The sequence below is a fragment of the Vulpes lagopus genome, chromosome 12, assembly GCF_018345385.1.
Source record: "Vulpes lagopus strain Blue_001 chromosome 12, ASM1834538v1, whole genome shotgun sequence".
NCBI lineage: Eukaryota > Metazoa > Chordata > Mammalia > Carnivora > Canidae > Vulpes > Vulpes lagopus.
Window position 1 is genome coordinate 11,698,178 of NC_054835.1, and position 111,299 is coordinate 11,809,476.

Sequence of the window (111,299 nt, forward strand, 5' to 3'; positions counted from 1 at the left end):
CGCTCACCTCAATTCAGGGCTCAATCACTCACCTTTGTTCAAGCCAGAATGCTCTCCCCTTGTCTGGATGCACCACACTTTATCCCATTCGCCGCGGCAGGGCACTGGGTTGCTTCCACTTCTTGGCAATTGTGTGCAAAGCTGCTGTGAACGCCTGGTGTGGGTTGTTCAAGGAGGTCCGTTTGCAGGCCACGTGGACAAACAGGAGCACGATGCCAGGTAAACGGAAAGACTGTATTTAGTTCCCTAAGAAGCCGCCAAGATGTCTTCAAAGGTGCGGCCCCATGTTGCGTGGCCCTAGCCATGAACGAGGGTCCCGCTGTCCATGTCGCTGCCGGCACACAGCGGTCATCAGCATGCCAGATTCTCCAGGGTTCATGGTGGCATCACGTTGTCTTAATGGGCAATTATCCCATGGCAAATGATTTTGAGCATTTTTTCATGTGCCAGTCCGTGCTCTGCGTGTCGTCTTTGGTGCATCTTCTCGGTGTGCTCTGATTTTGCCTGCTTTTTAAGGAGGCTGTGTCTTTACTGTCAAGCTGGAAGCGTTCTTTCCATTTTCTGGATTCAAGCTTTTTATCAGATGGGTTTTCATGAAAGCTTCATCTCTAAAGACATTCTTCCTGACAGTATGGCTGCGTTCTACTCAGTCTCTGCAGAGACAGCCCTGCTGGTGACGAGGTGGTGAGGAGAGGGACTTCTCTATAGGAGAGAGCTTTCTCGCGGGTCACTAGCAGGTGTGTCCTGCGTGTCCAGAAGAGCAACCTCGGGCTATCCCTCCCCTTGCTTCGCGTTTCCTTCAAGTCTTTGCTATGTAGATTCCAACGTTGCTCACTGTGCCCTGTAATGTGCCCGCTGCCTACCTCCTCATCTAGAGCGGAAAAGCTCCCCACCAGTAGATGCTTTGGGCGATGGCCGCCCACCCACCCCACCCCGCCCCAGGAGTAACTGTTACCCATCCACACATGACAGAATTAACATCTGCACACTTTGCTCCATCCCATGGAGAGAAGGGAAGGTCTGGTCACGTCCGAGCATTACTAATGTCTGCACCAAACTCAGCCCGATGCCCTCTCTGCCAACTTCATGGGTCCTGGCTCACCCATATCTCATGTTTACCTGAAGTGATACTTGATGAACAGGAAGTATAAAACACATGAGATCAGTAACAGCATCTTTCTCTTGGAATGCATCTCCTCCTGGAGGGACAAGGAGAGAGAAGGAGATCTTAAATAACACACAGTCATACCCCTGCCACTTTCTAGGCCTGGATTCACAGCATCTCATTTGGGGCCTCGAGATGCCAACTGAAGCTCCTGCTTCTAGAAGGAGGAGGCTGGCCTGGAGGGTTGGGGGGAGCTCTGTTCTACTGGTGCTCCTCAGGGCGCCGAGCTCCCCTCTCCTCTGCCCTGGGCACTGAGCGTGCACATCCTCTGGCCCTCCTGCTACAGCACGTGCACCTCCACCCGGACGGTATAGGAGAGACGCATCAAATGCCCCCACAACCCCGCTGTAAAGACAAAGCTGTGACACCCAGCTGTGATGATGAGGAGGAGGAGTCCAGGAGTCCTTCTTGGCCTCGGAGGCATGACATGCCCCCCAAAGTAAACTCTTCTTTTTCCTCACCTGGATAGTAAGATGGCTTGTTGGTCCCAAGGGTATGGTGGTTTAAACCAAAACTATGAGCTTCCTCCAAGGTCGATGCTCACGAACAGGGATTAAAACCTAAATCACAGGCATTCAGGTCTAATGTGGGACTCTGGGCTCCGGTCACACCCCAGAGCTTACTTGGGGTTTCTATGCACAAGCCGGTAGGGTCATGTGTTGGAGCAGAGGGGGGCTCTCTGATGCTTCCTTTCTGAGCACTCGGCTAACGGGCACGAGGCTTCCCAGCACACTGACCAGCTCCGCAGCTGTCTGCCGTGTGTGCCTGTCGAGCGCACAGGAATGTGGCTGCTCTGGCTTGAGGTGCCCGGTGAGGGCCCAGAACACGCTGGGTTTTGGAGGCAGATGTCAGATGAAAGAGAAGAATCAACATGGCTCCCTAATCATCTTATATTGATAAAATACTGAAATTCAAATAGCCTGGATCTCTTGAGTTAACACAAATACATTGTAAAAATTGATTCAGTTGTTTCTTTGACCTTTGATAATATGACCGCCAGGACACTGGCATCGCAAATGCAGCCCCCGTTGTCCTCGTACTGGATGGTCTGCGTCCCCCAGCACTGCACAGGCACAGCGTCCAGGCCCCATGACAGGCGACGGGCCCCCTCTTTAACCAATCCAAGGACATTAGAAATGCCACGTGGATGGGGCAGGAGGTCCCTCCCAAGGTGCGCCCCAGCAACGTCGGCCCCGTACCGCTCACACTGGCCCACCCCCTCCGGAAGGGTGGTCCCTTTACCTGGCTGGGGGCGCTGTGAGAGACAAGGGGGGTATTGCCCAAGCATTCTGTCTCTGGGTCTCTGTAAAGCCACAAGCTGGACACTGTCCCCTGCTCTGAGGTGGTGACATCAGCAGGCCCTTTGATGATGCAGCTGGCAAAGTCCCAGTCACAATGATGCAGCTGCTGGCAGGGGCATCTTGAGGATGCTGGGCGACAGGACTTTGTCCCATTTAAAAAGTAGAGGATGGGGCGCCTGGGGTGGGGCGGGGCTGAGTCCATGAAGCGTCCGACTCTTGGTTTTGGCTCAGGTCATGATCTCAGGGTCGTGGGATCCAGTCCCGCGTCGGGCTCCAGTCAGGTTTAGTCCGATCGGTAATGAAATGAAATAGAGAGGTCAGGCAAAAGTTGGTCGAAACAGGCTTTTAGGGATCCCTGGGTGGTGCAGCGGTTTGGCGCCTGCCTTTGGCCCAGGGCGCGATCCTGGAGACCCGGGATCGAATCCCACATCGGGCTCCCGGTGCATGGAGCCTGCTTCTCCCTCTGCCTGTGTCTCTGCCTCTCTGTGTGTGTGTGTGTGTGTGACTATCATAAATAAAATAAAATAAAATAAAATAAAATAAAATAAAATAAAAAGAAACAGGCTTTTAATGGGACATGCTCTCTGAGTGAGGTTCCTCGGCCCCCAGGGGAGGGAAAGAGTGGGGAAGTCGCAGGCCGGGAAAGTCACGCCCAGGGGAGTGCAAACAGGCTTTTGAAGGGGGAAGGGTTAAGGGGTTGTATGTCTGTACAAGATGGTAGGTATTAGGTATATTTCTGGTGAAATCAGCCTGGGGCAATAACTGCCCATGCCCTTATAATGGGGTCTGGGTAGGTAAGTATGGTTCAGGTTTCCTGCATAGGTCCAGTCTCCCCCTGATGACGTGTCCCCGGGCGGTCTGCTGGTGGTGGGAAAGTTCCGAGGTGGGGCAACAAGGTGGGGGGTCCGCCACCATTTTGTTGGTGCCTCCCCCATCCCCCTTGATCCCACCGGCCCAACAGCTCCAGGCTAAGCGCAGAGTCTGCTCAAGATTCTCTCTCTGCCTCTCCCCCTGCTCATGTGCTCACTCACTCTCTAAATGAATACATAATTTTTTTTTTTTTTAAGTAAAGGATATTTGGTAAATGCTCTTTGGCTCCTTGTCTCCTCTGTGGTTCCCTCCTCATTTTCTAGGGACTGGCCTCACTCACAGGGCAGTGTCTTCACCACGGTGTGTGTTCACACCTATGACAGAGACACTGCACACCAGCTTCTGTGTCCTCATCCCACCGTGACAGCCACCTCCCTGCCCAAGAATGCATCCCCTTCATTGTCCTTCCAGTGCTTCTGCGGCACTCAGCTTGCTGACAGTGGACGCCACACGCGTTCCTGCCATCCGGCCCATCCGGTGCGCTTGGCACGGGGAAATCCTACTCATGTGCAATCCCACCATCACCATTTGTGGCTGTAACACCCACCTTTCCATACCCCTCCCCTTTGAAAGTAAGATCATTTTCATTATCGAAAGTGTAGCATGTGTGCATGGTGTCTTGGCTACACGACAAACGCCACAGACAGAGACGTGCCCTCACTGCAGTGGAGGCAGAGTGCATGCTTCCTCCTCCGTGCCAGCGGCAGTCACTGGCAGACTTGAGCTTGCAGACACCTGGCCCTCACCTCTGTGCTCACATGGGGGCATCCCCCCACATGCCCCTACCTCCCCATGGCAGCCCTGGGCTGCACACACCTGTCTCTGCCCACTTGGCCACCGGGAGGGTGTCTGTGCGCATGGGGAACGCCTGTTCGCTGCAGGCCTGTGGTTCGCAGAAGACCCCGGGTGGGCGGGAGTCGTGGGGGTGCTGCCCATCCCCCAGGGAGGACCTCCCCGCGAGTCACTGCCCAACGCCTGGCCTGGTGGAGAGTGAGCTGGGTGGGCTCAGTCCTCAAAGCCATCAAGGCCGCCCTTGCCCATGGATGCCTCCTTCTCTCCACACAGCCTCCATGACCCCAGGGCTGCAGGGGGGCTCCTCCCCTGGAAAGGAATCCAGCACATTCCGGGGTCTGGGGTCCCCCTTCAAGCGGAGGGACAGGTGCCTATAGCGAGTATCAGAGGGAATGGAGGTCATGGGCCAGATGCACCTGCTTCCTGAGACCACACCATGGAAGCGAAGCCTCGGACAAGAAGTCTGCTGACCCTAGGGCCTGCAGAACTCGCTTATTTTAGAGAAAATCTAAATCTACGCTCCTCCAACGAGTCAGACTTACACCCTTTGAATTACTTTGTCCCCACTGAGCACCTGACGCAGGGAGACAGTTATTGCCTCAGGACTGAGCTGGTGAATCAGATCACAAAGGGGGCCTGGGAGCCCGATAACAAACAGAGAGGCAGGACAGGGGATGGGACAGGGACAGAGGTTTGGAGATGGATGGGGCTGCGAGGGGTACAGACAGTGATTCACGGGGGCAGCGGGGGGCAGGCGGGCCCTGGTCACCCCCACGTACTGATGTCCATTAGCTGCCACCCCCTCTCAAGGCTGCGTCTGGAGATTGGGTGCTTCACCATCATCACACACCCTGGAACATAGCAGGTACTCAATGCGATCACCATGAGCTGTGGTCGGGTCCTTTGGATGGGATTTGGCGCCCAATGTCCCAGTCAGTCCACCGGGGGCCCCCCTGCTGGCCCCCAAGCACCAGCCTGCCTGCCGCATGGGGACACGGGGCCTTTCCACTCTGCTCTGGACCCTGGCCCCCCTGCTGTGTGAACCCAGGTCTGTGCTCTCCAGGCCCCAAACCCCAAAATGTCTCTCTCATCTGGCCCCACCATCTGGGCTCCCCTCGCGTCCCCTCCCCTGGGATTCATCACTTCCAGGGCTTCACTCCCAAGTCACAGCCACATGCTCAAGGCCAGGATGGCCCACACGGTTCCTCACATGTGGTGTCATGGGCCCTTCTGTACCCTCGAATCCGGACACATAGGCCAGGCAGGGACGGTCCCTGTCAGCTGCCAGCTCCAGCAGCTGGAGAGGCCAGGGAGGCCCAGGGTCACCCGGGCTCCTGCAGCCAGCAGGCGCTCAGGCCCAGGGTCCCGCCAGCCACTCACCCAGCCTCACCTGACTTCCCTTTACCATCCTGACCCAGACAGACACTCTGTCCTAGCAGATGTCAGGGTCACCCCATCACTGGCTCCAGGACATCCATAACCGGTGAGGGGGGTGGCAGCGGTGGTGGCCTTTGGCTGTGTTCCCAGCATGCAGAGGATGGGTGGGGAGGACAGGCAGTGCCCGGAGGCAGGAGGGCGGAAACTACAAGGCAGAAAGGGGTATAAAGGTGGTGGGCCGTGGCCGAGGCACCCACCAGTGGGCATGGCCCTGCTCCTGCTGAGCCTGGGGCTGAGCCTGGTCTCCACCCAGGAGCTCAACCCCCAAGCCATCGTGCGGAAAAACTATGACATGGCCAAGGTGGGTCCAGGGTCCGAGTCTGGGCCCTTCCCAGGGGCCAGGCTACAGAGCACTTGTCCGTCCTCCATCTGAGGTCGGGGACCTGGGAGGAGGGCTTGCTTCTCCTTCCCCAGCTGTGATGGCTGTGGATATTTCTAGGAGGGCAGGGCGTTCCCCAGGAGAGCAGAGGGGTCCCCATGAGGGCAGAGGGGTCCCCGGGAGGGCAGGGAGGTCCCCGAGAGGGCAAGGAGGACCCTGGGAGGGCCAGGGATTCCTGGGGCGGAAGGGGCGGTCCCTGGGAGGGCAGGGGAGCCCCTGGGAAGGCAGGGAGGACCCTGGGAGGGCAGGAAGGGTAGGATGCTGGTTGGCAGCTCCACACGCAGGCTCCCCACCCATCGGGGCCTTGTCCACAGGTGTCGGGGGTCTGGTACTCAGTGTCCATGGCCTCGGATGACATGAAGCGGATTGAGAAAGATGGGGACTTGAGGGTCTTCATACAGAATATCGAAAGCTTAGAAGACGGCAGTCTGAAGTTCAATTTCCAGTTCATGTGCGTGTCACCCATCTCAGCTGGAACGGGGGAGGACCGGTGTCCCTCCCACCCCCACCCTGTAAACAGGGTGGGAAAGGCTGTACCGGGGGGTCAGCCTGGGGCTGAGGGAGGCTCGAGGCCCTGGCTGGCTGCCCGGTGTCACAGCAGCCGGTTTCAGGGTGCTCGGGGAGTGCGTGAAGGTGGCCGTGGTCTGTGAGAAGACGGACAGGAACGGGGAGTACACCGTCAACTGTAAGTGCAAGTGGCCCTTCTGCGTCCGGCAGCAAGGGCTCCTGGTCCCCAGGGTGTCAGCCGCCTCCTGGCGAACTGTGACCTAGGGGCTTTTATGGGGCCCATGGCAGCCTGACCATGACATGAGGGCACCTGCCTGGCACGTGGCCCCGGGGAGGGCCCTGGTCAGGCCCCTGGCTCACGCCTGGCAGGTGCACTGGTTTGGGGTTCAGGGAAGGGTGGGCACCACCACCACTGCAATGCCCAGGGAAACTGCCTGAGCAGCACCCCTCCTCCTGCCGGGGCCACCAGCCCACCATCCACACCTACGGCCGCACGGCACACCTGGCACACATGCCAGGGGTGAGCTGGGGCTGCGCTGAGCTGCGTGTCCACACAGACGAGGGGGACAACAGGGTGCTCCTCTCGGAGACAGACTACAAACTGTACATCACCTTCCATCTCCGGAACATGAGGAATGGAACAGAGACCAACGTGCTGGCACTCTATGGTACTACCTCCTGACCCCTCCCACGTGCCTGGGGGCCCCTCCAAACTGGAGGGGGTCTGACCACCCTGAGGCTCTGATCCATGATCAGGTCACCCCTCATGGAGCATTGGGGACACAGGCCAGGCCCCTGAGCTGTGTGTGCACCCCCACCTTGCCCGGCCCCCGTCTCTGCTCAGGGCACCCACCCCCCAGCCTCAGCCCTGCCTGGGTGCCCCTGAGGCCTCCTCCTCATGGCATCCCAGCAAGCAGTGAGGGACCCTAGCCCCTGCTGCTCTGTTCTCAGGACGGGTGCCAGACCTGAGTCCCAGCTTCCTGGAGAGGTTTGAGAAAGTCTGCAGAAAGTACGGGCTGGGTCCTCAGAACATCCTCAGCCTGAGCGACCAAAGTAGGTCCAGCACCATGGGCAGCAGCCAGGAGGTCTGGGGGAGCCCCCAGAGCTGGGGAGGGAGCTGGGGAGGGAGCCCCCAGTGAGGCTCCATCTGCGAACCCACTCTGTTTTCCCAGACGACTGTTGCAAATACAAGAAGTAGAGGAGCCCACCCGGGCCTCCCGGTGCGTGAGCATCCTGTCTGGGCGGGGGGAGGGGGTAGCATGGGGTGCGGCAGGAGAAGCTGGGGGCAGAAGTGGGGCTGCTTCCCCAGACCCAAGTATCAGGGGGCCATATGGGGTGGTAGTGCCCGAGCACACATGGAGCGCACTCTGTGTCAGTGTCCTTGGGCCACCAGAGCAGATGGCGTGGGGTGGGGGGGTTGCCTCTGCCTCCATGTCCACACGGCTTCCCCTCCAGGTCCGGGTCTCCTTCCCCTTCTAAGGACACTGGCCACTGAATTTAGGGCTTACGGGGGTAATCCCACACGATCTTGTTCCAAGATGTTCTCCTTAGTCAGATCTGCACAGACCCTTCCGTTTTTCCAAATAAGGTCACACCCTAGGTCCTGGACATGGGCGCAGGAACACGCACACACTTGGGTGGACCCTCTTCGACCCCTACTTTCCTCCTCTGAGCTGTTGTCCTTTCTCCGGGCCCAGCTGCATCCAGGGAAGATGGCCCCCCACCCTCCCCAGGGACCAGCCCTCCAGAGTCGCCTCCTCTGAGGGACAGTCATCCCTCGGAGAAGACAACGGGCTCAGAGGCTGGGACACGGGCCCCTGATGCACCTCACACTTGTGCATACTTGGAGTTCCCACTAATTCTTGGTTAATCCATTCGTAGACTAGAAGCAGTTGTCCCTTAAACATCCCTCCAAGAAATACGGAAACGAGCACACAGACACCATCCGCACACATCCCCAGCAGCCCTGCTCACAGTTGCCCTCCGGAAATGGCCTGATGCCCCTGGCCCAGGCACCTGGGGACCTGGCCCAGGCACCTGGGGACCCAGCCCAGCATGAACGGGAATGAGCTGGGAGGTCTCCAGGCGGTGGTGTCAAGTGACAGCCACCAACCCCAGAAGGCCACACTTGACAATTTACGATTGGATTGGTTGAGTTGTCTGGAAAACCATAGAAACAGAGAACCACTGTGTGGGGTGGGGGGGTGGGGGTGCGGCTTGAAGGGATGCCCGGAGGGCTCCCTGAGCATCTGGGCCGTGGTGGAGGCCATGGGAGCCTGCACACACCAGGAAAGCACAGAGCTGTGCACATACACGCCTGCCCCTCAGGGCACGGCAACAAGGCCGCATGACAGTGGGGTGGCGCCAGGGTCCGTGTGGGGGGGGGGGGATGGTAGGCAAGATGGTGGCATCAGGATGACCAGTGGGGGGCACCAGGTGGTGTCTTGACTCCGTCCCCACAGCTGCGTGTGAGTCTATAGTTCTCTCAAAATAAAAGGTTAAACAGAAGAAACATCTGTCCTTCTTTCCAAGTCATTTCCCAGAAAACGCTGGCAGGCTCCCCGATTGTCTTCCCATCCCCGGGCTCAGCCGAGGCCCCACCACCATCGCTGGCCCTCGCTTCCCTCATGGCTTCCCTCCACCTCCCCCACCCAACTCCCCACACGTACATGCTCCATCAATGCTTAGCAGGCAGCCAGGTGGCTCCGAGGGGGCAGCTGGGTGGGGTGAGGAGGGGCTCCCCTGGTACCCCCAGGCTGAACCACAGCTGTCCCTGAGCCCCCTCCATGGGTGAGCTCAGCCTGAGATCTCTTCTCAGCCCACTGTTCCAGAAATCTCCAGGACCAACACAGGGCATGGACTGGTCAGCAGGATGGATTGAGGCCCAGCCGCACATCTCCAGGAGTCCCCACCCCCCAGCCCAAAGCCCCAGGGAGCTGCGGGGAGCAGTGTCTGCTCTTAACAGCTGAGCCGGGCTGCAGAGGACCAGGGTCTGAGGAGCTCCAGACAGGAGATGGAGAGCTTTGTGCCCCTTCCACAGGGGCAGAGCGGCTCCATCAGGATGGGCAGGGGGCTGGGCAGTGGCCAGCCTGGCCTCAGGCTCCTTGTCCAGAGCCTCAGTCCAAGCTGCTGGGCCGTGGCAAGGGACATGTTGGAAGCTTCCCACTCAGCGGGGCTCGCTGGTTCGGAAAGCTGGCATCTGGGGATCAGAACGGGGTTTCCCAGAAGGGATGGTCATGACGTGATGGATGGCAGCGCTTGAACAGTCCCCAGCCCCCCGCCCTCCAAGCCAGGCTCTGGTGCTCAGCGCACTCCCGCAGCCCACCCAACCCCGGAGACCTCCAGGTGGACCGGGTGACAGATGCAGCAGCCCACAGTCTTGGGGTCAGGACAGAGCAGGGCTCAGCGGGGCACGAGGGACATGCCAAGACACCATCACCGTGGCTGGCGTTGGGATGCTGAGGTCCCCTCTCAGTGAGTGATTAGGACCCAGAGGTGAGTCTGGCGTGACCAAAATCAGGTGAGCTTGTTGCAGGAGAATAAACAGACAAGCTGCCCACAGAATGCGGGCTTGACCCCAGCAGGAGAGCGCTTCTCAGTGTTTGCTGTCACCCAAAAGGACTTTATTTCCAAGGAAGGGGCATTGGTAAACCTCTGACACCCCTGCGCCCCCTCACCCAGCCCCTGTCACAGCCCTAGGAGGACCTGCTGCGGACTGGGGTAAAGAGGCCAGAGAGCCCAGGGCAGGGCGGGGTGCCCAGGGGCATCAGTGGGGACACTAGCAGAGTGCCCCAGGATGCCACCCACAGGGAAGAACCACCCCGGACCAGATCTCACTGGCCCAGTGTGAGCAAGGGAAGCCCCAGGGCAGGGACAGCTCTGGAGTCCTGCAGGGGGTCAGACTGCATGGCCCAGGCCAGGACGACAGGAGCAACCTCGGGGGTGTCAAGTGGGCAGAGGCTCCACTGTCTTCTTTCATCTTTATTGCCCTGGGCTTTCTGGAAGACCACAGCCTCCTCCCTGGCCTCAGATGAAGGCAAGAGGACAATCCCCCGCAGGTTCCATCCAGATTGCTGGCACGCATCAGAGGACGTGCTGCTTCAGTTCCCACTTCCCCAGAGAGCCGGTAGCGGTGGAGACGGTGGTGAAGGGGAAGCCAGATACAGGGACCCTGCTCCCCGCTTGGGTGAGCCTGAAAGCAAAGGGGACGCCATGCCAGGCCAGTTGCCCAGCCAAAGCTCAGTCCTTGCCTTTCCCAGCACAAACCCCATGTGGGGAGGACCACGCAGCACCACGAAGTAAGAGCTTGGAAACAGAGGCCAGTGGCACTGTGTGTGCAGGTGACCCCCTCACCATGGCCCCATTGGAACACAGGACAGGTCCCCGCAGGTGCCAGCTGCTAGAAAGAGGGCCGAGAGGGAAGGCCTGGCCACAGATTTCACAGGTCAACACACGTATGTCCAGGAAAAAGCAGGTTCCAGAACAAGTGACACGGAGGGAAGAGGCGAGGCAAGGTCCCTAAAGGCGAGGCCAGGCACAGCAGCAACCGGTTCTGTCAACTGAGTCAGGCAGGTGCTCGTGGGGGGTGAGGACAGGTCACCTGAACCTACACCAACCAGTGTCACCCCCAGGCAGGCACCATCCCTGCACAAAACGGGCAGATCCTCACTAGCCGCAGATGGCAGGTGGGGCCAGGCCTCCCTGAGCCGCTGCCGCGGTGGCAACCCCGGCTGTCCCGCCACCTTGTACGCATCCAGGTGCCAAGTGTGCTGCATACTGCCTTCCAGAACCTGAACTTCTCAGTTATTCCCAAGACAGGAGCCCGGATTTGCCTCCTCCGCCGTCAAGCCATGGGCACGACACTTGGCAGTCTGGAAAGAACAGGGCATGGCTGCACATGCTGGTGGCACCAGTACCTGGGCAAATACAGGACTGTGGGGACCTGGCCAGGCCGGGCGGAGCAGGTCCAGCAGAGTCAGGCTGTATGGACAGCGGGGGCACAGCATAGGTGCAGGTTGGGCCCCGGGCTCCAGCACGGACAGTTGAGCCTCACCGGGCTGGGGGGACGGGCAGCAGTTGGCCTGTGAGGAGCCCGCAGACGGTTTGGGGGTTTCCTGGTGTGCATTCTATAAAGAGCACTGCACCCGGCAGGGCTGCCCTGGTGACACCCTGAAGTCCATGACACAGCCTAGCCCGCAGCAAACCCCTCCGGGGCAGGTTCTCTCCACTCTGACCCACGGACACGTGTCCCATTCCCCAGGGAGGGCTCCCTGGATGCCTCGTTCCCGAACCACCGCCTCACCCCCACTCTCACTTGGCTCTCGGGGGGTGTCTGTGCCCCCGCACCCAAGATGGTGGGGCTCACAGGGGTTGTGGTGTCCCCAGCCTACAGGGAGTGGCCCAGGAGGCTCCAGAGAGGAGCCCTGCCCTTCCCAAGCTTACCCGCGCTCCAATGTCTGCCACGGGAACACGATCTTTGTTCCCTCAGTGCCCAAGTTCCTGGTCGCACAGCGTTCAGGACTGAAGACATGGAACAGACAGAGGGTGGTAGGCAGCAACGCGAGTCTACCGGGCAATAGTACAAGGCTCCCAGTGAGGGGGGGGCCCGAGAGCGTGGCCGTTTTGGTGTTAAATCTGGGGGTCCTTATAAGCTCTCTCGCAGAACTATCATGAGTATCCTGAGAGAAGACCCCGAGGACTGGCCGCTGAGGCATGTCCATCAGGGCTTTGATTGCACACGTCTACTCGGCGGGCTCCTGTCCACGTGTCGATGGTCTTCTGCGTTGATGTCTGCACGCTGACGTTTGACAAAGTTGCCCGCACAGAGGCTGCAGACACGATGCTGTTGTGGTCTTGTCCGTGCTGCCAAACAGGATGCCGGTGCAGTTCTGTCTCCACCGTCCTGGCTCCCTGTGTCCTCATCGGGGACCCTGGCCTTAACTGCCTGAGTGTCCAATGGACTCCTAACACTGCCCCCTGCTCCTCCCCTCTGACCAGGGAGGCCGGTGACCAGTGTCAGAGACGAACAGACCAGACTTGCTGACAGAGGCAGTAGCCAGGGGGCCCCACCACAGCTGAACTCCCTGCCCGGAGGAGACTGGACCTTCTGGGGGGAGTAAGGGCCAGGGAGAGGGGCACGTGGGCTCCAGCAAAGGGGAGGAGCTGGAGAATTACCCCAGGTGTGTGTGGCCGGGCCTCCTGGGGTTGCTGGCAGGCGGGGCCTGGCTCGGGCACTTACCAGGACACACAGCCAGCCAGGCATTCAGGGGGGCTGGGGTCATCCTAGGGATGGGGCTTCTCGGTGCTTGTCCATGTCTTTAGAGGCCAGGTTGAGGCCTCGCTGAGAAGAAGCTCAGGGGAGCCAGCTAGAGTCTGGCCAGGACCACGTCTTTGTCCCCGGGCCCCTGGTACACACGGCCCAGCCAGCAGCACCCACCTGGACAAGATCCGAGGGTGAACAGGGGTCCTGAGGGGGCGCAGGGCCACAGCAGCCCAGGCCCCTCATCTCAGGGCAAAAAATACCCTCCTCATCCCGAGGGGGCCCTCGCAGGCAGCACCAAGATCCCGGTTCTCCGGGTACTCCCGCTGCGCTCAGCTGGGAATCGTGGGGCATTCTGCATCACTGTTTTCTTTTTCACTTTGGGTATTGGACCTGCAGGCCCCTCCCACACACAGAGTGTCACATAACGGACCACTCAGGAGCCCCTCAGGGCCTCACAAGGACACTGGCCTCCATTGCTTTTGTTACTTTTTGTTGCATGCGTCACAACCACCATCACTAGGTCCCCAGCTGCCTTTCTCCTCCACAGATGCACGGGCAGCAGGTCTGTGTAGGGTCCGTGCCCTGCCAGCACTCCATGGCCGTGGGTGGACACTCCACATGGGCTCATGGCCCTTGTCCATCCCGTGTGTCACTCTGCAGCATTCTGTGTCACGGTCATGCTCTCAGGGTCATGAGATCAAGCCCTGCATTGGGCTCTGCGCTCAGTATGGGGTGCGCTCGTCTCCCTGCCCCTTCAGCCTGCGCACGTGTACACACACACACACACACACACACACACACACATCCTCTCTCTCAAATAAATAAATCTTAAAAAAAAAAAAAAAAACACGCACTGCACTTGCTGGCAAACTCTGAGGTGGCCACTCCCCCCCCAGGGTGAACACTGCATGTGGAGCGCAGGCCCTGAGGGTGCGTGCAGCCCCATGCCGCCAGCAGTGTCCCCGTGGCTGCGAAGCGGCTCTGCCCTCCACACCCCAGGCGCTGCCTCCTCCATCCCCAGGGGCCGCTCAGGCACCTTCTCACAGGGGTTAGGAAACACAGCTCACTGCCTGCATTCACCCCAACTCCTGGCAGGTGGAAGGCGCATGTGCACGCTCCTCCTCCTCCTCAACAGCTGCCTGTTCAGGTTCCTTTGCCACTTTAACAGTTGGTGGGTTTTTTCCCTGTCGATTCTTAATTCTCTATTTGGGATATCGATCCATTGTGCGCCCCTGGGCACCAGACACCCTCCCTGGTCTGTCACCTGCCACTGACCATGCTGCTTCCCTCTTGTTCTGAAATATGTCCTCTCATATATCCCCATCCTTGTCCATGGAGCTCATGTGCTCAGGGCTGCATCCGCTCCTCCTCTTTCTCTCCTGGCGCTCGCAGCAGGCAGCGTGCCAACCTGCAGGTGCAGGACGCTGGGCCAGACCCTGCTGCCTACCTGCCTGCAGCCTTGGTCACGGTTCCTAAACTCTCTGTGCCTCAGTTTCCATAGTTGCAAACTGCGGGTAAGGAGACCTGTGCTGTGAGGTCATCGTCACAAGGATTACCTTAGCTACTAAGGGCCAAGTGCTTCCAGCACCAGCGGGCAGACCGTGTTGCTGCGGCTGTGCTGCCGTCACAGTGGAGACTGAGCTGCCCATGAGCTCCCTAGGCCACGTCCGCTGGGCGCCCTCTGCACTCTCAGCACCTGACAGGAGTCTGGCACACAAATATCCCAATGAAAAAAATCGACTGTGCTATCTCTGCCCTGAGCCAGGAGCTCTGAGCTGCTCTGCCCTCCTCAAGGTCAGGGGATGGCCAGGGGCTGGATGCTCGGAGTCCGGGATGGGCACGGTGGAGGCCGCATACCAGGAGCTGGCCCGCTCAGTGTTGTTTTTTAAGATTGACCTTTCAAAGCCAGCATCCTGTCGGTGCCAGAAGCACCTACCAGAGCCAGGTTTGGACAGCAGGCCAGAGGGTGACCTTGGCCATGCCTGGGGAGGAGATTGGCCTCCTGGAGCAGGGAAGGCCATGTTGTCAGAATCGCCATCCGCCGAGCTCATGGGACCCACAGCCTGAGACCCGGGACCCCCCACGGCCCCTTGGTCACTCGCTCCCTGAGCTCCACCTGCAACCACTGAATCCAGTTTTGTGAGGAGCATGGAGCTCAGCATTCCATAATGAATATGGCACACAGGGAGCCAGGTGTTGGGGGCTCCAGGCTAGAGAGGAGTCCAGGGGTCGTGACCCTGCATGGTGGGGCCCAGGGTCAAGGCCATGATACAGGGAAAAGGGTGGGCAGAGGCACAAACCCTGGCCATCCACCTCACCACGCACCTGAGTCCCAGAGGCACAAAGACGGGGCTTCCTTGCCCTCCACTTCCCCAGCTCCATGCCCATCACGGGCCCTGGAAGGTGATGCGAGGGGTTAGGGGAACGAGGGAGGGCAGTCTCACACGTGACCTCATGTTTCCCAGCTCTGACGGCCACCTCGCAGTGCTCCAGGCTGAGGGCCAGCTGACAGCCATGGGACACCATGTGGGAGGGTCCCTCAGGGTCGGCACGTGGGGGTAAAGGACAGGAAGGAGTTCGGAGCTCAGGCCCTGGGGATGGGATCCCCGGACTCAACACACGACCACACAGGACCCCCCAGAGGTGGGCCGCACCTGCTCCCCACCCCCGCAGCCATCCTGCTGTGAGCCTGGAGTTGCTCTCAGGCCCCGACCTCCGCCCTCAGTGCAGGTGACAGAGCTCGGGCCCTGTGAGGGGCCACACAACAGGCAGCGCAGCCCTGAGGTCTTGGGCAGCAAGGTGACCTCATCCCACTCCCTTCTGTCCTCAGACAAGCTGGCCCCAGGTCCTCCCTTCTGCCCCAGGCAGCCAGGCTCCACGATGCTTCGGCATCTTTCAAAGTTGGCATGTCTGCAGGTTCTGTCCAACCAGCATCAGCAAGGCCATGATCTGCATGCCCCCAAGAGATGCTAAGACGTCGCCGAGAAACAGTGTAGGGAGAGGAGTTCTCAGAGGACCGGCTCCTGGCTGCACCGTTCAGACCCCCTGGGCCTGAATGAGGCTGCACCTTAGGACTGGCCCAGACAGATTGGCCCCCAGTCTGTACCCAGATGACCTGTCCCCAGATGGACTGGCCCGGATGGACTGGCCCCCAGACTGTCCCCAGATGAACTGGCCCCAGATGGACTGAATGTGGAGGCATGTGCTTCTGGCAAGAGGAGGGTGGTGGGCAGGTTCCGGCCTTCATGGGTCAGCAACAGAACCCCAGCCCCACATCAAGCTCAGAGCACTTGAGCCATGGGGAGGGAGAGGGCTTGGCTCTCACCTGAGCCTCCCTGGACCTTATTCCTTTCTAGTCTTCTCCCTAAAGCCCCAGGGCATGGCTGTGGGGTTCCAGTTCCTTCCCAGAGCCTCACCCGGGCCAGGAAGGGCCCACTCTGGAGGCCTGGTGTCTTGTGGGACCTCACGCTGGGACCCAGAGCCAGGCTAACGCCTCAGCAGTGAACGGCACCTGCCAGCTCCACACAACTGCCAATGCCTACAAGGACCCTCTGCTCGAGGCCTCTGGAACAGCACCCCAGTCTCCCCTGACCTCCAACCACCCAGGTGCTCAGGACAACAGCTCCGCATCATCCTCAGGCCTCCTGTTCCCAACCCTGCAGCAGGTCTCTGACTCCTCAAAACAGGAGCCAACCTCTCTTCACCTGTTCTAAGGCTCCCCCGTGCCCACTAGCCCCTTCTCCCACCTGGACCACCCCCCCCAGGGGCCCCCAGTGGGTCCTTCTGTGCATCCTCTCAGCCCGGCAGTGACAATGTCCCTGTTAAACTCTGAGTCTGTGTCCTGCTTCGGGGCAGCGGGACCAGCCCCAGCACACACAGAGGTTAGACATCAACCATCTAAAGGTGCGAGACAGTGACGAGGGGCCGCAGAACTGGAGATGGTGGATGGTACTGGATGACTTACCAAGTATTTTTCTTCTGTCTTTCCTTTTTTTTTTTTTTTTTTTTTTAATTTTAACAGCTTCCCGATGAGCACAGCCCCACTCAGGAGAGGCCGGTGGCTAAGGCTTGGATGGAAACCTCCCGATGCTCCTAGTTTAAAGAACCGGAGAACAAAACTAGAGATAGCCTGAGCTCTGAACAAGGATGGGGCATCCTGGGAAGGAGGGTGAGCTCCGAGGCCGCACGCATGCCTGGGACACATCTCTGCATGCCCGAGACAGACCGTACAGCCAGCAAGCCTCAGGGGGAAGGAAGGGACATCCTTGTCCTAGCAAACACACCATGCTCAAAGTCTGAGCCCAGCCAAGGACACCTGGCCACCAAAAACTCTCCAGAGGAACAAGTCAGGATCCAGAATCTAAATCACACCATTCATGGCATCCTGGATACCGTCCCAAACCAGCAAACACATGGGGGACAAGCCCATGCCAAGCAGGCAGGCACTGGAGTCACCTGACTGTAGGTTCCAGCGGCTGTGGACAGGAAGGAAAAGTACGCTCTCAGACAAACAAGGGACAGCTCGGGAGAGAAGCAGCAACTGTAAGAGGAAACAAACAGGAATCCCAAGTTCACTGCACACACATCAAACTACACGCTCCCCGGGACTAGGGGCTGAGGGTTGGGGGGTTGTTGCGATGAACCTGCAGATAGGTATGCAGGAATGGCCCAAACTAAAAACCAAGGAGGAAAAGGATTGGGGGGTGGGGGATGACAAGCAGCACACCAGCAACCTGTGTGACCACATCCAAGGCCTGGTGTTTCACTGCGGTGTCAGGGCAGAGAAGGGACAGATGTTGGGGACACACGTAAAGAAATAATGGATGAACAAGATCCCAAATGTGGCAAAAGATGTGAATCTGGAGCTCCTAGAACTCAAGTACCCTCAGGCAAAAAAAGCAGAGAGGGTGCCCAGGGGGCTCAGCGGGTGAAGCGTCTGCCTTGGGCTCAGGTCCTGACCCCAAGGTCCTGGGATCAAGTCCTGCGTAGGGCTCCCTGCTCTGTGGGGGGTCTGCTCCTTGCTCTCCACCTGCCCTCAGCCCTCCCCCACCTTGTGCCCCCCTCTGCTCACTGGTCACCTGCTCAAGGGGACCTTTCCTTTGAAAACTGACCCAAAAGTGCTCCCCAACTTCCTGTGTCTTCCTTGTACCGTCCCCTCCACAGAACTTCTCCTTGGCAGTGCGCCCCATAGTGTCTCGCCCCATCCGACTCCAAACGGCAGGTGCAGGCCTCCGGTCTGCAGGGTCCTGGAAGGCACACACGGGTACTCCATAAGTGTGGCCAAAACAAAGGAATGGCTATAGCGCCCAGAATTCGCGAAGATGAAATAAGCCCAGGAGCCTCTCTGGTACCTGGCCGTGAGGTTTTCACCGTGGATGCGCACCAAGGGTGGGAGTCTTGCCACGGAGGGGTGCATGAGCTCAGGCTGGGGTCCCCTCCTGTGCACGGCATGGCGCCTGCAGAGGGGCCCTTCCAAGGAGACCCGTCGCCCAGCTGTGAGGATCAGTCCGGCCCTGGGGACCCTCACTCTGCAGGAAGCCCTGAGGACGTGGGCAGAGCGGGTGGACTTTGCTGCCCATGCAGGACCCCCTGCCCTCTGGTTTCTTTCCAACTGTCCAGGGGTCAGAGCCGTGCTGTGGCCAAGGCTCTGCCCAGGGTTATCCTCTGAACCCATGTCCTGGGGCAGCCAGAACAAGTTCCCACCGGCTGGGTGGCTCAAAACATCAGAAACTTGCTCCTCACGGTTCTGGAGGCCAGAAGTCCAGCTTCCAGGCCAGCGGGGCTGGTTCCTTTGGGCAGCTCTTACAGAGGATTCATCCCAGGTGTCCCCCAGGCCCTGGAGATGCAAACAATCCCAGGAGTCCTGGGCAGGTAGACACCTCCCTCCCGCATCCACCTCTACCACCCATCACCCTCCCCGCACACGCCTGTGCCCCAGTATCTCTCCTCCTGCACTACCCCTGGCACCCAGGTTCAGGGTCTGTCCTACCCCAGCACGACCTCATCTTCATTATGTCTGTGAAGACTTCAGTCCATGGAAGATCACATTCTTAGCTCCTGGGGGTGAGGACTTCAAGTATCTTTTGGGGGTACCCAGTTTGACCCCCAGCACCCCCACAGACAGCGCCCCTGACTCTATCAGCTCCCAGTGAGCCCAGCGTCCATCAAGAGGATAAACACGCAGCTCATGACAACGTTGGGAGGTCAACAGGTGACCACTGTGGGGACAAGTGAAGCTTGGGGGTCAGCGGTCACCATGGGATCCTGCTCCATCCGCTCAGCCAACCTGGCCCTGTGGGAGGCAGGCCACAGGAAACTGCTTCTCATCGTGGGACCTTCTCAGCCCAGCTTTGGGGGCTGGGGGTCCTGTGTGTTAGAGCAGAACCCAGGCCCTGTGACTCTCTGCAACCCGGTCACGGAGGCTGGGCTGGGGGCTCCCTAGGGAAGACGCCGCAGGGTCCCTTCTGTCCAGGCAGAGGGGACAGGCCGGCAGCCAGAGGGCTGTGGCCTCTGAGTGGGGGGAGTACTGGTCAGGCATTGAGTCCAGGCGGGAACAAAGGCCTAGAGACAGGGTTTAAACAGAAGAGATTTCCTCTCTCCCAGTCTGGAGGCCAAAGCCTGGGAATGAGGTGTTGGCCTAGCTATTTCCCCTGAAGGATCTGCCCGGGCCCCTCCCCGCTCCTGTGAATCTTGTGTCCACGCAGCCCCTGTTCACGAGGCCACAGGACATACGGGATCAAGGCCCCCCCACTCCAGCATGACTTCATCTCAGCTAAAGACATCTGTAACGACGCTGCCTTCAGTAAGGTCACATGCTGATGTCCTGGGAGTCAGGACCTTCACAGACACATTTTGGGGGGCTCACAATTCAGCCCCCAGCACACTTCAGTCGCCAACCTCGTCCCATGGAGGGCTGTGGGCTTCCAGCCCCGCTCCCCCATTCCTGCACCCCACCGTTCAGCCCTGGGGGTCTCCCCATCCACAGCACCTGGTCACTGGCCATGTCCCAGCAACGTGGCAGGCACGGAGGGCACACCAAGGTGACGCTGGCACCCTTCAGGCCCAGGAAGTTGGCACTGCCCACAGCTGGTTGTTGATTTTGGAAATTGGCTGTATGGGAACATGATATTTTTGGTGTCCAATGCAACAGGGAAGAGAACACACAAGAGCTAACATTATGAACAAGATTAAGACATCAGTATGAAGAGCCCCAATTCCCCATGGGGACAGGACAGGAGCCCCTCACCACTGACCGCGCCCCCAACCACATGGCTATATAGACAGGCCGCGGGGCCGGGTCACCAGACCCTGCAAGTCTCCAGCTGTCGCCAAACCCAGACAGAAGGTGCTGTGGACATGCAGCTCCTACTACTGACCGTGGGCCTGGCACTGATCTGTGGCCTCCAGGCTCAGGAGGGAAACCATGAGGAGCCCCAGGGAGGCCTAGAGGAGGTGAGCCCCATTAGGGTGCTGGCCGGTGGGCGGGAGGTGGCCCCACCCTGAATGAGCATCGGAGTTGGTGGGTGGCCTGGCTGAGGCGGCAGCCTCATGGGTCCTCCGGGGAGCAGGGCTGCGGGTAGGAATCTTGGCCTCAGGCAGCCAGATACGTGGCCCCCGAGTTCATGCACAGGAAGCAGGGCTGAGGCCTGTACTCCCTGGTCAGCCCTGTATGACACCCTGCTGGGTACCACTGCCCCTGGCCTACCACCGCAGGCCCAGGCAGACAGAGGACCGGAGCCTAGACTCCACTTTTGGAGATTTGTTAATGAGCCATAGGGCGAGCCCATGATTGGGTAATCTGTTGGGGAGTCCATGGCAGGAGGATCACGTGGGGGAGTCCACAGTGGAGGGGAAGATCTGTGGGGGAGTCCATGATGGGGGGGATCAGTAGGGAGGGGGTCCGAAGGCAACAATGGGGGCTGGAGCACCTGCCAGGGTCTTGGAAGGAGCCCTAAGCTGAGTCTAGAAGGGAATGAACCATCCGCTGGGGCCGAGGGGGCAAGTGCTGAGCTGGGACCCATAGGGCCAGAAGCCCTGGACACGCCTCCTCCTCATGCTCACCCCCGCCAGCTGGTCCACTGGCCCAGATGGGGTGGGGGCGGAACATGGGGACTGACCTTGAATCTGCCAGCCACCAGCAGCATCACGGGCTTTCCTGGGCGCAGCGTGAACAGGCTGCGGACATGGGGTGGGGCAGGGGAGGGCAGGGTCCCCAACTCACTCTGTTCTCTCGCTGCCCACAGCTGTCTGGGAGGTGGCACTCCGTTGCCCTGGCCTCCAACAAGTCCGATCTGATCAGACCCCAGGGGCACTTCAGGGTTTTGATCCACAGCATGAGCGCAAAGGACGGCAACCTGCACGGGGATATCCTCATACCGTGGGTGCAGGGCACAAAGGGGCGTGGGGGTGCGGTGGAGTTGCAGGGTGGATGGGGCTGGCCCTGGTGAGGGGACAGTAACACTGCTGCTCAGGAGAAGCATCAGAGGTCTGATTCGGCCACCCTCCTGCCCCCTCTCAGCACAGGGTCCCCAGTCAGGACATGTGTGGGCAGTGGGGGGCAGGGAGGCTGCTGTCACTGAGGTGGGGGTTCCCTCAGCTGCTGACCCAGCATCCAGGCATCAAAGGAGGCCAGAGCCAGAGGAGGGGAGGGCAGCCCAGGAGCAAAGAGGACCAATGTCACCTTTAAGGGATCGAATGGATGTGCTTGTCAAACCCCTCAGAGCCTACACAGAAAGTAGTGACTGTCACCGTGGGCAAATGATACTTTCATTTAAAACATGAAAAGGGGGCCTCGGCCTCTGCAGTGGCGCTGCTGGGGGCGGGGGCAGCAAGCAAGCGCTAGGAGATCTGTTGCTTCTGGAGCCTCCGATGGCCGCTGTGGCCAGCAGCCAGCATCCTCTGACGCAGGGTCACAGGGTTGGAGGTCGAGCCTTCTAACGTGAGGAAGCTCTCGGAGACGGAGGCAGACTCGACCTCAAAACTTCGGTTCAGGAAAGCTTGCAAGCTTGCTGCAGGAGGTCATCCTTACGCTGGACCAGCATGCGCTGCCTCTGGCCTGCAGACTTGGGGAAGTGGCTCCCCAGGCCTCCAAGTCTTCCCCCTCACTGGAGGCTCCGCCTCCACCTCACTGAAATCCAAGGCCTCCTCCAGCCAGGGACTGAGGTCTAATGGTGCACACCCAGTCAAAGGGCATCTTGGAAAAGTCACTCTTGGTTTGATATGTGGAGCAGAGGAGGGGGAAGGCCAGGACCAGACAGTGGGAGGAGGTGACATCCAGAACTGCCTGCTGAGCCCCAACCCGGAGCTGGCTTCCTTTCCGTTCACGCTGGTGCTTCTGCAGCTCACGAGTCCCCGCACCCCGCCCCCACGCGTCCATCCCCACTCCGGGTTTCAGGGTCCCCCACCCACCCCAGGCATGGGGGCTGAGTAGCAAGCTTTAGTTTCCAGTTTTAATTCCTTCATCAAGTAGATTAGGCAATGCCGAGGCCTGTGGTTCTGGTCCTTAGAGAAAATGAGGACCTTACGAACGAGGCCAGTCACTGTTAGAGAGCTTTCTTGGAGAGATAAAGATCTCTTTTGTATCTTTAAAAAAATAAAAAATAAAATAAAATAAAATAAAATAAATAAATAATAAAACACGAAAAGGGGCAGGTGGACACAGTAAGCTCACCTACCTCTGTCTGCAGGCAGGACGGCCAGTGCGAGAAAGTCTCCCTCACTGCATTCAAGACTGCCACCAGCAACAAATTTGACCTGGAGTGTAAGTGTGGTAGGCTCCCCGAGGTCATGGCCCCACCGAGAGGTAGGGCTCCTGGGCTTAGAGCCCTGCGGCAAGGACCGGGCAGCTCCACGCCTGGGGGTCAGGTAGGCATCCAGACTCAGGCCCCCAGCCCGGCAGGGTACAGGCAGCTCCTCTCAGGGGACAGAGCCCACTTCCACACCCAGGTCCCCCAAGACCAGGCAGGACATGGGGCACCACCCCCACAGAAAGTGGACGGGTGTCCCTCCCAGGTGGGCCTGCAATCATCCCCCCCCCCCCGGGGTGGCCATCCATCTCCCAGCCTGTGTCAGCCCCACTATCCTCCACAGACTGGGGACACAATGACCTGTACCTGGCAGAGGTAGACCCCAAGAGCTACCTGATTCTCTACATGATCAACCAGTACAACGATGACACCAGCCTGGTGGCTCACCTGATGGGTATGTGTGGTCCCTTCCAGAGCCATCCAGACTGGCTGGACTCAGGTCCACCCCTCACGTTGGATATGGGCCTATGGCTCCCGCAGCAGTAGCGGGCTAACTAGGTCTGGAGAGGTTGGGACCAGACCCCGGCCAAAGGCTCCAGCCACAGCCACACTCCTGCTCAGCCTCACCCCTGCAGCCCCAGGCGCCTGTTCACACCTGTACACGCTGGCTCACATGGCCCCCTCACCAGGACCATCCCATGACCGGGGCTCCACCTCCACACCTTTCTGGGCAGCGGGGGAGGGGACAGTCACTTCATCTTATGTCATCCCAAGAGAAGAAGTCTCTCCCCACATCAGCCCCAATTTTCCATGACACATGGCCTCTCCTCTCAGTCCCCAAGAGCTGGTCCCCCTACACCCCCTGGGGCCAAGGCCCTGCTCTGGTGCCCCTACCCCCACCCCCATGTTCCCCTGCAGTCCGGGACCTCAGCAGGCAGCAGGACTTCCTACCGGCATTCAAATCCGTATGTGAAGACATCGGTCTGCACAAGGACCAGATTGTGGTTCTGAGCGCTGAAGGTGAGGCCCGCTGCCCTCCGGCCCACCCCCACCCCTTGGGTCCCCTCAGGTCAGCGGCCACCCAGCAGACTGGGGCCAGGCAGGCACTCACTCCTGGTCACTGTGCCCCGCAGATCGCTGCCAGGGTTCCAGAGACTAGGGCCTCAGCCCACGCAGGTGAGTGGTGGCGCCTGGAGCTGCACCCCGCAGGGCTTCTCCAGGGGCCCTGGAGGTGGATGGAGCCCCTACCCTGGTCCCTGAGCTGCCTTCAGAGCCCAGAACTACCCCCCCATCCTCTGCCACCCTGTGCACAGAGAGCCAAGCAGCAGGATCTCACCTGCCTGAGGACTCAGACCTGTAGGCTCGGGGACACCGTACTCAGCTCTGCGTCCCTCTCTGCGAACCCTCCAGGTGATCCCAGCAACAACACCCACCTGTGCTTCCATGTGCGGCCCTGTCCAGCCTGCCCCCACTCCCTGCCTGGGCAGCCACACACTCCCCAGCCCCCTGCTATGGTCCCTCCTTGCATAATAAAGGACATTCCTTTCAAAAGATGACTGCAGAGTCCAAGTTGTCTAGAGGTCATTTCTTCTGGGGCTGCAGAAATGAGCAGAGGGAAATGCGAACCATCTTCCTGAATCTGAGCTGTCCCTGAGGCTGAGTGCCCGCAGAACCCAGGCAGAAAGTGTTGCCAGGTGATGGGGCACACATTCATTACAGCTTCAGCCTCTCAAGTGTGCAAAATGCATCCCCTGGGACTCTTAGCATGAAATAATAGAAGGTCTTACACAGACACACACATGCACACACAGCTTCAGCAGTAAATGGAATGTTGGCTCTTACATATGAACCACGCTGAGGCAGGACTGCCTGCAGGCACAGCTGTATCCAGGGCAGAAGAGCCATCTTTGTCTCCTGCCTGTTTTCTTTCTTTCCTTGTTTGCTCCATTCTCAGGCTGCACATACGGCTGCCAGTGGCCACAGACCACTCCTCTTCCCTCGAGGTACAGTGTAACCAATTTGTCCTCTCTTCAAAGTCCCTGTAGAAGCCTCAGCGCTGCAGCCCACAGGCCTGTTCAGGTTCTGGCCCCTCTTGCGTTCATCTCCAAATGGAGAACAGTGAGGCACTTGTGCTTCTCGGCAGCCAGGCCCGAGTCACACGTCCTCTCTAGAGTCTGGGGTGGGGGTAGCTTCACAAGCCCAGGATCTGAGAAGAGAGGGTGGTCCTCATGAGGAAGGGCTTGGTGGGTGGGGCGTGGAGGCACGGGTCCACAAGCTGCCACCTCTGTCCCGTGCCTCCTCCCAGTGATCTGACTGCACTTCTATCCCCTATACCCTCAGCGCCCCCAGGTCCAACCAGGGCCTGGTCACAGCACCTGCTCCAGATCCAAGGGGTGGGAGATGGGGCTTCCTGTCACCAGGGCCAAGGAGAAATCTGGAGGACCCCCCTCCACGAGCAAGAATGAGAGTAAACTCCTAAATCAGCCGTTCTGGTGGCAGTGGGGCCAATGGGCCACTCAGGGTACTGCCCAAAGATGCACAGGGGGTGCTCCTCCCCCCATGGGACCCTGGGACAATCCCTTGGAGCACACAACCAAGGGTGCAGGGGCCCAGGGGACAGGCCGGCAGGCGAGCCATCCTGGCTGTCCCTCTGCCCTGCAGCTCTGACAAGGGCTCTCCGGGCCAAAGTCCTCCCTACGGGCTCTGCTTTGGTCCACACAACCAGCCAGCTCCCAAAGCCAACCACACATAAAGACCATGGAGAAGCAGCTCACCATAGGAAATCCTCAAGGATCCAGAACGCCTCAGCTCACCGGCAGGGAAACTCTGAGGACACCAAGGAGGTGGCCTGGGCACCATCAGCTCAGCAACAATTGAGGAAAACTCACCAGCTCTTTATGATGCTCACCCTGAATGGCAACGTGACAACAGCTACTGAGCTGGACCTGGGTGGGCTCTCTGAGTCCCAAGCCCCATGGGAAGGGGAACCCGTCCTACAGAACTACCTCCACTTGGAGAAGCAAAAGCGATTCCAATGTGCTCTCAGTCGCTTGAGAAATTCAGGCAAAGACCAGGACAAAGGAAAGACAGGACAGCGTGCAGAGAGATAATCCGGAGACTCTGAAACGGGCCAAGACCCGAGTACAGCACCGTGCCACCCGCCAGGGACACGTACCGCCTAGAGGCGAGGGAAGCAGCCCTGCCTCGTAGAGAAGGGAGTATCTCTGGCAGGAAGAACCAGGTAGCAGGGACACAGATTCGAGAAAGTTATTATAAGACAATCATGTCAACAGAGCAGAGAGGAAACACAGACACTCACTCTGTATTAGCAATCATTTCTACCAACTACAAGGCACCACCAACTGTGACCAGGGCTTCAGAAACAGGATGTACTGGCGGGGCCTGGCAGCGGTGAGGCGCCAGGCTGTCCTCAGGCCTCTCCTCGACAGCAGGCAAAGGCCAAGGCCCGAGGAGGTCAGGTGGCCCCACATACCGGGTCTAGGAGCATCACCAAACAAGCATCGGGGACATTGGGACAGATGCCCAGCCTGGGCTGTGTGCTAGGTCCCCTGCCTAGAGGGATGACAGCAAACACACAAAGGAGGAGAAGCCATCGGCATGGAGGCCCAGGCTACCTGCACTCACCCGGAGGATGCCTGGCTTAGTACAGCCTGGACTTCGGGGGATGGGAGGGGGGCCCAGCCCCCAAGTCCTGCCAGTGATGGAGGGGGGGGCCCAGGTGTGAGGCTCACACACACTGACTGACTTCTGTGGACACGGTCAAAGGGGAGAGAAGGTCTTTGCTCCCAGGAAGTGGAAGTCTGGAGGGGGTGTGACATCCAACCACTCCAGAAGCCCCTGGGGACTGGGAGCCACACGTTAACCCACAGCTGGGAGAAATGCACCCTGGCCCTGCACCCAGAGATGGTATCCCTGGGCAGGAAAGTGGTAACCAGACAGGGAGCTCCCCTGGGCCCCCAAGGGGACTCCCGAGGGTGAGGGGGCAAGTGGCTCCATCACCAGTGATATGCCTGTAGTGTCCGGGACCTCAGCCCGAGGCCCCTTCCACCCCTCACAGCCCTTCCCACACTGGGAGCCAGGCTGGAGGAGCTCCCTGCTTCTGTTCCCCTGAACTGCATTGGGTGTCAGGACACACGCTCCACGGCTGCCAGTCACACCCCACTGCCAGGGGCGGTCGCAGGATTCCAGAGCAGGAACATGACACGCTTGGCGTGACCTGGCTCCTGGCATCCCCAGCGGGGCTATGCCCAGAGGGCAGCACAGAGACCAGGATACAAGCTATTGCTCATCAAGATGAGAAAACCAACACCCTCCCCAGGGGTGCTGACGAGCTCCCTGACACAGGGATGCTGAACCTGACACAGGGTCAGGGGGGTGACTGGAACCACTGGGGGACTCTGGGCACAGAAAGTGCCCTCCGGACTTGTTTTTGGCACCTGGCTCTCCTGACAATGGTCCAAGCAGGGTTCAGGGAGCCCCCGATACCACGAGCAGCAGTCTCATTGCACAACCGAGTGCGCCTTTCCACAAGAAGGTCATGTGCTCTCTCTCTACCTGCAAAGGGCTCCATGACCCAGAAGAGAAAGATTTCTCCCTGGAGTGAGGGTGGGCTGCTAAGTGCCATCTGCCAGCTATGGACACTCAGGGGCTGGTGTGCACCCTGGGTAAGTTTGGGATACGGGTGGAACTGGGAGCCCCAGAGAGGGACCACAGTGCACACAGGCTGGGCCTGAGCAGGTGCTCCCATCCCTGGTTGGAGAATTCTGGGCCGTGGAGGCTCTGCATTCACCTGGAAGCCCTTGGCCTCTCTGATCAGAGCACCCCTGCCCAGCACAAACGGGCCTCTCCCAGCTCTGGAGGTCAGAAGTCCCAGGTCAGTCTCACTGGGCTAAAACCAAGGTGCCAGCAGGCCCACGCTCCCTGCAGAGGCTCTTGGAAGGGACCCGGTTCCTTACCTCCATCTAGGGCAGCAGGCTGCTCCTGCTTCGTGTCCCTCCCTCCTACTTCAGGAGCAAAGCCCCTTCAAACCTCTCCCCACACAAATTCTTCCTTTTGTGTCAAATATCCCACAGCGTCTCTACCACAAGGACGCTTGTCATTAGGATTAGAGCTCAGCGGCTGATCCAGGATCACCTCCCCAACCCCATCTCCAAGGACGCCTCCTGAACCCACTGCTAGAGCATGTTCACACGGGGACCTGCCATCTCTGTGGTCCTTCTATGCTGTCCGGAGGGACGATGAGACACAGCCAGTACAGATGTAGATTTGGACGGAAATGACTGCGTGCATAGCCACAGAATTCCCCAGTCGGCACTGTGTGTAGAACACCTGCCCCTCGGGGACACAGGGCATCCACCACACATACCATGGCATGGCCTGTCACGCACAAGCCTCAGCACCTCCCAGAGGATCGAAGTCACGCAAGAGGAATCCCTTTTCTCTTCTGCTGTTAAACTTCTTCCACCAAATGACTGATTATGCTGTAGTTTAAGAGGAAAAAATCAAGTTACTATAATATATCCATTGAAGAACTCACACGAGGATCTATAAAGGACTCCAACAAATCAACGGCAAAAAGCAAGCCATCCAAATAAAAAACAGGCAGCAAATGGGAACAGACACTTCACAAAATATGACATATATGTGAGTAGCCAGTAGGTCCACAGAAAGGTGCTCAACGCCATTAGTCATCAGAAATGCTAAGGAAAACCAAGGTGTCCTGCCACTTCACACCCACAAAACAGCTAAAATTAAGGGCTGACTCATCCAACACTGGTGACAATGTGAGGCAAGAACTCTCCAACATGGTCTTAGGGATACAAAGTGGCCCAGCTACTATGGGACATTTGGAGAGTTTTTTTTTACTAACATTGGAAGTGCATCTACTCATGACCCAGCAATTCCACTCGTAAATACTCCAGTAAGAATTTAGCTTTTTTATTTAGTATTTATTTTTTTTTATTTAGTATTTAATACAGAGTACTTGCTTAGTGTTTAGTGCTACTTTGTACTCAGCACCTAAATAAACAGGATTACGAGTTACTGAAGGACTCAGGCAATAGCCAAAAGCCAGAAGTAACCCCAATGTCCACAGAAAGCATGGATGGACGACCCATGGGACAGCCTCACACAGGAGGCTCTGTGGTGGGGACACAAGGCAACACAGCCCTACGTAAAGAAGGAAGTCTCTCTGTTTGCAGATGGTATGAACTTATGCAGAGAAAGCTTTCAACCTCCACGTACAAGGGTCAGAATAATCAATGCATTCGGCCAAGTTGCAGCATAAAGAATCAACATAAGCACATCGGTTGTGTTTCTATTCACAAACAGTGAACAATCTGAAAGGAAGGGTGACAACAATTAGATTCACAACAGCATTGAAAAGAACAAAATACTTAGGGATGAACTTAACCAAGGAGGCAAAAAGCCTTTTCCACTGAAAACCACCAAACAGGAAAGAGACGAAAGAAGATGTAAGCAGATGGAAACACATCCCATGTTCGTGGATCGGAAGCCACAAAATTGCTAAAATTTCAGTATCTCCCAAAGCAATCAATGCATGAATTCAACACAATCCCTCTCAAAATCCTAATGGTGTCCTTTTGCAGAAATAGGAAAGCCCATCATACATGCATATGGACCTCCTGAGGGCACCAGAGTGCCAACATGGTCCTGGAAAAGGAGGACAATCTGGAGGTCCTGCAGGTCCTCACTTTAAAACCTACTACAAAGCTGGACATACAGACTGAGGCAGAATGCCTTGGAAAGGAACCCTGTCCTACATGGTCAGGCGGCTTTGACGAGGGTACCAAGACCACACAGTGGGGAAAGGACAGTCTTCTCCCCAGACAGGACAATGACCTCCACGGGCAATGAAACAAGGTGAACCCTTAGCTCACGCCATGCACAACAGTGAGCTTGAGGTGGACCACACCTGACATCTATAGCTAGAATGTTCTAGAAAAGGTATTGGGGGAATGCCTGGGTGGATCAATGGTTGAGCATCTGCCCGCATCAGGCTTCCTGCATGGAGCCTGCTTCTCCCCCTACCTGTGTCTCTGCCTCTCTCTCTCTCTCTCTCTCTCTGTCTCTCTGTCTCTCTGTCTCTTATGAATAAATAAATACATCTTTAAAAAAAGAAAAAAAAAGGTATTGGGGAAAGCTCTGGACTCTGCATCTGGCCATGACCTCCTGGACATAAATGGAGCCACAACAAATTAAGAACCTTTGTGCATCAAAAGTCATTGTGAGGGATCCCTGGGTGGCGCAGCGGTTTGGCGCCTGCCTTTGGCCCAGGGCGCGATCCTGGAGACCCGGGATCGAATCCCACGTCAGGCTCCCGGTGCATGGAGCCTGCTTCTCCCTCTGCCTGTGTCTCTGCCTCTCTCTCTATCTCTCTGTGACTATCATAAATAAATAAAAATTAAAAAAAAAAAGTCATTGTGAAATGTGAAATAGCAACTGCACAGTGGGGGCAGGTGTCCTCAAACCCTCAGTTGGAGATGGGGTTGGTATTAGGAACGTAGAGCTGTGTGACTCCAGTACAGAAACACTGGTCAAACATGAACCAACAACATGCAGAGACACTTCTCCAAGGACACACAGACGGCCAAGAAGGAAGCACATGGATGCCTGCTCCATACCACTAACCGCAAGGGGGACGCAGACCACAGCCTTGAGCCGAGACCGCACCCACCTGCAGGACACACATGGGGACACACACACACACACACACCGCGGCCAATGGGAACATAAAAGGCATGGCTGCTGTGGAAAATACAGGGGCAGCTTCCCAACACATGAAACACAGAATTATGGTGAAACACAGGAATTCCATGTCTGGGCAGCCCCCCAACAGAACCAAAGGTAGGGAGTCGGGTCCATGCACACCCACACAACCCACAGCACCACTCAGCATGCCCACACACCGATGACCAGGTAACATCATGTGGTGTGGAATATTACTCAGCCACGAGAAGGACATTCTGACACGTGTCACACAACACACGTGAGCGCTAAACACAGTACGCTCAGTGAGGTAGGCCAGGCCACAAAAGGTTGGACCCCATTTAAGTGAGGGCTCTGGCTGCTCATATTCATAGAGACAGAGCAAAAGGATGAGGGCTCAGGTGGGGGCAGGAGCATCAGTGTTTCTGGAGGACAGAGTGTCAGTTTGGGAAGCAAAGAGAGTTCTAGAAGCAGACGGTGGTGCCAGTTGCACAACACTGTGAGTACACTGAACACCACAGAGCTGTGGTTTTAAACGGTTATGAGGGCAAATCTGTGATCCAGATGCTGCCACAATAAAGAATAAGTTCATTCATTTAAAAAGTAATGTGGGGACGCCTGGGTGGCTCCGTGGTGGAGCATCTGCCTTCGGCTCAGGGTGTGACCCCAGGGTCCTGGGATCAAGTTCCGCATCGGACTCCCCATGAGGAACCTGCTTCTCCCTCTGCCTGTATCTCTGCCTCTCTCTGTGTGTCTCTCATGAATAAATAACTAAAATGCTAAAAAAAAAAAAAAAAAGTAATGTGGATGACTCTTAAATGTAGTATTTCACCAAAATACACAAATACATGTGTCCTGTAAGATACCGTTTTTATAAACTTCAAAAACAGACAAAATGATAATAAGGTGCTGGGGATGCACAGTGAGTGGGAGGAAGTGCTTCCCGAGATCCAGGGAAGGGCTGTACCTGCGGGGTGATCCATGGTGGGGGCAGGGGGGTCCTGAAGACCAGCATCCTGCAAGAAAGCTGCCTTAGCAGCCGGGCTGGGTGAACCACAGGAGCCGCGGTGCGTCTTGGTGGTCAGTGTTCATGATGAAAAGTTAAAGTCCAGTCTCTCTGTCAGACATGCCCACCGTGCAAGGGACACTGCCACCCCGTGGATTTGTACATGCTTGTGCACATGCCTCCATGGACAGACCAAGGTCGGAACTCAAAGGCCGGCAAGTGCTGGGTACCTACCCCTCATCCCAAGATGCCTCCTGGCCAGGGGGACACCGACCTCCAGACACATGCCCCAGTTCATGACGGGCGGGCAAGTGACACTTGGCAGCTGGGTCTCCAGCACTGCAGGGCAGGAGTGATGGGCATCTGAGGTCTCTGGATTCTACTCGCCCAAAAGATGGCAAGCTGGAGAGCCCCAGGGGCAGAAGAGCAGGGCCACTGCAGTAACCCTCTGCGGGACAGCCATGACCAGCTCCTGGCCAACCCCCGCCACAGGGGTCGGCTCTCTGGCTGCTGCAGAGCCATGCCATGGCCCTCAACAGCTACTAGCTGCCCCATGCGGTCAGTCCCGCCCTGGGCCCGTGACCTCCCTGCAGCTTGGAAGGCAGGTGATGCAAACGGGACACATGGACACAATGTGCCCGGCCAGTGGCCACGGTTGGCTGAGGTCACCTGGGCCCGGGGATGAGAATGAAGACGCAAATCCCCACACCTGCCACGAGGACAGAGAACACAAGTGTGTGACCTGCTGGTCCCAGGCTAGAGGCCTCAGAACCGGTCTGTTCCAGGAAGAAGCCACCAGGATACCAGCTTTTGTTTTTGAAAATTAGCATCTCGGGAACCTTTGTTGAAGCGCCAAATGGCACTGCCCTGGGCCCCAGAGGGATGGTAATTGCTGCCAAGGGCCTGGCCTGGAAGGGCCCTTCTGGGAGGGACACTCACAGGGTCCAGGGTCTGAATGAGGATGCTTGTGCAGAGACTGGGGTGACTGGGGGTAAAGCTCCACGTCTGGGACACACCCGTGCCCTGGTCTGAGAAGGGGCGAGGTGCCCCTGACTTCCTCGAGGGGCCACCAACATGAGGGGGGCTGGGATCCCATGTTCCAGGAACACACACTGGCCTGGTTGGGAGGGCCGGGGAAGGCAGGGACAGTGGTGGGGGCCTGACTTGTCACCGTTGATCACAGCAGGACCTCAAGTGACCTGCCCATCTCATTTCTGCATCTATAAAAATAGGAAAGGACTCAGCAAGCTGAGCCAATGCATGGGGCACAAGGTAACTCTCCTGCCAGGTGGGTTGGCCTCCTGGGGCCCCCATCACACACCACCACACACCTGGCTTGACACCACAGAAATGCGCTCTCTCCATTGGGAGGCCCAAGAACCAAACCCCAAGAGTCATCAGCACTGACACTTGTGAGGTTCTGACCTGTGCCTTGCCTCCCCTAGGCTTGGTGGGGCCTGTATCCCCAGCTTGCAGTTGCAACCACTCCCACCTCCATCTTCACCTAGCTCATCCGTCCCTGTGGTACCTGAGCCTGGGTCTCTCCAGCGGTCACTGGATTCAGTGCCCACCCCAATCCAGGGCAATTTCACATCAGGCCTTACCTTAATCTGAAGACTCCAGATAAAGTCACGTTCTGAGGCTTCAGATGGATGTGACTTCTGGGGAGACCCTACTCAGCCCTACTCAGGAAATGCTGCGCATGCCCTGTAACCCCACCAGGAGGGGTCAGTGCCCAGATGCCAGGCCATGGCAATTCCTGAGCATGGAGGACCCCAGCTCAGGGTCTGGCAAAGGACTTCTCCTTGGCCACATGGAGCAGCCCAGCTCGGGCCCCACTCTGTTCCTGGAGCTGCAGGTATATTGAAACTCAACCTGTGCCAAGTGGGCCTGCCTGCCCCCACCAGGACCTCAGGGGAGCAGGAAGGAGATGGGCAACCACAGGTCACAAAGGGAGCTGGGCAGCCACCCCAAAGCTGGGGGGTAAAGACCCTGAAGAAGAGAGGACTCCTTGGGGCAGCAGCTAGTGTCTCACAAGAACACCCCCCCTAAATGCTTTCCAAACTGAAATGGACCCCGAGATCCTAACCTTCCAGACCCTCAATTCGGGGTGTGTCTTGGAAGCCCAACCCCAACCCCGGGGCCTGTAGGCCTCTGGCAGGCAGTGGCTGCTCTGTGGGGCACGGGTTGCCATGGCAGCTGTGAAATGTGAGCAGCAGGTGCTCCTGGCCCTCCTGGGGACAGCATGCACACCTGCCCCATCCCTGGATTTCAGGGGGGCCTGCAGGCACACATCTCTGTGGGGACATATCTAGCAGAGCTCAGGGGCTTTGACAGACCATGTAACTGTCCTCCTGAGGCCTTTGGATCCCCTGACATCCCTGACCCAGGGCATCCACGTTTGCATTAATTCCCATTCTCGTTATTCCAGTTACAGTCGTTTTATTTCCAGCCATTCTGGGGTGCTGGGTGTAGGAGTGTCTATAATCTCAGGACAATTTCCATTTCTCTGGTTACCAATGGGTTGTGCACCATTCCACAGTTTCGGCTGTCACATTGCCTCTTTGTCGAGTAGTGACTTAAGTCTTTTGTCCATTTCTCTGTCACTGCTTTCTCATTGATTTGTGTTCTTTATATGTTGTGGAGAGAAGCCCTTGGCTGATAATAGGAACAGTTTCTTTGTCATTCTGTGGCTGCACTTTTCACCCACTTGTCTTCCAACGAATGAGGGATCTTCATTTCCACCCAGTTCGGTGGCCTTTTGCTAAGAGATCCTGCCTCTTCTGTTCCATCTCTGCAGGCTCCTTTCCTTGAGGCCGTAGGATATGCTCTGCAGCCCTCCTCAGGTTTAGAGATTTGGCTGTGTGGTCTTTCACATCTGGTGGACAGTCCCCCAATGTGGGACATTATTCTTCTTCCTGCAGACCTGCTCTCCACCCACAACCATAGCCCTACAGCTGCAGCCACAGACCCAAGGAAGGGAGGCCCCACGGGAGACGGGAGCTAGAGTCTGGGGCATTCACACCCTACCCTGCAGCGTCCGTCCCAGACGCCCTGCCTGCAGCTCCACGGCAAGTTCCATGCCTGCTTCTCGCTCGGCCCTCCCTCGGGCCCTGGCCCTGACCTCCCCTCACTCTCCCACACCTTCCGTGACTCTGCAGTCACCCCTTCGGCCGTGCCACCTGTTCCTGCTGGGACTTGACCCCCGTCCTGTCATATAGGTGTCCTGTAGCTGCTATAACAAGGGACCACGGACAGGGCTGAAGGAAATAGCCAAGAACTGTGTTCTCCCTATTCTGAGGCCTGAAGGCCCCCGTCCGTGGTCACAGGGCCGCATCCCCTCTGGAGGCTCTGGAGGGGAGACTGGTCCTTCTGGCTCTTTCCAGCTCTGGGGCTGCCTGCACGTGTCAGGCTTCGGGCTGCATCCCCCAACCTCTACTCAATCTTCTATCCCGTGGTGGTCCTCACACCATCTTCCAAGCGACTGTGTCCAAACCTCCCCTCTTTGTAAAGACATCAATCACACTGGGTTGGCCACCCCAGTGTTGTTCTCCTAACTTGATTAACCCACAAAGACCCAACCTCAAAGGAGGTCACATGCTGACGTCCTGGGCACAGATTTCCACCCAGCTCTGGGGTGGGCAAGCACTCAGCACACTGCTGGGATTGCTCTTTGAGCAGGTGTGATGCAGGCTCAGGCCCGTTCTCGTCCCAAATGGCAACCAGCAGCCCAGTCTCAAATATGCTTTTAGCCCATTTCTCTGCAGCACCACCTCACTATAAAAAGTGTCCCCACATGGAAGGATGTGTCTGCTTTCTTTTGCTTTGCATTGGCTCCATCACTAAAACTTTGCAGTAAGAATCCAAGTCAGCAGGAGTGAGCCCCTCCCAACTGAACCGAGGGAGCATCGCAGCAACTGTAACCCTCAGCATGTGGGGACCGCATGGTACACAACCGGCTGGGATTCTAAGATCCTGCTGATGCTGAGGAGGGAGCAGACATTCCTTCAGCACCAAGACTTCTAACCCACTACGCAGTTTGCAATGTATTCAGTTCATCTGAACACCTCAACAGTGGTTGGTAGCCTTCTGGGCAGAAGGTCTGCACAATTTTTTTGTTGGATTTCTCTCCAGTTACTTATTTATTTTTCCAAATTGCAGATAAATTCTCTTCAACCTCCCACTCTGCCTATGCACTGCTCACACACAGAAACGGTCCCGCTTGCACCCACACTCCCACAGCTGCTCACCTTCCTAAACTCGCCATGATGGACTTACCCGCCAGGGATCTCAGGCGCTCTTCCCGCATCACCACACATCTACCCATGACCTCAGTAACACTCCTCGTCGTGCTTCCTTCCGTCCCTTACCAAGGGGCCCATGCTGTGAGCCACAGCAGCGGTCACAGCGTCCTCAGTCCTAACAGGGAGGTTTTCTATGCTTCGCCGAGAGGCAGGGCTGTCGTGGGAACCTGCCGGTTCGCTTCTCTAACAGCGGTAGGGGTGTCCATCACGAATATCGCTGAACCTCGTCAGATGCCTTTCCTGCCACTAACATGATGCTTGTTCGATTTTTTTTCTGCAACCCTCAACGTGAAATACCTTGGTTCTTGTGGCTTAAACCAACCCTACGTTTCTGGGTCAAACCCTGCAAGGTCTCGATAACGTCACCCTTTCCATTATACTGCTGGGCTCGTTTTACATCTGCGTGGGGTCCTGAACCTTTACTCCCGAGGGTGACTTGACACATTCCCTTCCTTGCAACTGTCCTTGTCAGGCTGATACCCAGGTGGCACCACTGTCCTGAGAACAGACCACAGGGAGGCAGAGGCAGCATGGGGACTCAGCACGACCAAGCCACTCAAATCTATTGGTGGCTGTCACAAGGAGATGTCACAGCCCCCCTGGGCTGCCACGTCAGGAGGAGCTCCATGACTCGATGACCCAAGGCCAGCACTAGGGGACACAGACGGGTCGTGGAAGCAGCCCAGGGGCACAGCTGTTCTGGGAAACAGCCTGACTGCCAGCACAGACCGGGCAGGGGCCCGGGGTATAAATGGCCAAGTGGCCATTGTTGGCAGTAGTGTCAACAAATAGAGGGTCACTGTGACAAGTGGGAGGGAAGCTCTGGTGTCTGATGGCCAGCCATGTGGCAGGAGCCCCCTCCCAGTAGGGGACGAAAGGGCGGCTGCCACAGGTTCTAGACACCTTCGTGAAGTGCCGTCAGTCACCCCCCCCAGCAGCCCTGCCTCACCATGATCACACTGCTGGTGCCAATACTAACTCTGCTCAGTGGCCCCCAGGCCCTGTACAAGGGCCCCCAGAACTTCAACTTCAATGAGAATTTGGTAGCCAGCCACAGGTGTGGGTGGGAGGAGGTGGCAGCTGGGGGCAGCAGGAAGGGAACAGGGCAGGGCACCCGCCAGCCCCACTGCTCCCTCTCCTGCACCAACACAACCACCTCCACTCAGCAGGTCAACGGCAACTGGTTCTCGACAGCACAGGCTTCCGATGACCTGGAGCTCCTACAGGAGGACTCGGACATGATGTTCTTCATCCACAAAATCTATGTAATCCTCCAGACCATAGAGTTCCACATCCACAGAAGGAACATCTGGGAAGAGGGTGCAGACGGGGCCATGGTGCAGGGGAACCCTGGGCCCCCTCCCTGGTTGGCCTCCACCTCCCAGACACCAGAGGGCACAGGGGACCTGGTGACACAGGGCAGGGCTGGGCCTTGCTGCCTGAGGACCGGACACATGTCTGACATCCAGCGTGGCCAAGCCCCACCCAGTCCCACTGAAGGGCTCCACGGGCAACAGCACCTCCTCCGGGGGCTGGGTCCCAAGGGATCTTGTCACCCTCTCCCAGGATAGAGGGCATGTGTGTCCCAATCATAGTAACGGCAAGTAAGACAGAAGGAAATTTCAGTATACACTGAGACGTGAGTACAAGCAGTCGGCATCATGCAGCCTGCAGGCAGGGAGCCCCTGGGAGTTGGGACAGCATGTGGCCTTGTAGGAGTGTTCCCAGCTGGCTTCAGCTCCCCTGGGGAACCCCCAGCAGTGCGTGTCTGCAGGGGGTGGGGAGCCCACACCCAGTCCTGCCGCTTCCTGGGGCCTGACCACTCATGAGCACCAAGGTGTCTAAGACTGTGAAGGGACAGCAGGCCTCCCACCCCACCCCCCAGGTCCACAGATGCCGGCCACAACATGATCTTCCTAAAGGACATGGGCCCCCATCGCTTTGCCATCTTCTGTGCTCACAGCAACTGGCATGGGAAGAAGAGGGTGGTGGTGAACACCCTCAGTAAGTGCCCCTGCCCCCCCGCCGGCAGGAGACAGGAGGGACCTCGACTGCCGACTGCCACAGGGCCACGAGGGCCAGGAAAGTAATGAGGTGTTTGACCACAAGGGAGACCTGCCCACATGCCAGTAGCTCGGGTAAGCCCCCTGCTCTCTGCGCCTCCTGTAGCATCAAGGATGGCAAGGACAGTCTTAAGAAAACTCCTGCTTGAGCAAAGGGGTGGTACTCCCACCCAAGCAAAGGCCTGGCGGTCTAGCCAGCAGGTCAGCAGGTCCCATGCTGTAGAGGTGTCGGCTCCCCTGAGACCACCAGGGCCACCGTCTTGCACAAATAAGAAAAGCAAGTAACAGACGGGGTCTGTGCGCCACCTGTGACGCCCCCCTGCTGGCCTCAGAGACCACAGAGCCCTGGGTAAGAAGTAGGCTCCCTCTGTGGAGTGGCAGGGTTAGGGCACAGTAGCTCCGGGAGATGTTTGCATCAAGGACCCAGGTTGGTGGCCTCACCCTGGAGCCCAGGGTCAAGGGCTGGTCAGAGTTTGCAGAGGTGAAGGTCAGAACCAGTGTGTCATTGTCAGGGGCCCAGCGTCCCTGAACCTCTGAGGACACTCCCCTGCCCCTTCCAGCTCCTGGGCCCCTGGCATCCTGAACTGTGTGTCACTCGAAGCCCTGCCTATGTCCCCAGCAGGATTATCCTCTGTTCTCAAACCTCCCTTCCTTCCCCTTAAAAGAACCATTGTCACCGGTTTTTGGGTCCATTCTGAACCACCTTATCCTCAGACCCTTTCCACACCTGCAAAGATCCTGCTTCCAAACTAGGTCCTGTTCCCAAGTTTTGGGGACAGGGACGTGACTGCACCTTTCAGGGGACCCAATCCAGCCATGCATCAAGTGTTAGGGTGATCTGATTTAGTAGACAGCCCTGGGCTGGGCCCCCAGGCTTCAGGGCTGGTGGAGTGGCCTGTACTGGCCCACAAGGTCCCAACAGCTAGAAGCCATCGGCTGCACGCAGGCCAAAAGTTCTGGCTCTTAGAGTGTGGGGATGGCCTGGGGGCACAGGCTCGCTAACTGGGGGCAGAGTGATGCTCAGGGAGCAAGGGGTGGCCGGCCAGCCAGGCAGTCAGGCACCACAGCCACCCCCAATGCGCAAGAACTCTTGGCCCAAAGCTACTTGCTTCTGCTTTGTGGGCAGTGGGTTCCCGGCCAGGGTCACAGGGCTCGTGGCTTGGGTGCACCTTCATTTATGTTCCCCAGGTACCCCTCAAGCATTTGCCTTTACACAAGCCCAAGAACGAGACCCCCATAGGTGTTTCTCAGACACCGGCCGTCCCTCCCTCCAGATGTGGGGTGAACAAAGAAATCCTACCCGGAACAGCAACGGCCGGACCCCACCTGAGGGCCCCGTGTAGCTGTGGGGCCCCCGCCTCCTCTGCAGCCTGGCATGGGACCCTCTCAGGCACCCCTCCACTCTGATCACGGCAGCTCCTTCCCCCACGGCCTGCCTGCACCCTGAGAATCCAGGGCCGTCTCCAAGCTCCCAGAACCCCCCCTGCCCATTGTCCCAAATGACCTGCTGGAGGGACAGCCTGCATTGCTCTGCCTGTAGGCTGGACCCCTCCTGTGAGCTTTGATGTCATGCAGAGGTTTAAGAATTACTGCAAAAGCCACAGGATCAGCTCGGCCAACACCATCAGCCTGACCAGAACGGGTGGGCCCCTCACTCCAGCCCTGGGGCCAGAAGGGCACAGCTCACACCTCCACTCAACCACCAGCATCCCTCCTCACAGATCGCACCTGTGTGACCGAGAATAGGTAGGCCGCTGGGCCCCCTGCAGGGGGGCCCTTCCAGGCCAGGGTGGTAAGGAGCACACGGTGCTCCACAGGTGCTGAGCACCCCATCACGCCAGCCACGGGGGGCAGCGGTGTCTGACAGGGCAGAGAGATTCGAGCTGCTGGTTCTGCTGCGTGTGACCCAAGATAGGGGTGTCCACAGGGTCTCCTGAACACAGATGGGTGTCACCTGGAGAAGGGGTGTGACAGAGCAGATGGGGGGTCAGGTCCTGCTCACCGACACACCTCCCCAGTCCCTAGCCCAGGGGCAGGGCCCAGGGCAGTGCAGGATCTATCCCATGTGTCCCCACCCCTGAGCCCCTGCCCCTCTCCACTCACAGGAGCACCCAGGACACTCTGCTCCGACAATGGACCAAAGTTCAGTGGACCCAGGAGGCAGCTCAACCGCTCCCATCCCCCCAGAAGCCCCCGTCCCTGGAGGCCTCTCCTGGTGATTGCCCCCCCAGACTGAGTGTGCTCTGTGGGGGTGCTCTGGGTGCTGACCACATGGGGCCAGGGCATCAGAGAGATGGGGCTGAGCCAGCCCACTGTGGACATGGGTCCACACTGTGGGGGGTGGGAGCTGCCAGGTATTCCCCAGGGTGCTGTCCCAAGTGATGACCACACACCACACAGGCAGGCAGCGAGGCCAGGCCCCAGAGTCCCCACAGTCCAGGGCTCGCAAGCCAGTGGGTCCAGAAGCAGGTCTCACAGGTGCAGAGGCAGCATCAGAGCCAGTCTAGGCTGGTCCTTTGCTTCTGAGCTGGACCTGGCCTAGGAGCCCCTTCTGGCCACACACACTTGCATCCCTGCTGAGTGGTGGTGGCTGAGGCCATGGGGGCAGGGACAGTCATGGGGCTGGCAGGCCCAGCAGATGCCTGTCTGTGGCCCCCTCTGAGGCACACCTAAGCCCCCAGGCTCCCCTCCACCGGTGCCCAGCTGCATGGAGGCTCCCCATCCCAGTGCACAAGACTGTCATCCCTCAGGACCACGACTGAGCGACCCACCAAGCCCACCCCTGTCCCAGACCAGGGGGCTCCCAACAGCAGCCAAAGGTCCCTCAAGGGCACCTCTCAGGCATCAGCCATACCGTGTAGCAGGCATCAGCCATGAATGCAGGGAAGGTGGCTGCGCTGTCCCCGTCAGAAGGGGGGGCCTCCCACCCCGGCAGTCAGGATCCTAGGACCCAGGCCCTAGGACCCACCCCCCAGGCCACCCCCAGCACCCAGGGGCTTGCTCCTACCCCTCAGGTGCTCACCCCAGCTCCTCTGGCAGATGCCCCCCTCCCCACCTGTACCTCCCAAGAGCCCTCCCAGCTCATTTCTTCAAGCAACACCCAACAGTGGAGCTGTCCCTCCACCCCCACCCCCACTCCCCACCACCACCACCCCCCCACCCCCCCCACTCAGGGCGGCTGTTGGTCTCAGTGGCCCCAGGGTCTCAGGTCACCTGCAGTTCAGCAGCCCCTCTCTGGCTTCCTCCTCTCCAGGGGCAACATGAGTTCCCTCTCCTGGCTCCCCAGACCCCCCAGCACTCCCACATCCCACCTCTGTCCCACCAGCCCTCATCCTGGGGCAGTGCCAACCCCTGGCCCACCCTATGACACTGGGTCACAGTCTGAGGTGCCCAGTCTCCTCGCTCCTCCTCGTGCCAACCAAGCTGCTTTCACCCGGGAGCCCTCAGCCCTGCCACCTGCTACCCTCCAGAGGGCATCCTGCCCCCACAACTCAAATGCCTCACAGGCGCCAGGGGAAGTAGGGGCAGGGAAAGTGAAGGAACCTGTCCTACTATCCTCTCAGCAAGGGAGCGTGGGACCTCAAAACCGCTGCCCTGGCCATGAGCAGGCCGGGGGCCCCCTTCTGCCATGAGCACCCCACTGTGCCAGGTGATGGGCTGGGGGCAGCTGGGTCTGCTTTGTGTCCTTGCTGTCAGTCACTGAGACTGGTGTTGGAGCCACACTAAGGTTTCTGGCTCCCTCAGGTCTGTACTGCGGGGGCACACCGAGGCCTGGTCAGTCCAGCGAGGGTCACAGGACTTCCTCTCACTTGCCAGCCACCTGGGACGGAGCTGGAGGACACAGCTGTTCCACCAAGAGGTCAGACCTAGAGACAGAGGAAGGGCCTTGGGACAACGCCTCCTCCCCAGCAGCAGAGTGCCCAGCCTGGATACCCTGTGTCCCAGGACAGGGATCACATGGTCAGAGGACTAATGAAGTCACTGAGCAGCACTGAACACCTCAACCCAGACGTCAACTCCCGGTGACCCACGGTGGCCATGAGATCCAAGGAGCAGTGGGGAGGCAGGAGCGGAGAGGAAGCCAGCAGGTGGGGGTGCAGGGCACCAGGAGAGCAACGAACAGCCAGCTCCCAGCCCAACAACCAGCTGTCAGCAAGGCCCAGCCAGGGGCACAGTCCCTCCAAGATGTCCCAGGCTGAGGGGCACATGGGCCTGATAGACAGTATGGCCTGAGGGTGTCGGGTCCTGCAGGCCACGTCCACGTCCCTTCTGTGTCCTGTTTCCAGGCAAATAGGCCCTCTTGGTGGGGGCTGTGGGGACAGACGTGGGTCACCTCTAGAGCTGGAGAGGGTTGTGCTATAGACCCCATCCACCGCCAAACCCCCAGAACAAGCCGGAAGTCATCATGGCTTTCTAAACCCAACCTGGAGCATGTGGGGTCACAATCACCACCACCAAGAGCTGAATTTGGGTTCACAGGAGCTGCTGAGGACAAGGGGGAGCCGGCTGTTCCCTGACTCCGCGGCTCCTTCCAGCATGAGCCAAGCCCCCAGCAGGACCTGCAGCAGCCCCTCTCCTACAGCCACCCATCCTGTGAGTCACTGCACCCACCCTCCCACGGCCTGCAGGGTGGGGGTGAATGCTGGCTCCAGACATCGCCCCTCCCACCGGGCTGGGATCACCCTTGACACTGCCTACAGGTGCCCCCCATCCCCTGCCTCCGCCGGCTCAAGGTGAGGCAGGCCAGTTGCCTGAGACAGGGCCTCATCCCTCCCTTCCCAAGGCAGGGCCTGGGGCTTCAGCTGGGACTCCTGATCTCCCCTCCCTGGGTGCTGACCTGAGGTCAGCGTGGGCGTTGGGGGCCAAAGGCAAGACTGTTCTAGGTCAGCCTAGCCAAAATCAGCTGCCGTTTCCACAGAGCCATGCACCTGCTCCCGGGTGGGGCTCACAGTCCCACCGCGGGTCTCCCTCCTGGCTCAGTGAGCCTGAACCTCACAGCGGCAGTACCCAGGCGTTTGCTTCAGCCCTGACACAGCTGTACCCAGGGTGCTGGGCTGACAGTAGGGCGCCCGAGCATCTCACCCCACCAAAAGGAGGCACGGCCTACGCTTGAGAAGCACACACAGACACACATGTGCACACGCCAGTGCTGATGCCCGCAATGCATGCACAAGAGAACCACAAGGGTCCTGAGGACTATGGTCCGGGGGTGATCGCTGCCCCCACGGGCACCTGGCCACCCCCAGGCTCCCTCCCCCTAGCCCCTGCCAGGCTCCATGAAGGGCTCACTGTGCCAGTGCTTCCAGCCCACGCCAGCTGCTCCTCACCTTTGTTTGCAATGACTCATAGAATGAATGGAACTTTCCGGCTGCAGGAATGTAAATGCATTCAGGTGTGGGACAGGCGGCCTGGGCAGGAGACTCAGGACTCACAGTCAGGAGAACCTACTCTCCTGGAGGGCAGAGAGCCCTCTGGACCCTGAGGCACTCGCTGGCCTGGAGGGTCGCTAGAGGCCTGGAGCCCAGCATCTCTGGGAGGGAACGAGCAGGAGCAGAGTAGTGAGGCCCTGGCCAGCCTGGGGCTGAGCTGAGAGATGGTAGGATGCAGGGCAGGGTCAGCCCCGTTCAACCTCAGGGACTTGGCATGCTCCTCCCAGTAACCCAGGCCTTCCCCAGATCCCAGTAGTCAGGAGCAGCTAGGACTGGGCTGTGCCCTCCAGGAGAAGACTCCAGATGCGGATGCCAAGTGACCTCTGCCACAGCCCCCCCCCCCTCGCCCCGAGTGACAAGTGCAGAGGACCCCATCTCAAAGGCAGAGGCCCGCCCTTCCCCGGCTGCAGCAGGACACCAGGGCCATCGGGGCAGACTCCTGGGCCTCGCGGGCTACACAGCTCAGACCAGCCTCAGGCACGGGAGAGGTGGGGTCCCCAGCCGGCCTCTCTGAGGAGCAGGCCAGGAACCCAAAACTCTCGGCCCCAGAGCCCTCCCCAGATTGAGGAGCTATTTAGGGACACCCAAGGCCAAAAACATCACAGAGACAAAGCCCCAGGCAAGTGCCTGCACTCTGAGCGGAAGCTGCGCCATCTGCCCAGTGAATTGCACTGATTACACAGAAGCTCCGGAAGTTCTGCTTTCTGCAGGAGCACCGGCCTGCCTTTAATCTCAGTCTCCACCACCGTTGCCCCGCCAGCCACGCGGAAGCAGGGCACAGCTGCCACCCGAACCCAAAATAAGCCACCAGGGTATGTGACACACATGTGCAACACAGGCCCAGTCCCCCGCCCCCCCGGCCTAGCAGGGAAAGAAGTCAGGGAAGATGCTGTCCACCTCCTCCCGCAGGGCCAGGCTGGGGCAGCCCACGTCTGAGCCCCACGGCTCCAGGGGGCTGCCCAGGAGCTCCTGGGAGCCGGGCTCGGGGTCTGTCAGGAAGCTGGGCTCTGCCCTGTCCAGCAGACTGCTCCTGGCTGTGTTCCGAGAAGGGACACCGGCGCCTCTGCCCTCCAGAGACCCTGGAAGCAGATGCAACATGTCAGCCTGGGTACCTGGGCCGGGCACGGCAGGGTCAAGGTACAGGAGGCCCACCTCTGTCTGTCCTGTCCGACTCGGCTCCTGAGGGCCGGGACAGGCAGGCGAGCCCACACCTGTGGCCCTGCTGGAGACCCAGGAGGGCCCAACCGGCCACAACAGAAAACCACTGCCCACAATTTTAAATCTCATTCCACTCATCACGGATCTGGTGTCCTCAAGGGGATGTTTAAAGAAAACAACACAGACCCCCCCACCACTCCCCACTGCCCTGGAACAGCAGGAGACACATAAGCAGCTCCACGCACTAGGCTCACACGTGGCTCCTCGTGCACACAGGTCACCTTGCACCCCCACCCCAATGACAACCACCAGCAGAAGAAATCAGCTCAGACACAGACACCAGATCTCAGTGTCCCACAGCAAAGAAAAATGCTCACGTCTCCCCGCTCACCCAGCCACCAGTCAGGACTGGCGTTCAGCAAGAAGGACATTCCGTCTTCCACATCACATCCCGCTGCAGGCCTGGATGGGAGCAGAGAACCTCACCCTTGGTGATCCCAGGCAACCCCACTCCTCAAACCACAGGAGGAAGGTACGGACCCTCAAGGGTGGCTTCAGGTGCAGGATGAACAAACAGGGTGCCCCCCCCCAAGACCCTGAGCCCTCCCGTCAAGGACAGACTGGCCCACCACGCTGCCTCTGTTGGTTTCCCTCCAACCTCTGCCACGCTCCCTTCCCACGGCCCAGCTGGTGCGTGCTCACAAAACACAAACTCGTTTACTACCAGCCGAAACACAGACCGCCTAGAACACGACAACGTTTTCAGAAACGCGTCAGAAAACCACACGGCAGCGTCTGGCTCGAACCGGCCTGGGCTGGCAGCTGCGGCCCAGGCACAGATGGTGAGGGAGGGGTGCAGACTTCCCGGGGGGTGGGGGTGCGGGGCTGCTGCACACGCCCACCAGGGCACCCACCTGGGGTCCAGCGTCATGGAATTGGCCCCCTCTGCCGAGGGCCCCCCAGCCTGGCACAGGCAGCTCTGAGCCTCTTCGCTCACCAGGAGGGAGGATGGCTGCCAGGAGTGGGCAGGCCAGGGTGGGGGCGGCCTCAGGACCTTGGAGGGACTTGGGCCTGGGGGCTGGGAAAGCAGGCTGCAGGGCTCTACGACAGAAGTGAGATGCAGGGGAGCCTTCCCCACGTGGGGAGCAGCCCTCCTCTGGAGACCCCCACACCCATGTGGTGCCCGGAGCAGGGATGAGAGAGCTCACGGGCAGCACACAGGTGACCCGGACACGAACGCCCAGGGCCAGTCAGGCTTCTTGAAGCAGATACCCACCTGGCCTCAGTCAGCCCCTGGAGCTCTGATCCGGGACTCTACCCATCTGCCCTCGTCCCTACCCCAGCCTCCGCCCTCAGACCTAACTCCCTGCCACATGACCTCTGCACTCTCCTGCCCTGCCCGTGGCTGCCAAAGGTCCCTGGAGGCCCCAGCTCCGCCGCCAGCCCTGGGGACAGCAAGCCCCCGCTGCTCCTCCATGGGCACATTCAGGCAATCAGCAGGCACATCCTTGGTTCCTGTGGTGCTCAGACACTGCGGCAGAGGCAGTCACATGCATGAGGCCCGAATGCCAGCACTGCCAGTCGTGCCCACGGAGTGACAAATAGCTAGGATCTGGGGTCCAGCACAAGGGAGGCACAACCATCAGAGGTGCCCCGCGGACCTGGCTGGCACAGTACCAGAGAACAAAAGCCCTCCCTGTGCAGAGTCTGTGACTCACTCAATTACAGGACAAAAGAGCAGGAGGACGCCTGAGAAGGGCAGGCCAGGCGGGGGCTGCTCAGGACAGTGAGCACAACAGGGACGAGGAGGATGGGACGTGCTTCCTGCAGGACCCAGGGACCCCTAGAGGTCCAAGGTGAAGGAGAGCCGAAGAGTTGTCCTGGGGGAGCAGCAGCTTGGACCCTGCTCCCCAGCAGAGAATGGGACAAGGATGCCCCAAGAACAACCCACCACCTGCAGCAGAGAAGCCAGGGCAGCTCAGCCTTCACCCCTGCCCCCCGTAGCTCCCATTAACCTGTTTTCACCACAGCTGAGGGCAGCGCAGGGTCCCTGAGCTACACCCCAACACACAGGTTTGTCACGATGAGAACACCAACAGTACGGGTTCCACCCCCATTCGGGAGCACACTCCGCCACTCCCAGGGTCAGACCCAGGGCCGTCCTGCAGCGCCTGTCTGTCTCCCCTCTGGCAAGAACACTAACCTCACAGGCACTGGTACCCACTCTTGCTTACCAGGGAGGGCTGGTGGCCCATCCAGCACCTCGGCCACCCCCAATGGGGCTTCACCCACTCCTGCAGTGGCACAGTTTGGAGAAGCCTGTGGCCTAGGTGACACAAAGACAGATGGGAAGCCCTGAAGGGTCTGTGTCTGCAGTCAAGGGTGCCCAGCCACACAAGGAACACTAACATGGTCAGGCCACACGCTCCCAAGCCACAGTCTGGTGCCACTGCTGCAGCCGGACCCAACATAGCCAGTTGTGTGACGTCCTTCTGCCACTTGTGCCACGGCTCCTTGGAAGAAGCAAAAACCTAAAACCGAAAACAAGCATAATGGGTAACGGGTCATGATGCTTAATCATCTGACACCTGAGAAGAGTAGGGTGGGCTGTGGTCTGTCACCCGCTGCCCTACTGGGGTGGCAGGGGCTCAGCTCAAGTGCAGATCCTGGGCTAGAAAAGCAGAGCACGGACAACAGGGCTGTAAGGGACTGACATGGAGACCAGACTTGTTTCCCGGGGCTCCTGCCTCACTTGGGGAGGCCACCTGCTGACAGGGGGACAACCACAAATGGAGGATTGCCAGCCAAGATCACAGTTCCCCTGACAGCACCGCAGGCAGAGGGGAGACCAGGACCTCAGGACTGCAGGGAAGTCAGGGCTGCCCCTCAGGGGGTGAGCTGCCCCCCAGCAGAGCAGGGACCGGCAGCCCAAACACCACTCACGGTGTGCTGCTCCTGGCCCGGCAGCAGGGTGCCCACGAGCCTCAGGAACTGCACGGACATCTCCAGGACCGAGGCCATGTCCTCCCGCCGGCCATCAAACCGGGGCAGCAGAGCCCGCAGGCGCTCACAGCTCACGGAGATGCGCTTCCTGCTTGCAAACAGCCGTGTCTGTCAGTCCACATGGCCTGGGCCAGGGGGGAGGACCGCAGCCGCCAGAACACCCCTCAGAGCCGCCCCCAGGGCCTCCTCAAGTAGAACAAACCTGCTAGTTAGCTCTCCAAAAAATATGAGCCCTTCAGGGTCACCCGCCACAGGTTACCCTTACGTTTGTGCAGCAGTGGCCAGCCCTGCCCTGGATGCCCCCACCCCACCCCACTAGAGACCCCAAAGGCACAACCTTCAGCTGGTCAGGAGGGCTACAGAGGTGGGCGTTCTGGCTCAGCCCAGGAGGAACTAATTGTCCCCTGGCCACAGGGCAACCTCGCCCCCTGCCCCAGCTGCCTACAGCCCCCGGTCCCAGCCTCCATCTGATAGCCTTGCCCCCCCCCCCGCCACCCCCCCCCCCCCCCCCCCGCCTCCCAGCAGCTCCCCTGCAAGCCAGAGATGCCCTCGGGCCTCCAGGGCCACCCACCTGCGCTCCCTCTCGCTGAGCACATTCCGCGGGAGGCCAGGGCCTGGCCGCTGGGGGGCCGCCTTGACCCGGCCGGAGCCCTGGCCTCGCTCCTCGCTGCAGCCCCGGGCGCTGGGCGGGGAAGGCCCGCTGCCAGCAGAGACAGAGCAACACGCTCTGTCAACTCGGGAAACAAGCTGGGCCCCCGGGGTCCCCATGGACGTCCTGTGGGGCCCCAGGGCGAGGGGCCCCGGGGCGGGGTGCTGGACCTGGTCCTGCTGGGCCCGACCTCCCCCAAAGGCCCTGCTGCAGGCGCCCTACCCCATAGGGAAATGCCGGCTGAGGACCTGCAGCTCGCTCTGTTAGGACTGGGGACCCACACACACACCCCAGGCAGAGGCCTTCCACCTGACCCGACACCCCAGGCCCTCACCTGCACCCCACAACGCCAGCCTCAGAGCTCCCGCACGCCATGAGCGCAGCTGCAGAAACGCAAGCACACACCCAGGACCTCCACGTGCCGCCCCACGTGCCGCCCCATGCGCCTGCGCTCGCATCTCTGCCGCTGGCTCCGCCCCGCACATGTGCCCCGCCCCGCCCAGCACGTGCTCCGCCCCGCCCCCACCGGCCGGGGCCCCAGGTGTCTCCCTGGATAAGTTGCTATGAAGCAGCCACGACCTCAGGCCCCGCCTGGGTGCTCCTCCCTCCTCTTTCCAGGGGTCCCCTTCTTGGGGGTCGCCGCTCCCCTAGGTGTGGCCTCCCTAGGCGCCGCCCCCTAGGGAGGAGGAACGAAATTAAAGGTCCTAAAGGTTAACTTTGGGAAGGGAACGAGCGGGAGAGGAGAGTGGCGGTTTTCTGGAACCCACAAGCAGCACACATAGGAGCCCAGGCTCCTCCCTGCGCGGGCACGCGGGCCAGGTGTCAGGCCACAGGTAGGACTCCCTTGGCAGAGCAGTTAGGTGTTCCCTGAGCTGTGGGAAAGGATTAGATGGGAGTTTCTGGAACATTGTTTGGCCAGGAACCCAGCGCGGGGGTCCCAGAGGAGAGCGGGAAGGCGGGCCGAGACCTTCCTGACCCAGGTCTGCGGAGGACGCCCACCTGCCCCTGGGGCCAGCATCTGCAGCGCACCTGTACCTGGCCCCGGAAGCATGTCCTCTCCCCCGCGCTCCACCCAGGAGCCAGGGGCATGCCCACAGCTCCCCCTGCGCCTCTGCACACCGGCTTCCCTGCCCGCCGTGCCCGCCGCCTGCCCTGGGCCCCCCATCCTCGCCACCCTCTCAGCTCGCTCCCCAGGGCCGCGCGGGTCTCGGGCCGTTATAGGTGCCGGTGCCCTCCTGGGGCTGACCTCCAGGGACGGGCGGGCGGCGTCTGCTCCGAGGACTGAGGCCCCCCAGCAGGGGCGAGGGGCCCTGCGCGAGCGCCACCGGGGACCCGCCCCGTCCTCCGCCCGGCCCTACGCCGCCGCCGCCGTTCGCCGCGCGGCAGGCAGGGGGCGCGCCCTGCCCGGCGCCCGAGCCCCGACCCTGGAACAGCCGTTTTTTTCCTGTTTGGGGAGAGAAAAGTGCAGTGTTTCGGGGGAAAGCAGCAAAGCGCAGAAGCTTCTCCCTCGGTTCCAGATTCGAGCCGCCCCCGCCGCGCATGCCGCTCCCCGACGGGGCGCGCAGCCCGGGAGACTCATCCAGGGGGTCGCGGCCTGGGGCGCGCGGCAGGGGCCACACCAACCGGACCTTCGAGTTCGACGACGGCCGATGCGGCCCCAGGTACAGCCGGTGCGCCCCTCCCCAGGCGGAGGGACCCCAGGACCCTCGCACCCCAGAACCCCCTTCACCCTGGGGGTCCCCGCAACCCAGGTCCACCTCCACGCCCGCCGCCACCTACCGCGGGGACATAGGACCCGGCGCCAGGAGGGAGAGGCGGGGAGTGGGGAGGTGAGGGGAGGGGGTAGGGAGGGCGGGGCTGGCGTCTGTACCACGCGGGCGCTCACAGGTGCCTCAGCATCTCCCAGGCGCCAGGAGGTGCTGCCCTGGGGGGCTGGGGCTGCGCGGGCCTCCACCGAACCAAACCGGGGGTGGGGGAGTGGCACGATACTCCACACGGAAGCAGGTGTTCAAGGGCCGCACTTCCCAGGACTGACCCAGATGGGCTGTGGGATGCAGGTGTGCAATTACGCAAAGGGCAGGAGTCCTGGCTTTTTAATCGGGAGTATTGTCTTATCCTTTTTCTGGGAGGGGGAGGGGTGGTCCCCGTTTGCCCAAGAGGGTGAGAAGAGGACCAGCTGATATGGCTTCTAGGTGGCTTGGGAGCCAGCCACGGTTGGCCACTTTTCACCCAGGCTACCTGTCCCAGGATGCCGTTTTCCTGTCCAGCCAGGTGACTGGCCCAGAGGGCACATCGCTTTGGCAAGGCCTGGGGAAGGCAGAGTCCTAGCTGACTTGATGGGTTGCTGTCCCAACCAAAGGAAGGTTATGCTGGGTGGTAGGTCAGGCTGAATGGGGAGGTTCCGGAAAAGGTCATGCTGGGTGGCAGGCTAGGTTGGATGGGAAGCCCCTGGGGGAAGGTCATGCTGGATGGTAGGTTGGGCTGGATGGGGAGGGCCCAGAGAAGGTGAGGCTGGGTGAAGATCCACCTCTGGGAAAAGGGAGGCTGGGTGAGGGCCCCCCTAGGGAAGGTCAGGCTGGGTAAGGGCCATCCCTGCACCGCCCAAGGAAGGTGGGGCTGGGCTGGAGTGGGAGCTGCTGCGACAAGGCTGCTGGGTTAGGGAGATAGGCTGCAGCTGGGAGAAGGAAGAGCTTTCTGGGGGGAATGAGGGCCTGGGTTGGGGAGCTTCTGTGGGGCAGCTTCCTGTACCAGGCTTCACAGCAGGGGCAGCTCTGGAGTCCAGGGGCCTGGCTTTGCTCCATCTCTGGACCTTGGGTGGGATTCTGTTTTGAAAGGTGCTGCATGGTATCAGTAACAGTGCTGTGGTTCTAGGCAGAGGTGGGGGTGGTGGGATAGCCCTGCCTGCTGCTGGCGGCCAGCCCCCAGGCTGTAAGATTAAGCACAGAGGGTCCTGGGGAGGGCTTCTGGCTCTCTAGGCTACAGGAATCTCTATCTTGGTGTCTGGACCCTAGGTCTATCCCTGGGATGTGGGATCCCAGGCCCCAGCCACCCTGTAAGATCACTGGATATAATCCTTATTTTCTTCTTTCCCCAGCAAGTGACAGCTGTTATGGAAGGTGCAGGGGCCTGGGAAGGCCCTGTCCTGCCCCAGAGCTAACCAGTGCTAGCCTTCTGGTCCAAGCCCTCTGGCCTTTCCCAAAACTGCCCATTCCCCACAGCCCTGCCCCTCCCCACAGAGGGCTGGTGTGGCACCCTATGCACCCTGATGGCAGAGGGTGCAAAGATCCGGGGCTGGCATCCTGCCAGGGTATGTGCCTGGCCGGAGGTCTTGGCCAGCCCTCCAAGGCCCATATTAGGGAGCAGTGCCTGCAAGGCAGCAGGAAGTGGCCCAGGCCCTGTGGGAAAGGTTCTCAGGGCTTGAGGTACAGCATAGCTCTGGCCAGCAAGAGGGCAGTTTCCTGTCCTGGGGAACTGGGGGGAGCTCCAGGGTCTGCCTTTGGCCGGGAGAGTTTGCAGCAGCTCAGGAAGACAGAGGTGAGTGAGAGGGGGACAGAGGCGGGGAGTACCCCCTTGGAGCTGTGTTTCTGTCTGGGGGCTGGTCTGTGGGTGTGACCTGTGTCTGCCCGTCCAGCTACGCCACGGTTTCCGGGCATGCAGTTCTGTCCACCAGCTAGCTTGTCCACACATCTACATCTGAGTAACACGTGGAGTCACCCAGGAAGGTCGTGGGGTGGATGAGGTTGGGCTTTGTCATTGTGACTTCCTTTTCCCATGAAAGGCTAGTGACTGGGCATGAGTTCTTTCCCCGAGCTTTCTCGCTAGGCTTCCAGGGAAGGCAGGGTTTTGCAGGCCGCTCCCTGAGGGCTGCCTGCCTTCAGAGTGCCAGTGCTTCTGTTCTCTCTGATGAGCCCCAGGTTTTGAGCCCTGGGACAGTCTGCCTGAGAGTGTCCGGAGCCCTGTGGACGCAGGGGGCTGCTGGGCGGGTAGTGGCCAGACCTGAGTGTGTATGTGGCTCTGTGCTCACATGTCCCAGGAGGAGAGCTGGACGGGACAGGGTCAGGGCTCCTGATGTGTGTGGGGGGGGCGGGGGGGCTGTGTGTGGATGAGGCCACCCACATGCTCACCTAAAATCTTGTTCCGCTGTGGACACAACATGAGGCTCATACTAGGTGCTGGTGGGTTTAGAATGTTTCCGGGGGGTGGAGGCAGGGCCGGGCTGGCTCCCTAGACTAGAGTCCCTGGAGAGGCCTTCTGCAGAAGTTGGCTCTGTCATTTGGAGCTGCCACAGGGGTACGTGTTCAAGAATCCTTCATGTACTCACTCTGGCCCATTCTGCGTGGGGCAGTGGGGTCTGGAGGCCTGTGGACATGACAGCCACCCTAGATGCCAGCTCTTACTGGCCCGTGGCATTGCCCAACATGCTGACAGTGACTGGGCCAGAGGCTCCTTGCTGAGGACCTCAGCTGGTGCTGGTTCCCTGAGGGGAAGGGCAGCCACTGTGTCTTCGCTGATGGAGGGCGGAGGAGAGAGAGAGATCCAGAAGCCCCAAGGGACCCAGTTCCAGGCTGCTGGGCAGCCGCATGTGCCATGGCCAGGACCCTACCAATGTGTGAGGTGGCTGAGACACAGCGCTAGCATCCTAGCATGTCACTTTTGTCCACTTTGTCCCTGCCAAGTAGCCGAGCTGCTGGAGCTGTCACATCAGGACAGAGCACGATCTCCTGTTTCTCCCTAGGGCTCAGGACAAGAGGTGGGGTAGGAGAGCAGATCAGGTTCAGCATCCACATGGAGTGTGTGTAATTACCACCCTGGGTGGTGCCAGGAGGCTGGCCACAGTGGGGAGAACACAGGCAACTGTGGTTTCAGGTCCAGTGGCTGAGGACCTAGAGGACCTGGTGGCCTGAAGAGGTCCTCCTTTACCCTGTGGGTCATGGGGACAGCAAGGCTCAGGGAAGCTGAACACCACCCAGCCAGGTGACTGCCCCTTTGGAGACCCTGGCTGCGGTCTGGGGCATTGTGCTGGTGTTGACAGTGACATCTGTGGGCTCACAGTGGCCTAGGGCCCTGGAGAGGTGGACAGCCCAGCGTGGAGTCCTTGGGGGTGCCCTCAGGGCGTTGGTGAGATATGACCCTGGAGGTATTGGCCAGTGTCAGAGGACAGGGAGGCCGGCCACAAAGTTGGGCTCTCTTGGATGCTGAGAGCATGTGGCTCTAAGAGCCAAGGCGCTGCCAGGAATAAGGTGTCACGCGTGGGCAGAGTAACAGCCCTACCTGGGCTTCCGTTCCAGATAGGGCCCCGGGGTACCCCTGCTGGCCATGCCAGTTCTCAGAGGCACTCAGTGTGGCCAGCACGGGGACCTGTGGTGGTCCTGAGGGCTGGGCAGGGGCAAGGCAGGGACAGATGGGCAGCCCTTCCCCAGGTGGAGCCCCTCACTGGGCACCTCCAAGCAGCCACCGTGCATCCAGCTGGAGGGGCAGGTGCTTGGGCATCTTGGCCAGAGAATGGAATGCAGCTCATGAGCAGGATCAGCTATGGGTTGTAGGCCTAGTAATCTGGACATGGACCTATTGCCTGACCCTGAGTGCCCCAGACACGCTGTGTCCTTCTTGTGGGGGGTGGGGGGAGTTGTGCAATGGGGAGGGTCTCCTTAAAAGGCAGGCCCAAGTGCAGATGGGCAGGCAGGCAGGAACTGCAAATCCCCGTGGTTTCTGCATCCTCACAGGTGGATCTGGGCTCAGGGAAGGCCAGTGGTGGGGATAGGTCCCTGGGCCGGAGGCCCTGTGTCCACACCACTCCCGGGTCCTGCCTGCCCGCCCTCTGGGTTTGCTTGGTGCACAGAGAAAGCTGCCATGAAGTGTCCGTTCCCAGCTGCCTTCTGAGCTTTCACTTTGGAGCTTGACGTTTCTGGGAGATGGTGGGGAGCCGCCATCCATAGCATTGAGTCAGAGCCCCTTGCCCTGAGAAGAGGGTGGACGTTCCCCAGAGATGCCTGCCCGCCTGCTGCTGAGTAGCTTGAATGGCTCAGGCTTTTTAATTACTGTGCAAAGGAAGCACTTAGCTTTTCTGTTGTGGTCAGCAGTGCGATTCAGCTTTCCGCTTCCCCGGGCACCAAGCCCAGCTCTCCATGGCCCCCCACCCCGACCATGCTGCTGTGTCTTCACGACTCTCCTGGCTGTGGAGTGGGGCTGCTTGAGGATGTGCTCACACCCATACCCATGTTCACAGGCATACTCATGCACGCATATGCATCCACGGGTGCACAGATTCCCCATTCCCTGTGCCTCTGACAAATGTGGCTCTGCAGGCTGCTTAGGAATTCTGAATTGCATGTGAACCACAGAGGAGCATGTCATAGGAGAGGGACCAGTTCCCTTACAGGAGATGCCCCTCCATCCCTGCAGGCCCTGGGACAGTTTGAGCACTGTAAGCAGTGCAGACCCCTGCAAGGAGCCCTGGGGGAAGAAAGAATGTTCTCCTAGGACACCACACGCCTGGCGTGAGGAGCAGCTTCTCCCCAGAGGCCTGCTGGGAAGTGAGCCCAGGACTGGGGGTGGAGACTGGGGCTCCAGCCTGGGGAAGCTGGGGGTAGGAGTGGTCCTGACCTCCAGTGATGGGTCTCACGTGACCTGGGCTCCTGTGAGGCACTGTGGGCAAAGCATGGCCTCTCATCCCTGCTGCCACTCCTAACCCGAGGTCGCCGTGCAGTGGGGACAGTCCATGCATGGCAGGCAAGGGTGCCCAGACAGAACTTCCTCTTGTGGAGGTTCTTTTTGGAGAGGAGTGAGTGCTGCCTTTAACATAGGGGCCCCTGAAGGGACGCTTCTGTGTTGATAGATCTGTGTCCATGTGCGTCACACAGATGTGTGTGTTCTCAGCACAGTGGTGTCCTGAGTTAGCGTGCGTTCAGACTGTTCACAGCCACGTCCTGAGGCAGCGGTGGAAATATGGGGCGGGGCAGCCCCACTGTTGCATCATAGCCCATGCAGATCCGGTGGCACTTCCCGTATCCACGCGGCAGACATGGGCCAGAGAGCTGGGTGCACACCCTCTCTCCCTGCTGTGGGCATTCTCAGACCGCACGTGGCTGCCAGCACATGACAGCACCCAACTGTCTCCCCAGCAACCAGTGAGGTGGAAAGCTTTCCCACGTATACTTGGCCGATTTTTGTGTGTTCTTTGACCTGCCACTTGCCCTTCCTCAGAGTTGATCTGTGCTTGTGTGTCTTTCCCCCGTGACCTGCAGGTGTTCCCGCGGGTGGCCTGGTGGTGATGGCTGTGCCAGCAGTTGTCCCTGGGGATCATAGTTCTGTCCTCTGTTCTGTTCCTTGATGTGCTCTGGTCTTCACGTATTAGATGCTTTCTCAACACCAGACAGCTCTCCCTGCACCCTGTTCCAGTCCTCTCCTCTGTATGGGGCCATGGGGTGGGGTCTTGCGTTGGCTGCAGCATGGCCTGAGTACCCAGTTTCCAGCACCAGCCCCCCAGGCCAGGTGCATGTCTCCATGTCCCATCAGTGTGGTAGGGGATCGCCATGGCCACCTCCGCTCCCCACTACGTGTCCTTTTTCACACCAGACCCTAGGCCTCCCACAGCTGTGGCTCTTAGTCCTGACAGCTGCAAGGCCCATCTTGGCTCTTGTTGCACGTTTATTTTTCGGTCTGAATTTCAGAAACAATGAGTCACATCTTGAGAAATTGACCTTGTGCATCAATGGGAGCTGATCACCCTGTGGAGAATGAGCACCTCGTCCTGCTAGTGACAGCTTCCAGCTTCGGGTGTCCCCTTCGTCCTGTCTGGTGTCCCCAACGGTCTGTCGGCTCTGGAGCCTTGGGTTTACGTGGCCGCTGAGAGCAAGGTCTTCCCGAGACACTTGCCACCTTGTTGCACTTCCCCCTGGCTTGTGGGATGTGCTCAGGTGGGGCCCGGTTATTAGAGGCTCTTATTTGTTATAATAGTTTTTCAGTGGATTCTCTTGGGCTTTCTAGATAAGCAGCTGTGCCGGCCACACACCATTAGAGCCATGTTTCTTCTCTTTGGTGTTCATTGCTCTTGCTGTTTTCTTTGTCTGGCAAGCTGGCCAGGACTCCCACCGGGGCAGGCACTGGCGTCTCAGGTTGAGACAGAACAGTTCAGCCTGTTCACCACAAGCATGATGTTGGCCTAGATTTCTGGAAGATTCTTTTTGCTATTAGTTAACTTGGGAATGTTTCTTTCTACATCTGACTTATCAGTGGGTTTTGAATCTTGAAGGTTTTTTTCTGTATCTGCCAATATGATCCACGTGGACATCCTCCTTGAATTTCTGAGTGTAGTGAAGCATGTCATGCTTTTTTAAGATACACATTCTACTTAATTCTGGCCAAGTATAGATCCCATTTGCTGAGAGTTTGCTCTGGCAAACTTGTGCAAGCAGCTCTGGCTGCTTGTACTTAGAGTCTCAGGGGAGACTGCCCGGCATCAGCACTGGTTCTGTGCATGTGCGATCGCAGTGATGGGCTTGGGCCAGCCTTGGCAAATCAACGGAGTAGCTTCCATCTCTTTATGGGCTCTGGAGTGATTTGACTGAGAGGGTAGAGCTTGAGCATAAAACCACTAGGTCCTGGTGCCTTTGGTGGGAGGAGCAGGTCTTGGGCTATTTACCTTCCCATAGTCCTGCTGATTGACTCCTCGAGCACCAAGTGGGCAGATGTGAGAGGAAGAGAAGCAGAAATCCCTGGCTCTTGGTGGTTCCCCTCACCTCTCAAAGGCAGCCAGCGCATCTGGTGGTAAAGAGGATAGCTCCCCACCCCAGTGGGCCACTTCCTAACTGCGGGCACTCTATGAGGCTCCTTAGGCTCATCTCAGACCATAGGAATATGAGTCCTGGCTCTACGCAGATTGCTCTTGGGATCCTGTGCCCTACCTTGCAGTGGTGGTGCCTGGCATGTGGCTGGCACTTGCTGGCAAGGCCCAGGGTACCACATGTGCACCAAAGTGCTGAGGAGGACTTCCCTCGCATGTGCCAGGCCATGCACCTCCCTTCTCATTGCCAGCCTCTCTGGCTGGGTCCCCCAGGTCAGTGTTACAGATCCAAGCTCCCCAAAGGGGCCTCCAGCTGACCTGGAAAGGGCAAGCAGGGCATTGGGCATCCCAAGGAGCCTGATGCTCGGCACTTGGCTGGATGCTGCCAGCCAGCCCTGGATTAGATGCTGAAGCAGACTAAGCCATCTTGTGTTGGGGGTTACACTAAATCTCTCATACTCACCTCCTTTTTGCCTCTTTATAACCAGCTTGGGAGGATGGATGGCCTCCTCACTACAGATGAGGGGCCTGAGGCTCAGAGAGGGGTGATGACTCCCATGGGGCCACCCAGTGTGACCTGATGGGATGGGACTGAACCACCCTCAAGTCCTCAGGACCCCTGGCTGCTGCCTGGGCCTCCTGTGTGTGTGCCCTGAGAGTCCCCAGGAGGAGCGGGGACCCCCTACCCTGCCCGAGGACCAGGGGGCTGCTGTGCCCTGGCGCCAAGAGGTGGCAGGTCCCAGGGATGGGGTTCCATGTCTTGTCCTGAGGGCACATGAAAGCTGGGGAGGCTGCCAGAGCACTCAGCTCTCATAGAAAGCAGCACATCTTTGCATCTTTGGTGTGGTCGTGACAGGAGACATAGAGATAATGGGCACAGGCTTCCCAGACTTCCTCTCCACCTCCCTTAGGTCAGGCAGGGAGAAGAGAGAGGGAAGGGGGCCTGTGGACTGTGTCTGGGCAGCTGAGCCAGGGTCACATTCCTGCCCCGCCCAGACTCGCTCAGCCTTGGCAGGGACTGGACAGCTTGTCGCTCCCACAGGTCTGGAAGCCCTTAGGGACACACACCTTGGGGCTTAGGGGGAGGTCTCAACCAGACCCTGATGGCTTGGGGAGCACTGCTCGGCCATGCCCCTCCTACTTGCAGGCACCTTCCCAGGAGCCCCCCTGGACCCTGGCCCTCAGCTAGCACCCGGCCCTGGCTGTCAACTCTGCTGGGGGAACAAGGCAGGATGCCAGGTGGCCTGGGAGGTCTGTTCACTACACTACGTTGGCCTGAGTGTCGAGTGTCACAGTGGCACCGTCAGGGAGGAGGGGCCCCACACCCTCATCACCCGCCCCGGGCCTTCCCCACCGCCAGTGTATTTCCTGTCCCCCACGTTCCCCTGAAGCAGAGGATCCACCCTCTGAGCTCGTCCACGGACCCCGCAGGCCTGGGCCTTGAGGCTGGGGGAGAGAGAAAACCCACAGCTGCTCAAAACAGGGAAGGAACCAGGCAGCGGTGCCCCGGGAGCCAGCCGACGGGGTACTGCCATCAAGAGAGGCTTTCTGCAAGAGAGGGGCAGGACAGAAATGACAGCCCCCAGGCTCCAGCCACGTGGTCCCCTGCCTGCCCGCACCTCCCCACAGCCTGGCCAGCTTGTGACTAAGGAAAAACATGCAGGCACACTGATGCAATTAGGAAAATGTTATTTTTCAGACACTGCCAGATCCTCAGGGTTGACCTTATAACCTGGGAAAATAGCACGCGGGCGTGTCGGGCCTGCACCTGCCACTTGCAGCTCTGGCCTGGGGCAGTCCTTGAGCAGCTCCGAGGGCTATGGGATGGGGGTGCCACAACCCCCCTGTTGTGTGTCCAGGGGACAGGGAGCACGGGACAGGCCCTCGCTGGGGGCTCAGGGAATGTGCTTGCCCCTCGGGGTATGAGGAGGAGAGGAGGGTTTCTTGGCACCCGCTGGTCTGCCTACTGCTTGTGTGGACCTTGTGCTCCAGGTGAGTGAGAACCCCCCTCTACCAGCCACTCCTAGTCTCTGGGCACAGCCTGCCCCCAATTTCCCAGCTGAGGGAGGGGAGTATGATCACCCTGCCCAGAGCCCAACTCCTGTGTCCTCCTGTTGAGGCAGAGAACACTGTCCCCCAGCTCCTCCTGCTTTCCCTACAGCAACTTAGGAGGGGACCAGGAGGCCCAGCCCAGGGCCCACCCATAGCTGGTGTGGGGTCTTGGCTCTTAGAGGAGCCTGGTGAGGGTGAGCCTAGCAGGTGGAGGCGGTGAGGGGAGAATTCTGGCTTTGTCACAAGCATCCCATCATGGACTATCTGGGAAGAAACACCCGGGGGGGACCCGGGGCTGGACTCACCTGGAAGGTCAACTGATGCCAGAAGACCAGGAGTCCAGGGTGCTGGTTGAGGTCAGGAGCCAGGTCTCTGTTTGTACATCTGTGCATGAGGATGCGTTAAGAAATGTGCAGCTGCTCTGCTGGGTCAGGTGCCACCGTGCTGTTGTGGGGACTCAAGGGGTGGCTAGTGATCCTCTCACCTGGAGAGCAGAGAGGGCTGATGTGCAGAGGGCTTTGGGGGCTGCTGCCCTAGAAGGCCAGGAGCCTGAGGTGGCTCTGCTGGCACCTACCCCCTTGTGTTATGGGTTACTAGCTAGAACTCACTTTGAGAGATGGGCCCAGGAAAGGGGCAGGAGCCCTGGAAGACCCATGCGTGTGCTTTAGAAAGCTGCAGGCCACCAGGGACCCCCTCGGTTTGCCTAGTCTGGCCCCCAACACACCACAGCCAGGTCTCTTCAACTCAGGTGATGGGGCAGGGGTCTCTGTGGTCTCAGAATCCAGGTGACACCAGCATGGGCTGCTGGGCCAAGGCCCAGAGAGGTCCTGTCCTCCCCCAGGGACACCCTCTCCCAGGTTCTGATTCAAGCCAAGCCAATCATCACCAGGGATGCGAAGGACAAAGACCTTTTAAGTCTCCTGGTCAGTCATCCCCCCCCCCCCCCCCCCCCCGCCAGTAGCCTGAGGGTCTGGGAGGAGGTCTTCCAGTCAAACACAGGTGTTCTTGCTCCAGAGGAGAGCTGAGCAGACAGCCTCAGCAGCAAGGACTGTGGAGGGGGCTGCTGGGAGGGCTTCATGACGCTGAATTGGTCTTGAGGAACCTCCTCCTGTGCCCTGGAGGTGATTTAGAATGACCCCAGGCCGGTGTGCATCCCCATGGCCCGCAGGCCTGGCAGGCAGGGTGGGGCTGCAGAGGGCAGGGCAGGGGCTGTGGGAGGTAGGGCCTGGGCTGGGAGGGGGTCTGGGGGGGTGCAGGCCCAGGAATGTATGCTGGCCAGGCAGGGTGGAACTTGTGGAAGGAGGGGCAGAAGGCAGGGATGAGGGGGGGTGCAGGGACAGGGAGGGGGGAAACCTGTGCCTGGTTGACCCAGCAGGGGGTCTACAGGAGGTGGGGCCTGCATGGGGCTGGGGGTGGGGGAGGTAGAAGTGGGTACTTAGGAGTGTGGGCAAGGCAACTCTGGGCTGACAGGGGCGGGCTCGAGGAGGGGGGGCAGGGGTCTGGGGAGGGTGAGGGATATTGGGGGGGACAGGGGAGTGCAGGCTGGGGCCTCTCTCAGCTGTCCTGTGTAGGGGGGGCTGGGAGGTTTGCAGAGTGGGGGTGAGGAGATCCTGGGGAATGGAGGCTGGGACCTCCCTTGGCTGACCCATGAGGGGGAGGGTGCAGGGCGTCTGTGGGAGGTGGAACAGTGGAGGGGGGAGGTGGAAGGGGTTACTTAGAGGTACAGGCTGAGATCTCTCTCCACTGACCCATGCAGGGGGCCGCGTCTGTGGAATGAGGGGGTGGAGGGGAATGGGGGGATGCAGGCTGGGACCTCTCTAGGCTGACCCATAGAGGGGGCCGGGGGGAGCAGGGGTCTGCGGGAGGCGGGGCGGGGGGGGGGGGGGCGCGAGCACAGCGCAGGCTGAGGGGGCGCTGGCGTGTGCCCGCAGGCAGCCTGGCGGCAGGGACAGCGGCCGTGGGGACGGTGTGCACCCGGACACTGCCAGCCTCAAGATGAGTGACCTGGACTCGGAGGTGCTGCCCTTGCCGCCACGGTACCGCTTCCGGGACCTGCTGCTGGGAGACCAGTCCTTCCAGAACGACGACAGGTAGGGGGGAGGGGGGCGGGCTGCGCGGAGCTGTCCACGGTGCTGAAGGCCAGCGTGCCGCTACCCTTCAACTTTCCCGGGCTTCCGGTGGGGAAGTTGGGGGGCTGGGCGGTGGGGGGGGCATCTTAGGGGAGGGCCCAGAGGATGGGATGGGGCATCCTCTGGAAGACCGCCCCCTGGGCCCCAGCCCCACTCGCAGCTCTTCCGTTCTGGGGGACAGGAACAGACCAGGGCCGGAAGCAAGCCGGTGGTGAGTCCTCCAGAGTCCTCCAGACTCTGGTTGGGGCTGTTTATTATTAGCCAAGGAAGTGTCTTTCAGGTTTCTGTCTTGGTGACTTATGGGGGATGGGGGGAGGGGAGTGGGGGGGGGTCAGGAGAGACCACATTCCCTCACCTCAAATTCTGCTGGCTGGAGAAAAGCAAAATGAACCCGAGCCTGTTGGTAAGAGACCAGCAAAACCAGCTCTTGGGAATAATGCATCTGCCCAGGGAGCTGGCAGGAAGCTGAAGGAAACGTTGCTTTTCTCTGCCTTTTCCCCAAATAGCTGTCTTGGGTAAACACCCAGCACTTTAGCTCTGTCAGCCTCAGGGGAGGTGCTTTTACGCCTGCCAGTGAAGGCAGCACAGGGACTCACGCGGGGCTGGAGCCTGTGGGGTTTGGGAAGGAGCCGGTTCTCCTCGCTTCCTGTGTCATGTGTCAAGCCCGCCCACCCTCCCCTCGCCCACCATCCTTGGCACCTGCAGGTCCTCCCCCGTCCAGCCGAGGACTAGCCGAGTAGGGGTCCAGGTCCTCCCATGACGCAGGCCTTCCCGTCAGCACATAGGGTACGCAGGTTGAAACTGCCAGATGCAAAAGGAGCCCTCTGGATGATCTTTGCTGAAGCTTCAGCTGGGGAGAGTCACATTTGTGAATGAGGTCTATGTGTAAGGACTGTGCCTGGGAGGAGCGGCCAAAGCGTGTGGAAAGAGGTTTTAAGATCACTGTGCCGCCCACCAGAAACCAAGAATCCGGCCAGATCACACCACGTCTGGTAGCGTTCTCCATAAGTGGGGAGGAGAGAGATGCTCACAGTGCTTCCACACTCACCGTCAGAGTGGCTATATGTTCAGAGGGGCTTTCTGAGCTCTGCTTCCCCCTGTGGGACTGAGTATTGCAGTAATTAGGAAGCCCACTCGAGAGCACACGCCCAGGAAAGAGTCCCACTTTGTTCTCTGGGGAGGCAGAGGGGTCAGGAGGGTCCTGGTGTCTGGGTGTGGTCGGGGCTCTCCTGCCCCCCTGGAATGCAGGGCAGGGCTGGCGGCTTTCCTGGGTCAAACGCCTGTGCTGAGCATCTTCAGGCAGCGCCAGCCCCTCAGCGCCTACCCCCCTGGGTCTCAGTTAAGTCTTGGAAACAGCAGCCCCAAGGATTTTTCCAACGTGGGCAGGAATGGCGTCTGTTGCCCCAACTAGGCCCAAGGCCTCCAGTTGCATCGATAAATGCCAGTGCCTGTGGTTGATATGATTAGAGCGACACATCTTTCTGCTTTCAGGAGTGGATGGTTAGAGGTCTTATCCCTACTCACCCAGAGAGGGGGCATGGGGCCTGGGTAGAGATGATGGCCCTTGGAGGATCCAGGGGGCTCCCTGGTGGGGAGAGGGCTTCCTGTTTGCACATCTCTTGCTGGCTTCCTGGTGATGCTACCCCTGTTCACATGGGGTCCAGAGAGGAGCCTGTGAGGCACAGTGCTGACTGCCCAGGGTTCCAGGAGCAGCCAGCTTGGGTGGGGAGCTTTCCTCTACCCCCTGGCAGCCACTGTACCAGGACCCCAGTCAGAAGGCCTTCTCTGTTTTCAGACTTCCTTGGCTCAAGTGTGGCCTTGTCCCTCTCATGAATCCCTCCTGCTCACAGGCTGTGCTCTTAGGTCTTAAGGGGAAGGCAGTGCTGGAAGCCAGGACTCTGTTGGGGAGTGGGGGCGGCTGAGACCACCTGAGACCCCCATCCATAGGACACATTCGCAGGGAGGCCCAGACTGTGCTCTGAGGAGTACCCCAAGCTCAGGGAGGAGGAGCCAGGGGAGGCCTGACTGTTGGAGATACCCTCCTGGATGCTTGTGACATGCATCCCTAGAGCCTCTCCCTCAGTCCCCTCTTCATCCTCTGTGCTGTGGATCACTGAATCCCAAAGTGGGGGATGGAGGCAGGACCCGTTCTACACATAGAGACCTTGTAAGGATGTTTTGGGGTCAGGGTGCTGGCATGGCGTCCTGGGACTACAGGCTGTCTCTCTGTATCATGAGGCCTGGGGGCCTGAGGGGACCCCACACACCATCAGCAGCATTGTCCTGGGGCCCTTTCCTCACCCAGCCCTCCACTTGCAGCCTCTGTGCCCCTTGGCAGGCTCTGTAGGGTGAGCGGGGGTGCAGCTGCCCTGACTCTTGGCAGGCTGTGAGTGGGCGGGAAGGGCTGTGGGCTTCCTGCTCTCCAGAGAAATAAAGCCACCAGCAGTGAGTCACTGCAGCCTCACACGCTGTGGCCTTGGAGGGAGGGAGGGACTCAGCCCACGTGAGCCAAGGAGGCTGCCTTGGCCTCTAGGGGGCCGGGGAGGGGGCCAGGCAAGGGAGGAGGGCAGAGCCAGAGCTCACAGACCTTCCAGGGAGCAGCTAAGGTCTCAAGGCGACCTTCACCACTGCCTGCGGGGCAGGGCTCTCAGCAGAAGTGCACCTGTACCGTGCAAGGCCTGGACTCAGGGCTCCCCACCCCATCCGGGACAGCTCACTGGCCTTGTGCCCAGGAACCAAGGAGCAGTCCCCACCCCCATCCACAGCTGACCCTCTGTGCCCTGGACACCTGAGCTGTCTGGGCAACAGACAGGAGTCTGAGTGCTTCAGAGCTGGAGGCTGCAAGGCCCGGCCCACTCTGAGCCCTCCTCTTGGAAGGGGTAGTGACAGCCCTTCACCCCACAAGGTCACAGAGAGGAGACAGTGACTCAGGTAGGGGCTTTTGTCATGGTAAGTGTTTCTCCACCTCCTCTCCTGGAATGCGGATGGGAGGCTTTCAGGCCCACCCACCCCCCAAGTCAGGAGGATGCAGGTGGGCTCTGTGCCCCAAGGATGGGGGGACACAGGGGCTGTCACACCACAGCCTTGTCCCCTACAAGGAGCAGAACTGTGGGAACACTGGGGTGGGGAGAGCCACAGGTGAGGACAAATGGCCTGGCATGTGGCCACTCCTGGCCTGCATGCCCCTGATCACCTGCTCTCCACAGCTGCCTGCCTGGCCAGGACCCAGCCCAGCAGGGGCCAGAACAGCTGGAGGCCATGTCAGGGTCAGTGCCCGCTCCTCTCCCCAGGCATCTGTGTGGAGGATGGGTGGACTCTGAGAAGCATCTGAGGATTGGGAGGCGGGTGGCAGCAGGAGGGACCAGAGGCCAGGCCTCCAGGGTTCAGGATGCCATCCAGAAGGACCCCATTCAGCTGTTTGCCTTCGTTCCTCTGACAGCAGAGGATGGAGCCTGACTTGTTTCTCTGGAGTTGAGCAACGCCAAATATTATTTCACACCACAAGCTGGGAAGCGGGAAGACAAGCAGTCCTGCACTGCAGGAGCGGAGGACAGACCCCCGCCAGCCCTGCTGCACCAGTGATGGACAGACAGGGCCCCTGGGGCAGGGACTCCTCAATGCTCGGTCCACTGGGGACCCTCAGAGCCTGCCTGGGTGCACAGAGGAACTGGCAGGGTTGGGGTTTCTGCAGGATGCGTGCCCCTCCCGGTCAGCCAAGCAGAAGGGGTCTGGTGTGGAGTGAAAGCCCATCTGGAGTAGGGGCTTCTTGGAACAGTGCTGCCCTCCTGAGGGGCAGCAACTTCTGCAACTCAGCTATAACTGTTAAAAAGTGAACGTTACTGAGCCTCTCCTGAGATGCACCAGCCCAGGCACAGCTCGCAGGATGTGAAGCATCCCAGGCTGCTCCCCGAGGTCCTTCCCCCACCTGGGGCTCCTGCAGATGTGGGAGAAGCACCCTGGGAGGGCAGCACGTTGGGGGTGGGGGCCATGTTCTTACTGTTGCAGGGCCCAGGGCAGAGGACACTCCTGAGAGCTGGAGAGGGCAAGCACTTGTGGGGAGCTCTCCTCTGGAGGGGTGTGCGGGGAATATTGGGGGCTGTGGAGGGAAGCCACAGGGACAACAGGCTGGCCTGCGGTTTGCACCTGTGGGTCCTCTGTGGACTGATGAATGCAGAGGGCACTGTCCCAGCAGAGGGTGACCATAGCCATGCCCCTACCCGTGCTGGCCAGGCCAAAGGAGGGGCTGGCTTGACATTGGAGGAGCCCCGCTGCTTTGCTCCGGGTACCCTGGGTCCTTCCTGCATACAACTGCTGGGCTCAGGCCTCCTGGGGGTCTGCCTCTTGTTCCACACCATGACTCATGGGCAGGACTGGGCTGGTGGCTCCATAGGGTGGGTCAGGGTGGGACCCCAGCTCTGCCCCATCACCTTCTCCTTGCTCTACCCTGGCTGGCGGCCTGTGTCCACTGCAAGCTCACAGGCCTCCGAGGACACAGCTGGTGGGGCCCAAGCCTGGTTGGGGGTCCCCTGCCACGTCAGCTCCGTGCACAATAGGATTGAATGGTGCCTGGACAGGGGGGACATGGAGCTAAAGCCAAACCCCTAACCTGCCCCCAGAGACCCTGCTCAACCCACAGCAGCATCCAGGCACCCCTGCACAGTCCATTGCCCCCGGACACCTGCCTGCTGTCACGTGGTCTCTCTGATGGCTCCCCCATCTTCGTCCTTGGTCCCCTGACTCAGACTCAAAATCCCTACATCCATCGTGGCTCTACCCCACCTCAACCCCGAGGCCTTCTGCCCCCTGCCTCAGGATCCAATCCTACGTGCCCCCAGCCCCCATGCACAGTCTGGGCAGTTTCTGGCTTTATGCCGTCAGAGCTGTGGCCAGGGCGCCGGCGTATGGGCACCGGGAGCTGATGTTGGACGCCACAAGGCTGCTTCTCTGGGGTTCTGTCTGCCTGGGACATGATTGAATCAAGGAAAAGCCTGGGGTGGTGCCAGGTTCTGGCCAATTCTGGGAGTTTCAAGGAGCTTTTAGGAAGTAAAATTTGTGTCGTGGTTTTTCCAGTCACCTCCCAGGCCCAGGGCTCATTACCTGCGTCTCCCCCAGGGTCCTGTGAGCGGGCTGGGGCCCCCCACAGGGAGCAAGGGCCTGGGACATGGCCAGGTGACCCCTCTGGAGACTGGGCTCCTGGGGGCAGGTCGTGCGTTCCTCCAAGTGGGGGGACTGGGGCCCCCTCTCGCAGCCTGGGAAGGTGAGCAGCAGGAAGATGGAGAGTAAAGGGACCACAGTGGGGGTGGGGGGTGGAGAGAGCACAGGTCCGTGGAGAGAGCACAGGTCCGTGTGTGCAAGACCCGTCAGCCGGATTCTGGGACCTATGTGTGCACTTGTGACCCGGGCACACCGCTCAGTCTTCTGAGAACTGGGGGAGCCTTGGTCCATGTGCCAGCCTTGGATGTGTCTGGGAGTCCCCCAGGAGCCACGCTCCCCATCCTGTCCCTGGACCATTCAGGGCAGCATGCATCTTGGCCTCCATGCCTGCATCCAGAGATGCGTGTGTGTGACTCAGAATTCAGTTCCTCCCGAATTAGTGCAGGGCATGGCACAGACACCCAGTGAGGGGGCAACCTGCATCCTTCAGAGTCCCAAAAACCATGATCCGTTTTGGTTTCAAATTATAATTCCCTTTGGCACCTGATGTGCATGCTTCCCACAGTGTATCATTTAGCACTGGAAGTATGTCGTTCGTGGACCGTCCCGCCTCACACCCACCTGGAACAGAGGCAGGAGGCTGTTGCATTCAGGCCACGCCGCAGTCAGCTCCAGCTGCAGGACAAAACACCAGGGAGCTTAAACCAGAGACACTAATTTCTCACAGTTCCGAAAGCCAAGCTCGGAGGTCAGGGTGCCAACACGGTACTGTCCTGCCGATGGCCCTCTGCCCGGGTCACAGCTGCCTTCCCGTGTCTTCACGTGGTGGGCAGAGGGAGCTCTCTGGCCTTAGCTGACTCCGCTCACTCCCGGGGCCCCCCTCCTAACAGCATCACACTGGTGAAAGGTGGGGGGGATGCACATGTTCCATCCACAGTGGGTTTGGGGGGTACGAGGTGATACCACAGAAGTGGCAGGTGACCCTTTGTGGGATGAAGCAGCTGTGCTTTGGCTTCAAATTCTGTAAGCTTTGAGGGCGTCCCAGGAGAAGCTCAAGGGAGAGCCTGCCTGAAGCACCCTGTGCCCTCCAGGCTGGGTTGGCACACCCGGCTGCACATGTTGGTTAGGGTGGGTGCTAAGCCCTGGGACAAGTATCCTCACACAGCTAAGGCCACGTGAAGACAAGGGTAGAGGCTGCAGGGATGTGGCCCCAGGCCAGCAGCAGGGGCCCTGGGAGTAAGGAGAGGCAAGAAGGACCCACCCTAGGAGCCTCCAGAGGGAGTGTGGCTCTGCCCACACCTTAATTTCAGACTTCTGGTCTCAGGACTGTTGTCTTAGGTCTGCCAATTATGGTGGCCCCGGAAGGTTGACCCCCCCCCCCCCCCGTCACAGGGTAAAGTGGGGCAGGGGGGCAGGCGGCCTTGAGAAGCCAGGGACCTAGGGACCTGGCACCTGCCCCCTTCTCTGGTCACTAAGGGAGTTTCCGCTGTGGGCTTATGGGGGGTGCCCTGACCCTGTCGAGTGGGACCCCAGGCCCTTGGAGGGTGGATGGAATTTGTGAATAACATGGCCCGTCCTTTTGCTGGGGTGCTTTCCGGGGCAGGTCCTCCCTCACATTGAAAATACACTTGTAAGCGGAAGTGCCGGAAAAGAGGCCCCCTCCCACTGGACGGGTGAGCCCAGAGCTGGAGCCGCTGCCTCCCACGCAGGCAAAACAATGGCTCCTGGCTCTGAGGGCTCCAGAGGAGGGGCTGTAGGGGCCCCCTGCGTCCTTTGTGACCTTGACCCCCATGAGAGCCCAGGAAAGAGGCCACTCTGCAACCAGGGAACAGCAGGGGGGAGGGGAGGACAGAGTGGGGAAGGGGTCTGCACTGCGGGGGGGGGGGGGGGGGGTTGGGGCCTTGTGCAGGTGCATGGGTGTCCAAAAGGACAGGTATAGATGGCCCAGCTCCTCCTCACAGCCATGTGGTCCCCAGGGGCAGCCCCCCCCCCAGCCTGGAGAGGCCCTGTCTGCCTTTTCTAGGGACAGGAACTCACCCCCAGGCCTCTGGGAGTCCGAGTCTTGGCTTCTTCTCTCCTCCCCATCCCCATTCCAGCCTCAGTGGGTCCCTCAGCCTACTTTGGGGCCGCAGAGGCTGAGGTGAGGTCCCCTGTGGATGGCCCCTGCATCCAGCCCCTGCGGACCCCCAGACCTTGCAGAGGCCCTGCCCCACCCCTCCCACTAACTAGCAGCTCACTGTCTGTCTTTCTCTGCTTCTCTGGCCAGTCTGTCCTTTGTTCCAGGGGCCCCTTCCAGAGCAGTTAGGCAGGGTCCAGGAGCAGCGAGGAGGACCCCAGCCCTGTGTCCCCTTCTGGAGGGCAGGGTGGCTAAGGACTCCAGCTGAGCCCAGCCGTGGCCACAATGCCCATGAGGGGAGATGTGGTGTCACGGCCAGGCAGCCAGCCGACCCTGTGTGGTGTCAGCACCCCCACATGCCAGTCCTCACATCCCTCTGGACCCTCTGGGCAGGAATGGGGCACGCAGGCAGACTGGGGGAGCTGCCCCAGGAAGACAGCTAGGCAGGGCCCAGGACCCCTCCCAGGTGGGCCAGATGCTAGCCCTCAAGGGGTGTCCACATCCTAACCCATGGAACCATGAACATGGCCTTAGATGGCAGAGACTGCAGGTGGGACCCCAGTAAGGATTTTAAGATGGGAAAGTACCTTGGTGGCCGTAAGTGCTCTCACAAGTGTCCTCATAAGGACGCAAGAGATGTTAAAACGATAAATCTCGTGATACACATTTTACCACAATTTGTAAAAAGAGGCGGAGGGAGATTTTACAGAGAAGCTCATGAGGACGGAGGCAGAGATCAGAGGGATGTGGCCACGAACCAAGGGACACGGGAGCCCCCAGAGGCAGCGGGGGTCCCCCTGGAGCCTCTGGGGGGCACAGCCCCATAATGCCTGGATTTTAGCCTAGCAGTACTGTGGACTCAGAACTGGGCGGGGAGGATCTGTTGGGGGGGGGGGGGGTGTCCCCTGCGATGGCAGCTGCAGACACTCGCACACTGGAGCACAGAGAATTATTGGGGAAGCGAATGTGGGGAGGAGTCGCCTCGTTTCTGTGTGGGGTACGGAAGCCCCAGCTGTGAAGCACCCCGGCCAGCCCCTTGCTGGGAAGTGTCTCTTGGAAGCACGTTCCCGGTGGCATGGATGGGGCCTTCCTGAGATCCACACTCCGTGCTGGGTCTGGGAATTGATAAAGGGCTTAGAGGGGAGAGAGTGGCCAGTGCGGGGCGGGGGCGGGGGGGGGGGGATGGTCCGGGAAAATGAGCAGGGCAGCCTGGAGGACAGGAGAGAGCCTGTCCCTCGTGGCCAGTCTGCTCAGCCCAGAGTATCGTGTCCTGTCTGGTTATTAGGACCCACGAACCCATCTTGATCCAGCCCAGCTCCTACCGGGCATGGCCCCCAAGATCTGCATGGCTGCCCAGAACTGTGACTATGATGACAAGTCACACCCGGGTCTGTGAGATGCTCCGTGGTGTCAGAGGCTGAACCTCGCTCTGAAAGTGACATGAAAGTCACATGTTTGACTTCTAATCCCCACCCCCCAGGGCCTTAGAAGGTGACCTTGTGTGGAAGTAGGGTCATCAGAGGTCATCAGTGCTCATGAGGTCGAGGGGGACCCTGCTCCAATATGACTGGGGCCCTTTAGAAAGGGGGAATTTGGAGACAGGCACAAAGAGAAGACCCCAGTCTGCAGGAGAGGAGGAGGAGGCCCCAGAAGGACCCACCCCACCAGCGCAGTGGCCCTGGGCATCCAGCCTCCAGGACCTGAGACCTGCATTTCTGTTGCATGAACCACCCCATCCGTGCTGCTTCCTTGCAAGTGGCAGAAGGGATCCTGCCTTGGGATGAAGGTGACCAATCTGCTACCTTTGAGTTCATCGAAAGTTGATGATCTGAGTGGGCCCAGGCTAACCTCACGAGCCCTCTGAAAGCGGTGCGTTTTCTCTGGCAGGAGGTGGGAGAGGTGGCAATTTGGGGCATGAGGGCACCTGGTGTGCCACTATGGGCATTAGCAATGGAGGGGCCACGGGTATAAGGCAGCCCTCCGGAGCTGAGCAGGTGGCAGCCAGCAAGAATGGAGGCCCGTCCTACTGCCGCCAGGAACCAAATCCCACCGGGGTCTGGGTGAGCCGCCAGGTAGGGTCCCGCCCAGAGCTGCAAGCGAGAGCCCAGTCCCACTCATGGGGCCTCAGCCTCAGAGGTCCTGAGGAAAGATCCAGCCATGCTGTGCTTGGACTTCACCCCTGCAGCGGTGAGTTACAGGGAAGTCGTTTTAATTTACAAAGTTGGTGGTGACTTGTTACACAGCAAAGGTGGCTGATACACCAAGCCTGTCCCCGGAAGAGCATCCCGCCATCGGTGTGCATCTGGTCACCTCTCCCAGGGCACGTCAGCCTGTCCCTCCACCTCCACCTTTCCTCGCACTCTGGCTCTGGGGTCCAAAGGCCCAAAGAACCGAATGAGAATGGCCTGGGCCAGAGCACATCATAGGTGACGTCATGGCCGCCATGTTGCCTTGTGGCCTAGGTGGCCTGCACTGCCACAGCTGGTGGCACACCCCTGGCACTGCACAGACCCTGCCTGCACCCCACCTGCCTCATCCTGTGTCATCCCTGAGCATGAGACACGCTCTTCTGTGAGTGCAGCTTCTCCTTCATCGAGGGAGCCGGTCACACACCCTGACCGGTCATTCTTGATGAAAAGGCAGGAAAATGTGCACCATCGTTTCTCTTTCATTGTCAGCTTCCTGACTGAGGCAGCATGTTAGGGCGGACTCAGTGGTGGCAGCATAGTGGCTGCCTTTTTGGGTCCTCCTCCCAGGAACGAGGTGCTTGTCCAGAGAGTCACATAGATCCAGCAGCGTCCCCTCAACACGGGTACATCCCAGTCCCTGGCCCCCCGGGGCACGTTCCCTCAGCTGCAAGAGGGACTTGATGAGGTTAAGGGGGGGGGGGCTCCTGGATCATCTCTGTGGCCCCGCGTTGCCATGGGGTCCTCAGGGAAGGGACAGGGAGAAGCTGGCAGAGGAGGGGGGATCCCCTCCCCCACAGCCTCCTCAGGGAACCGGCCCTGCCCACGCTTGGATTCTAGGACTCTGACCTCCAGGACTTTGAGATGGTTAATCTGTGTTGTTTTAAGCCACTAAAATTGGGGTGATTTGTCACAGCAGCAGCAGGAAACTGCTTCACCCTGATTTAATCTTTGCCAGTCCCAGCTTGGTCCAGTGAGAGCCCTTCCAGCTGGGACCTGCACCTTCTGTCCAAAACTCCTATTGTGGTTGATGCACATAACATAAAATTTGTCATCTTAACTATTCTAGAGGGCACAGTTCAGGGCACCAGGCATATTGACATCATCCGTCCCTGCAGCCGTCCCCTGCAGGACCTGTTCATCTTCCCAAACTAAACTGTCCCCATGAAGCACTGGCCACGTCCCTCACCGCACCCCCCCCCCCTTCATATCTGTGGATCCGACTCCTCTGGGGCCTCCTGGGAGTTCCCGCTTATACAGCATCTGTCCTCCTGTGCCGGCTCATCTCTCATCGCTGTGTCCTCAGGTCCATCCACAGCATAGCAGGTGCCGGGATTTCCTTCCTTTTAGGGCTGAGTGATGGTCCGTGGTGTGGACGGAACACATCTTACCCATTCTTCTGTCGACGGACCCTTGGGATGCTTCCGTGTTCGGCTGTTGTAACAGTGCAATGAACACAGATGTGCAACCATCTCTGACCCCTTGCTTTCAGTTCTTGGGGCATGTACCCAGAGGTGGAGCTGCTGGATCCTATGGTAACCCTAGTTCTTTGAGGAAGCTCCAGACCCTTCCATCTCGGCTATAGCATCTCACGTTCCCAGGAAAGAACACAAGGTTCCAATTTCTTCACATCTGGGCCGGCACCTTTATTTTGTGTGTGTGGAGAGCAGCCATCCTGGTAAGAGCGAAGTGGCATTTCATTGCACTTCTGATTTGCACTCCCCTAGTCTGGCGATGTTGTGCATCTTTTCATGGGCTTGAGGTTCATGGGCCCGGGGCAGCAGCCTGGGAGGCCTTGCTTCCATCTGGGGACAGCCAGGCACCACCTCAGCCAGATGACAGTGACAGTGATCAGGATACCCTCCAGTCCACCTCTCCCGATGTGGGGCTGTGGGTGAGGATCCCTAGGACCCCATGGGCACACACCAGCTTGGCTTCAGCGGCAGGGCACCTGCTGCTCCAGAAAGCCTGCAACCCTGGCCTGTGCTCTGCCAGCCACTTGAGTTATTCGGCGCTACCTTTCATTAAGTCTCTGCATCTTCCCGGGTTCAAGAGGCTCCCGGGCCAGCCCTCCCACCTGCCCACCCACCTGTAAGCATCCCACCTGCAGGCCTCACCTGCTCCCAGGCCCTTCTCCAGGCCAGCTGTCCTCACAGTGCCAGGCGTGGGCGCCTAGTGCCCCACAAGACAGTGTCTGGCAGGCGCTTGAAGGATGTCCAGAGTGGAGCCAGTAGCCTGCCCCATCTGCTCCTCCCCTCCTCCCCATCTTGGGGCGCCAGCACCCACCCATTCTCTCAGCCTTGATGGATTACCCCGCCATCCACTCCTCCAGAAGCCTGGCTACTTCCACCTGTCCTCTCCTTCTGTGCCCAGCCCAGCCCCTCTTGGCACAGAAGATGCAAAATGACCTGCGCCCCCCCACACACCGGGCTGCTCGTCTGTGGCAGGAGTGAAGCAGCATTTGTAGTGCTTGAGAAAAGGGAGACTGCTCTTTTTGTCTGCCCCTCCTGCCACAGCCTTGGTGCTCGAGCATGTCTGACCCTAGTGGGAGTGACAGTTGGGGATGCTTCCCATGGTGAGCCACGGTCAGGGAACATGGCACCTCGGGCTGCTGCCCCATGCCTGGGGTGGGAGGTGTCCCCTCCACATACAGGAAATGGACCATCTTCTAAACTGGATGATCATTTTCAAAATAAATCAAACCTTACATAAGTGATGCAGCGGGCCAGCTGGAAGGGCCTCTGCCACCCACGGGCAGACGGAGCAGCACTGACAGTTGCCTGGTGGTCCTGTGCACATCGGCCAATGGTTTCCATTAGGTCACATCATACAATGTTAGAAGAAACCTTCCCCGTCACCTGACTCTTCCCCTGGACTGCAGCAGCCATCACTCCATGAGGACCAACTGCCCTCTCAAAGTCCAGGAACAGGAGGACACAGCAGCTGTGGCGACTCAGAGGACAGGCTAGATGTGTGGGCTCCGTGCCGTGGCTGGGAAGTGTTGCCGGCCCGTGCTCGTTCAGGTGGACACTGCTGCCCGGTGCCTTCTCCGCCGGGCTGCCGCTCACAGTCATTGCTTGAGGAACATGAGCTTGTGTCCTGTGGGTGAAAACCCATCCCAAGGAGCCCTGCACCTGCTGGGGTGGCCAGGTGAGCATCCCTGCCACCCAGCACTGCTCCATTATTGACTGACACCAGGGCATAGCCCAGTGGCCAGTGCCCCAGAGCTGGAGAGGCATGGAGCACTGCCCAAAGCCCACTTGCTTTGTTTTGTGCTCCACATCCTGCATCTCGCTCACCGGCAGGAGCCCTTCCAGCGCTCATCACCCACAGACGCTCCGTGTCACTCCACAGGAAGGGTGATGTGTGGCCACCATGTCCTCGCCCTTCCCACCAGGGGCAGGCAGGGGGCTTGGCCCACATAAACACCTCATTCCCCTAGGGCAGATTCCTAACAGAGAACGCAGTCCAGAGAGGTGCTGGGGGTTTGCTGAGACCACCAAGTGGGGAGACCACCGTGCCTGGGCAGGTGGGCACCTTCCTCCCATAGACCTTCCGTAAGCCAGGCAAACTGGAGCCTGTGGTCTGGGTGTGAGGGTTTGGGCAGGTCGAGAAGGCCTGGAGCCCCTGGCCACTGTGGAGGATAGCTGTGCAGCTCAGCACCCCCTGCACCCAACAGGGCTCCAGCCAGAGCCTGGCACCCCCAGCACTAACACCTGGCGGCCGGCCGTCCTCACCTCCCGGGGCCTTTGCTCTGCTGCCCCCTGCCTCCGGCCCTGGGGAAGCCACCTCCTACCTCAGCACCTTATCTCCCCACTTTGCAAATCCGAAATCAGCGCTGTGTCCCTGAGTTCTTCCTGTGCTGTGGGGTGACCAGGGCCACCCCAGCAGGGCAGAGGCACAGACAGGGCTCCTCAGAGTAGCTGCTTTGTTGGAGGCAGGGCTCTCGTGCCTGGCCCGGGGCCCAGTCCGGCATCTGGGCCCTGCCTGGTGAGTGGCCCCCTGGGCTCCAGGACAGATACAGGACAGGTAGCAGAGAGGTAAGGAATGGGGGAGCTCGGAAGACAGAACACGCATCTCCCACCTGGCCGGGGTGCACCCACCCCATCTGAGCAGGGACTAGGGGTAAGGCCCGGAAGGTGGGTGCAGTTCGGGGCGGCCATCCCCAGCCCCCCTCCCCACTCTGGTGGTCCCGGGACCTGCACGCAGGCCGCCTGTGGCTTGGGCCGGCGGCCAGCCCCAGGGCTCCCTGGGCTCAGAGGCTCCTGCCTGCCGAGGTGAGTGGCCGCGAGCCACCAGCTGTCACAGCGCCACTACTGCGCCCCTCCCCCAGCGCCGCCGAGACTGTCGTGATTCTTACTACTACTTCCGTTACAGGGCGGCCTTGGCCACGGGGCGCCGAGACCCCTCCCGCCGGGGCTCCTCGGCGTCCACCCCCACCTCCCGGCGCCCCCCGCCTGGCCAGGCCGATCCACTGCGGCGGCGGCGGCGGCGGCGCGGGGAGCGCGGGGCGGGGCGCAGGGATGGGAGCGCCGCCCCCGCCGCCTCCCGCCCGTGCGCTCCCGCAGGATGGCGCGGGCCAAGCTGCCGCGCTCGCCGTCCGAGGGCAAGGCGGGCCCGGGGGGCGCCCCGGCCGGAGCCTCGGCACCGGAGGAGCCGCACGGGCTCAGCCCGCTGCTGCCGGCCCGCGGCGGGGGCTCCGTGGGCAGCGACGTGGGCCAGAGGTAGGGGCGCGCGCCTGGGGACCCCGCGTGCCGCCGGGAGGGGCTTTGCTTCTGCCGCTCGCATCCCGCACGGGCTTGCTCGGCTGCACCTGCCAGGTCGCCTGCGGCCTCGGGAAGGGAAGGGAAGGGGGGGACGGCTGGGTTCCCCGCTCGGAACCCTTACCCAGGGGCCCAGAGCCTGTGCTCTCCCCCCACACACTCCTGCTCCCAGTAGCTGGTACCGTGGGCCTGCAGGTAGGACTGGAGGGGAGAAGGAAGAGAGGACCCAGACACTACCAAGGGGCTCCTTGCTCCCAGCCTGGCCCTGGCCCCCTGAGTCCCCACTCCTGTTGGTTCCGGCAGCTGCTTGTGGGGAGACAGGGCCAGCATCTGCATCCCCACTTCAGAGGTGGGCAGCATGAGGCCCAGGGAGGCCAGGGTCCTGGCCAAAGGCTGCACGGCAGATTGGAGCTGGGACTATGCCTGGAGCTCAGGCAGCCAGGGTGCAGGAGGCCAGTTTCTTGGGGAGGGGGTATCACAGGCCCTTCTGCAGCTCCTCAGAGGGCAAGGTTGAACGCAGCACCCCCATTTCACGGATGAGGACACTGAGGCCCTATCTGCAGCTCTAGTATTTAGCCAGCACCTCCTTTATGCAGGGAGTCCTTCTAGATGCTGCTGGGGGGGAACAGAGATGAATCAGACCCGCCCTGGTGTGGGCACACGTGGGCATAGGAACCTGTGTCTGGCAGAGACGTGCAGGCTGAGCTGGGGTGAGGAGAGCGGGGGCTCCCAGGGCTGCTGTCCTTCAGGGAGGGACACCAGGAGGCGGACGGGCCCTCCAGGCAGGGGCAGGAGCCAGGGCCAGAGCCCTGGGGGTGAGGGCGCAAGGCCTGGTCAGCGTTGGCAGGGACTTGGCTTGGCAGATGGCAGGATCAGGGGTGCCCAGGGAGCCTCCGCCCTGCACCTCTGCCTTACCTTCACATCCCATTCCTGGCCCCTGGGAGCACCCCCAGGGAAGGCTGCTACCCAGCAGTTACTCCCATTTGCCAGAGCAGACTGCTAAGGCTGGAGCTTAAGTGCCTAAGAGGCCCTGGAGCAGCTAATGGGCAGCCTGGGTGTGGGTGGGAGGGAAGTGAGTGCTGCCAAGGTGCTGAGGACAGATTCTTCTCTCCATCCACCTCTCGGACGCTGTGGGGGGCAGTGGTTCCAGAGGCTCTGGTTACAGCCAGTACAGCCCCTGCAAGAGATTGGCTCCCCTGCTGTCCCCGTTCCTGCAGGGACGCAGAGATGGCAGGTGCTGCCCAGGCTGCCTCAGCCCGCAGTGCAGAATGGAACTGAGATGTCAAGGCCACCTCCTCCAGGAAGCCCTCTCCCATCCCATCCTTGTGCTTTTCTACCCCCAGGTCTGTACTGGGCGACCTTATGCCATCCCCAGCAACCCCGGAAGTATAGGGTCCTTGTTAGCTGCCTCCTGCACAGTAAAGGGAACTGTCTGTAGCTGCACAGTGTTAGGGCTTGAAGCCCTGCAACCTCGTGTCCCCAAACGTCAGACACGTGCCACGGAATTCGTTCTGGATACGAGCAGAGAGCACCACAACAGGTTCCCCAGCAGAGAAGCACTTGCAGGGTTTTTGCTCCTTGGGAACTCCAGTGTGACAGAGCGTCCCCCGCAACCAGGGCAGGTGATAGGGACCTTCTGTCAGAGGGAGCCAGCGGCTGGAGCTCCAGAGTTGGCTGCATGTGCTTGCCTGCCGCCTTCTAGGGCCAGCGGGCATCAGAGCTCCCTGGGCCTCGAGGCAGCATCGGCCTTCCCCAGGCTGGCCCAGAGCCTCCTGGAGGCCTCGCCATTGGTGGGGGGACTACAAGGCATGAGGAGATCCTGCTCCCAGTGCCATGCCCGAGCCCCCCCCCCCGACCCTCAACACCGTGCACCCTAGTCACAGGGGTGTTGGGGGTCTCCCCACACACACACACACCACCAACCTGAGCTCCTTGGGCTCTGAGTCCTAGGTCTCCCCCTCCTCCCTCTGTCCCTCCCCTCCCGCATGTCTTACAAGTCCAGGACAGGGAGGGGGCAATGGTTCGAAATTGTGACCCGGGGGCAGGAGTGCTGGGGTCCAGTAAACTCCCCCACGTGGGCCAGTGCTGCTGGGGCTGGGTGGCCTTGCCCTTCCCAGGTGCTGCTGCATGCCAGGTATGCTGATCCGAAGGACAGACAGGGATGGAGACGAAGGGCCTGGTTACTGGGCAACCCCCCCCCCGCCCCCGCCCAGGTATGGATACGTTCTGCACCAAAGGAGAGGCTCACTGGTTCATCCTTGGAGGGGAAGGCACAATGGCAGCCCCGTTGAGATGGGGAGGGCTGCAGAAGGATCTAGGAAGGAGAATCCAGGGAGTAGTGGGCAGTGGTGGCAGGGTGTGAGGGGCAGGCACCCTGTGGACGGCTGAGTTTGGGGTACCTGGAAGCATAGCCGGGAGGAGAGAACCCCAGGGGCAGGGCCCAGGCTGACCAGTAGGACCCTCCTGTGGGTGTAGATGCCCCAAGGGGGGAGGGGAGGGACAGGCAGCCAGAGGCCAGGGTGTCCCCGGAGCAGAAAGAGAGGAAGAGGGGTCCCCAGGGTGGAGGGGGAGCAGGAGGTCCTGGGCAGAAGTCTGTGCCCCACCATTGGTAGTTTCAGAGGAGGGGACGTCCTCAGAGGGGTCCCACTCAGAGCTGGGCTGACAGGCAGGGTTTGAGGGTGAGGGGATCTCCAGCTGCGGGGGCTCTGCCAAAGGCCTGGGGGGTGAGGGGTCTGAGGGGTGGGGCTAGGACAGGTGGTGGCAGCACTCAGCAGGATGGGAATCCGTGAGCCCCCCTCCCCCATGGGGACTGCATCTAGTGGCCACTGAGGACAGTCCATCCCTCAGGGCTGCATCTCTGGCCACTAAGGATGGGCCTGGCCCCTGGGCCAGGACTGCAGGGAGGACCTTCCAGCGGCCAAGTGGGCCTGCCCCACTCCCCACCCCTGGGCCTCCCCAGGCACCCAAGCCCAGCATGAGCCTCCACATGTCAAGGTCCTGCTTGCCAGCTGTTCTGGCCTGGACCCTGTGTGTTTGCCGTGACCCCAGCCTGTCTGTCACAGTCCAACAGCAGCAGGTCCACTCCCCTCTCCCCCGCCGGGGTCATGAGGCCTCCATGCTCCTCCAGGAACCCCACCAACCCCCACATCCCCCTAGCACCCCCCACCCACTCTCCGGGAGTTTCTGGCCCCACCATGACAGCTGTGGCCCTGCCAGGCTCCTGCCACCCCCTGGTGCAGCTGTCACCCCAGCTCAGGGCTTGGGGCAGTGCCTGGGCCAACACAAGGGAACCTGAGCCAGACAAACATGTAGAATCTGTTTGAAGCTCCCAGTGACTTTAAGCTGAGGCCTGAGGACGCCCCTGCTTCCCCTGCTCCATATGGAACCTGGCACCTCAGCACACCCCATCCAGACTTTGTCCTCCCGACTGTCCCACAGCCCAGCCTTGCCCACCCGAGCACCAGGAGCTATAGGGGTGGGCATGTGCTTGTGGCCTGGCCCAGGGTGAGGGGCTGACCCAGCCCTATAGGCCGGCCCCTTCCTCCCTGCCCATGGCCCTGGGAAGGCAGTGGTCCTCTCTGAACCTTGGCTTCCTCTTCTGAACCTTGGCTGCTTTGAGGATTAAGAGAGGTCCTGAGGTCCGCTGTGGAGTTGCTGGCCCCAGATGGACACATCATCAGCAATGAGAAGACTTGGTGCACACACACGCGCACACACACAGACACCCACACCACTGCCAGCCCCTCGGGCCAGTCCTTGGAGCCCCCCTACCTCCCCACCAGCCCAAGGCCAGACATCTTGGTGTCAGCTGCCTGTGGCCAGGCTAGGAGAACCCTAGGGCAGACTGCCCAGGAGGCAGCAGCTGTGTGGTTGCTGGCCCAGTGGAGGGGGCACACCTGGGCACCCCCTAAGAAGCACCAGCGCCCAGCTTAGCCTATCCTCCTGCTGAGAAGTCAGGGTGCTCTGCTGGTTGGCTCTGTGGCCAGGCCCATAGAGAGCAGGGGAGCAGAGGGGAGGTGGGCAGACCTGACAAGGATGTCCTGGCTGCGGCACCTCGTGTGGGGACTGCCCCTTGTTGCATCAGCTTCTGGGTGGACAGGGGGGCTGCCGGTGCCTTTCCCTGGAGCCAGGGCTGTGGCGCCTGGGGTAGGCTTGGCGGGAGCAGGGACAGGGAGTGCTTGCCAAATGGGCTGATCCTTTCCTAATCCCTGGCTGAAGGCCGGTGGCCTTGACCTTGGCCTTGGGTGGGATCCAGTCTGGGCAGGGGGTGCATGTGTCTGCACTGCTGCTGCACTGTGCTGTTTTCTCGGGCACCGAGAGAGCCAGGCCGGGTCACTGCCCCGCTGCACATGGCCTCCTGTGGGCACCTCTGCCTGCCTGGGGGCTCCGTGGGTGTGGGGTGGGCTGCACATGGGTGCACCCCCGCCCCCCCCTCGGACCCTGCCCAGAGCCTCCTCAAGGGCCTGTGCCCGGCCTGTTCCAGGAGTCCAGGCCCTCGGTCCATCCATCTTCCACGTGGACGTGACCTCTTGTGTCTGTCCCCAGGCTTCACGTGGAAGATTTCAGCCTGGACTCCTCTGTGTCTCAGTAAGTGCTTGTGGGGAGGGGCTGTGTCTGGGATGGACAGGTGTCCTCACACCCCCAGCAGTCCCTGGGAGGAGGGGGCTCAGACCCTGCCAGCTGTGGGGAAGACCCCAGTCTGCCCAGCACCACTTGCCCTGCAGCTGGCCAGGAGCTGGCATGAGATGCCCCCAGCCACCACCTCCTGGCAGACAGGGGCCGCCAGCCTGGGGACTGATCTGAGGACAGGACAGTGGGACAGTTGTAGGTCCCCAGGGAGAAGCCCTGGAGTCAGAAACCGGGCTATCCGGAGGCGGAGACCCACAGCCCCCCTCGGTGGAGGCCAGAACCCTTGGAAGCAGCCAGCTGACGGGAATGGGGACCCCCAGCCTCTGCCTATAGGGGGCAGGTGCAGATGACTGCAGGGATCTCCTGCCTCAGCCAGCCTGGGTTATGTGTGTAGGTCAGATCTAGGTCAAGTGGAGGGTGGCTTTGAGGCCAGGGAGATCAGAGTCTTCCTCAGAGCCACCATACCCTGCCTAGGCTCTTGGCATTCTGTGTGGCCACCAAGTGGGCCCCAATTCCATTCATTAACTTTGTCAGCAGCTGCTGTTTTCCCTGCTGCCTGTGACTGGGGCCTGGGGTTATCCCAGCAGGAGTGTGGGAGCTGGGAGCCTGGGCCACAGGCCCCCATGGTGCGGCTCTGATGGATGGGGTGGAAGGCCCCTCCACCACCTGCACAGCTTCCTGGGGGGATGTGGACAGTGCACTCATCCAAGGGGCCAAGGCTGAAGGTCTTACCCCCCACTCCCCGGAGTTGGCAGTGGCAGCACAGACACCCTGCGCCCATGGAGGCTCAAGGAGGCTCCCCCAGCCGCCTGGCCCAGCCTTGGGGGCCAGAGCAAGGTTAGCAGGTACCCCTGCAGGAGCTAGCCCATGGCAGTGGCCAGAGGAAAGCCTTTCAGTCACCCAACCTCCCACTCACCCACTGAGGTGGACCCAGAGCCACCCTGATGAAGGTTGGGGGTGCCGGGAGGGAAGTGGCCACCAACCCCCCACATTGAGTCTACAGGCTTAGGGCTTGGAGTGGTGGCGACAGAGCAGCCTTCGTTCCCACCCCGCCGGCCCCAGTGCCCCCCACCCGACAGGCACCCCTGCCAGGGCCCTGTGCCTCCAAGCCCGGCACCCTGCCAGGGCACCTCCAGGAAGTGCCAGTGCATGGGGGTGGAGCAAGCTGTATGTCTGTGCTGATCTGGGTCCCTGGGCCAGTCACAGGCTCTGCCCTTTCTCAGAATAGACAGCCTCAGGTGGTGGTGAGGCCTGTCTCTGGCCGGTCAGTCTGCGGGTTCCAGCGTGGAGGGAGCCCCCAGGCACCTGCCCGAGAGCCACCAGCACACAGCAGCAGATCAAGGGAAGCAGGCAGTCAGATTGCGACCCCATGTGAGTGCCCGGCTGCTGTGGCCAGGCGGGAGGGCCTGCCTGTAGCTACGTGCTTAGTGTCTGGCCACCCTCCCCCCAGGCCAACCGCCTGGCTCTGCCTCTGGAGCTTCCTGGCACAGGCCATCTGGAATCCCTGGAAGGCCTGTTCCCTGGGCCTGCCTGTGGGCCAACCGGTCAGCTTGCTGATCAGCAGGGAGACATGCAGCCCCCAGCCTCCCCCTGCCCAGCTCATCACTGGGCAGCTGCCCTGGCCTGGCAGGTCCCATCCTGGTATCTGGTGGGTGAGGTTTGAGCTGTTTTGCTGGCACGGGCGGGGGGGGGGGGGCTCCTTGGGTCCATTCCAGCGTGGGCATGACCATGGGCATAGGCAGGCGGGGGGCTCAGGCTGCACAGGGGGCCTGGGCCCGTGTAGACAGCAGCCAGGTGGGCCCACTCAGACAGCAAAGCCAGCTTGGGATTGACCTTCCACCGCAAATATTTGAGAGACCCTGGTCCCAGGGGGAGCTCAGAGCCCATGATGCCTGGGACCCCCTGGGTGATCCTAGCCAGTCTCGGGCCTGGCTGGACTTTCATCTCTGTGCACGTAGGGAGCCCTCTGAGGGCCCTATAGCAGGGCTCAGTGAGATGGCCCTTCTATCTGCAGTCTGAACCCCTGTCCTCACCAGAGCTGAGGACTGTCCCAGGGACAGGCCCTAGGTTTGGCCTGTCCAGTCCTCGGGGCCAGTGGCCTGACCCCAGGCACTCCTCCAGGGGCTGAGGCCCTGTAGCCTCTGGGCTCCAGACCAGGCCTATCTGGTGCATGCCCTGCCACATGCAGCAGGGCCCTTGGGTATGCCCAGCTGTCCCCTCCAGGCCTCCTGCCTGGTGAATGAACAAGAGCAGACCCGTAGGAAGGTAGACCCTCTGCCCCACGCTGGCCTGTGGCACCCAGGCAGTGCTCGCTGGCAGCTGGAGGCCACAGCGCTGTGTGTGGGAGTCCACCCCACCTGCTTGTGTCACCCCACCTGTTTGTGACACCCTGTGTCACCTGCTGGCATCCAGCCTTCCAGCAGGAGCAGGCAGGGAAGGCAGTTGTGGTGGGACCTCGGGAAGGGGGGCTCCCCACGGCGCGGTGGGCACGTGGGAGGCAGGTGTGAGTCTGACATGGGGGAGGGAGCAGCCTCTGGCCTGGGGAGGTGCTGGTCCAGTGGGCAATGTCAGGGGGGGTCAGCAGGGGCTCAGAGGAGAGCTGGGGTCTAGAAGTCAGCTTGCACAAACAGACCAGGTGGGCATCAGAAGGGACCTGTGAGCAGCTCTGGGCACCCTATGTTCAGAGATAGGATGGGGAGAGCTGAGGAATCTGGGGGAGTCAGAGGTGACCAGAGCCAGTGGGTCAGGGAGGGCAGTGTGATCAATGCCTGGGAGGCTGAGGAGGAAGCAACCAGAAGGCCACCAGCCACGTGGGCCAGGCAGGGCCTTGCTGGCTAGGAAACAAGCCTGAGGGGATAGCACGGGTGGGGCAGGAGACCCCTGTTGAGGTTTTGCTGTGACAGGGCAGGAGAGTGGCAAGGAGGGTGTGTTCCTAAGCTGGGTGCTCTGGGGCCCCGGGGAGTTCCTCAGGCTCACTGAGTTGCATCTGCCCCCCTGACCTGACCAGACTAGGCCCAGGTCCCGCCGGGCTGGTCAGACCAACTTCCCAAAGAGCCCCTCAGGGGCCCCCTTGACCCAGCTCCAGGTGGCACCTAGAGAGGAGGGTGGGATTCAGGGGTTCCACAGAAGCCCAGAGAGCAGGGGGAGGGCTCTGAGGAGAGAGGAAAGGAGTCTGTGCTGGGGTACAGTGGGGCTCCAGGGGTGCTGAGTACTAGGGTGTGCTGGGGTACCATGGGGTATCCTGGGGTACAGGGTGTAGTGTGGTACCAGGGGGTGTACTGGGGTGCCATGGGGTGTGCTGTGGTGCAGGGTGTTGCTGGGTTGCAGGGGGTGTGCTGGGGTACCATGGGGTATACTGGGGTACAGAGGTGTATGGGAGTACAGGGGGTGTGCTGGGGTACCATGGGGTGTGCTGCAGTGCAGGGTGTGTGCTGGGGTATCATGGGGTATACTAGGATACAGGAGGTGCAGGGGGTTGCTGGCTTACAGGGGGTACACTAGCCACTGGCTCTGGGTTTGGACCCCACTGGCCCACTATTCTGGCTGCAGGAGTCCAGGGTGGGGCTGGACCTGCACCAGGACCCAGTGGCGAGGGCCCACAGCACCCCTACCTCCTCAAGGGACCCTCCTCGAGCCCTGCTACCAGCTGAAGCCCCTGTGGCTGCCCGAGGCCCCACGCCCACAGCAGGTCAGGGTGTGCCAGCGCCCCGCCCGAGGCCCCCCAGGTGGGTCCAGACAGCTACGGTGCCTGCATCTGTGCCCAGCCTAGAACGGGCTTTGGAGACAAAGGATGATGCCCGCCTCCTCGGAAGTGAGGCGGCCAGCCCTAGGCAGGGCAGCTCCGGTCAGCTGTCAGGGGGACAGCCTGCTGATCTCTGCCGGTGGGAGCTGGAGCCCAGGTGCAGGGGAGATCGCCCATGTATCTGGGGCCTGCCCTGGAGGGTGACGGGGCAGGGGGCAGCCCTGGCTCCAGGCCCTCACTCCCCTGGGGCCTGCCTGCTGTCCACACCTTCCTCCCTGCTCGAGCAGCACCCCCACCAGGCCAGCGTGGGCCCAGTGGCCGTAGGAGGCCCTGATTGAGGCCAGGCCATGTCCCCCTGGGACCAGGTGGCCCCCACAGTGACTCCCTCATGACCTGTGGGTCTGCTGTGGTCCATTCCCTGGATGCTGGGAGCCTGAGCAGGACTCAGAGCCTGTGGGCACCACCAAGGGTCGGGTGGGCCCATGGGGGGAGGGGAAGGCCATGTCTTGCCAGTCCATCTGCCTGACCATCTTGCAGGCTGCAGCGAGTCTCAGGGCACAGCCACCAGGGGCCATCAGAAGACGCAAATGACTGTCAGTTTCCAGAACATTCTGTACAGATGATCTGGCATGTTTTGAGGTGCTGAGGGCCACACAGGGCATATTTCATCCGGGTGGCTGCTGTCCCTGACCATCATGGCTGGGGGCCCATGGGTGTTCACCTCCGGGGGCCCTGGAGGGCTCTGGTGTCCAGCAGGCAGCAGCCGTGCCCAGTGGCTTTGCATGGGTGGGCAGGCAGGTGCGTGGGACACCGGGGGCCTCCTCGTCCTGCCACCGCTCTCTGTCTGCTCTACTCCTGGGGTATGGGAGCCGGTCTGGCCCTGCTCGAGCCTCCCACTGGCCAGAGCCCCCCATGTCCCTCTCCCTGCCTCCAGGGTCCAGGTGGAGTTCTACGTCAATGAGAACACCTTCAAAGAGCGACTCAAGCTGTTCTTCATCAAAAACCAGAGATCCAGTGAGCAGGGGTTGGGGGGATGGGGCCCAGGGGCTGGTGTGGGGCAGGGGTGAGGTGGCCAAGTCAATGATTCGGGGGGCCTATGGGGGTGAGACGCAGGGGCCTGCACAGAGGAGAAGTTAGGTCAGTGAGTGGTGGGTGCAGGGCATGGTGGGAGGGTCCCTGGTCTCAGCTTCAGGCCACCTTGCCCCAGTGGGAGGTGAGACCCAGAAACTGTGGGGACCCTGCCCCCCTGCTGGACACCAGGCTGGGCTGGGGCCATCCAGGCCACGGGCACAGCCTCCTCCATGGCACCCCACCCATCCCCCAACAGGTACCTGCTTTCTCAGCAGGAGCTTGGCCATCTCAGACCCTTCCTGGGGTACAGGATGGGGGATGGAGGGGGTCCCTCCAGGTCCTAGTCCATGAGGTGCCCCCCAGGCCTCCACCCTCCTATCCCATCTGTAAGGACAGAGATGGAGGCTCTTAGAGGCTGGCCAGGTGGCATCCCCCCAAGAGCCCCTCAGTCTCTGGGGGCAGCTCCACCCAGGGTGTCCCAGGGGCACCAGGAAGTCTGTAGACAGGGCCTGTAGTGTGACTCCGGTGGCCTAGGAGCCCCGACTTGTCCCCTGTCCACTGCAGGCCTGAGGATCCGGCTGTTCAACTTCTCCCTGAAGCTGCTCACCTGCTTGCTGTATATCGTCCGTGTGCTGCTGGATGACCCAGCACTGGGGATTGGATGGTGGGTGACCTGGGGAACTGGGGGCAGCTTGCCGGTGCAGAGGCCAGTGGGGTCGGCCTGGGATGTGTGCCCCTCGGGGGGGTCCCTCATTCCCAGCATCCTCCTGCACGGAGCAGGGCCGAGGATGCTTTGCTCGGGAGGAGGGCGCCCTGGCCATGGACTGTGGCCAATGTGCACCTAATGGTGCTTGGAAGGGCTCTGCCAGTGGCTCTGCGCCACCTTCATCCAGGGTGGGGGAGCAGGATATAGCCAGGCAGGGCCTCCTGGTTCCTTTCCCAGGGCTGCACGGGGCCCCATCTGTCCCTCCTGGGCTCCTCACTGCAGGGAGCACACTCCGCCCGCCCCCTTCAGGTCTGAGCTTTCTCTCTCGCTCACGGGCTCACAGATGCAGCCCCTCTCACTGCGCTGTCTCCCTGCCACTGTTGCTGCCTGGCATCCTTGTGGGAGGCACTTCTCCTCCCTGCAGGCTGGTGGAGTCCTCTGTGCCCATGTGGCAGCCTCTGGGACACCCTGCTGTGGCCCCTTCTCTCCCATGCTGGAAATGGGTGTCACGGCCTCGGAAGATTGCACCCCTTCCCCTCCATTGTCTCTGGGCCTCCGATGCTTGGGTGTGTGGCTCTGGACCATCCCATCCCCCCTGTCTCTCTTGTGCTCTTTCCAGGCAACTCCCTTAGCTCTGCCTCCAGCTCTGGCTCAGTCTCTCCGCACCATGCTTTTTAATTCCTGAGAGTTCTGTCTTGCTTTAGGCAGACACTGCCTTCCCGCTTCTCCGGAGGTGATGCCTGTAACCCGGATTCTTTCTTATGTTTTTTTTCCTCTTTGGCTCAGTCTCTGCTTCTCCTGAGCTCCTGCTGAGTGAGTTTCCTCAGCCGCTCACACCAGGGGTGGGCACTCAGATGCTGAGGGTCCTGAGGTCAGGTTGGGCAGCCTGGTCATCACTGTCAGCCAGATGAACTGAGAAACCAGAGTCCTGTTCCTCAGTGCAGTCTTCCCACCTCTTCCCTGGGGCTTAAGCATGGCCACCAGGCTCCAAGGCCAAGCCAGGGCCTCAGGACAATGCAAGTGGAATTTAACCCGCTACGTGCAGCTGGGACTGGTGCCCCCAAGTCAGACACTCTTCATCCCTTGTCTTCATCCCAGGTGGGGTTGCACAGATCCAGCCATGGTGGTTTGAAAAGGAAAACAGGGATCTAACAGAATCTCAAACCACTTTCCTGAGTTTATCCCACCTTCTCCCATTCCCAGAGGCTCCTGGGGCATCTGGTTCCAGATCCCTAGAGGAACCAGGTCTATTATATTCATTGCCCAGGGTCTAGCACGTGGATGGGCAAGTGGGTGGGCAAATGGATGGAGGAGGGAACTGGTGGAGGTATGGGTAGAATGGACAGATAGGTGGGCACATGGATGAATTATGAATGGATGTGTGGTAGATGAATGGTTGGATGGATGAATAATGGATTGATGGATGGAGAATGAATGTGGATGAGTAGTTGGTTAGAAGGCAGATGGTGGGTGGATGGTGGATGAGTGGTTGGAAGGACGGTGTATGGATGGATAGATGGTGGATGGTTGGAGGAATGGATGGGTGTGTGGATAGATGGATGGATGGATGGGTGGGTAGATGGATGGATGGATGGATTGACGAATAGTTGGATGGACAGTGTATGGATGGATGGGTGGGTAGATGAATGGATGAATAGGTGGGTAGATGAATGGATGAATGGGTGGGTAAATGGATGATGGTTGGATGGGTGGGTAGATGGATGGATGAATAGGTGGGTAGATGAATGTATGAATGGGTGGGTAAATGGATGATGGTTGGATGGGTGGGTAGATGGATGGATGGATGAATGGTTGGATGGATGGTTGGGTGGATGGATGCGTGGATGGATCGTGGATGGGTGGGGTGACAGCCACTTAGTGAGCACTGAGTTTGCAACAATAGCCCCAGTAAGGCTGAGGGGGAAGTGGATCAGTTGGAAAACAAGGGAGAGGGAGCTGCCTGTCACCATGGGGCTTGGTGAGAGTGAGGTCCCCTTAGTCAGTCAGCCTGGTGTTGGTTACATCCTGGGGCAGAAGGAACAGGTCTCCTGTGTCCCTGCCACTGTCCCAGAGGCTGGGCATCCAGCTGGTATAGAGGTTTGATCTTGGGAGTGACTCAGAGCGTGCCTCTTGGGGCCTAACCTCCGGGTGGGAGCTCAGCTTTCGCTCCCTGTCCCACGTGCACCGTCCATCCTTGTTCGTGGCAGCTCCCATCTCCGTCTCTGGGAGGCCCTGAGCGTTCTACCTGCAGTCTCTGATCACACCACGCACAACCCTCCCCAGCAATCTCCTGTCACACCAGACAGGATCCCAGCTCCTCCCTGGACCCTGTCTTTCCCATCCCCAAGCCCCGCTTGCCTGGGGGTCTGCAGCGGGGCTGGGGGGGTGGTTGGTTGCAGGCTGCCTCTTAGCCTGTCTGAGATGCTAGTAGCTGGCCCGGAGTGTGGTGGGGAGGGTGGCCTGCCGTGCTCCCTGAGCCCACAGCAACCTTGGGAAGGGTCTCTGCGGGGGCTCAGGGGCTCGGCTGGCCAGCTCTGTCTCCCTCTCTGCAGCTGGGGCTGCCCAAAGCAGAATTACACCTTCAATGGCTCATCCTCCGAGATCAATTGGTGAGTTCCTGCCCACAAGCCAGTCTTCCCCTGGCCCAGCCCCTGGGGACTGTCCTCAGAGTACCTGAGGCCTTGGGGCAGTTCTAGAGTTACAGGCATCACCACAAGTGACTTGACTCACAACCCCACCCCCTCCACCGCCAGCTCAGCCCCCAGGCCATGGGTGGGGAGGGGGCCAGTAGGGAGGGCCGCTCCTGTTCCTGACACTCTCACCCAAGGAGAGCTGTGCTCCCGTCATGCAGTGGATGTGACCCCAGAGAGACCACGGTGCCTGGTCCGGAGTTTAGGATGTGTCCCCAGAGGCTCGGCCACCTCCTGGATGGATCGGCTTCTGGCTTCCTGCCTCAGTCTGTTGGTCCCCAGCACCCAGAGCCTGTCTGCAGACAGCCCTGGCCTTGCTACCCTTAGGGCCACCCTCCTTCCGACAGACCCCACCCTGGGGAGCTCGGCTGGCCTGGGGAAGGAGGGAGGCCAGCCTCAGTCTGTGCTTGCCCCAGCAAGCCTGCCCAGGGTGAAGGGCCCCTGAGCCCGCAGCCCTGCCCCATGGCCCTCAGCCTCGGGCCTGGCCTCCTTTCCTGGGGAACCTCCTCGACCCATCCTGATCCCTGATCCAACCTGACCAACCGTCCTGTCCTTTTCCTCTCTCTGGCGGGGGGGGGGGGGGGGGGGGGGGGCGGCTGGTGCCCTCCATCCACCTGAGCAGCAGCTAGCAGTCAGCAGATCCCCGGGTGGTTGGGGGCCACAGCCCAAGGCTCACCTCCCTCCCTCCCCAGGGCGCCCATCCTTTGGGTGGAAAGAAAGATGACTCTGTGGGCGATTCAGGTGAGTGGGGGGCGTGGCTCCGGGTGGGCCTTGCCCCCCCCAGCCCCACTCAGTCTCCGCCCATCCTAGGTCATCGTGGCCATAATAAGCTTCCTGGAGACCATGCTGCTCATTTACCTCAGCTACAAAGTGAGTACCCCCTGGCCTGAGCCTCCCCTCTGACCCTCTGACCTCGTCTCTGACCCCTCCCTGACCTCCTGGCTAGCCTGCCTCCCCCCACTCCCTGACCTGGCTGGCCTGTCCTACCCCCACTCCCTGACCTCCTAACTTGCTTTCCCCCCAAACCACTCCCTGACCTCCTGGCTGGCTTGTCTTTCTCTTCCTGCCCTCATGGCCCCCAGGGGAACATCTGGGAGCAGATCTTCCGTGTCTCTTTCATCCTGGAGATGATCAACACGCTGCCCTTCATTGTCACGGTGGGTGAGCAGCCGGCTGAGGAGTGGGCTCCCCCAGTCCCAGCCCCAGCCCCCTGACCTGTCTCCTCCACAGATATTCTGGGCGCCCCTGAGGAACCTGTTCATCCCTGTGTTTCTGAACTGCTGGCTGGCCAAGCATGCCCTGGAAAACATGATTGTAAGCCATGCCAGGCCACTCCTGTCGTCCCGTCGTCCTGTCCTCCCATCCTCCCGCCCTCCTGTCCTGGGGGCCCAGGGGAGCTGGCTCCCTGCCCTGGGTGTCCCAGGAGGCAGAAGCGTGCTGTCACCGTGGGAGGCCTGTCTCTGTCCTGAGGCCCATCACTGAGCCCCGGCCTCCGTGGCACAGAGGAGGTTCAGCCCGGAGTACTGCCTGACCAGGAGTACATGGCGTAGGGATGGGGGCTGAGGGCCAGTGGCCCACAGAGACCAGGCCCACGTGACCCAGGGCCATGGACAAATCCTCTGCTGAGTGTCTGGCCAAGATCCCTTAGCAGCCTGGCAGCAGAAGCTGTCTGCCCCAGCGCAGGCCCCCTTGACCCCCCATCCTGACTAAAGCCGGGGCCTCCCGTCCTGTGCCCTCGGCCCTCCACCCGGAGGACGCAGGGGGGTTGCAGGGAGCAGGGGGCTGAGTGCAGGTGTCCGCAGCGGGCCCCCACCCCCTCTCTCTCACCCGGAGCATTGGGATGCACCGCCGAAGGGCCCGGGTTCGGTGGCAGGTCCCCGCTGTGCCCCTGACAGCCCCGTGTCCCGCAGAATGACTTCCACCGCGCCATCCTGCGCACGCAGTCGGCCATGTTCAACCAGGTCCTCATCCTGTTCTGCACGCTGCTCTGCTTGGTGTTCACGGGGTGAGTGTGCCCTGCAGGAGCCACCAGCTGGGGCAGAGCCGGGCCTTGGGCCTTGGTGTCCAAGAGCTCAGGAGGGCCTGGCGGTGGCAGATGGCGGTCAGGCCCCAGGCCCTGGAGGAGAGAGAGAAGGCCACGTGCTTCTCCCACACCCTGGGGACCCGCAGACCTCAGCAGAGACACCCAGCTGGCTCACCCCCAGCAGCCAGGGCATCCACCTGGGCCCCGGGGGATCTCTAGGCATCTCCCTGGCCTACCCCATGGCGTGCACTGGGGGCCCCCTAGGCCCTGCCATCAGCACCTTCTCTCTGGGGACTGGGACTCCGGATCACAGGTGTGGAAAGCAGAGCTGTCCGGTTCTGAGCCCAGGGGAGGACTGGGCAAGCCCGACACCCAGTGTGACCTCCTGGGTGAGGGTGAGGGGTGGGGTGGCATGTGGGGGCTCACCACTGGTGGCACACCACCACCACCCCCTGGTCCCCAGGCCCACACTTCGCCAGTGCAGCTCTGCATTGGCACTCAGGGCACGTCTTCCAGGGGCCTTGAGAGTGCCACGGGCTGGAAGAGACCAGCCGGGGGCAGATGTGCAGGGCTGATCTGGGGGTGGGGGCATCAGGAGCCCACGTGGACTGAGTTGGACTCAGGACTGGGGGGGTGGGGTCCCCCTGGCAGTGATGAGGGCACCTGGGCTCTGCCCTGTGCCTTAGGCTTTCCAGCAGCGCTTAGCCCAGCGTACGGGTGCCGAGGTCCCATGGGCAGGCAGGGCTCCACCCCAGGGGCTGGGAGGTGGCCGAGGCCCTACCTGCAGCCCTCTGACTGCCCGGACCCCCAGGACCTGTGGCATCCAGCACCTGGAGCGAGCAGGTGAGAACCTGTCCCTCCTCACGGCCTTCTACTTTTGCATCGTTACCTTCTCCACTGTGGGCTATGGTGACGTGACGCCCAAGATCTGGCCATCCCAGCTGCTGGTGGTCATCATGATCTGTGTGGCCCTCGTGGTGCTTCCGCTGCAGGTGAGCCTCCGCCCCCCGCCCTGCAGAGGAGTGAGCAAGGCCAGGGAGAACCAAGTGGGACAGGAGGTGGTGACCCCTTCACAGCAGGCCCTCTTGGTGGGGGCTGGGGCTGGTGAGGCCAAGGCCAGCGGGGCAAGGGCCGGGGGTGCGTTCTCCATGGGGGACAGTGGGCTGACAGTCCTTTGGGCTGGGGGCCAATGCTCAGGAGCAAGGATGTGGCCGAGCTCGTTGTGGGAGTGGCTGCTCCCCACCACCCCCACCCCCATGGAAGGGGTGGTCCCCGCCCCCTCGCTGTGTTCTCTGGCTTAGTCCATGCCCGGTTAGTGCCCTCAGAGGATTGCTGAGACCATGGCATGCTCGCTAAGTTTCCATCCACCGGGGTGGAGGGGCCACCGCAGAGCACCCTCCCCGGATGGCCATGGGCAGACATCCTGTCTCCTGGTCTGCCCTGGGGCCCCTGCAGGAGGCTCCCTTTCATGCCCCCATATCTGGAACTGCCGGGAGCTTGTGGCTGCATCCCTCCCATCTCTCACGTGCCTCCTCCCTGCGTGTCCCTCTGTGTCCTCTGTCCTCCTTTCAGGGGCCCCAGACGTTGGAGGAGGGCCCACCCCAGTCGGGTATGACCCCACCTGACCTAGTCACACCTGCAGAGACCCTGTTTCCACATAAGGTCCCATGGGGAGGTCCTAAGTAGACGTGAACCTTAGGGGACATGGTTGAATCGGCATGGTCAGGCCATCAGGTCACCCCCATCCCACACCTCATGCCATCTTGCAGATGAGGAGGCTGAGCCCAGAGCCTGTGGCCCACAGCCCCCAACCCGCCCAGATGACCCCTGGGCCCCTCTGGCCGTGTGGCCGGACCTGTGCTTCAAGGCCACGGGGTCCTGTCACTGGAACCTAGTAGATGTGCCATATATTCAGACGCGATCCCATTTCAGGGAGATACTAGCATGTGGCCCTGACAGGTGAGCCCCTGGGGGAGCTGCTGCCACTGACCTAAGCTGTGTTACACTCATGGCTTCAAGGCTGGAGGTGGAAACAGCTGGAGATGAGTCAGCCCGCAGGACAGGCCCTGGGCACCCTGCAACCTGGCGGACCATGGAGCCCTGCCCCCTTTGCTAGGCCACATCTGTCCCTCTTGCTCCTGATTTAGAAGGACATGTTGCAAGGCCGGCATCAGGAAGCATGGGCGGGTGGGCGGCATCCCCAGACCTCACAGTCTGGACGTGGGCTTAGCCCCTGCGTGCTGGAAATGCCCTTCCATGCCGGGAGTCTGAATTTCTGACTGTGCCTGAGAGTTTCCTAAGACACCCTCAAGCTTCTCCAAAAGGGGTCTTGGGAGCTGATGGCGACCCAGAGGTCTCCTGGTCACCTGCATGTCCTGTGCTGGCTTGGGCATTGCCTGATGGTCCTTGGTCTCCAGGGCTGGGCGCCGGGCATCCATTTGGCCCCTGGTGGTCCCTGTGTGGCCTGTGCTGCCAGCGCAGCCTTGCTCTGTGCTGTGGTGGGGAGGGGGGGTCTCCGCGTGTGCCACTCCCAGGAAGGACAAGACCCTCCCTCATATGGCCGCCCAAGCCCTGGGCTGCCTGGAACGCACTTGCTGTCCCTCCCTACAGTTTGAGGAGCTGGTCTACCTGTGGATGGAGCGCCAGAAGTCGGGAGGGAACTACAGCCGCCACCGGGCCCAGACGGAGAAGCATGTGATCTTGTGTGTCAGCTCCCTCAAGATCGACCTACTCATGGACTTCCTGAACGAGTTCTATGCTCACCCGCGGCTCCAGGTGAGGCACCCTGGGTGCTGCCTCGGTTTCCCCACCCATGCGGGGAGGGGGTCTCCGAGGCCACACCGTAGGCAGGCCCACCTTGCTCTCCTGTTACCACACCGTCCCGGGAGGTCTGGGGGTCCTGACACGTGACTGGACTGACCCGGGCCCACCTGCAGGACTACTATGTGGTCATCCTGTGTCCCACCGAGATGGACATCCAGGTCCGCAGGGTCCTGCAGATCCCCCTGTGGTCCCAGCGGGTCATCTACCTCCAGGGCTCTGCGCTCAAGGACCAGGACCTCATGCGAGCCAAGTGAGCGGCAGCCCGGGGGTGAGGGTGTGGCCCCAAGCCTGTCTGAGTGGGGGCCCAGGGTGGGGTGGGGGGTCGGCTGGTATGCAACAGGGCCATCAGGGATGGGCCATCGGGGACGGGCCATCGGGGACCGGCCATCGAGGACTGGCAGCAGCTCCAGCTCTGTGCCCGCTGCCCTCCTGTGCCCCAGGGTCAGACTGCCAGAACTCCCACCCCCACAGCTCTGGCGTCTGGGGGACGCTGCCATGTTTCAGGAGGAGCTGGAGCTGGAGCCAAGGTGGGAAGATGCAGGCTGTGGGCAAGGTTTCTTTTAAAGACAAACTAACAGAGTGACTTGAGGCAAGGAGGCTAAGTTAGATGGAACTTTCCAGAATGTACCAGGAGAGTCCCACTCATCACATCTTCATGCCAGGAACCTCTGCTCATCCTTTGTGATGGAATGTGGGTTGTTCGGGGCCAAGGGGAAGCAGGAGACCAGATGCCTGGGGCGGCCACCTGCCCACCTCCTGAGCCCTGGGTCCCACTGTCCACCTATAAAATTCTCAGGGAGGAGGCCAGCACAGAGGTGGCAGTGGCCAGCAGCCTGAGAGAGGCAGGGGCCTGGCAGGGACAAGCAATGAGCCAGGGTGGGTGGGGCACTGAGTGACATGGTGGGAAGACCAGGCCTCCCTGCCCTGGGGTGTGAGCAGTCCCTCGATGCCCCTGCTGCAGGCAGCGGCTCTCAGGTAGGAAAGGAGACCAGAACTGGTCATCCAGGTCCCCAGACCTTGGGAAGGACAGGCCAACAAGCAGGCAAAGTCCGGCATCTTCACCACCAAGCACTGCCCACCCCACTCTGGCCCCAGCCCAGCCCTGGCTTAATGGGGTCTTAGAGGGTGGGCCCCCTGTGACTGGTCAGTGCCCTGACGCCAAGTCGTCAGCCCAGAGGGAGGTGGGGTCTCGACAGGGCCCACCCCCTTCAGCCTCTGCCCCAGAGTCCCTGACACTGTCTGAGACAGGGGTGCAGACGGTCCAGGCAGCACTCAGACCTGGTGCTTTGCAGGATGGACAATGGGGAGGCCTGCTTTATCCTCAGCAGCCGCAATGAGGTGGATCGCACAGCGGCGGTGAGTGCCGACCCCCCAGCCCTGGGGCGGGAGCTGGACGACACCTGAGGGCAGAGCCCCTCCCCTCAGCCTGCTGCCACCCTTAGAGCTGACCGGCCACCCCCCGCTGCTCCCAGGACCACCAGACCATCCTGCGTGCCTGGGCCGTGAAGGACTTTGCGCCCAACTGCCCCCTCTACGTCCAGATTCTCAAGCCTGAGAACAAGTTCCACGTCAAGTTTGCAGGTAGGTTGGGGGCTGGAGGTATGCACGCAGGTGACTGTGCATCTTGGCAGGTGGGGGGTGCGTGAGGGCTGGAGCCCCCCAGAGCCCGCCAGGGCCTAGGGGGGGCATGGCGAAGCATGCTCAGCAAGGCGTGGGGGGCAGTGGGGCCCTGCAGGTCTCGCCGCGTGAGAGGACCGTCCTGTACCCGGGGCCCAGGATCGGTGGTGCGTCCGAGGGGCATCTCGGAGGGCGTGTTCCCGCTGGGTCCCCCAGGGGCAGGGCAGCACGCAGCACGCAGCCCTGGAGCTCTTACCATGCAGGAGTCAAGCACAGCAGGGTTGGGGTGGGCAAGGGGGCGCCCCAGGGAGGGCAGCGTCCGCATGTACGGACGCTGCTCAGGCAATGAAGTGTACCACGTGCGCATGGGTGACAGCGGGCAAGGGGGCACCCCAGGGAGGGCAGGAGGCATCTGCTGTGGGGGCAGCGGGGGCCGGGGCGGCGACCTGGCCCCTCCTGCTGCAGACCACGTGGTGTGTGAGGAGGAGTGCAAGTATGCCATGCTGGCCCTCAACTGCATCTGTCCTGCCACGTCCACGCTCATCACACTGCTGGTGCACACATCCCGCGGCCAGTGAGTGTGGGGGCGGGGGGATGTGGGAGGGGTGGGGCAGGGAGCGGCCAGGGGGCTGCTGGGCATCACAGGCAGGGCAGGGACGGGGTGATGGGACAGCCCTGGATTGCTGGGGGGAAGATGCGTTTGGTTCACCCGAGGCACCAGTGGAGGCTCCCCAGGGACCAGGTGGGGGGCCCCTCATGCAGGTCCTCAGCTCCTGGGGGGTCCAGGCAGGGGTGCAAGACACAGGCCTGGAGCTCCCAGGAGAACCCACAGGCCACCAAGGTCAGACTCAGCCCCAAAACACGTGGGCACCCCCTAAAAGTCAGACCATTGTGTTTATAGCTTTTAAAACCTGCTCGGGTGACCCCTCAGGCCTCCCCCTTGCCCAGGTTTAGCCATGCAGGGAGGGGTCAGAGCTCTCCATGGGGCCTCCACCCACAGCCCGCAGCTGACCCGGGGAGGGTTGGGGGCCCTTGGCAGCCCCTATGGAGCAGGAGGGATGGCCTGCCTAGGTGACACCCACCTGCCTGGCCCCAGGGAAGGCCAAGAGTCCCCAGAGCAGTGGCAGCGCATGTACGGACGCTGCTCAGGCAATGAAGTGTACCACGTGCGCATGGGTGACAGCAAGTTCTTCCGCGAGTATGAGGGCAAGAGCTTCACCTACGCCGCCTTCCATGCGCACAAGAAGTACGCACTCTGGTGGTGGGGGGCGGGCAGGGGCCTGGGGTGCCCTGGGGGCTGGGGGCTCTGGCAGCCTGATGGTCAGCCCGTGCCCTGTGGCACCATTTGCCCGGCCCACTTGAGCCACCCCCACCCCACCCCAACCACCCAGGTACGGCGTGTGCCTCATCGGGCTGAAGCGGGAGGACAACAAGAGCATCCTGCTGAACCCTGGGCCCCGGCACATCCTGGCCACCTCGGACACCTGCTTCTATATCAACATCACCAAGGAGGAGAACTCAGCCTTCATCTTCAAGCAGGAGGAGAAGCAGAAGAGGAAGGGCCTCTCTGGGCAGGGCCTATACGACGGCTCCTCCCGCCTGCCTATGCACAGCATCGTCGCCTCCATGGGTGAGGCCCTGGGTCTCTGGTTGCCCATCTGTCCCACAAGGCTGTCCCCACCTTCCCACAGGGCCCTCGTCGGCATGGGCAACGCCAGTGAGCGGGAAGGCTGGCCTGTTCCCGGGGTCCCCCCTCTGCTCTGGGGGCCAGTCGCCCCCTGGAGAGCCTTGAGAGGGGCTGCCTTCCAAGCCCAGCCGCTCTGTTCCAGGGACAGTGGCCATGGACCTCCAGAACACGGAGTGCCGGCCAGCACAGGGCGGCGGGGGCGGTGGAGGCGGCAAGCTAATGCTGCCCACAGAGAACGGCTCAGGCAGCCGGCGGCCCAGCATTGCGCCTGTTCTGGAGCTGGCTGATAGCTCAGCCCTGCTGCCCTGCGACCTGCTAAGTGACCAGTCAGAGGATGAGATGACGCCATCGGACGACGAGGGGCTGTCTGTGGTGGAGTAAGTGCCGTGTGCAGAGACAGAAGCTTTCTTGCGGGGCGGTGTTGGGGGCTGTGGCCAGCATGTGTGGAGGGAAGTGTCCCCATGGGCTGAGTTGGGACTTCATGGGAGGCCGTGTTGGCAGATGGACCCTTGTGGGGACTCTGCAGTGTGAAAGCCTAGCTGTGCCACCTGTCCCCCTCCCCCATTCCTCCTGAGCCCTGGGCAGCTACACCTCCATACCAGGCCTGCTCTGCGGAGGTGGTGGTACTGAGCATCGTCCATCCTTGCAAGTCACAGGGAGGGGAGCCTCAGTGAGGCACCTGGAGGCCCCTGGGCCATCCTGAGCCATCTCCTGCCCTGGCCTTGGGGCCAGGACTTCCTGCTGCCCCATCCTCAGCTACTTGGCCTGGGCCTGGACAGACAGACAGCGCCCTGACTGCAGGGCCACGGCCAGGTGCCAGGGCTGCCCCAGTGAGGCTGCGGCCACTGCCCCTCTGCCCCTGGCCTCTGGCTCCTCGATGGAGCGGATGTGCCTTAAAGATGGACTGGACCAGCTCTGAGATCCAGGGAGGTGCCCAGGGCTGCTGGACACCAGGGGCAGGTGGCGTGGCTGGCCACTGAGGCCGTGTCCCTTAAGCCAGCTGCAGACAGAACAGTTCTGCTCCTGCTGCTGGGGGCCCAGCTGTGGCAGGTGCCGCCCCCGTGTGGTGTGTACTGGGTGCTGCTGGGGAGCCCAGCCCAGGGCAGCCAGCACAGAGAGGCCGAGGGCCAGCGTCTGGCCACAGCTGGGGTGTTGAGGGCCTCGGGGAGGGCACGACTGGCCATTAGAGTCCCGTTGGGTCATGCCCACGATTCCAGGCCCTGTGTAAGCTCATGCGTGTGTCCATGTGTATGCGTGTGCATGTGCAGGATGCCTGGATTCTCACCTTGGGCCCCAGGGAAAAGGCTGTGGTCCTCCCCCCACACGCAGCCCCCAGGGCAGGGCCCAAGCCACGGGGTCTAGTGCTTCCATGTGGCCCCCAGGGATGCCCTGCTGTGCTGTGGGGCCTGGGGCAGGGTGGCCAGGCCGGGGTGGCCGGGGCCAGGGCAGGGGGCTAAGATGTAGCTGGAGCCCCCTGTCTCTGGCGCCAGGTACGTGAAGGGCTACCCCCCCAACTCGCCCTACATCGGCAGCTCCCCTACCCTATGCCACCTGCTGCCTGTGAAGGCGCCCTTCTGCTGCCTGCGGCTGGACAAGGTGGGTGGACCCACTGCGCTCTGTGTGACTTTGTGTTTTGAGGGAATTGCAAACTTATGGAAAAAAGTTGCAAGAGGAGAAGGAGATCCTGACCTTTGTCCAGATGTGTGCTCCCGTCCTCCACAGATGTGGGGCCACCTGAGAGCAGGGATGTCCCTCAGCTCCCCTGCAGGTCCCTGGCCGCCTGGAGCACACCCCTCGTCCCACAGGTCTCATGTCCTCCACCGCAGTGCGTTCCCCCCTTCGCTGCGCCCTGCCATCGTCCTCATCTCACTTGGCTTGGGCGTTCAGAGGCGTGGGCCGTGGTTTGGTGGCACTGCCCTCGGGTGGGGGGGGGGTCTGTGAGAAGACCTTTCTCGTGAAGAAGAAGGTCTTTTTCGTGAGAAGGGCCCAGTGTCCAAAGGTGACACGTGTGCTTGGGGGCATGACACATCCCCAGGGGCGCCCATGTTGAGCGTGTGGGACAAGTGGTCACCCAGGTCCCTCCATTTTCACCTTTGTGGAGAGTGAGTCACTAGTGGGAAGGTGCATAGAGATGCGGTCACTGAGCTGCCCGTCGCCTGGTGTCTCTTGTCCAGTTAGCTTTGCCAGTGTGCTGCTGTGGGCAGCACCTCTCCTTCCACTGGGCCTCGAGAAGCCTCTCCTCACCCGCCGGCGGGGCCGCAGGGAGAGGCTCCCCCAAGTGACTTTTAGTATAGAGGAGCCCCTCTCAGCTCATCCCTTCTCCCAACCAAACTGCAATGCTCTCTTCTTCCCAATTAACCCTGTTTTTGCTGGTAAAGGAACACAGTTATATTTGCAACTAAGGGCTGCCTCGGCCTCCCACCTCCCCGCAGGGCTGCAAGCACAACAGCTACGAGGACGCCAAGGCCTATGGCTTCAAGAACAAGCTGATCATCGTCTCGGCGGAGACGGCGGGCAACGGGCTGTACAACTTCATCGTCCCACTGCGCGCCTACTATAGATCCCGCAAGGAGCTCAACCCCATCGTGCTGCTGCTGGACAACAAGTGAGGCCGCCTGCCTGCAGATACCCAGCCCCTCCCCTGCTGCCCCTGGGCCTCTGGTCCTGGGGAGCACCCCCTCTTCCTCCTTCTGCCCCTGCCCACTGCAAGCCCCAAGGGGGCCAATGCCTGCCCCCAGCATCTCTGCCCCTGGAGCCCAGGGTCTGACCTGGGCAAGTCTCCCGACCCTGGGGCCTTGGTCTTCCCTTGGGTGAGATAAAGATCAGCACCCCCCCGTCTCTAAAGACCCCCCAGGCCTGACGATCCATGGGCCTGGGGTCCCCTGCTCACCCGGAGCAGGACCCAAGCTGGGTGTGGGGGGCAAGCAGCCGAGCAGGACAGGCACCCCCAGGACCTTCCCTCCCCACAGGCCTGACCACCACTTCCTGGAGGCCATCTGCTGCTTCCCCATGGTCTACTACATGGAGGGCTCCGTGGACAAGTAAGATGCTGCGCCACCTTGCCGTGTCCTCACCGTGTCCCTGCACAGCCCAGAGTGGAGTAGGGGCATCAGCCTATTCCTCAGCACCTCTTCCTGTCCTCTCCCCTCCCCTCTTGTCCCTCCTCCAGTCTCCCCGTCCCCAGGTGTGGGGAGGTGGTTGCAGACCACCCCCCATGGAGGGGGAGGGAGGGCAAGGTGCACCTAAAGGAAGCTCCCAGGACCCCCAGCCTGGCCCTGATCCACCACCCTTGGCCACACGCTCTCCCCCAGCCTGGACAGCCTGCTGCAGTGTGGCATCATCTACGCGGACAACCTGGTGGTGGTAGACAAGGAGAGCACCATGAGCGCAGAGGAGGACTACATGGCTGACGCCAAGACCATTGTCAATGTGCAGACCATGTTCCGGTGAGAGGCTGCGGGCTCACAGCCAGGGCTGGTCCTGGGCCAGCCCTCTAGCCATCAGGGAGCCCACCCCACAGCTGCAGCTGTGCCAGGGGACCCCGCCCTGGACCCCTCTCCCCAATCCATGACCAGGGGGCCCCGCCCTGACCCCCTCCCCACCCGTGACCAGGGGACCTCTCCTGAACACCTCCCCCACCTGTGACCAGGGGACCCCCCCCGCCAAACCTCCTCCCTCAGGCTGTTCCCCAGCTTAAGCATCACCACGGAGCTCACCCACCCTTCCAACATGCGCTTCATGCAGTTCCGAGCCAAGGACAGCTACTCTCTGGCTCTTTCCAAACTGGAAAAGGTGAGCAGCCCTACCTTCCCTCCCCCTGCCCCACCTGAGCTATCAGGATGCAGAGCCTGGGGGTGGGCAGGGGGCTCTGCAGGCACAGGGGCCATGGGCAGCCCAGGCACCTGCTCTCTGGCCAGAGGGCATCAGAGATGGGGACTCAGCTCCTGTGTGAGGCTCCTGTGTCACCCAGGCCAGGGGCAGACATGGCCCCCTGAAAACAGGGTCCAGGCCTGGCTGTGCCCGGGGCCAAGGCTGCTGTCGAGTCCATAACAACCAGCACGGGGGACGCTGAAGACGCCCAAATGGAAACACAACTGGCCTCAGGCCAGGTGCTCACAAAGAACGGGGTTAGAGAGGAAGTCTCCTCGGGTCACACGGTGGAGCCAGGTCAGGGTGAGATCCACTGTCGGTCCTTGGGCCCCTGATGAGGGCATCAGCGGGTGTCAGTGTGGAGCTCCAGGGCACAGGGACTGGCCAACAGGGATGCGGGTCCCGGCGATATTGCCCCCACTTGGGTACCAGCACCGGCAGCAGCGCCACACAGCAAGGGACAGGCCACGCGCTAGGGCGAGACCAGGGAGCAGAGGGCACTCACTGTGAGCCCCGCGCTCCCGGGCCTGGGCTGGCCCCACAGCCGCCCTCTGCCTCAGCCGGGCCACCAACACTGAGCTTCACCCTGAACCCAGGTGGACAGCACAGGTGCCTCCCACCTGGTGGCCGACCAAGGGGCCCCCAGGGACCTGGCACTCTGCATGCCGGAGGGGCAGGTGGAAGCTGGGAAGGTGGCCTCAGGCCCTTGGAGGACACAGAGGGACTCCTGGCTCGGCACAGTTGCCCGTCCCACCCAGGCCCTCCCTGGAGTTTGTCCTACTAGGCCCCCAGGGCTGGTTCTGGTTCCAAGGCCATTGGCCGCCCGTGGGCTGAGCGTCTGTCTACTGGAATGACCGGAAGGTGGATGTTGGCCTCGGCAGCCCCGGCGTGCCCAGATTCTGTCCAAACGCTGGGGCTGCTGCCCGGGATCTGAGGAAGATGCTCCCACCGGAGCAAGGACGGGGTGGCTGGCACAGCATCAGGCTCTAGGCTGGGGGTCTGGCCCTCACATGCCACCCCTCCCAAGCCTCACACACTGCCTGTTCCAGGACATGGGCTTCCAGGCGGTCAGGCCTGCTTCTGCTCAGGATGTGGGCCCCATCGTGTGGCTTCGTGCTCTGGGCCTGGGTGCCAGCGTGTGTGACTACAGCTCTGGCTCCTCCTGACTGATGTGGACCAGGGCCCCCCAGCCGTGGGTCCCCTGCCCTCCGGGCACAGCCTGCCTCCTGATGGCTCAGACACCACCAGGGAGCGGCGTCTCCCCACAGGAGCAACAAGACTAGCTGGGCTCATGTCTTTAAAGAATTAACGGCAGCTTATTTTTATTTTTATAAGAGCATGTGTGTCTTCTGCTTCAAGGAACATTGAGACAACAACCAAGTTTTTGGAAAGGCACTCCAGGGGTCTCCTGGGCACAGCAGGGGGACGGCCAGGGAGGCGGGACCCAGCTGTACGGAACCCCTTCCGCCCATGGGAGCGGCTTGTCCACGCCAGGCCCACCCTGCTCACAGCCTTGAGTCCCTCTTGTGCCAGCCACAGAATTGGCTGCACGAACACGCAGGCCCCATGCCTGAAAGGCCAGGGATGTGCTGTTAAAGGCGCAAAGCCCGGCACCTCCCCTGCCACCTCTGAGATCCCGCGTGCTCCTCCGATGGCACCACTGGTGAAGATGCAGGTGTCGCCGTGCACCTGTGTGAGGCTGCTCTCGGGCCTGGGCCTGCAGAGCCACATGGCGTGTGTCGTGCCAGATGCAGCTCGCTTCCCCGGACAGGGCAACGCTGCCAGAACCTACTCCACAGCATCGTACCCCGATGCCTACACCCTGTGCCCCCTGCCGTCAGTGGGCTGGGGAGGTCACACGGGCGGGAAAGGCCCTTGGGCAGGCAGCTCCTGGGTCTCCTTTGTCCATTGCCCTGCCTTCTGCCTTTGCAGTGAGTCTGGTCCCCGTGGGAAGGGGACTGTGGGCTGATGAATCTTGGTGACAGGGTTGGTACCATGGTCCCAACTAGAGGTTGGTCATGGTCTAGACAGAGCACCGTGTGTGGCTGAGGGACCCTATAGACAGGGATGGTCCTGCATTGTCAAGTGCGCCTGATGTCCTCACTGGGGACCTGACAGGAGGGAGGTGGAGGGTCAGTGTTGGCAGACGCGCTGCCGGCTGTGGGGTCAGAGGGAAGGGCTGCGAGCTGAGGGACACCGTCAGCTTCTAGAAACGAAAACAGGAGAGGACTGTCCCCTGGAGCCACCAGGAGGAGCACAGCCCGCTGACCCCTGCATGCCACCCCATGAAGTGCACTTTGGACTTGGACTTGTGGAGCTGCGAGGTTGGATCTGTGCCCAGCTAGAAGCTGTAGTGACTTGTTTCTGCAGCCGCGGAGCCTCCTTCTGTGGGTCCTGGAGCTCTGCGCTCACGGAGCATCATGGGCACCACGGAGGAGGAGCAGGGATGCGGGAGCAGCGCACGCATTCCAATGATTTCTGCACATCCCCGCTCCACTGTCCCGTCCGACTTCACTTAAACACACAAGCTTGGGGGATAAAATTACTAAGATTATTTTGAATCTTGAGAAGCCAGAAGCAGAGCATCAGAGCACATGTGGGCCCCTGGGATGTGCAGGTCACACACCATGGGGGGCGGGCCCTGGTCCCTCCTGCTGAGCTCTGGCCTCCAGGGCGTCTTGAGGGGGAACACACAGCCGGATGCTGGTGCCTGAGGTCAGCCCATGCCAGTGCCCGAGGCCAGGTGCTGGTGCCCGAGGTCAGGTGCCAGTGCCTGAGGTCAGGTGCCAGTGCCTGAGGTCAGGTGCCAGTGCCTGAGGTCGGCCCATGCCAGTGCCCGAAGTCGGGTGCTGGTGCCTGAGGTTGGCCTGTGCTGGTGGGCACTCAGCCTGCACCGGCATGCACCCCAGCCACCTGCCCTGAGCCACTGTGGTGCAGGCACCAGCCTGAGGCCCCCCCTTCCTGCAGAGGGAACGAGAGAATGGCTCCAACCTGGCTTTCATGTTCCGCCTGCCATTCGCTGCAGGCCGCGTCTTCAGCATCAGCATGTTGGACACGCTGCTTTACCAGGTCAGCAGGGTCAGGGGCCCAAGGGGGTACCCTGAGGTGCCCAGTGGGAGCCCCAGCCTCCTCTCCATCCCCAGCCAACCAAGCCCAGTTCCAAGTGTCCCGTCCTGGGTCCTAGCCGAGCAGCACATGCTCGCCCCTGGCGTCCCCCACAGTCCTACTCTGGGCAGCCCCTGGGTTTCCAATCCCTTCTGACCAAACACACGGCCAAGTGAACTACTGAAGCTGGCCAAGGCTTCCCAGTGGGAGGCTGTGGGCACCTGGCAGGCATGTGAGGGGCATGGCCTGTCCCCGGGTGCCCCCACCTCACCACAGCCTCCCTCTCCAACCAGTCCTTTGTGAAGGACTACATGATCTCCATCACCAGGCTGCTGCTGGGCCTCGACACCACGCCAGGCTCTGGCTACCTCTGCGCTGTGAGTGGACGGGGCCGGGTGGGCAGGCAGGTGGGTGGTCCTCAGGGCTTCCCCGGGGCTCTCCAGCTCAGGGCCCGACTCATTCTAGATGAAAGTCACTGAGGAAGATCTGTGGATCCGCACGTACGGCCGCCTCTTCCAGAAGCTGTGCTCCTCCAGCGCAGAGATCCCCATCGGCATCTATAGGACCGAGTGCCACGTCTTCTCCACGTCAGAGGTTCGGGGTGGGGCAGGGTGCTCCTTACATGGGGGCTTGCGCTGAAGCTGCCCATATGCTGCCACCGCCATGTGCAATTGTGGGGTCCTGGCCTTTGCTGTCTGGCCAGCCTGGGGTCAGGGTCATGTGTCCCCCACATGTGGTTGGATGGCTGTGACCCTCAGGTGGAGCTGGGGTGCTCGAGGACGAGCCAGAGCCACTATGGGCAGCCTGCCACACTGGTCCCAAGCCCATGAGGGGCTCAGCAGTGTCCAGGGCTGGGGGCTGGGGCAGAGGCGCCCACAGCACCCAGGAACCTCTGGTCTATTTTGCAGCCCCATGACCTCAGAGCCCAGGTGAGTGGCCCCCTGAGCCTCACATGAAGCCGTGCTGATGCGTGGTGTCCTGGCTGTGCTCCCCCACCCCAAGCCGGGGGGGGGGTGGGCCCTGGGCAACAGCAGAATCAGGGAGCATGTCCCCAGGATGGTTGGCTGTGGCGCAGCTCAGAGAGGTCCCATCATGGCAGGCGGCCTCCTCCCTGCCGGCCTGGACCTACCTCCATACCTTAGCCCCTCAGGGGACCTGCCTGGGTGGGGGTCCCCACTGGCACTCCCCATTCTACCACACTGCCTGTCCCTGCCCTCCTGCTCTGCGCAAAGGGGAGTCAGAGGCACATGGGGTGGCCGTCCGTGGTGGGTGGAAGGAAGCAGCCCCGTCCAAAGGGATAGACCCGGGGGGCCGGTGGCTCAGGAGAAAAGCGTGGGGCTGGCACCCCCGCTGGCCAGGGACTGCAGGCACTCACGCCCCCGGGGCCCTGGGTGCCATCCCCATCATCCTCCCACCTCGGCCAGTCCCAGATCTCCGTGAGCGTGGAGGACTGCCAGGACACGCAGGAAGTGACCGGGCCCTGGGGCGCACGAGCGGGTGCTGGTGGCAGCACCCACAGCCGGCACGGGGTCGGTGCAGACCCTGCTGAGCACCCACTGCTGCGGCGCAAGAGCCTGCACTGGGCTCGGAAGCTGAGCCGCAAGGGCCCCAAGGCCGCGGGGAAGGCGGCAGCGGCCGAGTGGGCCAGCCAGCAGCGGCTCAGCCTGTGCCGACGCTCCGAGCGGCAGGAGCTCTCCGAGCTGGTCAAGAACCGCATGAAGCACCTGGGGCTGCCCACCACTGGCTACGGTAAGCGCCCGGGCGCACCGCCCACCCCGGGGCCCCCACGAGGCCCGCTGGAGCCCCCAGGCCTGGCTCTGAGCCCTGGCCTCGCCGCTCTGGGCCTCAGTCTCCTCATCCGAGGCACAACAGGTGCAGAGAGCCAACAGCCCGGCCTGCGGGACCCCAGGAAGCGGTGACAGGAGGGCCGGGCCGGGCGCAGTCCTTGCTCGGGGACAGGTTAGCCACCTGGTCAGAAGCACCGGGCGCTGTGTCCTGGCGGAGAGCAGGAGGGTGGCAGGAGACCCGATGGCCCGCCGCCACCCCTCCTGGCCTTCCCAGCCACTGGGGCCTGTGGGGAGTGTCGGGGGGCTGGACCAGGGCTGGGACTTGCCTCCATCTATCGTGTCGGGCCCACGGTTGCCCCGGAGACACAGCCGCCTGCCTAGGCAGTGACCGCTAGGTGTCGGGTCCTGTTGGCAGCCCCATGTCTGGGGAGCTTATCTGGGAAAGTTCCCAAGCTCAGCCGAGAGGTGCTGCCTCCGTCGTCCGAGGGGCACCCAGGGTCCCCGCCGGGGTCCCCACTGCTGCCCGTCCGCACCCACACGCCGGGCTGGTCGAGCCTCCATGGCCGTTGGGCTCGTCTCGGGGACTCTGCCTGCCACTCTCCCCGCCCTGCTTCCTGTGTGGCCCAGGTCAGGGGCCCTGGTGCCCCCCCTAGGGTGGGACGGCAGGCTGGAGTCTGAGGGCCAGACAACTCCCGCCCGCCAGGCCAGGCTGCACGGTTCACCTCAGTCTCGCTCAGCGCCCCCTGCCCCTTGGTGCTGTCCCCCGTTTCGGGGAGGATAGGGGAGCAGATGCCCGGACTCCGGGGGTGTGCGTGGCCCCTAGGCGGGGAGCAGCAGATAGCAGTACTAGACCACGACCCCAGGGCTGTGCCCCTCCCACGTGCCCCCCGCCTTCCCCAGAGTTTGTCAGGGGGGAACCCACTTTGCTGCAGACCAACTCGCTTCCCTGGCAGCTGGCGCTGGCTGCCATCTGTCCCCGTGTGGATGGCCTTCGGGTGCCGCTGGCTGGCCCGCCCCCACCGCCCTGCCGGCCGCCACGCTGCTTGCTGACCTGTCTCTCTCTCTGTCTCTGTCTGTCCCTCTGTGTTCCGTAGAGGATGTAGCAAATTTAACAGCCAGTGATGTCATGAATCGGGTAAACCTGGGATATTTGCAAGGTAATTCTGCTCCAGCGGACGTCAGCTGCCACATGAGGGGACAGGCCAGCCCATGGCCAGCGGGCAGCCTAGTAGTGCCCAGGCAGGCAGGCAGACAGGAGCGGAGACAGGACAGGGTCCCCACAGGCAGGGCTCTACGCTCCTGGACCCCCCCCTCCCGCCACACAGGGACCCTGACCCCCTCCTCTGCATCTGCAGAGGGCGGGACTGACCCTGAGGAAGGTGAAGTCCATGCCGACACCCCGACGTCACTGTGTGCTCCAGGGCTCCCCAGTGCTTTGGGGTTCTGAGGCCAAGCTCCGCTGTCCATGTGTTGGCCCTGACCCCACCATGGCTGGCCTGAGATCCCGGGGACCCTGAACTCACCCAGATCAAGGGAGGCACCCAGACAGCTGGTGCCAAGCCTGGGTCTCCCCACACGCACTTGGAGTGCAGTGAGGCTGGGCCAGCGCCTCGGGAACCGGGGTCTGCTCTGCCCTGGGCCGAGTCAGGTGGACCCTGTTGTCCATTCCCCAGTGGGGCTTCGAGAGGGACAGTCCATCCTCTCTGCCTGAGACAAAGCCTGTCCGTGCCCCCACGTCTGCCCCAAGACCCCCGAGGAGTCAGTCCAGGCCACAGGCCCTGCTGTCAGGACTCCTTCCTTCCCTGGGACTCCGAGCTCATGTCCAGGCACCTGGGAGTGCCCCCCCCCAACCCCTGTCCAGGGCTGACCCCAAAGGGGCTGGTCCTTGTGGGCTGGAAGACAGATCGGGCCCAGTAGGGAGAACCTCGGGGTGCTGTCAGGGGCTGGCCCAGCGGGGCCCAAGCCCATAAGCATAGGGATCTCCTTAACCTGGAACCGTGATGGCGTTCATGGGGGAGCCCCGGGGCCACACGGGTCCACGTCTAGCAGCTTCCATGAACAGGTCGCCCCCTGTACCCAGCCGCATTCATGCCTCCCAACGAGGCTCCCAGGCCAGGGTGGCCTCACCCGCAGGGTCAGCAGAACTCAGTGGTGTTTCCTGAGGGTCCCCCCACGTGTGGACATTGAGCAGTACTTGGGGCAGGATGCAAAACCAGAGCACAGGGAGCCCTGTGAGCCAGGCCCCCAGGAGGGCATCATCCGGTGGATGGCCCTCTGCGTGCCATGTGCACCCTCTCCCCACGCTTGCCGCCAGCCTCGAGGTGGTCAGGTGGTCAGGCATGGGGCTGGGGGTCAGGAGCCCGGGGACGGGGTGAGGGAAGCACTGGTCTGTGGGATGGAGGCCGGGGAAGGCCAGAGTAGCAGGGGGTGGGGGGTGGGGGCAGAGGAGGGTAGCACCTCCCTCGGTCATTGGCCAGGACAGCTGCCATCAGCCCCCTCCCCAACCTGAGCTCAGTCGTCCCAGTGTAGCTGACCCGCCTTGGAGAACCCAGGGTCAGGGGCTCATGACCCAGCACCTGCCAGCTCCTGGCACGACCACTGGGTCCCCACCCCACGCACCCACCTCGCAGCCCAGACCCCCAGACACACAAACCGGGCCTGGCTCCATGCGGCCCCAGGCTCTGCTGGTCATCACCTCACGGAGGAACAGGGTCCAGGCTGGGTGGGGATGGCCCCGTGAGGCAGGGCCAGCAAGTGGGGATGGGCGCCCAGCTCGGGCTACCTGGCAGCGGAGGGGGGCCCGTGGGCACTGCGGGGGCAGCCAGTGGCTCCAGCCCCAACACCAGCCTCTCCAGTTTCTGTTTCCCAACCCCGTGCATGTGCCTGCATGGCTGTCCCGCTGATGCCCGCAATGAGTCTCCAGGAGCCGCCTCCCCCTCTGCCTGGCACCCTGCATGCTCCCTGAATCACCCTCGAAGATGCACCCGGGCCCAGGGCTGGGAGCTGTGCACTCCCCACACAGCCACCCTGCTCTGAGGCTGGCAGCTTCCACCCCAGGGCCCCTGATGCGGGTCATGGGAAAGAAGCAGAGGGAGCCGCAGTCGCCGAGCAGAGTGAGTCAGTCTCCAGCTGACCCTGGAGTGGACACAGGCTGGCCAGGGTCCCTGCCTGCCCAGGAAGCTGCAAGGCTCAGACTCAGCCTCAAACTTCCTCGGCTTGGAGCCCAGACACAGCCCCAGCCAAGCTGGCCAACTGGCCGCTTCTCCTGCTTCGCAGGGAATCCCTTCCTTGGGGGCCTGGCCGGTGCAGAGAGGACAAGACCCGGGGCATGGGCCACCAGGGCCAGACCCTGCTGGAGGGCCATCCCCTCGATGGCCACCCTGGGTCAGAAGGTGCCTTAGATACGGCCACGTGGGTTCTCTGAGGTCACAGGCCATCGTGGTCCCAGAACGCATTCCCCTCACGCTGGGCCGCATCCCCACAGCCACCCGTGAGCCGGACACTAGGCTGGCCCCGCGCGCACCGAGGGGCCCATCTGTGGGGAGGGGCCTGGGGGACCCTGCGTGCTGATGCTGCAGGAGCAGGTGTGGGGAAAGAGGACGTGCATCCAAAGCAGACGCAAGCGAAGGGTGAGGGTGGCTCGCCCGGCCCGGGGCGGGGGGTGGTGCAGGGCAATGAGCAGGTTGGCGGGGTCAGGTGTGTGCAGGCGGCAGGTGTGCTCCATGCCTCTGCTTGGGGCCACCACGTGGGAGCTGCTGGCTGCGCAGGGTGTGGGTGCAGCCAGCGCTGCTGCCCCTCATGGCCAACGCCTGCCTGGGCCCTGTCGGGAGGCCCGGAGCCCCCTGGCCCAGCGTAGGGTGGGCAGCAGCTGAGACGTGACCACCTGGGGCCCGTGTCCTTTACAGATGAGATGAACGACCACCAGAACACACTCTCCTACGTTCTCATCAACCCCCCACCCGACACGAGGCTGGAGCCCAACGACATCGTGTGAGTACCTTGTCCCCCCGCGCTGAGTGCCCGGCCCAGGGGGAGGGCAGCGTTCAGGGCTCTCATGCTTCCCCTGCAGGTACCTCATTCGCTCTGACCCCCTGGCCCACGTGGCCAGCAGCGCCGAGAGCCGCAAGAGCAGCTGCAGCCACAGGCTGGCCTCCTGCAACCCCGAGACCCGCGATGAGACGCAGCTCTGAGACAGCCCCGGGAGGAGTCCTATCCCCATGTCGGCATGCATCACACTGCATGGAGGGCAGGGTCCCTGCCGCGGCCACGGCGCCCTCACATGGGGCTGAGGGAGGAGTGAGCCCCCAGCACCCAGAGAGGCCAGCGGGGTGGCCTTTTTAACCTGTTTTTACGGACCTTGCCATCTGCATCCCCACACGGTGGACCACAACTCGTGACCAGGTCTGGCTGCGGCGGAGGGAGGGGTGCCCACCACGGCTGCGCTGCAGGGGGAGGCTGGGTGCGTGGGGAGGGGAGGGGCCAAGCCCCCGGCAGCCCCACACGCTCACACACGGCCCTGCATGCTCACCGGCTCACGTGGAGGCCGTGCTCTACGGCCACGTGTGGACACCCTGTGGACCTGCTCCAGCCTGGACAGGCCCAGCTCCCTGCAGTGGGCAGGAGACGGCAGCCGGGAGCACAATGGACATTGGAAGCCAGGGAGGGTCTCCTGGCTCGGCCCAGGTCGAGGGCCCCCCCTGACCTACAGGGGCTCCGGCAACGAAGGACTCTGTGGCTCAGAACAAGAAGACGCCCCCCTGCTGCGGCCTCATGTGAACTGCTGCAGCCCCGCAGGCGTCAGGCCGGGGTGGGGGGGCACGTGTCCACGGCCGCTGGATGCCCGCGCACACCCGACCGGAAGCATAATGCCCACTGGGTTGCTGGCCCAGGTTCCTGTCTGCGGGGAAAGGACGCAGCACCCGTCGCCTGTGACCTGCCCCTGGGCTTCCCTTCGACTGTGGCAGGTGTTGCACGGTCAATGCTGGAACCTTCTATTAAATGGATGCTGTCTGCAGATACGAGGGTCAGTCATGGGGGGTTACCTCTGTGGCCTCGTGCTCTAAGCCTGGGCCCACTCCCGGTTCCCCAAACTCGAGGGTGAGACCCACCTGCTGTGGCCCCTACCCCACCCGACCCTGCAGGGAAGCCCCCACCCGGGGCAATGCTGCAGGCCGGGGCCAGGAGCAGGAAGCAAGACCTGTGGCCACCGGGCAGCCAGGCAGTGCAGGGTGGGGGCCCCAGGGTGAGCACAGGGACCCCCAGCTCTGCCAGAGTCCAGCACCTGTGTGCTGGGCACCCACCTGCTGGGTAGGGCTGCCACGGGGACATGCACCGGCACGAGGACATCTGTGCTCATTCTGAGGGGTGCTGCTGGTCACGAGCATACCCCAAGAAGCTGGGTGAAGGGGCAGGGTCGACGCAGCCTCCAGAAGGCAGCAGAGAGGCCTGCAGCAGGAGGGGTGTGTGCCCCACGCCCGGCCTACCCGTTACTCCTGCCCACGGTGACCTGCCAGCCCTTGGGGTGGCAGCTTGGTGCCAGCCCAGGCCGAGCAGGGTGTCTGTGGCTCACGGGGTTGTGCTGGTGAGCACTTCCTCCCACACCAGCACCGGCCGTAGGCGCCATCCTGGGTGTTGGGGGTGGGGGGGGGGACACGCCCTGCAAAGCTCTAGCTGGGCCCACCCGTGGAAGTAGAGGATGCACCAAAACGCCTCCAAGAGTCCAAGTGACGTGCTGGGAGATGAAACGATACAGAATTGTGTAAAATGCCCTCAAAACAGCAGAAGGCAGGAGGGAGGACACAACCTGGGACTAGGGCACGGGCACAACAGTAAGGGGCAGGAGCCGGGTGTCTGCAGGAGGAGCTCCCTAGCCCATGCAGGCTCCCCGGGACCACTGAGGCAGGCGGCCCCCCACATCCCAGGCCTCATCCTCACCCTGGCGCACACCCTGGGGTGTCCTGTAAGCAGTGGGCTGGGCTGGGCTGCGGGCCCCGGAAGACGGCTGCTGAATGCCGGTTGGGACCTGCGGGGCAGGCCGCACACTGACATCTTGGTTCGGGGCTGGGTGGGGCTAGGGGAGCACCGCTGGCATCCCAGACCCCTGGGGCAGCACCCCCAATGAGGTCAGCAGGAGCTTGGGGAACCCCCAAACATGGGGTCTCCATCCATTCCCATTGCAGTCTCCTGTCCCAGGTGTGTGGGCATCTGCCACAGAACCCCCGTTGCAGCCCACCTTGGGGTCCTAGGGCGCTCACCCTCTGCCCGGAGCTCCAAGGTGGCCCCAGTGCCTCCTCAGGGCTGTGCTGAGCTCGTGGGACCCCGGGGAGTGAAGGTGGACAAGAGGCACCAGATCCAGGGCCGTCTTTTCCTTGTCCTTGACCCAGACCAGGATCAGCTCACTGAGCTTTGCGCAAAGTCTCTGGGGATTCATGCTCAGGGCTGCAGTCCCTTTGCAGACCCACATGGGAAGACGGTGTCGATGACCGGCCACCGCCCCACCTCCAAGTGCCTTAAGCACCTGCAGGTTCCTTACTGGGCCTCTTTCCAA

General features: G+C 61.2%; 4 protein-coding genes across 19 annotated transcripts; 3 read left to right on the forward strand and 1 right to left on the reverse strand.

Annotated features, from left to right (window-relative positions):
* Window positions 1-5,770: 5,770 nt before the first annotated feature.
* On the forward strand, window positions 5,771-7,649 carry LCN9 (lipocalin 9). Its single transcript, XM_041725226.1, has 6 exons — window positions 5,771-5,866; window positions 6,259-6,395; window positions 6,556-6,629; window positions 7,009-7,119; window positions 7,451-7,504; window positions 7,624-7,649. Exons 1-6 carry the CDS (start codon window positions 5,771-5,773, stop codon window positions 7,647-7,649), a joined length of 498 nt encoding a protein of 165 aa, XP_041581160.1.
* Window positions 7,650-19,883: 12,234 nt separating this feature from the next.
* LOC121473909 (minor allergen Can f 2) lies at window positions 19,884-23,978 on the forward strand. The gene is made up of 7 exons (XM_041726706.1): window positions 19,884-20,165; window positions 20,957-21,090; window positions 22,400-22,473; window positions 22,803-22,913; window positions 23,378-23,479; window positions 23,593-23,635; window positions 23,773-23,978. Exons 1-6 carry the CDS (start codon window positions 19,914-19,916, stop codon window positions 23,616-23,618), a joined length of 699 nt encoding a protein of 232 aa, XP_041582640.1. The 5' UTR covers window positions 19,884-19,913; the 3' UTR covers window positions 23,619-23,635; window positions 23,773-23,978.
* A 19,632-nt stretch (window positions 23,979-43,610) lies between these two features.
* On the reverse strand, window positions 43,611-48,231 carry SOHLH1 (spermatogenesis and oogenesis specific basic helix-loop-helix 1). 4 transcript variants are annotated; one of them, XM_041726379.1, is made up of 8 exons: window positions 48,155-48,231; window positions 47,743-47,871; window positions 47,112-47,259; window positions 46,578-46,699; window positions 46,403-46,494; window positions 45,083-45,269; window positions 44,560-44,630; window positions 43,613-44,089 (listed from the first exon to the last, which is right to left on the reverse strand). In XM_041726379.1, exons 1-8 carry the CDS (start codon window positions 48,193-48,195, stop codon window positions 43,872-43,874), a joined length of 1,008 nt encoding a protein of 335 aa, XP_041582313.1. In that variant the 5' UTR covers window positions 48,196-48,231; the 3' UTR covers window positions 43,613-43,871. The 4 variants fall into 4 exon arrangements, with proteins under 4 accessions (XP_041582316.1, XP_041582313.1, XP_041582315.1 ...); XM_041726380.1 differs by having other exon boundaries at window positions 43,865-44,089; window positions 44,546-44,630; XM_041726381.1 differs by lacking the exon at window positions 47,743-47,871 and having other exon boundaries at window positions 43,618-44,089.
* A 1,073-nt stretch (window positions 48,232-49,304) lies between these two features.
* KCNT1 (potassium sodium-activated channel subfamily T member 1) lies at window positions 49,305-109,766 on the forward strand. 13 transcript variants are annotated; one of them, XM_041726365.1, is made up of 34 exons: window positions 74,307-74,963; window positions 79,548-79,589; window positions 83,181-83,356; window positions 83,911-84,012; window positions 84,308-84,387; window positions 85,009-85,108; window positions 87,703-87,759; window positions 88,533-88,581; window positions 88,651-88,710; window positions 88,923-88,997; window positions 89,071-89,154; window positions 89,751-89,845; window positions 90,675-90,855; window positions 92,474-92,638; window positions 92,800-92,936; window positions 93,979-94,042; window positions 94,159-94,267; window positions 94,769-94,877; window positions 95,400-95,549; window positions 95,695-95,933; window positions 96,139-96,367; window positions 97,481-97,586; window positions 98,423-98,595; window positions 98,960-99,031; window positions 99,302-99,436; window positions 99,671-99,782; window positions 102,828-102,929; window positions 103,259-103,342; window positions 103,431-103,559; window positions 103,874-103,894; window positions 104,390-104,714; window positions 105,847-105,909; window positions 108,658-108,742; window positions 108,822-109,766. In XM_041726365.1, the coding sequence occupies exons 1-34, from the start codon at window positions 74,763-74,765 to the stop codon at window positions 108,940-108,942; spliced, it is 4,032 nt and encodes a 1,343-aa protein (XP_041582299.1). In that variant the 5' UTR covers window positions 74,307-74,762; the 3' UTR covers window positions 108,943-109,766. The 13 variants fall into 13 exon arrangements, with proteins under 13 accessions (XP_041582300.1, XP_041582303.1, XP_041582304.1 ...); XM_041726371.1 differs by lacking the exon at window positions 83,181-83,356 and adding an exon at window positions 76,220-77,215 and having other exon boundaries at window positions 74,831-74,963; window positions 96,133-96,367; XM_041726366.1 differs by lacking the exons at window positions 74,307-74,963; window positions 79,548-79,589; window positions 83,181-83,356 and adding exons at window positions 49,305-49,481; window positions 60,586-60,744 and having other exon boundaries at window positions 96,133-96,367.
* Window positions 109,767-111,299: the final 1,533 nt, after the last annotated feature.

Excerpts from the sequence above, each read along its gene's own strand:
- LCN9 (XM_041725226.1), top strand. The coding sequence starts at position 5,771 with ATGGCCCTGCTCCTGCTGAGCCTGGGGCTGAGCCTGGTCTCCACCCAG. Across the intron at positions 6,396-6,555 it reads AAGTTCAATTTCCAGTTCAT|GGTGCTCGGGGAGTGCGTGA; the intron begins GTGCGTGTCACC and ends AGCCGGTTTCAG. Across the intron at positions 6,630-7,008 it reads CGGGGAGTACACCGTCAACT|ACGAGGGGGACAACAGGGTG; the intron begins GTAAGTGCAAGT and ends GTGTCCACACAG.
- LOC121473909 (XM_041726706.1), top strand. The coding sequence starts at position 19,914 with ATGAAGAGCCCCAATTCCCCATGGGGACAGGACAGGAGCCCCTCACCA. Across the intron at positions 20,166-20,956 it reads CCCAGGGAGGCCTAGAGGAG|CTGTCTGGGAGGTGGCACTC; the intron begins GTGAGCCCCATT and ends CGCTGCCCACAG. Across the intron at positions 22,474-22,802 it reads CAACAAATTTGACCTGGAGT|ACTGGGGACACAATGACCTG; the intron begins GTAAGTGTGGTA and ends TATCCTCCACAG.
- SOHLH1 (XM_041726379.1), bottom strand. The coding sequence starts at position 48,195 with ATGGCGTGCGGGAGCTCTGAGGCTGGCGTTGTGGGGTGCAG. Across the intron at positions 47,260-47,742 it reads CTCAGCGAGAGGGAGCGCAG|GAAGCGCATCTCCGTGAGCT; the intron begins GTGGGTGGCCCT and ends GTTTGCAAGCAG. Across the intron at positions 44,090-44,559 it reads CAGTCCTGACTGGTGGCTGG|GGTCTCTGGAGGGCAGAGGC; the intron begins GTGAGCGGGGAG and ends ATCTGCTTCCAG.
- KCNT1 (XM_041726365.1), top strand. The coding sequence starts at position 74,763 with ATGGGAGCGCCGCCCCCGCCGCCTCCCGCCCGTGCGCTCCCGCAGGAT. Across the intron at positions 102,930-103,258 it reads TGGACACGCTGCTTTACCAG|TCCTTTGTGAAGGACTACAT; the intron begins GTCAGCAGGGTC and ends CTCTCCAACCAG. Across the intron at positions 103,895-104,389 it reads CCCATGACCTCAGAGCCCAG|TCCCAGATCTCCGTGAGCGT; the intron begins GTGAGTGGCCCC and ends CACCTCGGCCAG.